The 104,257-nt window shown below is 36.7% G+C and overlaps 11 protein-coding genes, 1 long non-coding RNA gene and 1 other non-coding gene across 17 annotated transcripts; 11 read left to right on the top strand and 2 right to left on the bottom strand.

Moving 5' to 3' along the window:
* The first annotated feature begins 4,814 nt into the window (after nucleotides 1-4,814).
* LOC148927036 (disease resistance protein RPP8-like) lies at nucleotides 4,815-9,244 on the top strand. Of its 2 annotated transcripts, XR_016128986.1 has the most exons (3): nucleotides 4,815-6,012; nucleotides 6,826-8,691; nucleotides 8,914-9,244. XR_016128986.1 is itself a non-coding variant. In XM_089057382.1 (2 exons), exons 1-2 carry the CDS (start codon nucleotides 5,007-5,009, stop codon nucleotides 8,601-8,603), a joined length of 2,784 nt encoding a protein of 927 aa, XP_088913508.1. In that variant the 5' UTR covers nucleotides 4,815-5,006; the 3' UTR covers nucleotides 8,604-9,244. The 2 variants fall into 2 exon arrangements, 1 of the variants encoding a protein (XP_088913508.1); XM_089057382.1 differs by having other exon boundaries at nucleotides 6,826-9,244.
* Nucleotides 9,245-13,650: 4,406 nt separating this feature from the next.
* Nucleotides 13,651-15,724, bottom strand: LOC148927035 (uncharacterized). Its single transcript, XR_016128639.1, has 4 exons — nucleotides 15,501-15,724; nucleotides 15,341-15,420; nucleotides 15,158-15,248; nucleotides 13,651-14,009 (listed from the first exon to the last, which is right to left on the bottom strand). It is a non-coding gene; the product is annotated as an uncharacterized LOC148927035 (long non-coding RNA).
* A 4,144-nt stretch (nucleotides 15,725-19,868) lies between these two features.
* Nucleotides 19,869-23,680, top strand: LOC148927034 (putative disease resistance protein At1g50180). 3 transcript variants are annotated; one of them, XM_089070101.1, is made up of 3 exons: nucleotides 19,869-21,115; nucleotides 21,316-21,907; nucleotides 22,042-22,210. In XM_089070101.1, exons 1-3 carry the CDS (start codon nucleotides 20,116-20,118, stop codon nucleotides 22,085-22,087), a joined length of 1,638 nt encoding a protein of 545 aa, XP_088926227.1. In that variant the 5' UTR covers nucleotides 19,869-20,115; the 3' UTR covers nucleotides 22,088-22,210. The 3 variants fall into 3 exon arrangements, with proteins under 3 accessions (XP_088926227.1, XP_088926226.1, XP_088926225.1); XM_089070100.1 differs by adding an exon at nucleotides 23,223-23,680 and having other exon boundaries at nucleotides 19,870-21,115; nucleotides 21,316-23,089; XM_089070099.1 differs by adding an exon at nucleotides 23,301-23,680 and having other exon boundaries at nucleotides 19,871-21,115; nucleotides 21,316-23,089.
* A 2,079-nt stretch (nucleotides 23,681-25,759) lies between these two features.
* Nucleotides 25,760-30,607, top strand: LOC148927033 (putative disease resistance protein At1g50180). Its single transcript, XM_089056155.1, has 2 exons — nucleotides 25,760-26,816; nucleotides 28,671-30,607. The coding sequence occupies exons 1-2, from the start codon at nucleotides 25,811-25,813 to the stop codon at nucleotides 30,431-30,433; spliced, it is 2,769 nt and encodes a 922-aa protein (XP_088912281.1). The 5' UTR covers nucleotides 25,760-25,810; the 3' UTR covers nucleotides 30,434-30,607.
* Nucleotides 30,608-33,067: 2,460 nt separating this feature from the next.
* Nucleotides 33,068-37,286, top strand: LOC125193478 (putative disease resistance protein At1g50180). Its single transcript, XM_089056229.1, has 2 exons — nucleotides 33,068-34,087; nucleotides 35,378-37,286. Exons 1-2 carry the CDS (start codon nucleotides 33,100-33,102, stop codon nucleotides 37,153-37,155), a joined length of 2,766 nt encoding a protein of 921 aa, XP_088912355.1. The 5' UTR covers nucleotides 33,068-33,099; the 3' UTR covers nucleotides 37,156-37,286.
* A 3,602-nt stretch (nucleotides 37,287-40,888) lies between these two features.
* On the top strand, nucleotides 40,889-46,262 carry LOC125193497 (putative disease resistance RPP8-like protein 2). 2 transcript variants are annotated; one of them, XM_089057197.1, is made up of 4 exons: nucleotides 40,889-42,081; nucleotides 43,640-45,428; nucleotides 45,544-45,570; nucleotides 45,900-46,262. In XM_089057197.1, exons 1-2 carry the CDS (start codon nucleotides 41,073-41,075, stop codon nucleotides 45,415-45,417), a joined length of 2,787 nt encoding a protein of 928 aa, XP_088913323.1. In that variant the 5' UTR covers nucleotides 40,889-41,072; the 3' UTR covers nucleotides 45,418-45,428; nucleotides 45,544-45,570; nucleotides 45,900-46,262. The 2 variants fall into 2 exon arrangements, with proteins under 2 accessions (XP_088913323.1, XP_088913324.1); XM_089057198.1 differs by lacking the exon at nucleotides 45,544-45,570.
* Nucleotides 46,263-46,522: 260 nt separating this feature from the next.
* Nucleotides 46,523-48,522, bottom strand: LOC125193321 (uncharacterized). The gene is made up of 4 exons (XR_016128934.1): nucleotides 48,363-48,522; nucleotides 48,203-48,282; nucleotides 48,020-48,110; nucleotides 46,523-46,881 (listed from the first exon to the last, which is right to left on the bottom strand). It is a non-coding gene; the product is annotated as an uncharacterized LOC125193321 (transcript).
* A 7,759-nt stretch (nucleotides 48,523-56,281) lies between these two features.
* LOC148927032 (putative disease resistance protein At1g50180) lies at nucleotides 56,282-60,239 on the top strand. Its single transcript, XM_089070210.1, has 3 exons — nucleotides 56,282-57,327; nucleotides 57,815-59,617; nucleotides 59,697-60,239. Exons 1-2 carry the CDS (start codon nucleotides 56,334-56,336, stop codon nucleotides 59,578-59,580), a joined length of 2,760 nt encoding a protein of 919 aa, XP_088926336.1. The 5' UTR covers nucleotides 56,282-56,333; the 3' UTR covers nucleotides 59,581-59,617; nucleotides 59,697-60,239.
* A 1,132-nt stretch (nucleotides 60,240-61,371) lies between these two features.
* LOC148927031 (putative disease resistance protein At1g50180) lies at nucleotides 61,372-65,312 on the top strand. The gene is made up of 4 exons (XM_089056403.1): nucleotides 61,372-61,597; nucleotides 61,831-62,975; nucleotides 63,436-64,673; nucleotides 64,754-65,312. Exons 2-3 carry the CDS (start codon nucleotides 61,979-61,981, stop codon nucleotides 64,488-64,490), a joined length of 2,052 nt encoding a protein of 683 aa, XP_088912529.1. The 5' UTR covers nucleotides 61,372-61,597; nucleotides 61,831-61,978; the 3' UTR covers nucleotides 64,491-64,673; nucleotides 64,754-65,312.
* Nucleotides 65,313-66,826: 1,514 nt separating this feature from the next.
* On the top strand, nucleotides 66,827-71,024 carry LOC148927030 (uncharacterized). Its single transcript, XM_089056406.1, has one exon. It carries the CDS (start codon nucleotides 66,851-66,853, stop codon nucleotides 68,747-68,749), a length of 1,899 nt encoding a protein of 632 aa, XP_088912532.1. The 5' UTR covers nucleotides 66,827-66,850; the 3' UTR covers nucleotides 68,750-71,024.
* A 1,488-nt stretch (nucleotides 71,025-72,512) lies between these two features.
* LOC148927029 (uncharacterized) lies at nucleotides 72,513-74,739 on the top strand. The gene has a single exon (XM_089056405.1). It carries the CDS (start codon nucleotides 72,537-72,539, stop codon nucleotides 74,436-74,438), a length of 1,902 nt encoding a protein of 633 aa, XP_088912531.1. The 5' UTR covers nucleotides 72,513-72,536; the 3' UTR covers nucleotides 74,439-74,739.
* A 3,459-nt stretch (nucleotides 74,740-78,198) lies between these two features.
* Nucleotides 78,199-80,927, top strand: LOC148927028 (uncharacterized). The gene has a single exon (XM_089056404.1). The coding sequence runs from the start codon at nucleotides 78,223-78,225 to the stop codon at nucleotides 80,122-80,124; it is 1,902 nt and encodes a 633-aa protein (XP_088912530.1). The 5' UTR covers nucleotides 78,199-78,222; the 3' UTR covers nucleotides 80,125-80,927.
* A 4,469-nt stretch (nucleotides 80,928-85,396) lies between these two features.
* LOC125193448 (putative disease resistance protein At1g50180) lies at nucleotides 85,397-89,689 on the top strand. Its single transcript, XM_089070179.1, has 3 exons — nucleotides 85,397-86,487; nucleotides 87,039-88,788; nucleotides 89,401-89,689. The coding sequence occupies exons 1-3, from the start codon at nucleotides 85,497-85,499 to the stop codon at nucleotides 89,435-89,437; spliced, it is 2,778 nt and encodes a 925-aa protein (XP_088926305.1). The 5' UTR covers nucleotides 85,397-85,496; the 3' UTR covers nucleotides 89,438-89,689.
* Nucleotides 89,690-104,257: the final 14,568 nt, after the last annotated feature.

Genomic DNA, 104,257 nt, shown 5'->3' with positions numbered 1-104,257 from the left:
AAACAATTTGAACATAAAACTAAAGCAAATAAAACCCGTAGGTTGAATCCTTGTCGTTCTTGATGTTCTTGAAATCCTTTTTCAACTCATTGCACAAGTGATGTACTCTAGCTTTTGATCTCTATGAATTATTTTGCAAGTAGAACCTCTCTCTTTTGATGAAGCTTGAGGTCTTATTTATAGGGGAAAGCCATTCCTTATTATAAAAGGAAAAGATCTTCAAAATATGGTAAATCTTGGAGCGAATCTAGGGCATCTCGGATTCGCCGCCTTTTTCCGGTGGGCCGCCGCACCTTGGCCGGCGGTCGCCGCGTTGGAGTCCAGAGAGTCAGACTCTCGCGGCGGACCGCCGCATGACTTCCGGCAGTCGCCGAGCAAGACTTCTCTTCCAAGTGTATTTTTCCGAGGCGGACCGCGGCACTGCATTGCCCGTCGGGCGCTGTACAACATCGCGGCGATCGCCGGTCGCCGTCTGACTCCAGATTTCCAGACTTTGCATTTTGGCTCCCTTTTTCGGCTCAATTATGCACATTTATAAAAAAAAAACACGTAAAAATACCAAAAAAAAATGTAAATAATGGACGTGTTGAGTGACTTTGACATAAAAAAATGGACCAAATAATGGCTTTAAAATAGTGCAAAATCCGAGCGTATCAGTTAGCTTGATCTATCTCTTTCTATTACTTATCTTTAATGAAAAGGTAAAAACTCCTTAAAATTATATGATATCTTCTCATTTACCTTTCTTCTTGAACAATAAATTTTTATGAAAATAAATAAATTTTTCCTCGTGTTTTGTGTTTTACTTTGATCAATTTTGTCATACTTTTTAATTATATTTAAAAGAATATTTTTAATAATAGTTAGAGTTTTTAATTAAGGAATAAAAAAATATAATTAAAACTTAAATTTGGTCAAAATCGGATTTAAATATGTTGACCGTTAGTTTTTAACGGAAATGTTAACAGTGGACCAAAATGATCAAATTTCCATATGTTCAGGACCACAAAATCCAAAAGATAATGTTTATGACCAAAAATATAAAATGGCTATATGTTCATGACCAATTTTGACCTTTACTATAAAATAAAATTGATATATTTATATGAATTAATAAAGTAATGGAGGGTTACAAAAATATACTCATATGAATCAATCAATGAGGGGTATAACAAAATGAGGAGATAAATAAAAATCTAAAGCGCAACTTATATTTTTATTCTAACTTGTAAGGCTGCCAACGTCTAGAAATTACTCTAGACCACTGTTCCTTCTAAGAATAAGCAAAATACATACATCATATTATTTTATATATTGTTGCAGTTGATCCAGATTTAAAATCATTTGACGATATTGGAAGAGTAATTATATCGAAGTGTGAAGGATTACCATTATCAATTTGTGTTATCGGAGGGATTTTACGTAAAAAAGTACACACTTTACCAGAATGGAGAAAGGTAAATCTGAACATGGAATTGAATTTGAGGTTTGGAGAAGGTGTTGAAAAATATACAAGAGTAAATCAGGTGTTGGACTTGAGCTATGACGCCTTACCTTATTATTTGAAACCATGCTTCCTTTATTTAGCATGTTTTCCCGAAGATCACAAGATTGAAACAGAGAGATTGTATTTAATGTGGATGGCGGAAGGCTTCATTTCATACCAAGATAAAGGACCTAACGACACTCTAAGACATGTGGCCCAAAGATATCTAACAGAACTTGTTATGAGGTGTATGGTCCAACTCCATGAAGATGAGATCTACTCTCCACATGACAAGTTTGATTCGTGTGGGCTTCATGATTTACTGAATGATCTATGCTCTGCTAAAGCTGAAGAAGAAAAGTTTCTAAAGTGCATAGATGCTTCTAAATATCTAACCGATATTCTTTCACCAACTGAAACAAGTTTAGTAATACCTCTTATCTGTTGGCAATTCCATAAGCAGATTAGCTATAAGTTGTGACTTCAAGAATGTATCAAGTATAGATGGTTTAGAGGAAGTTGAAGGTCTTACATCTTTTATGCTTCTCCAAAAGTCTTTTGGTATACCATACATTGGCTTCAAAGAGAATACAATTGACTTTAAGATGTCGCAATACTTGAGAATATTTGTGGCAGACTCTAGTGTGTTTGAAGGGGGAATGTTACCAAGCAAGTCGGGTGAACTAATTCAGGGGTTCTAATGTAAGTGAGCTACCAAAATCTGTATGCAGCCTGCCATACTTGAAGACCTTAGATTTGCAAGTATCATGGAAGACTGTTATTAGATTGCCAAATATGATTTGGAAGATGAAAAGGCTAAAGAATTTGTTTCTCTGTCCCAATATAGAAGTGATTGGAGGGGAGAAACTAAGACTAGAGGGGCTATTGCAGTTGGAGACATTATAATACATCGCAAGTGAGACTTGTTGCATTGCGGATATCCCCAAGTTGATCAGTCTACAAAGTCTACATGTTAGAGTTTGTGACGAGGATAGCATGTCAATTATGTTTTTAAACGATGGGTTGATGTCTCCATCGTTAGTTACTTTGGAGATGGAGAGATGCAATATGAGGGGTGAAGTGGCTCTCTAGTACGACGACGTTTTGGAGCTGGGATTGGCCAAGCATCTGAAGATGCTGCGTCGGCGGTGGAGACGCAGTGGCGGCGGAGGGGGGTGGATTTGACGGTGGTGTGAGATGTGAGTGTTTTGAGGGAGATAATGCAAGTCGACATTTTTCTTCCAAGTTAATTTGATTTTGGGAAAGAGAAGTGATAAAGGGAAAAAAATGGGGGAAGCGCCGGCCGGCTGGATGGTGCGAACAAGGTTTGGTGATATCCTAAGAAAAATGGCAGCAACTGATTCATTAAATATTTTTAGATAAATTAGCATTAATATTTTTTTTAGATTTTAGATCATTGTGATACGAATAATATTGTCTTCGAATAGTTGTTGTTGGGCATGCCCATGCACAAGTAGAGATTTCAATTGGGTCAGCGTTAATAGATTTGCAAACTAATCGGATAGGTGTTAATAAAGTTGTAATTTTCCAGGTTAAAAAATTTTAAGCCTAACTCTAGTCGTTCGGGTTTCGGACTAATATATTTTTAAACTTAAAGATAAGTATAGACATTGAACAAAATCAATAATATAAATAAAAATGCATCGAGTATCAATTTAAAAGAATAGGTCTTGGAGTATTTGTGCGTTTAGTTTGTGACAGTTTATACTCTTCGTCCACTTGTTTCATGTTTTTTATAAAATGACTATATGTTTATGACTAAATTGCACTTTACTCATTAATTAATTATAGATTAGTATTCTAATTAGGTTAAAAATTAGTTAATTAGCGTTAACCGTTAATTTTGTGACAATGACTTTCAAAACGGACCATTTTAGGACCATTTTCATTTGTTCAGGATTCACAAATTGTGAAACGCGATCAACACTCAAAAGAAAAACAAACAAGAACGAAGACACCAAGAAATACGTGGTTCAGCCGAAGCCTACATCCACGGACGAAGGAAAGGTTTTGTGTATTGAATCGATACAAACTGGCTGGATTACAAGATCACATCTAAGATAGATTACAATCGACGAAGAACATTCATCTCTCATGTGAATTTCTGCTCTCATCTTATCAAAATCAAAACTCCCTCACTCACAGATGAAACTCTCCTTTCTCCTCTCTGTAATCTCTCGCTACTTTGTTGCTTCTGCATCGCACACTCTCCTCTTATATCAGTGTGTGTGTGCGTGCAGTTACTTGCTGAGATCTCTCCTCGGCTCACTTGGAGCTTGAGCGGTTGTAACTATCGAAACCAGCTGTGTAACTAACTTCAAACCCCAGCCTCCAACGGCTAGTTTTTCAAACCCTCGGTCTCTCCTTTATTTTATTTGATCAGCCATAATCTAACACAAATCAAAACGTAAATGTTATGGATCAAATTCGTAAAATGATCAAATGTGTAAAACCAAAAATGTCCTCTACCCTAAACCTATATAAAAATAAGACTGACCTTCCTCTAACGCGTTCAACTCACTTTTACTACATATCTTAAAATTCATATTTGGTCAAACTTGGTCTTATATCGGTGGACAAAGGGAGTACTAAAATTTGTGCCGCTCTCCTTGACCCAATTCCATATTCTCTAAAATTTAACCTTAGTCCTTCAAACAATGGACCGAGAAAGCCATGGTCTTCTTTAATCCCAATCTTCAAACACAAATCTCTTTTGCCTCTCTTTTCCTAAATTTGTAATACCTTCAATTTCTTTCCTTGGTATTTTCCAAACTGATTCAAATAAAATATTTTCATTAATATCTTATTTTACGTGGGCAACCATAATACATTTTATGATATTTTAAATCACTTTTTAAGTTTATAACATGTAGGATAAAAAGTCATTTTGAAAACCACATTGATTTAATTGTGTCAAGTATGATAAAAAAATGCTCATAAGTTAGTCAAATATAGTGATAGACATGCTGTGGGAATATCAAACAAAATACAAAGCTTATGATATTATAGATCAATTTCAAAGTTTATGAGAAATACCAAATTTTAGTCAAAGTTTATGATTTTAGGGACCAATATCCCTTTAATTAAATGGAATACGATATTTAGGTTGGATCTACATAATAATGTGCTTGGCATTTTGTCCAAAGGTAAGAAATTAGAGACTTTTCAAAAAGAAGGTTTTCAATAGATTGGATGCCCTTTAGAAAACATTATTGGAGATTTTCTATGACGAAAGAGAAGTTAAAACCAATCCAACTTGTCACTTGAATTATTGAACCAAGATAAGGTAGTATGCGTTCCCACAAACGTGGTTATAGCTATCACAAATAAATGATAACAAGATATGAAGTATGCGTTCTAGAATCAATGGACCTACAACGTGGAATACAGAAATCCAGTTTCATTATCACATTGTAAGTGTGTGGTGGATCTTCGCATTGCTAATTTACTGATCAAAAGCAAGAAGAGAGAAAAGAGAGAAAAGAGAGAAAAAAGTAGAATGGCAGAATTTGTTGCGAATGCGTCTCTGGAAACCCTCCGTGATTTGCTGGTTGAAGAAACTAAGTTTCTGGTTAGTGTGAGCGGTGATGTTGACAAAGTCAAAGCAGATCTGAGAAGCATCCATGCCTTGTTGATGAAAGCTGACAGAGATAGACGTGATTCTCCATCTCTGAAGCTTTACATTTCCCAACTCAAAGATCTGGCGGAAAAAGCTGAGAATCTGCTCGAAACGTATGCCGTTGAAGTGCAATCCGAAAAGGAAGGACAAAAGACTATCAAGGAAAAATTTCAAAGGTACATTTGCATAATTCTTGAATGTTGCAGTGTCCACCAGGTTGGAAAAGAGGCTCGCTCGATAATATCAGCATTGGCCGAGCTCACTAACAAGTTAGAGTCAGAGTTGGGACAAGAAAGCTCATCTCTCTCGAGGCAGGGAGATGATGAGCGGCAACGGATGTTGAGGCAGACGTATGGTCATGAGGTTGAGCATGATTTTGTGGGCATGGAGAAAGACATCGAGCTTTTGGTCTCAAAGGTGAAGGATGAAACGAGAAATAGACGAGTAGTGAAGATATATGGGATGGGTGGTCTTGGAAAAACTACTCTCGCCAGAAAGGTCTACAACCACACAGACCTCCTATCTTATGCTCGAGCATGGGTTTGCATCACCCAACAGTTTCAACCAAAGGCCGTTTTCGGTGATATTTTGAAACAACTTGATAGCAACGTCCAACAGAGTCAGATTGATGGCATGCAAGAGGCCGAGTTGGTGACAAGAATTCATAGTTTTTCCAATGGGAGGAAATGTTTGGTGGTGATTGATGATATTTGGAAAAATGATGATTGGGAGATCATAAAGCAAGCTTTTCCGGTGAATTGTAATGTCATTCTCACCACTCGCTCCCAGAGTATTGCTAATCAAGAATCCGAACCTCACAGGTTGAACTTTCTTACAGAAGATGAAGGTTGGGCTTTACTTCAAAAAGTAGCAAATTTATCTCCAGGTCAGAAGTTTAACTCTCTTATGTCTTTGATGTTATAATTGTGTAATTAGAGCGTGTCATCTAAATATAACATTTCTGAATATGTTTGCAGGTCGCTTTATGGTAAAATTATTTTCCAATACAGAATGTATAACTCATTCGATTTTTTATATTAAAATTATCAATGTAAAGACATAACTTTATTAATTGTCTTGTGTTGATATACTTATGTCATTGTGTTGATATTTAAATTTACATGTTGTATTGATAAAATTATGTCTTTGTGTTGTTAATTTTAATATACAGAATTGAAAGTTATGCGTTAAATTAGTTATTATTTGATCATAACTCTATTTTTGGCTGGTTTATGTTTTCTTTAATTTGTGTTATTCTATTAGAAATATAGAGTACTGTAACTAACTTCTTCGGATTTTTGGATTAAGTACAAGCATTTTGGACTTTCGCAATTAGATTTATGATTAGATTATATTTTTTGATTATTTCGGATTATGCATAAATTCAATAAGATATCCAAAATTCCAAATGCATGCTATTTAAAATCTTTCTGAATTATTTTGGATTATGCATAAATTCAATATGATGTCCAAATACATGCCCCTATTTAATAGAAAAAAAAATATCTATAATCAAGATATACCAAGGTGGCAATGTGATGTGATATAAATCATTAAGTTGGAAGAGAGATAAAAATAATCTAGTGCACTCCATTCATTTTAATTTGATGAATTGTACTACTCCGTGTTGTAAGAATAAATTGAATATCTGCATCTTATTACTTTTTCTTTTTTGGGTGTATTGTGACCGTTGGCACAGGTTTAAAATCTTTAGAAGTTGTTGGAAGAGAAATTGTATCAAAGTGTGAAGGGTTACCACTGTCAATTTGTGTTATTGGAGGGATTTTGCGCTCAAAAGATAACGATTTACCGGAATGGAAAAAGGTAAATGCGAACATGGAATCGTATTTAAGGCATGGAGAAGGTGTTGAAGAATACAAAAGAGTAAAACAAGTGCTAGAGTTAAGCTATGATGCCTTGCCTTATTACTTGAAGCCATGCTTCCTCTATTTAGCATGTTTTCCCGAGGATCACGATATTGATTTAGAGAAATTGTATCTATTGTGGATGGCGGAAGGCTTCATTTCATACCAAGATAAAGGACCTAACGAGACTCTAAGAGATGTGGCTCAAAGATATCTAACAGAGCTTGGTATGAGGTGTATGGTTCAACTCTATAAAGCTTATTACTACTCTTCACTAAACAAGTTCGATACATGTGGGCTTCATGATTTGATGCATGAACTCTGCTCTTCTAAAGCTGAAGAAGAAAAGTTTCTAAAGCGCATTGATGCTTCTAAATATCTGACCGATATTCTTTCACCAACTCAAACAAGGTTAGTAATACCTCCATCCATTGGCAATTCCAAAAACAGATTAGCCATCAGTTGTGACTTCGAGTGTGAAGTGTCAGGTATAAGTGGGTTAGAGCAAGTTAAAGGTCTTAGATCATTTATACTTTTCCAAAAAGATTCATCTTCTCCAACCATTGGCTTCAAAGAGACTACGATTAACTTTAAGATGTCGCAATACTTGAGAATATTTGTGGTAGAAGGTTGTGAGTTTGAAGAGGGAAAGTTACCAATCAAGGTGGGTGAACTTATTCATTTAAGATACTTGAGTTTGCATTACTCTAAGGTGGGTGAGCTACCAAAGTCTATATGCAACATGCCATACCTGCAGACCTTAGATTTGAGAGTCTCGAATTTAATTAGATTGCCAAATGTGATTTGTAAGATGAAAAGACTAAAGCATCTGTTGTTTCGCCCATCTTTTGACATAGATGTAATTGTAGGGCAGAACATAGAAGTAATTGGAGGGCAGAAACTAAGACTAGATGGGCTACAAGAGTTGGAGACATTAGAATGGATCGACAGTGAGACAACTTGCATTGCAGATATCCCCAAATTGATTAGTCTACAGAGTCTATGTGCTAGTGTTTGGGATGCGGATAGCTTGTCAATTGTGTTGAGCAACAGAAATAGCCAATTACGTGAGACTCGTCTTATGGTTAAGTCATGTGATCTAAGTTCAGAGAAAGATATGGAGGTTTTAAATGAGGGGTTGATGTCTCCATCGTTGGTTACTTTGGGAATGTCTGAATGCAATATGAGTGGCGGTTTTCCATACCACAAACAAGGGATGTGTCAGAATTTAGTAACTTTGGAACTATATTACTGCAAGGGTAAGGTAGACGTGGAGGAGTTTGGCAAGTATCCCATGTTGCAACTGCTAACTTTACATAACTTCATCAAGTTGGCAGAAACAATAACTTTCCGTTCAAATTCATTTCCACAACTCAAGTTCCTTGAATTAGACAAGTTGCCAGATTTAAAGAAATTGGAAGTGGAAAAAGGAGCAATGCCAAAACTTACTTCCTTGTACATCGAAAGGTGCTGCAATTTGGAGAAGGTTCCAGATGGTGTGAGATTATCCTCCTCTCTTCGACAGATAAAAATTATTAATATGCCAAGAGAATTTTCAGAGAGAGTAAAGGAAGAAGATTATGGGCCATTTGTCGAGAAAATAATATATTAGGATCCGTTCTATGAGATGAATATATTTGCGAAGAAGATTCTTGGCCGCAAGCTGAGAATTTAGGAGCAAGTGCCTGATGTTTTTGGAGGTAATAAATTTGTGACCATACATTATTAATTATATAATATATATATTGGCTAGGGAAGTTGTTTCTCTTTTGTGTTTTCTATATAACTAACTGCAATATATATATACATAATGATCTTGACCTTGTGCTATTTCTAATTTCTTTATCGGATGATCACTTTCCGGTCCAACAGAGCTTTGATTTCTTATTACTATTAATTATTACTCTCGTATTAATAATTAGGCTCTCCAGCGCACCTCCACGACCAACACCTGAGCCACCTACATCGGCTCCAACACATCCGCACCGCAACCGACATCCACATCATATGCTCCAAGATTATGTTTAGCTATTTCTTTATAGAGTTGAGTCTATTTTAAGTCTTGTTATCGAGTCGGTTCTTATTTTCATCCAGGTTTTCTTTGTGGTTCTTTCCCGGATCAGATTATGAGAGTCGAACCACATAGGTTTAGGTCTGTTTTTCCATTGTAAGTTGAGCAATACCAACTTATCTTTTCTGGCCTGTATCATATATCTTTGTGATATTTTATCAATTTGTTTTCTTGTAGTACAACTTATAATTCTCTCTTTTCAAATGCCCACAATTGAATGTTGGTGGATTTGTTTTTATTTTGACCAACAAATGCTATTATTGTTATAGTATAATATAGTTTTTGTGGACGTATGAAGTAATATTTATTGACTCTTTCTGTTCTTTCAAGATAAATGTTAAATTGAGATCTGAAATAACCAGGGACGAGTAATTGGAATGTTTATTGACTCGTACGTGCATTACTTGTGCTATTTCTTTGTATTTTTGCAAAAAAATTTATGTACTCGAGTAGTCGAATATCTTCATGATATTCTTTTAGGGTGTCTCCTACGGCGCCCTTCCCGTTCGCCCGTCGGGGAAGGGCGACCCGACGGGCGCCATAGTGGGCGGGAAGGGCGCCCACGCCCCTCCCGAGTGCCCCTGCGAAGAGCTCGCCCCTCCCGTCGACGGGCGAGTGGACGGGCGCCACTGTGGCGAAGGTCGCCCGTCCACTCGCCCGTCCGACATTTTTAATTTTTTTTTTTTTTTTTTTTTTTTTTAAATAAATAATAAACTCTATAAATAGGGCTCCCACAAATTCATTTCATTCATCCCACTTGTGTTAACAAGTTTCTCTCTCTACACTTTTCATTTCTACTACAATGGAGTACAACAGAAACTCCCCCACCACGAGCGGAGGGAACACACCCTCGATTCCCATCGGCGCGGAGGGAAATTTTGCGGGGATGAATCCCCAGATGGCGGGGATGGGCGGTATGCCGACGATGACTCCCCAAATGTTCTACAATATGTACACTTGGATGAGTCAAATGGGTCAGATGATGCTGGGGGCAGCGGGTATGCCGGCAAATATGCCGGGGATGGGTGGGACTGCGGGGATGGGCGGTATGCCGCCAAATATGGCGGGAATGGGTGTGACTATGCCAGGGGCAGCGGGGATGGGCGGTATGCCGCCAAATATGGCTGGGGTGGGTGTGACTATGCCAGGGGCAGCGGGGATGGGCGGTATGCCGCCAAATATGGCGGGGGTGGGAGGGATGGTGCCCGGGGCAGTGGGGATAGGCGGTACGCCGCCAAATATGTCGGTGAGTGGGTCGATGCAGCACAGGAGCCCGAGGACGCCGGGGGAATCTGTCTATCGGCCATATATAGATTTGTTGGCCGATGACTCCCCTTCTTCTGTTCCGGAGACTCAGTACGCCGGCATCGAGACTTTCTCTTTTGAGGATCTAGGGCTATCGCCGATCCGTGAGAATCCCCAGGAGGAGGCGGGGCCTGTAAGGCCCCGGAGAAAAAGCAAGGCCACGGCCAGGAGCGCGGGTAGGGGCAAGAGCAAAGTCCCGAGCTCTTCTTCACACACGGGGATGGGAGGGGAGGAGGGTGTGGATGAGACTGAGCGGAGGACGATCTGGACCGTGTGGAAAAATGCCGCGCTTGCGAAGGCATGGGTCGGTGTTGTAGAGGATCCCTACATCGGAGCGAACCAGTATGTTGACCGAATGTGGCATCGCATCAGTGCCGCCTACTGCGCCAACAAACCGCCTGGGGCGAAGCCTCGCACCCCCGAGATATGCCGAAAACAGTGGCTCCGGTTGAGGCCTAAGCTCAGTCGTTTTGCCGCAATCTACCAAAACAACATGCGCATGGTAAGTAGCGGCATGTCTGAGGATGATGTGCGGAGACAATCCTTAGTCCAGTACCCCAGCAAAGACTTGGGGATCAAAGAGTTTGACCAGTGGGAGGCATTTCTCATGATCAAGGACTCGCAAAAGTTTGCGGTTGGCGTCGAATCGGGCTGGAAGCGGACGAAGATCAACTCTTCCGGTGAGTACAGCAGCAGTGCTGGTTCGCACGAGCTCCCCGAAGCCGAGGAAGTGGCCCCGCTACCACGAACAGACTCTCGCCGTCGTCGTCGTCCGATTGGGCAACAGGCTGCGCAACGGATGGCGAGGGGAAGCGGCAGCGGCAGCGGGTCGTTCGAGGTCGAATCGGAGGTCCCCGCCGGGGAAGATGACGACAGCCTCGCCCGCGCATCGCAAACGAAGACCCTGATGCAGGTCACTTTGAAGTGGTATAACACGCACGATCCAGTCTTGAGAAGGCTGTGCAAGGAGATGGTCGACCGATGTCGGCGCGATTTAGGGATGCCACCCATTGATGATGATGGCGTCGAGATCGGGGGCGGGGACGTCGGAGGTGGCAGCGGCACGGGCGACGGGGACGAGGATGAGGAGGAGGAGTGAAAGCCGAGGGGATTTTACTATGTTTTTACTATGTTTTTTTACTATGTTTTTTTTTAAAATTATGTAATTTTTTTAAATTATGTAATTTAATGTTATTTTCGTATTTCCCGTTCGTATTCGTGACGAATTTTATTTCCGTGAATTTACATTTTATTTTCGTGAATTTAAATTTTAATTGTGAATTAATTTAATTATGGGAAGGGCTAGTGGAAGGGCGGGTGGGAAGGGCGAGTGCAGTGGGAAGGGCGGGTGATGTGGCAGTGGAATGGGAAGGGCGACTGCTGACGTGGCATGCAGTTTGTGTGGGAAGGGCGAGTGGAAGGGCGAGTGGGAGGGGCGCCACCGGAGATAACCTTAACTCTTTTCTTGTACAACTTAAAAGTTTTTGTATTAAATACTCGCAATCAAAAACTATGCTACCAAGAAATATGGTAAAGGTAAAACCAAGAGTAGACACTCAGAATAGTTAGATAAAATGAAGAAACCAAAGCTTACAATTTTCGAAAATCATAAGCCTATTTAGAATCTTCATTCCTCGAGATAAACAATAGCTTGTAGCATCAAACACAAACACAAACACAAACACAAACAGCTCAAAAATGCACTTTCAATCACACAAAATGTTGAAGCTAAGTTGTCAATATACCATACTGCTCAAAAAGGCAGCACCAATTGTAAATGTGATAACTTCATCCTATTATTACTACGAAATTCTAAATTTCACACAAATGTTGGTACATGAGTTGTGCATATTATCGATATTCCTTCAAAATACTCAAACTAAGGATAATATGGATATCTAGACACACTTGCAGCTCCAATTTTGACTAAAATATCATGAAAAATTCCCAAAAAATGAAGTGAAATACAGGCATCTAGGCAATCCATCATCCAAACAGTTCCATCCTTGTTCCATCAAGTCACTTGCTTATATCAGTTCTGAACAGCATATAAGGAAAAACAAACGAAAGCAAAAACTAAACACTCTTCGACAGATGATAATTACTATGCCAAGAGAATTCACAGAGAGAGTAAATGTAGAAGATTATGGGCCACTTGTCGATATTCGAATAAGAAGGATGAGGCTAATTAGGTGGTAATGAAATTTTTAGCTTACATACATTATTCATTTGACATTTTTAATATAATGTGTTGATTAGGTAGAAAGTAGCATATTAGTAGTATTTGATTATACATATGATCTTGACCTTAATTGCGCTATTTCTTTATCAGAAGAAAACGTTCTGGTTCAACAACCTAGTGAAGGCTCTCTCAACTGAAGACTTTCTTGAATTTGTTTATATACTCTCATATTCATATGGATCACCACATTTTTATCACACTCCAGTGCACCTCCCGACTCTCCATGACCAACACCCAAGACACCTACATCGGCTCCAACACGCCCGCATCCTAGGTTCTATGATTATGTTCAGTTATTTCCTTATATAGAGTCAAGTCTATTTTAAGTATTGTTATCGAGTCAGTTATTTATTTCCATTTGGGTTTCCTTTGTGGTTCTTTCCCGGATCAAATTATGAGCGCCGAACCACATAGGATTGGGTTTGTTTTTCCATTATATTTGAGTCTTGTTATTTCTATTATTTCAATTAAGTAATAAGACCTCATCTTTTTCAAACCCAGAACTAACTTCTTCCTCCATGTCAAGACCTGTATTACATATACTCATGATATTCTATCGGTTCATTTTCTTGTATTATAAAGAGTGTTCTTGAATACAGAATACGGCATGAAGAACAGAATGGTACAGAATACAGAGTCCAATAACGGCTATTGCAAACAAAGCGTTCCAGCTTGGACGATTCATTAACAACAAACCCTCACTCTTAGTACTTGGACAGTAAATGATGCTACAAACAAAGATGGAAATTTGTTTCTTAAGTTAGTAGTAGAGTATTTAGAATCAAACACTATATTGTTTCTTAAGTTAGTAGTAGAGTATTTAGAATCAAACACTATATTGCGAGAAATGTAGTAAAGATAAAACCAAGAGCAGACACAGAATAATTGGATAAAATGAAGAAACCAAAGCTACAATTTTCAAAAAACATAAGCCTATTTAGAATCCTCATTCCTCAATATAAACAATTGCTTATAGACACCAGACAAATCAGCCCATTCTCACAGATTATAGAATGAAAAACAGACATAAACAGAATCAGCTCAAAAATGCATTTTCAATCACATAAAATGCTGAAACTAAGTTATCATCCCACCATACTGCTCAAAAAGGCAGCTCCAATTATCGATGTGCCATTAGCGGCCAGCGTATTATTACTGTGAAATTCTAAATCTCTCACAAATGTTGGTACATTAGTTGTGCCTATTATTTATCTTCCTTGGATTACACAAATTAGAGAATAAGGAAAATATGGATAGATGTCCAGACACACTTGAAGTTCCGATTTGGCAAAAATGTCATGAAGAATTCCCAAGAAATGAAGTGAAATACGGGCATCTAGGCAATCCTTCATTCAAACAGTCCCATCCTTGTTCCACCAAGTCACTTGCTCATATCAGTTCTGAACAAGCATATAAGGAAAAAAAACAAGCAACAACTAAACACAAGATACATAGGCTGAAAAGTTTCGAGAAAAAGGAAAATGGAAAACTATGTTTAAAATTTAAATGTAGAGAACATATCACTCCTGCAATATACTTCTATTAGAAAGGACTCAACCCTCTACAACTAGTTCTTCTAAGTGAACTTTAAACAACTTTCCTAGTATTATACAATCAAGATTTTCAGAGGACTAGAGTTGCAACTAGCCAAATTGATAAATATGCATCTACGGAAACATTGTTGTACCCGTTCAGAAAAATACTAAACAATTACCATTTTCCTAAATATGAAACATCATATAAGTGAAAACGGTCATACAAATAAGGATAATTGTTACATAAGCTTCTTCTTAACGAACATGAAACTCACCTTCATTGTTTTGACTAAGGAACTAGAATAGTTAGAAGAAAACACAAGGCTCAAGCTCAACTAAACCAATGGTTCCTAAAATAATTATCTAATCTGTAATTATGCATCAGCAAAGATTGGAGCATATCCAACTCCTCTTCTTTATGCAAGGGTGGGTTACTATAATAAACACAGCCAGAGGTTTAACTACATTAGCATCGTAACAGGTTCAAGAATCCAAGGTTTTCGAAAAATTGCGAGATTTTCTCTTCTCACGGCTAACAGTTTGAAGTTACAAACACTAACAAAGCAAAATATATCCCTAGGTATTTGCCCATCTTACTCAGCTAAGATCAGCAGTGGCAATAATACTCACACAGATAAAACTCAAATTCACCACAACATCATTATCAACCGAACCTAAATAGTTAATGATGCATCAGCAGAGACTGGAGAGTGTCCAACTCCTCTGCTTTGTGCCAAGGTTACTATGAAAAAACACAATCAGAGGTTAAACTACATTAGCATCCTAACAGGTTTCAGAATCCAAGGTTTTCGTAAAATTGCAAGATTATCTCTTCTCAAAGATAACTGTTCAAAGCTACAAGCCAAATGTATATTTCTAGGTATTTACCCATCTTACTCAGCTAAGATCAGCAGCAATGCTCAATTGGTAAAACTCAAATACACCCCCAAATCATTCACATTTTACACACACATACACATATACACACAGAGAGAGGCATAATTAAAGGATACACCAAGTACAATCCATGCGCGAAAGCTCCTGCCAAGGCTACGGTGAACAATCGATCCCTCAAAACCGGTTTATGCCGGAGTGAAATCCGAACTGCAGCCAATCAACCGAGAATTAGGGGAAATTACGCCGATCGATTTGTACGGCGCCAAAATACACACAACAACGGGAGAAAATCGACTTACTGAGAGGAAGAACAGGGGCGTAGATCAGAGGAATTAGAATTTTGAACTGAGGACCTCTCTGTTGCCTTCTGACGACGTCGCTTCATGGATAAATTACGGGATTCAGATGAATGCGTATCAAATTGAACGAAATGTGATCGGAGGGGAGATGCAAACTTACTCGGGGCTCGGATCAGACGGCGGCGGAGCCATGACTACCTCTGGCTGGCCGTGAATTGGTATCGGAGATGTGATAGGCGGCGACTATGACTACATCTGTATATGCTGCATCGGCGGTGGAGGCGTGGCATTAGCGGCGGCGGAGGGGGGCGGATTTGAGGGTGGTGTGAGATGTGAGTATTTTGATGGAGAGGGAGAGGTTGAAAATGCTTGTCGACATTGTTCTTCCAAGTTAATTTGATTTTGGGAAAGAGATGTGATAAAGGGAAAGAAAGAGAAAATTTCCGAAAAAGGATTAATTTCGCATGCCTTTCGAAAGCAGGTATTAAATTCGTAAACCTTTCAGAATATGATATCGACCCATACAAATTTTTCAGTATAAGGGATTTGGGCTTTTTTCTATTTTTTCTTTTCTTTTTTTCTTATTTTTCCTTTCCAACTATTACAGATGGACCAAAATTCCTTCTTCACCGCCTGCCCCCACCTTCCTCTCTACACCACTTGCCTCCACCCTCCTCCTCTCTTAACTGCTTCCACCCTCCCCAGTCACTAATTGCCGAGTGGCTTCTGGCCATTTTATTCAACTCCCAAACTCCAATTGCTATGGTTTCCAAGACTGAAGTAAGATTGTTGTCTTACTTTTATAAAATTAGGGGCCAAATCCGAACAGGCAAATATAAGGAAAATTCATCCACAACAATATTCTACTCTTCAATACAAGCAGTGATTTCCACAATATTTAGTTTATGCTTGTCTTCTTAGCATTGCTTCAATTTAATTATCCATGTTTTCTGGGTTTTAGCAATTTGGTCTTAGATTTTTGTTCTCGTGAAAGGTATACATTGAAAGGGAAGAGGAAGAGGGTGGATAGTTTGGTCAATTCACAAATGATATGAAGGAAATAATTTTAAAAAATAAGAGAAAATTTAGAAAAAAATCAAAATCCCTTATTCTGAAAAATTTGTATGTCTCGATCTCATATTCTGAAAGGTCAGCGAAATTAATCCCTAATTTTGAAAGGCTTGCGAAATTAATCCCTTTTTTCGAAATCTCTCGGAAAGAAAATGGGGAGAGAGAGCCGAGTTTCAGACTAAGGACATGTTTGATAAGTTAGTAATACCAAGATATAGAATTATATATGGACATTTTTAATTATTTGATATCATAGTTAAGCTTAACTCAAAGCTCAATATAAGACCAGGGCCCTATCTAATCTTACCAAAATTATAACATTAACATTGTTTATGTATCCCACCAATTTGTCAAGTTAAGCCATGTTATTTAATATATAATACAAATTTAGATAATTTCTTTTCTATCAAATAACAACGGAAAAAAATCATATCTTTGCATATCTTGACATGAAGCCCGTATTTCTTATCTTGGTTTACATATCTTCTCATATCCCTTTTTTTTTAATCTCAAAGATATGTGTAGACATCAAACAAAATCAATAATATAAATAAAAATGCATCTGTCCACTTGTTTGGCACATATTTTCATTAAATGACCATCCGTTTATGAACAAAATGGATTTTAAAATTAGATTAGTATTCTAATTATGTCAAAACGGTCTATTTCCGTTTATTCAGGATTCAAAAATTAAAAAAGTAAATGTTATGAACCAAATTTGTAAAATGATCATACGTGTAAGATCAAAAATGAACTTTACTATAAAACTCTATGAAAGTGAGACTCACCTTCCTCTAACCCATTGAACTCACTTTCTATTGACTTAAATTCATATTTGGTCAAACTTAACCTTGGTATGGTAACATAGTTGTGAGAGGTGGAGTATGAAATGTATCAAGGATCCGGATTAGGTGATCCTTTCCGCACATAAGGGGATACTAGTTGACCCAATTCCATATTCTCTAAAATTTAACCTCACTCCTTCAAACTATGAACCGAGAAGCCATACTCTTCTTCAATCCCAATCTTCTAACACAAATCTCTTTAGCCTCTCTTTTTCCTAAATTTGTAGTACCTTCATTTCTTTGCTTGATTTTGAAAAGAGACCACTTGTCTTTGAGAGCACGAGTGAATCACTAGAAGTGAAGGAATGATGTGAGTTTGATGGTTGTTGTCTTTTTATCCGAAATTAGATTTTCAATTTTCATGGTATTCAATGTTATATGTTGGTGGAATTTATTTAATTAGTGACAACCAATTTTAGATGATTCAATAGTATATACTTCCTCCGTCACGAAAAATAGGACACATAGGACACATTGTGAATGACATGAATTTTAATGTGAAATTGGTAAAGTAAAACATATGGGAAAAAAAGATAAGTAGTATTAGTGGAATGTGTGGTCCATATTATAAGTAAAGAGAATAGAATAAAGTAAGAAAGAAGTTGTTGTAAACTTTACTTTTTTAAATTTGCTCTATTTTTCGTGGACGGATGGATTATGCTAAATATTTGCGGTTGAGATTTTGTTATCTTGATTTTTCTCTTTCTTTTACCTTCTTTTAATGAAAAGGTAAAAAACTCCTTAGAATTATATGATATCTTCTCATTTACCTTTCCTTTTGAATAATAAATTTTTATGAAAAAAAGATATATACGATAGTTATTACTCCCTTCGTTCGTGAAATTTTATCCAGTTTTGTCATTTCGGTCCGTCCGTGAAATGTTGTTCACTTTGCTTTTTATTTCACTTTTGGTAAATGGACCATATTTTTCACCAACTCATTACACTCACATTCTATTATAAAATCAATATAAAAATGTGGGACCTACACATTCCACTAACTTTTTCCACCAATTTTTCTTCTCATTTCTTAAAACCCATGCCGAGTCAAACATGGACAACATTTCACGGACGGAGGGAGTAATATTTATAATTCTCTTATAATTTACCTCTCCTTTTGGATATGCCACTTAGTTAATATAATACTACCAGGGGCGGAGCTACGGTGGGGCATGGGGGCCTTGGGCGCCCCAGCCATTTGAACTTTAACTATAATATATATTCGAAAAATGGGAAGAGATAGCCGGCCGGTCGGCTGGATGGTGCGAACAAAGTTTGGTGATATCCTAAGAAAAATGGCAGCAACTGATTAATAGAATATTTCTAGATAAATTAGCATTGATTTTGATTTCAGATTTTAGATCATTTTGAAACGAATAATATTGTCTTTGAATAGTTGTTGTTGGTAGGGAAGTCAATCGGGCAGGCCCAGCGGGTTCCAGGTCAACCTTATTCGGGTTACGGATTAATCGGGTAGGGGGCAAATTGGACTGTGATTTTTTCGGGTTATAAAAGTTCAACCCTAACCCTAAAAGCTCGGGTTTCGGGCTAGCCCAACGGGTTTCGATGAAATTGACATGCGATCAATCCAATAAATAATGATAAAAATTAGCTAATTTATAAATATAAAATATTTAATTGTGATAAATTAGAGATATATGCTTAAACTTAATCATAAACATGATCAATACTAATATTTGAAATTTGTGCAAAATAATATAAACATATTTCAAAAATTTTTAAAGCATGTTATAGAAATTTTAATATTTTTAGTGAATTTAAAGTTTCTAATTTGTTAATCTATTATTATATTGATAGTCATATTTAGTTATGGGATGAGTTTTAAGAAAATGTAAAGAAAAATTGGTTGAATAAATTAGTGGAATATGAGTCTCATTTATGAAGTACTCCCTCCGTCCCTTAAATTTTTTCGCATTTTTTCATTTCCGTCAGTTTCACAAAATTTGTCACATTTCACTTTTTACAATTTTGGTAATGGACTCCATATTCCACGTACTCATTACAACTCACAATTTATTATAACACTAATAAGTACTCCCTCTGTTCCATTAGAAATGAAACGTTTCCTTTTTGGTCTATCCCATTAAAAATGAAACGTTTCTAAAAATGGTAACAATACTCTCTCTACTTTTTCTTCTCTCTTACTTTACTCTCTTCATTAACTCACAAAACAACACTACATAAAATCTCGTGTCGAAAAGCAAATGTTGCATATTTAATGGGACGGAGGGAGTATATAAAAGTATGATTCACTTTACACTAACTCATTCAACCCACTTTTTTTATATTAATTATTGTATGAAAATTAATTATTGCTTTGTATTTAAATTAATTATCGTATGTAAAGGAAATTTCAATTTATATTATCATATGTTTCCATTTTGTTTTAGAATTTTGAAAAATTAGGTAAATTCAAGCCTGTATATTATTAATTTAAAATTATTTAACTAATTTAATTAAATGGAATACGATATTTAGATTAGATCTACATAATAATGTGCTTTACATTTTGTCCAAAGGTAAGAAATTACAGATTTTCAAACAAGAAGGTTTTCAATAGATTGGATGCCCTTTAGAAAACATTATTGGAGATTTTCTAAAGATAAAGTGACGAAAGAGAAAAGACACCATAAAAAGTGAGAAACCAATCCAACTTTTCACTTGAATTATTGAATCAAGATAAGGTAGTATGGGTTCCCACAACGTGGAATACAGAAATCAAATTTCATTATCACATTGTAAGTGTGTGTGGATCTATGCATTGCTAATTTACTGATCAAAAGCATAGCATAAAAAAAAAAAAAGAAGAGAGAAAAGAGAAAAGAGAGAAAAATTAGGATGGCAGAATCTGTTGCAAATGCGTCTCTGGAAATCCTTCGTGATTTGCTGGTTGAAGAAACTAAGTTTCTGCTTAGTGTGAGCGGTGATGTTGACAAAGTCAAAGCAGATCTAAGAAGCATCCATGCCTTGTTGATGAGAGCTGACAGAGAGAGACGTGATTCTCCAACTCTAAAGCTTTACATATCTCAACTCCAAGATTTGGCTTTCAAAGCTGAGAATCTGCTCGAAACGTATGCGGTTGAAGTTGAGTCCAAAAGGGAAGAAGGGCGGAGGAGCCTCAAGGATAAATTCAAAAGGTACATTTGCATCATGTGTGAGTGCAGCAGTGTCCACGAGGTTGGGAAAGAGGCTCGCCACATAATATCAGCCCTGGCCGACCTCACTAACAAGTTAGAGTCGGAATTGGGACAAGAAAGCTCATCTCTCTCGAGGCAGGGAGATGATGAGCGGCAGCGGATGTTGAGGCAGACTTATGCTCATGAGGTTGAGCTTCATTTCGTTGGCATGGAGAGAGACATCGAGCTTTTACTCTCCATGGTGAAGGATGAAACGAGGAGGAAACGAGTAGTGAAGATATATGGGATGGGTGGTCTCGGAAAAACTACTCTCGCCAGAAAGGTGTACAACCATAGAGACCTCCAGTCTTATGCTCGGGCTTGGGTTTGCATCACCCAAAAATTTGAACAAAAGGCAGTTTTGGGAAAGATTTTGAAACAACTTGATAGCAAGGCAAAGATTGATGACTTGGAAGTTGAGGATTTGGTGACAAGAATTCATAGTTTATTGGTGGAGAGGAAATGTGTGATTGTGATAGATGATATATGGGAAGATGATCATTGGGAGATCATAAAGCAAGCTTTTCCGGTGAATTGTAATGTCATTCTCACCACTCGCTCCAAGAATATTGCTAATCAACAATCCGAACCTCACAAGTTGAAGTTGCTTACAGAAGATGAAGGTTGGGCTTTACTTCAAAAAGTAGCAGATTTATCTCCAGGTCAGAAGTTTAATTCTCTTCTTTTTTCGATATTTTCATTGTGTAATTTCGTTGTAAACTTAGAGCTTTCCCATCTAAATATAGCTTTCTCGAATATGTTTGGATGGTTATTCTGTTAGAAATTTAGAGTCTTTTCAACTATTGTGGAAGTCTTTTCGAATATGTTTGGATGCCTCATATTATTTTGTATATTGTGGCAGTTGATCCGGATTTTAAATCATTTGAAGATATTGGAAGAGTAATTGTATCAAAATGCGAAGGTTTACCACTATCAATTTGTGTTATTGGAGGGATTTTGTATCAAAAAGTACATACTTTACCAGAATGGAGAAGGGTAAATCAAAACATGGAATTGAATTTGAGGTGTGGAGAAGGTGTTGAAAAATACACCAGAGTAAATCAGGTGTTGGAGTTGAGCTATGATGCCTTACCTTATTATTTAAAACCATGTTTCCTCTATCTAGCATGTTTTCCCGAGGATGAAGAGATTAATACAAAGAGATTGTATCTACTGTGGATGGCGGAAGGCTTCATTTCATACCAAGATAAAGGACCTAATGAGACTCTAAGAGATGTGGCCCAAAGATATCTAACTGAGCTTGGTATGAGGTGTATGGTTCAACTCCATGAAGCTAGTTACTACTCTCCACTTAACAAGTTCAATACATGTGGGCTTCATGATTTGATGCATGATCTCTGCTCTTCTAAAGCTGAAGCTGAAGAAGAAAAGTTTGTGAAGCGCATTGATGCTTCTAAAAATCTGACCGACATTCTTTCACCAACTCAAAAAAGGTTAGTAATACCTCCATCCATTGGCAATTCCATAAGCAGATTAGCCATCAATTTTGACTATGACAATTGTATTGTGTCAAGTATAGTTGGGTTAGAGGAAGTAAAAGGTCTTAGATCTTTTATGCTTTTCGCAGAGCCTTCATCTTTACCGGTCATTGGTTTCAAAGAGAGTACTATTGACTTTGAGATGTCGCATTATTTGAGGATATTAGTGGTAGAAGGTTGTAAGATTGGAGGGGGAGAGTTACCAATCAAGGTGACTGAACTTATTCATTTAAGATACTTGAGTTTGAATAACTCTCTGGTGGGTGAGCTACCAAAGTCTATATGCAACATGGTATACCTGCAGACCTTAGATTTGAGAGTCCGGAAAGTTATTAAATTGCCAGATGTGATTTGTAAGATGAAAAGTCTAAAGCATCTATTTCTCCCATATTATGGCATAGAAGTGATTGGAGGGGAGAAACTAAGACTAGATGGGCTACATGAGTTGGAGACATTAGAATGGATCAACAGTCAGACAACTTGCGTTGCAGATATCCCCAAATTGATTAGTCTACAGAGTCTAGGTGTTAGATTTTGTGATGTGGATAGCATGTCAATTGTGTTGAGCAACAAAAATAGCCAATTACGTGAGACTCGTCTTGAGGTTCAGTCATGTGATCTAAGTTCAGAGAAAGATATGGAGGTTTTAAATGAGGGGTTGATGTCTCCATCGTTGGTTACTTTGGTGATGTATGAATGCAATATGAGTGGCGGTTTTCCATACTACAAACAAGGGATGTGTCAGAATTTAGTAACTTTGAGACTATATAACTGCAAGGGTAAGGTAGACGTCGAGGACTTCGGCAAGTATCCCATGTTGCAAATTCTAACTTTACAGGACTTTGTCAAGATGGCAGAAACAATAACTTTCCGTTCAAATTCATTTCCACAACTCAAGCTCCTTGAATTATACATGTTGCCAGATTTAAAGAAATGGGAAGTGGAAAAAGGAGCAATGCCAAATCTTACTTCCTTTGAGATCACGGGTTGCCCCAATTTGGAGAAGCTTCCAGATGGTCTGAGATTCTCCTCCTCTCTTCGACGGATCAGAATGTGGAATATGCCAAGAGAATTTATAGAGAGAGTAAATGGAGAAGATTATGGGCCATTTGTCGAGAAGTGCTTGACGTTTTAGAGGTAATAAATTTGTGAGCATATATTATTAATTACTGTACTACTCCATATATATTCGTCCATATATATTGGCTAGGGAAGTTGTTTCTCTTTTGTGTTTTCTACATAACTAACTGCTATATTTGATCTTTATCAGATGATAACTTTCCTGTCCAACATGGACATAGCTTTGATTTCTAATTATTAATAGTTATACTCTCATATTAATAATTAGGCTCTCCAGCGCACCTCCACGGCCACACCTGAGCCACCTACATCAGCTCCAATACATCCGCACTGCAACCAACATCCACATCATATGCTCCAAGATTATGTTTAGTTATTTCTTTATAGAGTTAGAGTCTATTTTAAGTCTTGTTATTGAGTCGGTTATTATTTTCATCTGGGTTTTCTTTGTGGTTCTTTCCCGGATCAGATTACAAGAGTCGAACCACATAGGTTTAGGTCTGTTTTTCCATTAGATAAGTTGAGCAATACGAACTTATCTTTTCTGACTTGTATCATATATCTTCGTGATATTTTATCAATTTGTTTTCTTGTAGTACAACTTATAATTCTCTTTTTTCAAATGCCCACAATTGAATGTTAGGTGGATTTGGTTTTTGTGTCCAACAAATGCTATTATTTTTATATAGTAGTATAGTTTTTGTGGACAGATATCTAGACACACTTGAAGCTCCAATTTTGACAAAAATATCATGAAGAGTTCCCAAAAAATGAAGTGAAATGCAGGCATCTAGGCAATCCATCATCCAAACACTTCCATCCTTGTTCCACCAAGTCACTTGCTTTCTGCGTCAAATATATCAGTTCTGAACAGCATATAAGGAAAAACAAACGAAAGCCAAAACTAAACACTAGCTAGATACATAGGCTGAAATGTTTTGGGAAAAAGGAAAATAAAAAACTATGTTTAAATGTAGAAACATATCACTCCTGCAATTTGAACAACTCAACCCTATAAGACTTGACTCCTAACTGAAATTTGAACAACTCTCCAAGTAGTATTATACAATCAAATTTTTCTGCGGACTATAGTCGCAACTAGCTAGGCAACTAGCCAAATTGACTACTATGCTTTGTCCTAAATATGCATATAAAGAAACTTTGAAGTCACCCGTTCAAAAAAATACACACAATTACCATTTTCCTAAATATGAACATCATATAAGTTGATACGGTCATACAAATAAGGATATTTGTTAAATAAGGTTCTTTTTAACAAACATGATTCTCACCTTCATTTTTTGGCGAAGGAACCAGATTAGTTAGAGGAAAACACAAGGCTCAACTAAACCAGTGGTTCCTATAATAGTTATTAATCTGTAATCGTGCATCAGCAAAGATTGGATCATATCCAACTCCTCTTCTTTATGCAAGGGTTACTATAATAAACACAGCCAGAGGTTTAACTACATTGCCATCCTAACAGGTTCGAGAATCCAAGGTTTAGGGGATATTAATCGATACGACGATCCATAATCTGACAATGATGACATAGCCACGAAGAGAACAAATGATTTTTGCACTTGAGCATTATTTTATTGCCACATGGCAACTTATTATTCGTCCACGTGTACAAATGATTGGCCAGGAATGGTGGTATGATGTTATTTTAAGAGGTGTTGTCATTATATTTATCATCTATATTTAATTATATTTATCATCTGTATTTAAATTATTTATCACCAATAAAATTTACTACTAAATTATAGTGTTATATGAAGTATTAAATTATATTAATCATTTCTATTTAACTTATATATAAAATACTCCCTCCGTCCAACTTAAAATGAAACATTTGGAAATCGGCACGGAATTTTATGTAGTGTTATTTTGTGAGTGAATGAAGAGAGAGTAAAGTAAGAGAGATGAAAAAGTAGAGATAGAGTTGTTTCCATTTTAGGAAACGTTTCATTTTTAATGGGACAGCTAAAAAAGGAAAACATTTCATTTTTAATGGGACAGAGGGAGTATATAGTATTTAATCCTCCCTACGTCTCATAAAAGATGTCTCACTTTTCTTTTTAGATTGTCCCACTAAAGATGTCACATTTTCATTTTTAAAAAAAGTTTTATCTCACAATAATATAAATAGTATTATATTATCTCTTTCCACATAACACACAAAATAAAACTTCATAAAATCCTGTGTCGTCCCACAAGTTTGACATCTTTTGTGGGTATTATGGTTGAACCACTGGTCTAATCAGTCCGACCAGTTGAACCATGAACTGATAGCTTCGCTTGTTCACGTATCGGTCCTATTTTTAAAACATTGGCCTTAGTCCTGTGTAGTGTTACGAAAAGACCAAGGCAATACGAACAAGAATCGAAGAAACTAAACATAATTAGTGTGTTGCATTGCTATTACTGATAAAAGGCAGGGCAAAAAAAATAAAGAAAGAGAGAGAGAGAGAAAAAGAAAGTAGAATCGCAGAATTTGTTGCAAATGCGTCTCTGGAAATCCTTGGTGAATTGGTGTAGGCTCTTGAAGAATAAATTAAATCCCTAAACATTACTAAAGAATAAAGCACACTTCCAAACATTATTAAAGCAAAAGAATAAAGCAAACTCCTAATGACTAAAAGTAGAATCTCTATACTACACAAGGCAAGTATAGTGAGCTTCCTTCTTTATCAAAAGTTTCCATCTGCTTTAATTGGGTGTTCTTCTTTTCTCCACTTTGAAAATCTCTGTATTGCTGTGAAGCATTTGTGTAGAATGGCAGAATTTGTTGCAAATGCTTCTCTAGAAATCCTTCGTGATTTGCTGGTTGAAGAAACTAAGTTTCTGGTTAGTGTGAGCGGTGATGTTGACAAAGTCAAAGCAGATCTGAGAAGCATTCATGCCTTGTTGATGAAAGCTGACAGAGAGAGACACGATTTTCCAACTCTAAAGCTTTACATTTCCCAACTCAAAGATCTTGCTGAAAAAGCTGAGAATCTGCTTGAAATGTATGCGGTTGAAGTTGAGTCCAAAAGGGAAGAAGGGCGGAGGAGCCTCAAGGATAAATTCAAAAGGTACATTTGTATCATATGCGAGTGTTACAGTGTCCACGAGGCTGGGAATGAGGCTCGCCACATAATATCAGCACTGGCCGAGCTCACTAACAAGTTAGAGTCGGAGTTGGGACAAGAAACCTCATCTCTATCGAGGCAGGGAGATGATGAGCGGCAGCGGATGTTGAGGCAGACGTATGGTCATGAGGTTGAACCTCATTTCGTGGGCATGGAGAGTGACATCAAGCTTTTGGTCTCCAAGGTGAAGGATGTGAAACGGCCCCGATTAGTGAAGATATATGGGATGGGTGGTCTCGGAAAAACTACTCTAGCCAGAAAGGTGTACAACCACACAGACCTCCAATCTTATGCTCGAGCATGGGTTTGCATCACCCAACAGTTTCAACCTAAGGCTGTTTTTGGTGAGATTTTGAGACAACTTGATAGCAGCGTCCAACAGAGTCAGATTGATGGCATGCAAGAGGCCGAGTTGGTGACAAGAATTCATAGTTTTTCCAATGGGAGGAAATGTTTGGTGGTGATTGATGATATTTGGAAATATGATGATTGGGATATCATAAAGAAAGTTTTTCCGATGAATTGTAATATCATTCTCACCACTCGCTCCCAGAATATTGCTAATCTAGAATCCGAACCTCACATGTTGAAGTTTCTTACAGAAGATGAAGGTTGGGCTTTACTTCAAAAAATAGCAAATTTATCTCCAGGTAAGAAGTTTAACTCTCTTCTTTTTTTGATGTTATAATTGTGTAATTAGAGCGTGTTATCTAAATATAGCATTACTGAATGTATAACTCTTTCGATTTTTATATTAAAATTATCGATACAAAGATATAACTTTATTAATTGTCCCGTATTGATATACTTATGTCTTTGTGTTGATATTTTAATTTACATATTGTGTTGATAAAATTATGTCTTTGTGTTATTAATTTTAGGGATATTGCCATCTAATATCACGAAACTTTCAAAAAGTTGGGTTTTTCCCACGAACTTTAAAATTGGCAAATACTCCCTCCGTCCCCCATTAAGAGTCACACTTTGACCAGGCACGAGTTTTAAAAAATGTAAAGAAAAGTTAGTTGAAAAAGTTAGTGGAATGTGGGACCCATTTTTTTTATATTGGTTTTATAATAAAATGTGAGTGAATTGAGTTAGTGGAATGTGAGACCTACTTACCATTTGTGGTAAAAATGAAGTGTGACTCTTAATTGGGGACAGATCGAAATGGAAAAGTGTGACTCTTAATAGGGGACGGAAGGAGTAATATCATGAACTTTATCTCGGGTTTGTTTTTTCCCACGAATGAAAAATTCTTCAAATAAACGGATCTTTTTCGTAATTTATCAACAACAATTTTGAGAGCTTCAAGTTTTTCAATATTTTAAGATAGTTTTTCTTGAAACGCACCCTCCAAAATTGTTCTTCAATCTATTAAAATAACATGAATTTTTTCATTCGTGGAAAAAAACAAACAAAGGGCAAAGTTCATGATATTATTTGTCAATTTTAAAGTTCGTAGGAAAAACCTAACTTTTTGAAAGTTTTGTGATATTAGATGCCAATATCCCTTAATTTTAATAAACAAATTGAAAGTTATGCATTAAATTACTCCCTCCGTCCCCCATAATTTTACTCACTTTGACCCGGCACGGGTTTTAAGAAATTTAATGGAAAGTGAGTTGAAAAAGTTGGTGGGATGTGGGTCCTACTTTTAAAGTATTAGTTTTATAATAAAATGTGAGTAGGAATGAGTTAGTGGAATATGGGGTCCACTGCTAAAAATGGTAAAAATGAAGTGGGTAAAATTATGGGGGACGGCCCAAAATGGAATACTGGGTAAAATTATGAGGGACGGAGGGAGTAGCTATTATTTAATAATAACCCTATTTTAGCTGGTTTATGTTTTCTTTTCGGTATTCTATTAGATATAGAGCCTTTTTAAATGAAATGTACTGTAACTAACTTCTTCGGATTTTTGAATTTTCATTTTACAAGATATTTCGAATGTGTCGTCGCAGTTTGGATTAAGTACAAGCATTTTGGACTTTTGGAATTAGATTTATGATTAGATTATATATTTTGAATTATCTCGGATTATGCATAAATTTAATATGATATCCGAAATTCCAAATACATGCCCCTATTTAAAATCTTTTTGAATTAGTTCGGATTATGCATAAATTCAATATGATATCCAAATACATGCCCATATTTAATAGAAGAAGAAAAATTCCATAATCAAGATATGCCAAGGTGGCAATGCGATGTGAATGAATCATTAAGTTAGGATGACAGATAAAAATAATCTAGAGCACTCATTCATTTTAATTTGATGAATTGTACTACTCCGTGTTGTAAGGCTGGCCACAACTAGAAATTGATCTAGAGCACTATTTACTTTCATTTGTTTCTTTTAAGAATAAATTGAATATCTGCATCTTATTTTTTCCCATCTAAATATAGCTGTTTCGAATATGTTTTGATGGTTATTCTGTCAGAAATTTAGAGTCTTTTCGAATATGTTTGGATGCCTCATATTATTTTGTATATTGTGGCAGTTGATCCGTATTTTAAATCATTTGAAGATATTGGAAGAGTAATTGCATCAAAATGCGACGGTTTACCACTATCAATTTGTGTTATTGGAGGGATTTTGCATCAAAAAGGACATAGTTTACCAGAATGGAGAAGGGTAAAAGAAAACATGGAATTGAATTTGAGGTGTGGAGAAGGTGTTGAAAAATACACCACAGTAAATCAGGTGTTGGAGTTGAGCTATGATGCCTTACCTTATTATTTAAAACCATGTTTCCTCTATCTAGCATGTTTTCCCGAGGATGAAGAGATTGATACTGGGAGATTGTATTTGTTGTGGATGGCGGAAGGCTTCATTTCATACCAAGATAAAGGACCTAACGAGACTCTCAGAGATGTGGCCCAAAGATATCTAACTGAACTTGCTATGAGGTGTATGGTTCAACTTCATAAAGGTAGTTACTACTCTCCACTAAACAAGTTGGATAAGTGTGGGCTTCATGATTTGATGCATGATCTCTGCTCTTCTAAAGCTGGAGCTGAAGAAGAAAAGTTTCTGAAGCGCATTGATGCTTCTAAATATTTTACCGGCATTCTTTCACCAACTCAAACAAGGTTAGTAATACCTCCATCAGTTGGCAATTACAAAAGCAGATTAGCCATCAGTTGTGACTTTGAGAGTGAAGTGTCAGGTATAAGTGGGTTAGAGGAAGTTAAAGGTCTTAGATCATTTATACTTCTCCAAAAGTCTTGTGGTATGATTGACTTCAAAGAGAGTACGATTGACTTTAAGATGTCGCAATACTTGAGGATATTTGTGGTAGAAAGTTGTGAGTTTGAAGGGGGAAAATTACCAAGCAAGGTGGGTGAACTAATTCATTTGAGATACTTGAGTTTGAGGGATTCTAATGTTAGAGAGCTACCAAAGTCTATATGCAACCTGCCATACTTGCAGACCTTAGATTTGCAAGTTCGGGATGGAATTAGATTGCCAAATGTGATTTGTAAGATGAAAAGGCTAAAGCATTTGTTTCTCCCAAATGGTGACATAGAAGTGATTGGAGGGGAGAAACTAAGACTAGATGGTCTACAAGAGTTGGAGACATTAGAAAGGATCAACAGTGAGACAACTTGCATTGCAGATATCCCCAAATTGATTAGTCTACAGAGTCTAGATGTTACAGTTTGTGATGAGGATAGCATGGCAATTGTGTTGAGCAACAAAAATAGCCAATTACGTGAGACTCGTCTTCAGGTTAAGTCATGTGATCTAAGTTCTGAAAAAGATATGGAGGTTTTAAATGAGGGGTTGATGTCTCCATCGTTGGTTAATTTGGATATGGATGAATGCAATATGAGTGGCGGTTTTCCACGCTACAAAAAAGGGATGTGTCAGAATTTAGTAACTTTGAGACTATATAACTGCAAGGGTAAGGTAGATGTGGAGGAGTTTGGCAAGTATCCCATGTTGCAAGAGCTAATTTTAGAGGACTTTGTCAAGATGGAAGAAACAATAACTTTCCGTTCAAATTCATTTCCACAACTCAAGGAGCTTGGATTCACAGAGTTGCAAGATTTAAAGAAATGGGAAGTGGAAAAAGGAGCAATGCCAAAACTTACCTCCTTGTACATCATAGAGTGCCCCAGCCTGGAGAAGGTTCCAGATGGTTTGAGATTCTCCTCCTCTCTTCGACTGATGGATATCATGAGTATGCCAAGAGAATTTATAGAGAGAGTAAATGAAGAAGATTATGGGCCATTTGTCGAGAAAAGAATAGGCTATTAGGGTCCGTTCTATGAGGAGAATATTTATGAGAAGAATATTTTTGTGAAGTGCCTGATGTTTTTGGAGGTAATAAATTTGTGACCATAGATTATTAATTATATACTATATATTGGCCGAGGAAGTTGATTCTCTTTTGTGTTTTGTATATATCTAACTGCTATATATACATAATGATCTTGACCTTGTGCTATTTCTACGGTCCAACATAGCTTTGATTTCTAATTATTAATTATTACTCTCATATTAATAAGTTGAGCAATACGAACTTATTTTTTTTTCTGGCATGTATCATATATCTTTGTGATATTTTATCAATTTGTTTTCTTGTAGTACAACTTATAATTCTATTTTTTCAAATGCCCACAATTGAATGTTGGTGGATTTGTTTTCTGTGTCCAGCAAATGCTATTAATGTTACACACTATAGTTTTTGTGGACAGATGAAGTAATCTTTCTAGATAAATGTTAAATTGGGATCTGAAATAACCAGGAATGTATAATTGAATGTTTATTGAAGCACCAAATTTGACAAAAATATCATGAAGAATTCCAAAAAATAAGGTGAAATGCAGGCATCTAGGCAATCCATCATCAAGTCACTTGCTTTCTGCGTCATATATATCAGTTCTGAACCCTATAAGACTTGGACTCCTAACTGAAATTCGAACACACTCTCCAAGTATTACATAATCAAAATTTGTTTATGTACTCTCATATTCATACGGATCACACTCCAAACCACATTTTTATCACAATCCAGTGCACCTCCTGACTCTCCACGACCAACACCCAAGACACCTACATCGGCTCCAACACGCCAGCACCACAACCGACATCCACATCCTAAGTTCCATGATCATGTTCAGTTATTTCCTTATATAGAGTCATGTCTGTTTTAAAGTATTGTTATCGAGTCAGTTATTTATTTCCATTTGGGTTTTCTTTGTGGTTCTTTCCGGATCAAATTATGGGCGTCGAACCACGCAGGATTAGTTTTGTTTTTCCATTATATTTGAGTCTTGTTATTTCTATTATTTCAATTGAGTAATAAGACCTCATCTTCTTCCTCCATGTCAAACCTGTATTACATATCCTCATGATATTCTATCAGAGGAAGAACAGGGGCGTAGATCAGAGGAATTAGAATTTTGAACTGAGGACCTCTCTGTTGCCTTCTGACGACGTCGCTTCATGGATAAATTACGGGATTCAGATGAATGCGTATCAAATTGAACGAAATGTAATCGGAGGGGAGATGCAAACTTACTCGGGGCTCGGATCAGACGGCGGCGGGGCCATAACTACCTCTGGCTGGCCGTGATTTGGTATCGGAGATGTGATCGGCGGTTATTATCACTCGGTTTATGTATATGAGAGAAAATAGTGTATGAAAACTCTCTTAGTAAGAAAATCTACGATTGCTCCTTGTGTTACACTTCAAGAAAAATAGGTGTATTTTAGCAATGCCTATTAAACTATAGTAGCACATGTTGGATTGATAGAAATCACTCTAGTTTAGGCATAATTTTCAGAGGCAATATCCAATTTATAATCAGTATTCTTTATTTATGTTTCCTTTGTTCTTCCAAAGGATGCCTGAGATTATTTCCCTGCCCATAACCGGTGGCAATCTCAGTATTTAGAGTGGATTAAGAACAGTACTTGGGACTGAGATTATACTCTCATGTATATGAATTATGTTGCCGAGTAGCACACTGTATAGTGTATACGTTTATCTTCGTTTTAATCCTTACTAAGTGCAGGCGTGGTTAGAAACTGGCTAGAATTCATTCTTCGGCTTGATGGGCTCGGGTAACCCGACCAGCGGTTTGACAACTTTGATTCACAAGGATGCCTAGTGATTACATGACATGTAGGTTGACAAGACGCTCGAAGTCCTCTTAATTGGTACTGGTATCATTCCCTTTCAAAATATAATTATCTACAAGAATTGCTTTTATGTTTGTAGTTGTCCATCTAGAATCATATACACAATCCTAGAGTACTTGAATTTGATTCATGTTTGCATCAACATCATGCCTGTGAAATAATAATATGGATGCATTTAAAATGATATGGATAACACCAGTTGCTAGAAACTTGGTATTGTTATTCTGGAGACTGAACCAGTCTTATTTGTTGTGCCTTTGAGAACACCATTTAAAATATTATGACGAGGTGAAAATATCAACAATCATGATTTGAGAAGATAATACTTTCTCCGTCATTAAAAAATAGACTATATTTGATACGGTATGAGTTTGAATGCATAATTGGTAAAGTTTGAGAGAGATAGAAAGAAAAAGTGATTTAATGAGACTCAATTAGAGATGAAGAAGTTTTCTTAAATAGAATTAGTTTATTTTTAAGGGATATGATCTATTTTCAAGGGACGGATAGAGTATTAAAAAAGATGACAATGTTTATGTTTAAATAGCTTGTCTCTGTCTGCCGGCGCCTACGAAGTCAACAATATGAATACCTAACCTTAGTAAAATAATGGAAACCATGTCTATCAAGACGTGATCTATGTATAAAAATAATCATCGATATACTGCTATCACATTGTGCAACATCATTCTCTCATTATAAATCAATAAGCTTGCCCACTTCCCGAAATTTGCAGCAAAAAAAAAAAAAAAAAAAAAAGAAATAGAAAAAACAGAATGGCAGAATATCTTGCAAATGTGTTTATGGAAACTCTTCGTGATTTGCTGGTTGAAGAAACTAAGTTTCTGCTTAGTGTGGGCGGTGATGTTGAGAAAGTAAAAGGAGATTTGAGAAGCATACATGCCCTGTTGATGAAAGCTGACAGAGAAAGACGTGATTCTCCAACTCTAAAGCTTTACATATCTCAACTCAAAGATTTGGCTTTCAAAGCTGAGAATCTGCTTGAAAAGTATGCAGTTGAAGTTCAATCCAAAAGGCAAGGGCAGAAGAGCCTCAAGGAAAAATTTCAAAGGTATATTTGCATTATGTGCGAGTGTTACAGTGTGCAACGGGTTGGGAAGGAGGCTTGCGACATAATACCTGCCCTCGACAAACTCACTAAAGAGTTAAAGTCGGAGTTGGATCAACAAGGCTCATTGCTTTCGAAACAGGAAGACGAGCAGCAGCGTCTGTTGAGACAGACGTACGCTCATGAAGTTGAGCATGATTTCGTGGGCATGGAGAGAGACATCCAGATTTTGGTCTCCAAGGTGAAGGATGAAACGAGAAAGAAACGAGTAGTGAAGATATATGGGATGGGTGGTCTCGGAAAAACTACTCTCGCTAGAAAGGTATACAACCACATAGACCTCCAATCTTATGCCCGAGCATGGGTTTGCATCACCCAACAGTTTCAACCTAAGGCGGTTTTCGGTGATATTTTGAAACAACTTGATAGAAACGCAGATATTGGTGGCATGGAAGAGCTGGTGAGAGGAATTCATAATTTGTTGAAGGAGAGGAAATGTCTGGTGGTGATTGATGATATTTGGAATAATGATGATTGGGAGATTATAAGGCAAGCTTTTCCGGTGAATTGTAATGTCATTCTCACCACTCGTTATGAGAGTATTGCTAATCAACAATCTGACCCTCACGAGCTTAAATTTTTGACAAAAGATGAAGGTTGGGCTTTACTTCAAAAAGTAGTAGATTTATCTCCAGGTTAGAAGTTTAACTCTCTTCTTTCGTCATTGTTTACATTGTGTAATTTTCGTTGCAACTTTTTCGTCGAAATACTTATAGCATTTCTGAATATGTTAGCTAGGTTGGTCGATGTTTTCTTTGTGTTATTCTGTTAGAATTTAGATCCTTATCCTTTTTAATTAAAAGTAGCTCTTCTAGGAATTTAAAAGTTGGCCATATAAATTATGAACTTAGAATTTGTCAAAATTGAAATTGATGTGGCAAATCGGATTAAAAGATGTTAAGTCTGAAGTTGATCTGTCAAGTTGAACTTTGAGATTAGTTGACATTCAATATATTTTCTATTACTATTATTAAAAAATCTAGAACACATACCATACCGCTCCTGACAATTTAGCTAATGAAAGTAGATTGATCTTTAGATATCAAGTACCCCATAAGATACCTAATCATTTTCATTCCTTCCTATTTGCGAATTTTCATTGGAACTTAGTAAGTTAGAGAAATGGAGGAGAAAGTAATGGAGGGTATACTTGTCAAAATAAAATAAAATGGATATATATTTGAGTTAAGGCCACATTTGGTCCATAACATATGGCCGTTTTATCAATTTGGTCCTTAACATTATCTTTTTGATTATTTGGTCCCTCACAAATAAACTTCGACCCGAATCGGTCCTCACCGTTAAAAATAGACGGTCAACGTTATAATCATGTTTTGACCAAAATTAACAATTTTAATTAATATCTTTAATTATTTCAGAATAATAAAAATATAATTGTGTAAAACACATAAAAATATAATTGTGTAATGATATTAATTAAAGATATTATAAAATTATATTTTTATTATTCTTAAATAATTGAAGATACTAATTAAAATTGTTAATTTTGGTCAAAACATGATTAATAATGTTGACCGTCTATTTTTTAACGGCGAGGACCGATTCGGGTCGAAGTTTATTTGTGAGGGACCAAATAATCAAAAAGATAATGTTAAGGACCAAATTGATAAAACAGCCATATGTTAGGGACCAAATGTGGCCTTAACTCTATATATTTATATGAATTAATAAAGTAATGGAGGGTTACAAAAATATACTCATATGAATCAATCAACGAGGGTTATAACAAAATGAGGAGATAAATAAAAATCTTAAGCACAACTTATATTTTTATTCTAACTTGTAAGGCTGCCAACGTCTAGAAATTACTCTAGACCACTATTAACTTTTATTCTTATTGTTATTTTTTTCCTTCTAAGAATAAGCGAAACACATGCATTATATTATTTTATATATTGTGGCAGTTGATCCAGATTTAAAATCATTTGAGGATATTGGAAGAGTAATTATATCGAAGTGTGAAGGATTACCATTATCAATTTGTGTTATCGGAGGGATTTTACGTAAAAAAGTACACACTTTACCAGAATGGAGAAAGGTAAATCTGAACATGGAATTGAATTTGAGGTTTGGAGAAGGTGTTGAAAAATATACAAGAGTAAATCAGGTGTTGGACTTGAGCTATGACGCCTTGCCTTATTATTTGAAACCATGCTTCCTTTATTTAGCATGTTTTCCCGAGGATCACAAGATTGAAACAGAGAGATTGTATTTAATGTGGATGGCGGAAGGCTTCATTTCAAACCAAGATAAAGGACCTAACGAGACTCTAAGAGATGTGGCTCAAAGATATCTAACTGAACTTGCTATGAGGTGTATGGTTCAACTCCATGAAGCTGAGATCTACTCTCCACATGACAAGTTTGATTCGTGTGGGCTTCATGATTTACTGCATGATCTATGCTCTGCTAAAGCTGAAGATGAAAAGTTTCTAAAGCGCATTGATGCTTCTAAATATCTAACCGACATTCTTTCACCAACTGAAACAAGTTTAGTAGTACCTCCATCCGTTGGCAATTCTATAAGCAGATTAGCTATAAGTTGTGACTTCAAGAATGTATCAAGTATAGATGGTTTAGAGGAAGTTGAAGGGCTTCGATCTTTTATGCTTCTCCAAAAGTCTTTTGGTACACCATACATTGGTTGCAAAGAGAATACAATTGACTTTAAGATGTCGCAATACTTGAGGATATTTGTAGCGGACTGTAGTGTGTTTGAAGGGGGAACGTTACCAAGCAAGCTGGGTGAACTAATTCATTTAAGATACTTGAGTTTGAGGGGTTCTAATGTAAGTGAGCTACCAAAGTCTGTATGCAGCTTGCCATACTTGCAGACCTTAGATTTGCAAGTATCATGGAAGATTGTTATTAGATTGCCAAATATGATTTGGAAGATGAAAAGGCTAAAGAATTTGTTTCTCTATCCCAATATAGAAGTGATTGGAGGGGACAAACTAAGACTAGATGGGCTACTGCAGTTGGAGACATTAAAGTACATCACAAGTGAGACTTGTTGCATTGCGGATATCCCCAAATTGATCAGTCTACAAAGTCTACATGTTAGAGTTTGTGATGAGGATAGCATGTCATTTATGTTGAGCAACAAAAATAGCCAATTACGTGAGACTCATCTTTGGGTCGAGTCATGTGATCTAAGTTCGGAGAAAGATAAGGTGTTTTTAAACGATGGGTTGATGTCTCCATCGTTGGTTACTTTGGAGATGGAGAGATGCAATATGAGTGGCAGTTTTCCATACTACAAACAAGGGATGTGTCAAAATTTAGTAAGTTTGGTACTTTTGCATTGCAAGGTCAAGGTAGACATGGAGGAGTTTGGCAAGTATCCCATGTTGCAAGTGCTAAGTTTAGAGAAAATCAAAATAACAAAAACAACAACTTTCCTTTCAAATTCATTTCCACAACTCAAGCACCTTGGATTATGCGGGTTGCACGGTTTAAAGAAATGGGAAGTTGAAGATAGAGCAATGCAAAAACTTACTTTCTTGGGTATCTCTGGGTGCCCCAATTTGGAGAAGGTTCCAGATGGTTTGAAATCCATCTCCACTCTACGAAAGATGGATATCACGAATATGCCGAGAGAATTCATGGAGAGAGTAAATGAAGAAGATTATGGGCCATATGTCAAGAAAAACGTTTGTATGGAGGATATATACGAACCATGAAAGAGGGTTGAAGCAAAAGGTAGGAGGTAATCAATTTTTAAGGTTGTTTCTCTTTTGTATTTTCTATATAACTAACTGATATAGTATATATGAACTTGACCTTACTTGTGTTATTTCTTTTTCAGATGAGAACTTTCTGGTCCAACAAAGTTTCTCTTTGATTTATTGCCTCAAATAATAATAAGAGTTTCTTGAATTTGTTTATGTACTCTCGTATTGATACGGATCAGACTTGTGCACCTCCCGACTCTCCACGACCAACACCTGAGCCACCTACATCGGCTCCAACCCCTCCACTCCACAACCGACATATATCCACATCCTAAGTTCCGAGAGTATGTTTAGTTATTTCCTTATATAGTCGAGCCTATTTAAAGTCTTTTTATCGAGTCAGTTGTTTATTTCCATCCAGGTTTTCTTTGTTCTTTCCCGAATCAGATTAGGAGAGTCGACCACTTAGGATTACTTCTGTTCTCCCATTATGAAAGAGTCTTGTTATTTTCATTATTTCAGTTGAGCAATAACAACTTATCTCTTTTTCAATCTTTAAACTCTCACTTATTCCTCCATGTTCAGAACTTGTGCTAATTCTTTTTAAAAATGTCGTGCTAAATAGCAACTAAATTATGTAAGAAACACAATAAATCGTATCAATGATCTTGTCCATAATAGACATGACCATCGACCCAACTATCCATCACAAGCAGTTCTCCCCTCCCTTTCGCCTTCACATACTCCGCCACCGCTCTAACACTCGACGCCGGCGCCGCAAACCCCACCGAGAATCGATCCACCTCGTCCTTCACCTCCCAGGACGCAACCCCGACGACCTCTCCCTCCATATTAAACCACGGACTCCCCATAATCTTCGACACCGACACCTCCCTCAACTCCCCACACCTCCCCGCCTCAGGATCCCCGATCCCCACCCCGAACCACCCGTGCTCGATCCACCCCGCCCCGTCGTCCAACAGCCACGGCGCCCTCGCTCCGATGCCCCTCTCCCCCCTCGCGTTCCCCACCATCATCGCCAGCCCCAGGCTCTGGTGCCTGGCCACCGCCAGAAGGGCGTTGTCCTTCTGTGGTGGATAGTCCACCAGTCTGCAGCCGCGGCAGCTACAGATTGGCGGAGTTTCATCGCTCTGCTCCAGGACCTGGAGCAGAGCGATGCCTCTGGAGAAATTGAGGGCGAGGGGGGTGGTGAGCATGGCGCCGCGGTGGGTGAAGGCGAGGGTTCGGCAATTGTTGGGCATGCCTATGCACAAGTAGAGATTTCAATCAGGTTAGCACTAATAGATTTGCAAGGTAATCTGATAAGGGTTAATAAAGCTGCAATATATCTGGATAAAAATTGTCAAGCCTAACTCTAGTCGTTTGAGTTTCGGACTAATGTATTTTTAATCTCAAAGATATGTATAGACATTGAACAAAATCAATAATATAAATAAAATGCATTCGAGTATAAATTTTAAAAAATAGGTTTCGGAGTATTTGTGTTTTTAGTTTGCCGATAGTTTATACTCTTGTCAACTTGTTTCATATTAAGGCACATATTATCATAAAATGCTCATATCTTTATGACAAAAATGGACTTTAGTTTTTAATTAATTATAGATTAGTATTCTAATTATGTCAAAAATTAGTTTTGCATTGACCGTTAATTTTGTGATAATGTCTTTCAAAATGGACCATTTTAGTTTATTCAGGATTCAAAAATCAAAACTTTAAATATTATGGACCAAATTCATAAAATAACCATATGTGTAAGACCAAAAATGGACTCTACTCTAACACTATATAAAAGTAAGATTGACCTTCCTCTAACCCGTTCAACTCACTTTCTATTACATATCTTAAAATTCATATTTGATCAAACTTGGTCTTATATTGGTGGACACGGGGAGTACTAAAATTTGTGCCTCAGTCCTTCAAACAATGACCGAGAAGCCATAGTCTTCTACTCTTCTTTAATCCCAATCTTCAAACACAAATTTCTTTCGCCTCTCATTTTCCTAAACTTTTATTACCTTCAATTTCTTTGCTTGATATTGAAAAGACCACTTGTAGAGCATGAGTGAATCACTAGAAGTGAAGGAATGAGGTGAGTTTGATGGTAGTTGTCTTTTTATCCAAAAATTAGGTTTTCAATTTTCATTGTATTCAATGTTTCTTGGTTGAATTTATTTAATTAGTGACAGCCAATTTTAGATGATTCAATATTATATATGCTAAAAGTTTGCTGTTGAGGATTTGTTAACTTGGTATTTCTCTTTCTTTTACCTTCTTTTAGTGAAAGGTAAAAAACTCCTTGAAATTATATGATATCTTCTCATTTACCTTTCCTTTTGAATAATAAATTCTTATGAAAAAAAAATATGATAGTTATTACTTACTCCCTCTGTCCCGTAATAGGAGTCCGATTTAGTTATAGCACGAGTTTTAAAAAATATAAAGAAAAATTAGTTGAATAAGTTAGTGGAATATTAGTCTCAGTTATGAAGTACTCCTTCCGTCACTTAAATTTTGTCATATTTTTCCATTTCCGTCCGTCCCACAAAATTTGTCACATTTCACTTTTTAACATTTTTAGTATTGGACCTCATATTTCACTAACTCATTCCAACTCACAATTTATTCCGTCTCAGGTAAGATGACCCCTTTGATTTTTCGCACTATTTTGTAAAAATCATAATAAATAGTTAAAGTAGAAGGAAAGTAAATTAAGAGAGAGAATAATATGGAAGAGACTCTCTTCTACGTTATTATTTCTCTTACTTTACTTTTCCATAACTTTAACTATTTTTAATGATAATTTCAAAACACGTGTGCAAAATGAAAGGGGTCATCTTAAATGGGACAGATGGAGTATAAAATTAATACTATATAAAAGTAGGATTCTACTTTCCACTAACTTTTTCAATTCACTTTCCATTACATTTCTTTAAAACTCTTGCCCAGTCAAAGTGTGACAAAATTTAAGGGATGAAGGGAGTATTAGTTTTATAATAAAATTAATACTATATAAAAGTAGAATTCTACTTTCCACTAACTTTTTCAATTCACTTTCCATTACATTTCTTAAAACTCTTGCCCAGTCAAAGTGTGACAAAATTTAAGGGATGGAGGGAGTATTAGTTTTATAATAAAATTGAGTGGAATAAGTTGGTGGAATATGAGACCTACTTATCATCTATAGTGAAAGTAAAATATACTCCCTCCGTCCCTTAAAATTTTACTCACTTTGACCCGGCACGGGTTTTAAGAAATTTAATGGAAAGTGAGTTGAAAAAATTGGTGAGATGTGGGTCCTACTTTAAAAGTATTAGTTTTATAATAAAATGTGAGTAGGAATGAGTTAGTGGAATATGGGACCCATTACCAAAAATGGTAAAAGTGAAGTGAGTAAAATTATGTGGGACGGCCCAAAATGGAATACTAGGTAAAATTATGGGGGACAGAGGGAGTAACTGTTATTATGGGTTTACGAACCAAAATGACAAAACAAGACTCTTATTATGAGACGGAGGGAATATAATTTATACTAGAAATAGAATTGACAAGTCTAACCGAGTGGTGCACCCAACACACAATGTTAAAAGTTAAAACTGGGACACTACGTCTTGAAATGTGGAAAATTCTAAAGGAAGCTCTCAATGAAATTGTGGAAGCAAATGCTAGAGTGTATTTTTGTGCTGCCCCTAGAAACAAGATAAGGTAGTAAGCGTTCCCACAAACGTCGTTATAGCTATCACAAATAAATGATAACAAGATATTAAGTATGCGTTCTAGAATCAATGGACCTACAACGTGGAATACAGAAATCCAATTTCATTATCACATTGTAAGTGTGTGGTGGATCTTCGCATTGCTAATTTACTGATCAAAAGCAAGAAGAGAGAAAAGAGAGAAAAAGTAGGATGGCAGAATCTGTTGCAAACGTGTCTCTGGAAACCCTTCGTGATTTGCTGGTTGAAGAAACTAAGTTTCTGCTTAGTGTGAGCGGTGATGTTGAGAAAGTCAAAGCAGATCTGAGAAGCATCCATGCCTTGTTGATGAGAGCTGACAGAGAGAGACGTGATTCTCCAACTCTAAAGCTTTACATATCTCAACTCCAAGATTTGGCTTTCAAAGCTGAGAATCTCCTTGAAACGTATGCGGTTGAAGTTGAATCCAAAAGGGAAGAAGGGCGGAGGAGCCTCAAGGATAAATTCAAAAGGTACATTTGCATCATGTGTGAGTGCATCAGTGTCCGCGAGGTTGGGAAAGAGGCTCGCCACATAATATCAGCCCTGGCCGAGCTCACTACCAAGTTAGAGTCGGAGTTGGGACAAGAAAGCTCATCTCTCTCGAGGCAGGGAGATGATGAGCGGCAGCGGATGTTGAGGCAGACGTATGGTCATGAGGTTGAGCCTCATTTCGTGGGCATGGAGAGTGACATCGAGCTTTTGGTCTCAAAGGTGAAGGATGAAAAGAGGCAGCAGCGAGTGGTGAAGATATATGGGATGGGTGGTCTCGGAAAAACTACTCTCGCCAGAAAGGTCTACAACCACACAGACCTCCAATCTTATGCCCGGGCATGGGTTTGCATCACCCAACAGTTTCAACCTAAGGCTGTTTTTGGCGAGATTTTGAGACAACTTGATAGCAGCGTCCAACAGAGTCAGATTGATGGCATGCAAGAGGCCGAGTTGGTGACAAGAATTCATAGTTTTTCCAAGGGGAGGAAATGTTTGGTGGTGATTGATGATATTTGGAAAAATGATGATTGGGATATCATAAGGAAAGCTTTTCCGGTGAATTGTAATATCATTCTCACCACTCGCTCCCAGAATATTGCTAATCTAGAATCCGAATCTCACATGCTAAGATTTCTGACCGAAGATGAAGGATGGACTTTACTTCACAAAGTAACAGATTTATCTCCAGGTTAGAAGTTTAACTCTCTTCTCTCTTCAATGTTATAATTGTGTAATTAGAGCGTGTCATCTAAATATAGCATTACTGAACGTATAACTCTTTTGGTTTTTTATACTCCCTCCGTCGCAAGTTACTTAAGGCATTTCTTTTCGGCACAAGATTTAAGAAAGTTGTGTTTAGTGAGTTAAATAAAATAGAAGAGAGAATAAAGTAAGAGAGAGGAGAGAGAGTTAAGTAAAAGAAAGAATAAAGTAAGTGTGATTAAATGTTTTATTTTTAACTAAAAAGAGAAATGACTCAAGTAACCTGTGACAACCTAAAATGGAATAAAACTCAAGTAACTTGGGACGGAGGGAGTATTAAAATTATCAATACAAAGATATGCTATAACTTTATTAATTGTCTTGTGTTGATATACTTATGTCTTTGTGATGATATTTAAATTACGTGATGTGTTGATGAAGTTATGTCTTTATGTTGTTAATTTTAGAGTAAAGGTCAAAATTGGTCCTGAACATATTGTCATTTTATCTTTTTGGTCCTAAACATTATCTTTTGGATTTTTTGGTCCTGAACATATGAGAATTTGATCATTTTGGTCCTCTGTTAACTTTTCCGTTAAAAACTAACGGTCAACGGTTTTAAATCCGATTTTGACCAAATTTAAGTTTTAATTCTGTTTTTTAAATCCTTAATTAAAAACCCTAACTATTATTAAAAATACTCTTTTAAAAAGATTTATAATTAAGGATTTAAAAAGATTTTTAAAAGATTTAAAAGAATATTTTTAATAATAGTTAGGGTTTTTAATTAAGGATTTAAAAAACATAATTAAAACTTAAATTTGGTCAAAATCGGATTTAAATCCGTTGACCGTTAGTTTTTAACGGAAAAGTTAACTGAGGACCAAAATGATCAAATTCTCATATGTTCAGGACCAAAAAATCCAAAAGATAATGTTTAGGACCAAAAAGGTAAAATGACCATATGTTCAGGACCAATTTTAACCTTTACTCTTAATTTTAATATGAAAGTTATGCATTAAATTAGTTATTATTTGATCATAACCCTATTTTTGGTTGATTTATGTTTTCTTTGTGTTATTCTATTAGAAATATAGAGCATTTTTAAATGAAATGTAACTAACTTTTTCGGATTTTTTAAATTTTCATTTTACAAGATATTTCGAATGTGTCGTTACAGGTTGGATTGGATTAAGTACAAGCATTTTGGACTTTTGGAATTTATGATTACATTATAATTTTTTTGGAATTATTTTTTATAATGCATAAATTCAATATGATATCAAAATACACGCCCCTATTTAATAGGAGGGAAAAAAAAAATTCTATAATCAAGATAGACCAATGTGATAAGAATCATTAAGTTAGGAAGAGAGATAAAAAATAATCTAGAGCACTCCATTCAATTTAATTTGATGGGTTGTACTACTACTCCACGTCTAGAAATTGATCTAGAGCACTATTTATTTTCATTTGTTTCTTCTAAGAATAAATTGAATATCTGCATCTTATTTTTTTTGTGTGTATTGTGACCGTTGACACAGATTTAAAATCTTTAGAAGATGTTGGAAGAGAAATTGTATCAAAGTGTGACGGGTTACCACTATCAATTTGTGTTATTGGAGGGATTTTGCGCTCAAAAGAATATAATTTACCAGAATGGAAAAAGGTAAATGCGAACTTGGAATCATATTTAAGGCATGGAGAAGGTGTTGAAGAATACAAAAGAGTAAAACAGGTGCTAGAGTTAAGCTATGATGCCTTGCCTTATTACTTGAAGCCATGCTTCCTCTATTTAGCATGTTTTTCCGAGGATCACAAAATTGATTTAGAGAAATTGTATCTATTGTGGATGGCGGAAGGCTTCATTTCATACCAAGATAAAGGACCTAACGAGACTCTAAGAGATGTGGCCCAGAGATATCTAACAGAACTTGTTATGAGGTCTATGGTTCAACTCCATAAATTTTGGTTATGCTCTCCACTTAACAAGTTCGATAAGTGTGGGCTTCATGATTTGATGCATGATCTCTGCTATTCTAAAGCTGAAGCCGAAGAAGAAAAGTTTCTGAAGCGCATTGATGCTTCTAAATATCTGACCGACATTCTTTCACCAACTCAAACAAGGTTAGTAATACCTCCCTCCATTGGCGGTTCCGTAACCAGATTAGCCATCAGTTGTGACTTCGAGCGTAATGTGTCAGGTATAGATGGGTTAGAGGAAGTTAAAGGTCTAATTAGATCGTTTATGCTTTTCCAAAATGGTTTAAATTTACCAACCAATATTGGCTTCAAAGAGAGTACGATTGACTTTAAGATGTCGCAATACTTGAGGATATTTGTGGTAGAAGGTTGTGAGTTTGAAGGGGGAAATTTACCAATCAAGGTGGGTGAACTTATTCATTTGAGATACTTGAGTTTGAGGAAGTCTGGTGTGAGAGAGCTACCAAAGTCTATATGCAGCCTGCCATACTTGCAGACCTTAGATTTGAATGTCCAGAATGTTATTAGATTGCCAAATGTGATTTATAAGATGAAAAGACTAAAGCATCTGTTTTTCTCACCATGGTGTGACATAATAGTGATTGGAGGGGAGAAACTAAGACTAGATGGGCTGCACGAGTTGGAGACATTAGAATGGATCAACAGTAAGACAACTTGCATTGCAGATATCCCCAAATTGATTAGTCTACAGAGTCTACGTGTTAGTGTTTGGGATGCGGATAGCATGTCAATTGTGTTGAGCAACAAAAATAGCCAATTACGTGAGACTCGTCTTCAGGTTAAGTCATGTGATCTAAGTTCAGAGAAAGATATGGAGGTTTTAAATGAGGGGTTGATGTCTCCATCGTTGGTTTTTTTGAGGATGCGTGAATGCAATATGAGTGGCGATTTTCCACGCTACAAAAAAGGGATGTGTCAGAATTTAGTAATTTTGGGACTATTTAACTGCAAGGGTAAGGTAGACGTGGAGGAGTTTGGCAAGTATCCCATGTTGCAAGAGCTGACTTTACAGAACTTTGTCAAGATGGCAGAAACAATAACTTTCCGTTCAAATTCATTTCCACAACTCGAGCACCTTGGATTAAGCGAGTTGCAAGATTTAAAGAAATGGGAAGTGGAAAAAGGAGCAATGCCAAAACTTACTTCCTTGTTAATCGATGAGTGCCGCAATTTGGAGAAGGTTCCAGATGGTCTGAGATTCTCCTCCTCTCTTCGACGGATGGACATCATGAATATGCCAAGAGAATTTATAGAGAGAGTAAATGAAGAAGATTATGGGCCATTTGTCGAGAAAAGAATAAAAGGAGCAAGTGCCTGATGTTTTTGGAGGTAATAAATTTGTGACCATACATTATTAATTATATAATATATATATTGGCTAGGGAAGTTGTTTCTCTATTGTGTTTTCTATATAACTAACTGCTATATACTCCCTCTGTCACAGATAATTCAACCCAGTATTCCATTTCAGGTAGTCCCACATAATTTGTCTCATTTCACTTTTACTATTTTTTGTAGTGGACCTCATATTCCACTAACTCATTCCTACTCACATTTTATTATAAAACTAATACTTTAAAAGTAGGAACCACATTCCAACAACTTTTTCAATTCACTTTCTATTAGATTTCTTAAAACCCGTGCCGAGTCAAAATGTCTCAAATTATCTGGGACGGAGGGAGTATATACTTAGTGATAATGACCTTGTGATATTTCTAATTTCTTTATAAGGTGATTACTTTCCAGTCCAACCGAGCTTTGATTTCTAATTATAATTATTACTCTCATATTAATAATTAGGCTCTCCAGTGCACCTCCACGACCAACACCCGAGCCACCTACATCGGCTCCAACACATCCGCACCGCAACCGACATCTACATCATATGATCCAAGATTATGTTTAGTTATTTCTTTATAGAGTTGAGTCTATTTTAAGTCTTGTTATCGAGTCGGTAATTATTTTCATCCGGGTTTTCTTTGTGGTTCTTTCCCGGATCAGATTATGAGAGTCGAACCACATAGGTTTAGGTCTGTTTTTCCATTATAAAAAAGTCTTGCCATTTTCATTATATAAGTTGAGCAGTACGCACTTTGGTGGATTTGTATTTTTGACCAACAAATGCTATTTTATTGTTATATGCTCCTATAGTTTTTCTGGACAGATGAAGTATTGTTTATTGACTCTTTGTTCTTAAAGATAAATGTTAAATTGGTGTCTGAAATAAACAGGAACGTATAAGTCCTTTAGGAGTGTAGCTCATATGTGCATTACTTGGTCTATTTCTTTGTATTTTTGGAAAAAAAATCATAAGCCTATTTAGAATCCTCATTCCTCAATATAAACAATTGCTTATAGACACCAGACAAATCAGCCCATTCTCACAGATTATAGAATGAAAAACAGACATAAACAGAATCAGCTCAAAAATGCATTTTCAATCACATAAAATGCTGAAACTAAGTTATCAGTCCACCATACTGCTCAAAAAGGCAGCTCCAATTATCGATGTGCCATTAACGGCCAGCCTATTATTACTGTGAAATTCTAAATCTCTCACAAATGTTGGTACATTAGTTGTGCCTATTATTTATCTTCCTTGGATTACACAAATTAGAAAATAAGGAAAATATGGATAGATGTCCAGAGACACTTGAAGTTCCGATTTGGCAAAAATGTCATGAAGAATTCCCAAGAAATGAAGTGAAATACAGGCATCTAGGCAATCCTTCATCCAAACAGTTCCATCCTTGTTCCACCAAGTCACTTGCTCATATCAGTTCTGAACAAGCATATAAGGAAAAACAAGAAGCAGCAACTAAACACAAGATACATAGGCTGAAAAGTTTCGGGGAAAAAGGAAAATGGAAAACTATGTTTAAAATTTAAATGTAGAGAACACATCACTCCTGCACTATACTTCTATTAGAAAGGACTCAACCCTATAAGACTTGGACTTCTAAGTGAATTTTAAACACACTTTCCTAGTATTATACAATCAAGATTTTCAGAGGACTAGAGTTGCAACTAGCCAAATTGATAAAATATGCATCTGAGGAAACATTGTTGTACCCATTCAGAAAAATACTAAACAATTACCAATTTCCTAAATATGAAACATCCTCATACAAATAAGGATAATTGTTACATAAGCTTCTTCTTACTGAACATGAAACTCACCTTCATTGTTTTGACTAAGGAACCAGAATAGTTAGAAGAAAGCACAAGGCTAAAGCTCAGCTAAACCAGTGGTTCCTAAAATAATTATCTAATCTGTAATCATGCATCAGCAAAGATTGGAGCATATCTAACTCCTCTTCTTTATACAAGGGTTACTATAATAAATACAGCCAAAGGTTTAACTACATTAGCATCGCAACAGGTTCAAGAATCCAAGGTTTTCGAAAAATTGCAAGATTCTCTCTTCTCGTGGCTTACAATTTGAAGTTACAAACACTAACAAAGCAAAATATATTCCTAGGTATTTGCCCATCTTACTCAGCTAAGATCAGCAGTGGCAATGATTCTCACATAGATAAAACTCAAATTCACCACAACATCATTATCAACCGAACCTAAATAGTTAATGATGCATCAGCAGAGACTGGAGAGTGTCCAACTCCTCTGCTTTGTGCCAAGGTTACTATAACAAACATAATCAGAGGTTAAACTACATTAGCTTCCTAACAGGTTTCAGAATCCAAGGTTTTCGTAAAATTGCAAGATTATCTCTTTTCACGGCTAGCTGTACAAAGCTACAAACACTAACAAAGCCAAATATGTCCCTAGGTATTTTCCCATCTTACTCAGCTAAGATCAGCAGCAATGCTCAATTGATAAAACTCAAATTCACCCCAAATCATTCACATTTACACACACATACACATATACACACACAGAGAGGCATAATTAAAGGATACACCAAGTACAATCCATGCGCGAAAGCTCCTGCCAAGGCTACGGTGAACAATCGATCCCTCAAAACCGGTTTATGCCGGAGTGAAATCCGAACTGCAGCCAATCAACCGAGAATTAGGGGAAATTACGTCGATTGAATTGTACGGCGCCAAAATACACACAACAAGGGGAGAAAATCGACTTACTGAGAGGAAGAACAGGGGCGTAGATCAGAGGAATTAGAATTTTGAACTGAGGACCTCTCTGTTGCCTTCTGACGACGTCGCTTCATGGATAAATTACGGGATTCAGATGAATGCGTATCAAATTGAACGAAATGTAATCGGAGGGGAGATGCAAACTTACTCGGGGCTCGGATCAGACGGCGGCGGAGCCATCACTACCTCTGGCTGGCCGTGATTTGGTATCGGAGATGTGATCGGCGGCGACTATGGCTCGGGTTAATGGAAAATTAGGTTTCAATAATTTTCACTGAGTTTTTAATTTGCTACTCCAGTAAATGAGAAATAATATAAAAGTTTTATTTAGACTATTATTAACCTACAAATACGTGATGTAAATAATAAAATAGAGAGGATAATATTTTTACTATGTTTTCTTTCATATTTCTTCAATTTTAATTTAATTTCATTAAATTTATTGTATTTAACAATTACTCGATATTCTCTGAGATTTATTATGTGGTTACATATGTTGATTGTGAAGCTCTGCCACGATTTTGGTAGAGTTTTTCATTGCTTCTGTTGATCAAGTTTAGACAGAAGCATGTACGATGAAATGAATAATTTGTAAAGGCCAAATATGGTCTCTAACTTATGGTCATTTTATTAATTTGATTATTAACATTATCCTTTTAGTTATTTGGTCCCTCACAAATAAACTCGGACTCGAATCGGTCCTCACTTAACAGAACCGTCAAAAAATAGACGATGACCGCAATTTGACTATATTAAATTTTTAATGGTAAATAATTATACATAATTATAATTCTTTTCCTATTAGCAAAATTGGAAAAAAGATAGTATCAGTTACAAAATAAATTAATAATTTGTAATTTAATAGGAATTAAGTGAGGACCGATTCGGGTCCGAATTTATTTGTGAGGGACCAAATAATCAAAATGATAATGTTAAAGATTAAATTGATAAAACGGTCATATGTTAGGGACCATATTTAGCCTTTATTCTAAATACAATATGTGTTACAAAGATTATACTATCTCACTGGTCACGACTAAAATGATAACTATATAGGTTTAATAAGCACCGCCAAAAAATACTATAAGCAATCAAAATTTAATTTCATAGAAACTGTGAGCTCATCAAAGCTATCAATCAGTAGTATTGATATGTAATTCATGTCTTATCTTACATTTTAAAGTAATATTAGTGGACACAGTTGCGGATCCAGGATCCGAAAACGAAGGGGACAGAATATATAGTAGTAGCTTGATTTAGTGCGAATATGACCTTTTTTTCGTTGTTCGGGGCAACGCCGAAGGTAAACGAAGGGGACGAACATGGTAATTTTATGTCCCGATAAGGAAAAAATAGTCGCGCGGATGAGGCGACCGCCCCCTCCTGCCTCCCCCTAGATCCGCCACTGAGTGGACAACGAGAATTTCGTCAATCGTGAGAAACTTATAATTATGTTATGTAGTTGATTCATTATACAAATAATTTTAGTTATATGCGTAAAAAGTGCTGAACTTTCTTTTCCTTGAACTTGGAGAAGATATTTGTTGTATTGGGGTAGTATTTAGTTAGCGTATACGCATATAAAATCTATTCACGTCTAAAGCTTCCCATTTGATACATCTTCGTGACATGTTTAACTGTTACTTTTTTGGTTGTCTTATTAAAAGTTAAATATTTTCAGGAAAATAATTTTATCTCTATTTTTCTCTCTTTTATTTTATTCTATTTTTTTAATTCACAAAACAAAACTACATATAATCTCGTGCCGAAAAATAGTCATTTCATATTTATTGTGAGATTGTTGGAAAAAAATGGCTGAAAGCATACTCAGAGAGCTGCTTATAACATGTATTACCTCTTATGGGATGTTTGGTTTGTAAAATTATAGTATTTTATAATTAAATTTGTATTATGTTCAGTTCATGATTTAATCTAATTTAATCCTAGATGAATAGTCTCTTCCTAGTAAATAATTTCACAGCTTAATCCCTGTAGGGATCAGATTGACATGATTTACTATTTACCGGGATCTCTTTTGATTTAAACCGTCACTGAGATGGCTAATCTTCATCGATAGATCTCACTTAAACAGAGATTCATCGGAGGAGAAGGCCAGCAGTAACCGCCGCGGATGTAGAGAGAGAAAGAAGAGAGAAGGATGAGCACATCTTCACCGAGTGAGAGAGAGAGAAAAGAGATAGAATAGAATGAGTAAAGTGAAATGGCGCAGCAACACGTATCACACTCATAAGCACAACCCTACATCAAACGGCTGATGTTGGTGATCCAAGTGGAGTAGCCACGTGGCATGCATTGGTGAGGACAAATGAAGAGAGCTGGGCAGGCAAAGGGCTGCCAGTCCCAAAGAAACTGGGCCTCAATTAATTAAAATGAAACAGGCCCAATGTTTATTAATTGTGAGCCCAAACCAATAGGTCCACCAATATTCAACAATCCTAAATTATAATATGGTGCTATTATTTTATATAGTAAACCAAACATCACTTTAATACTCGTTTATTTGAAAAACTATGGCAGTTTTGACTTGTTTTAACTAATCATGGAATTGTTCAATACTTATCATTGCTTTTTCTTCGGATGAAATAGGGAATTTTACAGAAGAAAAAAATGCTTCTCTTTAATGAAATAGTGAATTTTAAAGAATTTTGGGGTAATTAGTTTGGGTCCCAAACTCAGGATTACCAAATCCGGAAATTTAAAAGAAAGGCTCCGAGCCTAAATCATACTCCCTCTATCCCATCAAAGATGACCAACTTTCCTTTTTATTTGTCCTATTCAAGATGATCCATTATTAAAAATAGTACTCCCTCCATCCCAGATAATTTGTCACAGTTTTCCATTTCGGTCCGTCACATATAATTTGTCTCATTTCATTTTTACCATTTTTGGTAGTGGACCCCATATTCCACTAACTCATTTCTACTAACATTTTATTATAAATTTAATATATAAAGATAGGACCCACATTCTATTAACTTTTTCAACTCACTTTTCATTACAATTCTTAAAATCCGTGTCCGGTCAAAGTGACCCGAATTATCCGGGATGGAGGGAGTAACACATTTATCTCTATTTTATACCCTTTTTTACTTTATTGTCCCCACTCAACTCACAAATTAAATAACATAAAATCATGTGATGCCGAAGGAAGAGATCATCTTCCTTGGAACGGAGAGTACTATATTCACCTGACCTAATAGAATAAGAAATCCCGTACTAGTTATCCAAAACAAGTGTTATACGTTATTGTTGTCAATCATGAATCAAGAGCCCTAGGATTAAGACACGAGCTAATAGAACAAGGGAATAATACAAAGGCTACTGTTACAATTGATCTTGTTACTTGTAAATTACATATGCCCCTTCCAGACTAGGAAGGCATATATCTCAGCTTGATAAAGAAAGGCTATGAGCTAAGTCTCGCTATAATGAAAAATTGAGTTAAAAAAGTTAGTGAAATGTGAGTCTCACATTTAAAAAATAAAGTATGATTTAGATAAAGTCAGAAGAATGTTGGGTTTATTATCAAAAGCTGTAAAAAGCAAATAAGACAATTATTCAAATACAAATAAAAATACAAGCAAATTAGAACAATTATTGAGGGTATTTGATTTGCTACAATCACGGTTGTCTTCAGTCTTCCAACAATTGTTGTCATGCTAATATACTTCCTCAGCCCAAAATTAGTTGTCTTGTTTTGTTTCGGTTCAAATTTTAGAAAATGCGAAGAGAAGTGGGTGGAAAAAAATTAATTAATAAAATTTGAGTAAAATGAGTTAATGAGAAATTTATTTGTGGACAGATGAAAAATAAAATATGAAATAATTATTGACGGTCGGAAGGAGTATAAGATAATTTGAAAATTTCAACCATGATGATATGCGATAGTAAGATCCGTTGAAAATGACCATCTTTCCTTTTTTATATTTATCTCTAACTTATAAAATAACCACTTTCTATTTCTAAAATAAATATTCACTCTTCTCTTTTCTGAGTAAAAAATTCTACCTACTACATTTTCTCTATATATTATTGATTATTCCACGCAACAACTCTATCAAAAATTTTATACTCCCTCCGTCCGCTATTAGGAGTCTCATTCATGGACGGCACGGGTTTTAAAAAAAATTGTAGAAGAAAGTTAGTGTAATAGGGGTCCCACTTGTATATATTAGTTTTAAATGAAATGTGAGTGGAATGAGTTAGTGGAAGGTGGGACTCTATTACCATTTATGGTAAAAGTGAACCGGGACTCCTATTTACGGACAAACTAAAATGGAAAAACGGGACTCCTATTCACGGACGGAGGGAGTATCACTCAAGGAAGTCGTCGATCTCAAATAGACGAGGGAGATGACTAATTTGTTCTATTAATATTATACATGAACGTCCCTGCAATGCAACTTGAATTCAACTATATCATCACCTAATAATTAACATCAATAGAATAGTTAATCTAGAGATTCGAGACCATTTCATTCAAGACGTGGTCGCTGTATAATAATAATACTTATGGATACATCTATCACATTAGTGGATACAGCTATTGTCGTTTTAATTAATCAATCTTCTTATCATTCCAGCTATTATCTTCATTTTAAATCAACAAAATATTTTATTCCACGATCTTCTATTTATTTCAAATCAATATTGAATTTATGGACTGTTGTATAATAGATAAAATTAAAATACGATGATGTTAAGGATTTGTTTGCTATTCTAAAACGAGTAAGATTATTTGATCTTTATTTGTTTAATTAAATAGTTATGATTAGGGTTACCCATTACAAAAATTTTACTCTGTGGGTACAAAATTGTACGGCAAATAATTACATCACCTATTAAAATAAAATAATACTACACACTATAAAGAAAATTCAAACCCACTCAATTTAGTTGAGTCGTATTCCTTTTTGAGATGTCTCGACTTAATAAAATCGTTTTCTTAACAAAAATATAAAACATCTAGTCACTCTTACTTTATTATATATATAGTATATCATACTATTATCTCTCTTAACTCTCTTATACTTTACTCTCTTTTTTATTTTATTTTATCTTCATTTATTTTGTGTAACACAAATTTTTCATATTTATGCTCAAAAGAAATGCTTTAATTAATATGGGACGGAGAGAGTAGTAGTATAACCAAATTAACAAGCTATATTCGTAAAAGTGACTACTATATCCACAAAACAAAATAATAAAAAATAAAGTACTATAAAAATATACACACATTCTAGAATTATTTTAAAAAATCATACTAAGCCATTAAAAATATTATTGAAATAAAAATTAAATTGCAAACTATCACATAAGAATATAATTCAGCTAAAAGAAAATTGCTATAAACTGCTTGCAATATAGATTTAAAAAGAGGTGCTACCGCTAATTGGAAATAAAAGCTATAAACTGCTTGCAAACTATCACTAATGTTGTTGATTATTCCTACTACATTTATATATTAAGACAATTAAATATGGAGCCACCCAACGACCACCAACAACGCCTCCTTGGACCGTAGCTGCCAAAAACACACCCTCGGCCTACCCTTCAACCGCATCTTAATATGCGAAGTTCGCATATTACTCCATCCGTTTCACTTTAAGTAATATATTTTTCTTTTTGAGATGCATTACTCTAAATGATACTACATTTTAAAATATAATCTATCCATTTTTCCATCTCTCTTACTTTATTCTCTCTAGGTACGAAAAAAATAATACTACATGAAATATCGTGTTGACTGCTCTTCTGAGAGTGGGATAGAGGAAGCACTACAGCAACAAAACAAAAGAAAACGTTGATGACATTTTTAATGCGATTAAGGACGTTAATTTGTTATTGTAGATATACCAGCAACATTTTAGAAAGTGTCCTTATTGTTGGTGCACAACTAAAATTAGAGGATGAAAATGGGAACATCCTAAAAAGGACGTTAATTTATGAATATTTTCTTTTGCGTCCTAAATTGTTGTTATTTTTTAAAAGTTTCCAAGGCAAGTAATTGCATTCCGATTTTTGTGTTCCTAAAAGATAAGTACAGTAAGTTTTTTTTAGTGAAGTACTCCTTCCGTCCCACTATAAGTGAAGCGTATTTCTTTTCGGTTTCGTCCATAGGAAGTGAATATTTCCATTTATAAAAGTAATATTCTATCTCTCTCTTACTTTATTCTCATTTTTACTATTCTTTTTTACTTCTTTCTCATTTTTACTTTATCCTCTTTTTATATAATCATTAAATACCACTATTTAAAAATTTGCACCAAAAAAGATATAGTACTCCTATTACATATTACAACCTTCTGTCCAATAATAATTGTCACTCTTATTATGGGCATGGATTTTAATAAATGTAAAGAAAAAGTTGGTTGAAAAAGTTAGTGGAATGTGTGATCCACTTTTACATATTGATTTTATAATAAAATGTGAGTAAAGTGAGTTAGTGGAATGTGAGATATACTTACCATTTATAAAAATAAAGTATGACAACTATTGTGGGACAGACTGAAATGGAAAAAAATGACAATTATTTTAGGACTGAGGGAGTATAATAGAATGGAGAAAGTATTACGAAGGATGACTATTCTTTATTATGTAAGTACATATTATTAAAAAGAATGACTTCACCGTTGGTGAAGTCTAACTATAAGGACACCTAATCTCAGTAAAATAATCGAGACCATTTCTATCAAGATGTAGTTGGTTTAAAGTCAACTATAAGGACACCTAATCTCAGTAAAATACTCGAAACCATTTCTAGCAAGACGCGGTCGGTTTAAAAAAATTAATGATTCTTTTCTGTTCATAAAATATAATTTCATTGGTAGAGGGCATAAGTTTTAATTAAAAATTAGTAAAGCAAAAGGGAGATAAAACAAGTGATGGAAAGAAAAATAGTAAGAGTGAGAAAGATAAAAAATATCAATAAACTTGCCTTTTCGGGAGATTTATAACATGCATATGGAGATTTTAAATCAATAAAAAATAGTAAGAGTAATATAATTATTTTTTATAGACGTGACTATTTTTCAGGGGGAATATTTTAAATCAATAAACTTGCCTTTTCGGGAGATTTATAACATGCATATTGAGCAATCCTCTCATTCCAACTATTATCATTACTTCTTCTATTTCCTAAAAATAAGAATTTTAGAAACAAACACAAATTTTAATATAAAATTGGTAGACAAAAAAGAAAAAGAGAAAAAATGGATAACGCAAGAGAGAAAAAAGAGAAAAAATAATGAATTGTGTTGGTGGACGGCAGTGGCGGATCCAGGATTCATAAATGGAGGAGGCGAAATATATATAAGGAGGTTGGTTTAGGGCGAAAATGACAATTTTTTCGATATTAGGGGCGACGTCGGGGCAAACGGAGGGAGCGGACATGGTGATTTTATGTCCGAATAAGAGGAAATTAGTCGCATGGAGGCGGCCGCCCCCTCCTGAACCCCCCTAGATCCGCCAGTGGAGGACGGTGAAATCCATTTTCTAAAATGGAGAAGTTTTGTTTTTGTGAAATAAACTAAAACGTAAAAAAAAACATATATTTAAGAAACCGAGAGACAATATAATTAACTCCCTCTCAATTAATTAAAAAGCTAAAAGCAATTAAAATTATTTCTTCTTAATTAAAATTATACAGTACAGCTGTACTGCCGGTGCCTATATGAAGTCAACTATTTCAATATTAAAAATAATAGAGATCATTTACTATACCCGAGAGTGGTTACAGCTATTCTCTCATTTTTATACTCCATCCTTCCCAGATAATTCGTCTCAATTTCTTTTTTATACTCATTTTGTAAAAATAATAATAAATAGTTAAAGTAAAGAGAAAGTAAAGTAAAAGAGAGAATAATGCAGAGAATAGTCTTATCTGTATTATTGTTTCTCTTATTTTACTTTCTCTCAACTTTACCTATTTATTATTATTTTTGCAAAACGAGTGTGAAAAATGAACTGGGACGAATTATCTGGGACGGAGAGAGTAATTGATATGTACTGATCTCTGTATTGAAGAGAAGCACATAGATAACACAATATGTAATCAAAAGGAAGGCAAAAAAAAAGAAAAAAGAAAAAAAAAAGTAGAATGGCAGAATCTCTTGCAAATGTGTGTCTGGAAACCCTTCGTGATTTGCTGGTTGAAGAAACCAAGTTTTTGCTTAGTGTGAGTGGTGATGTTGAGAAAGTGAAAAGAGATTTGAGAAGCATCCATGCCTTGTTGAAGAAGGCTGATAGAGATAGAAGCGATTCTCCAACTCTAAAGAGTTGCATTTCCGAACTCAAAGATCTTGCTTTCAAGGCTGAGAATATGCTTGAAACATACCACGTTGAAGTTCAATCCAAAAGAGAAGGGCGGAGAAGCCTCAAAGAAAAATTCCGAAGGTACATTTGCATCATTAGTGAGTGTTGCAGTATCCACAAGGTTGGGAATGAGGCTCGCGACATAATATCTGCCCTGGCCGACCTCACTAAAAAGTTAGACTCGGAGTTTGGACAAAAAAGCTCACCTGTTTCGGAGGAGGAGGATGAGAGGCAGCGCGAGTTGAGACAGATATATGCTCACGACGTGGATGCTGATTTCGTGGGCATGGAAAAAGAAATCGAGCTTTTGGTCTCCAAGGTGAAGGACGAAACCAGAACAAAACGAGTAGTGAAGATATATGGGATGGGTGGTCTCGGAAAAACTACTCTCGCCAAAAAGGTGTGCAACCACGCAGACCTCCAATCTTACGCTCGAGCATTGGTTTGCATCACCCAAAAGTTTCAACTTAAGGCGGTTTTTGGTGAGATTTTGGAACAATTTGATAGCAGCGCACAAATTCGTGGCATGACAAAACGCGAATTGGTGGCAAGAATCTCTAATTTTTGCGAGGAGAGGAAATGTCTGGTGGTGATTGATGATATTTGGGAAATTGATGATTGGGAGATCATAAGGCAAGCTTTTCCGCCGAGTTGTAATGTAATTCTCACCACTCGCAATAAGGATATTGCTAATCAACAATCTGAACCTTACGAGCTGAGATTTCTAACCGAAGATGAAGGGTGGGCTTTACTTCAGAAAATAACAGATTTTTTTCCAGGTTAGTTTTTATAGCTTGTCAAGTTTAAGTCTCTTCTTTCCTTTCTATCTATGTTTACATTTTTTGTTTGAAATTTAGAGCTTTTGTTATTTAAAGCGTGTGAAATGATCTCGAATATTATACCTTTTCAATTAAAATTTGGTACTATATTTTTCACTAAGTATAAAATTGGTCGCATAAATCATAAATTTAGGCGTTATAGTCGATCTATATTTTATGGAGTATATCTATGTAGGGGAATATTAATATTGAAAACAATACTATGCAATATACATGGATTAGAGAAAATAGACTAACTAAACCTTTTGCAATTCAAATATTTTTGCATCAGCTCGACTCTGTAACATTTAACTAGAGAAAATCACAAAAATATCAAGAATGATCTTCGAGGTGTTTAGGTGGCGTTTTTTTCGTTTAGGCCGAGATATGGCATATTTGCTTTGACGGTCGACGCTTGGCCGGTTATATTATTTGTGTATTGTTGTAGGTGATGCAGATTTAAAATCATTTGAAGAAATCGGAACTCAAATCGTATCAAAGTGTGATAGGCTACCACTATCAATTTGTGTTATTGGAGGAATTTTGCGCCAAAAGGAACACACCTTAACAGAATGGAGAAATGTAAATATGAAAATTGAATCATATTTGAGGCATGGGGAAGGTGTTGGAGAATACAAAAGAGTGAAACAAGTCCTGGAGTTGAGCTATGATGCCTTGCCTTATCACTTGAAACCATGCTTCCTCTATTTAGCATGTTTTCCTGAAGATCATAAGATTGATACAGAGAGATTGTATTTGTTGTGGATGGCAGAAGGCTTCATTTCCTACCAAGATATAGAAGCTAATGAGACTCTAAGAGATGTGGCTCAAAGATATCTTAATCAACTTGCTCTGAGATGTATGGTTCAACTGCATGAAGCCCGTATATACAACCCACGTGACAAGTTTGATACATGTGGGCTTCACGACTTAATGCGTGATCTTTGCTCTTCCAAGGCTGATGCAGAAAAATTTATGAAGCACATCAATGCTTCCGAATATCTGAATGATATTCCTTCAACAACTGATACTTCCCAGAAGAGGTTAGCATTTCCTCCATCCATTAACAATTCTATAAGCAGATTATCCATCAGTTATGACGAAATTATTATATCACGCATTGATGGGTTGGAGGAACTCAAAGATGTTAGATCCTTTATGCTTCTCCCAAAAGGGGACTATGCATATCCAAAAATTGGCTTCAAAGAGAGTACGATTAACTTGGAGATGTCAAAATGCTTGAGGATATTTGTAGTAGAAGGTTGTAAGTTTGAAGAGGAAAAGTTACCAAGCAAGGTGGGTGAACTAATTCATTTAAGATACTTGAATTTGAGGAATTCTGATGTCACAGAGCTACCAAAGTCTATATGCTGCTTGTTGTACTTGCAGACCTTAGACTTGCGAGTAGCAAGTGTTATTCATTTGCCAAATGTGATTTGGAAGATGAAAAGACTGAAGCATCTGTTTCTTAGTCCGGTAATGGAAGTGATTGGAGGGGAGAAACTAAGACTAGATGGGCTAGAGGAGTTGGAGACATTAAATGAGATAATAAGTGGGACGGCTCGCTTTGAAGATATCCCTAAATTGATCAGTCTAAGGTCACTAAGTGCTACAGTTTATGAGTTGAATGAGGATAGCATGTCCATTGTGTTGAGCAACAAAAATAGCCAATTACAAGAGATTAACCTCGATGTTATGTCATGTGATTTAAGTTCGGAGAAAGATAAAGAGGTTTTAAATCATGGGTTGATGTCTCCTCCGTTGGTTAGATTGTGGATGGAGAAATGCAATATGAGTGGCAGTTTTCCATACTACAAACAAGGGATGTGTCAGAATTTAGTATCTTTAAGGCTTGCAAAATGCAAGGTTAAGGTAGACATGATGGAATTTGGCAAGTATCCCATGTTGCAGTCTCTCTGGTTGGACAAAATCGAGACAACAGGAACATTAATTTGCCATCCAAATTCATTCCCACAACTCAAGGCCCTTCGTCTCTGGAATTTGGAAGATTTAAAGAAATGGGAATTGGAAGAAAGAGCAATGCCAAAATTTAATTACTTGGAGATGTTTAGCTGCCCCAATTTGGAGAAGGTTCCAGATGGTTTGAGATTAATCTCCACTCTTCGAGAGATGGTGTATCTCGATATGCCAAGAGAATTCATGAAGGGGGTAAAAGCTGAAGATTATGCACCATTTGTCAAGATTTTGAAGTAATGAATTCAGAAACATAGATTATATATTGACCAAGGAGGTTATTTCTCTTTCGTATTTTCTATATAACTGACTGTTATATACCAACTTCATCTTACTTTGGCTGTTTCTTTTTTCAGTTCGTAGGCCTCCGGACCTGCAAAAGTTTGAAGGCTCTAGACTTGGTTTACTCACTTTTATTGGCTCAATTGATATTTTTATTATATTAGACCATCTAGAATGTGCTTATGTACTCACATATGCCCATCATATTGTGTGAATTTGTTCTTGTACAACTTGTAGTTTTTGTGTTCTAAAACTCTTCGGATTTTGGTGATACGGGCTTCACTCCTACACCTGTGAAAGAGACTCAGCACCGGAGCACGTCCCAACTATACAACCTGCTTCGTCGACCCCAACTCAGGCAGCAAGGCCAAGAATGTGCAGCCCACGAAGGAAAGACCCAAGAGGAACGCTCCGAAGCCCGCGACTAAGTGTCGCACTAATGCATGAATATTTGTTTGGATTATTTCCTTTAATTTATGTTTTTACCTTATTTTTGGAACAATTATTTTCTGGGTCAAATCTTTTCGGGTTTTCTTCTTGATTCTTTCCCGAATCGTATTGTCCAGGGGATAGAATTCCATAGATCGAGTCTTTTGAGAACTAAAGTAATAAAATACTTTTATGTCTCAACCCTAACTTTCAATATATCTCTTCTCTCGCCGTTCTTTGCTACTCTACTTTGGTCTCTTCTAATTAACAAAAGAATATTGTTAATTAATACTCTTTCCGTCTTATACATATAAGGGGAATTTGCGGATAGCACAGATTTTAATGTCAAATTGATAAAGCAGAGGAGAGAAAAAGTGATTGGAGTAACAACATCCATGATTAACCTGAAAGCATATTTGCCCACACTGGCCCAAAACTTGATGGACCGACCTGATTGGTATCCCCACTTCAACTAATATATCTAGAAGTAAGGTCTAGGATCTAATTACCCAATAGCTCCCATGCAAAATAAATTACCTAAAAATTTGCTTTTATGCTCTTAATTTTCCATCTTAAAGCAAATGCACAATCCAATACTTAAATTTGTTTCATGTTTGCAACATCATGCCTGTGAAATAATATTAACTGGGTTTTGTTACTTATGCTACTGTAGACTGATACATATATACTAGTGTCTGTGAATTCAATAAAACGAATACCTAATTTTAGTAGAATTATCAGCAAAGCTTGTAGTATATCCAACTCTCTTCGTTGTGAAGGGGTTACTATAATAATATAAACACAACCAGAGCTTATATTATGTTAGCATCCTAACAGGTACGAGATTCCAAGGTTTTGCAAAAATTGCAAGATTTAATTTAAATCAAATAAAAAAATTGAATCCATGAATAGTGTGCATGTTACTACGTTTTATAAAAATAAATATTTTTATTTTTGGTAGTATTTTTTATTTTATTGATAAAAAATTAATTATTTTTTTCTTTGTATTTTTTATTTTATTAGTTATACATTATAACTCATATTATTCAAAAATATAAATTTTATAGGACAGGAGGGGGGCATTTTTTTGATGAAATAATCAAACAAGATGTAGTGTAAAACTATGGGGTAAAATTCTCAATTAATAATGATCGATTCTTGGGTTCCACAATTGATCCTGTGACAAAGCACTATATGAATATATTAGTACTAAAATAAAACGCGATGAAAAGGGACAGACTCATTCACTTTTGGCATGCACTAATGGAGCTTTTCAGATATGAAAAGATTATTTCACATTATTAAAATAAAAGGCAATGAATATGAAAGACAGCCACTCCAACTTTCCACTAGCACAATTTCTAATGTTTGATGCTGTTCTTTTTTCTAATGTTTGATGCAGTGGTTGATCACTTTTTTCCTTGTTGATTGTCATACAGTGGTAGGCTGATTTCTTGAGATCAATTGTAAAGTTAATTGAGTGTTTATCAGGATGAGGAGATTAGCTAGCTCAAGATTTACAATGTTGTGAGTCAACAAAGGCCAGGTACTGATTTCTTTCTATTTTATGCATAAAATTGGTTGTTTATCTCATGAATTAGGAGGTAACTGTATTAATTTGCAATTTAGTAAATGAATAAGTTGAGTTTAAACTAGATTAAAACTTCCACTTAAGTAATTTGGAAGACTAAGTTTTGTATCATAAGTGCATAGAAATCCTTAATTTTAGTACTAGTATATCAAAAGCTTCCAAAGATGTGATTTTTTTTTTTTAAATAGGGTAAGGGATGCTTGTATTTGTACATGGTTGCTGCCTCCTGATATAGCTAATGTGTTGTAATCTGCGGTAATTTACCTTAAAGAAGGCAAGAACAAAAGAAGAGGTGTCTCTGGGAGGAGAAAGAGGAAAAAAAAATAATAATAAAGAATGGTAGAATATGTTGCAGATGTGTCTCTGGGAATCCTTCGTGATTTGCTGGTCGAAGAAACTAAGTTTTTGCTTAGTGTGGGTGGTGATGTTGAGAAAGTCAAAGAAGATTTGAGAAGCATTCATGCCTTGTTGATGAAAGCAGACAGAGACAGACATTATTCTCCAACTCTAAAGCTTTACATATCCCAACTCAAAGATCTTGCTTTCAAAGCTGAGAATCTGCTTGAAACGTATGCGGTTGAAGTTCAATCCAAAAGGGAAGAAGGGCGGAGGAGCCTCAAGGATAAATTCAAAAGGTTCATTTGCATCATGTGTGAGTGCAGCAGTGTCCACGAGGTTGGGAATGAGGCTCGCCACATAATACCTGCCCTGGCCGACCTCACGAGCAAGTTAGAGTCAGAGCTGGGACAAGAAAGCTCATCTCTTTCGAGGCAGGAAGATGAGCGGCAGCGACTGTTGAGACAGACGTATGCTCATGAGTTTGAGCCTCATTTCGTGGGCATGGAGAGGGACATCGAGCTTTTGGTCTCCAAGGTGAAGGATGAAAAGAGGCAGCAGCGTGTGGTGAAGATATACGGGATGGGTGGTCTCGGGAAAACTACTCTCGCAAGAAAGGTTTACAACCACACAGATGTTCAGTCTTATGCCCGAGCATGGGTTTGCATCACCCAACAGTTTCAACCTAAGGCCGTTTTCGGTGATATATTGAAACAGCTTGATAGCAACGCACAGGTTGGTGGCATGGAAGTTGAGGATTTGGTGAGAGAAATTCATAATTTTTCGAAGGAGAGGAAATGTCTGGTGGTGATTGATGACATTTGGAAAAATGATGATTGGGAGATCATAAAGAAAGCTTTTCCGATAAATTGTAATGTCATTCTCACCACCCGTTATGAGAATATTGCTTATCAACAATCCGAACCTTACAAGCTGAGATTTCTGACCGAAGATGAAGGATGGGCTTTACTTCAGAAAGTAGCAGAGTTTTTTCCAGGTCAGTTTTTTGTTGTTTAAATCTCTTATTTCCTTTGTTATTTCTTCCATCTAAAATATAGCATTGCTGAGTAAGTTTGGCTGGTCAATATTTTGATTGTGTTATTTTGTTAGTGGGAAATAATCTCTAAAGTTGCAAACTTTGGCAGATGTATAAAATCCAAATACTCACCCCTGTTTAGTAGTAGTTGGTATTTCTCATTTCAATAGTTCTTGAGGTACAGACACGAATATTATGAATTAATTTATTTAGTATAAACAGAGGCAAAAGGGAGTAACTTTTTTAGCGTATGTTTGTCCAAAAAATAAAAGTGAAATAACTAATAAGAATTATTAAAGTAATGGTGAGAGACAAAGGTTTCTAGAAATGAATCTTGATAACTTTTTATTTCTATTGTTTTTTTGTTCCTTCAAAGAATAAATTAAATATATGCATCTTATTATTTTTTGTATTGTGACAGTGGATGCAGATATAAAATCATTTGAAGAAATCGGAACTCAAATCGTATCAAAGTGTGATGGGCTACCACTATCAATTTGTGTTATTGGAGGGATTTTGCGCCAAAAAGAACACACTGTAGCAGAATGGGGAAAGGTAAATGTGAACATGGGACCATATTTGAGGCATGGAGAAGGTGTTGAAGAATACAAAAGAGTAAAACAGGTGTTGGAGTTGAGCTATGATGCCTTACCTTATTACTTGAAACCATGCTTCCTTTACTTGGCATGTTTTCCTGAGGATCACATGATTGATACAGAGAGATTGTATTTATTGTGGATGGTGGAAGGATTCATCTCATACCAAAATAAAGGACCTAACGAGACTCTAAGAGATGTTGCCCAAAGATATCTAACTGAACTTGCTATGAGGTGTATGGTACAACTGCATGAAGCAACAGTAACCTACTCTCCGCGAAACAGGTTTGATAGGTGTGTGCTTCATGATTTAATGCATGATCTCTGCTCTTCCAAAGCTGAAGAAGAAAACTTTGTGAAGCACATTGATGCTTCCGAATGTCTGAATGGCATTCCTGCACCAATTCGAAGAAGGTTAGCACTACCTCCATCCATTGGCAATTCCATTAGTAGATTAGCCATCACTCATGACTGCAATGGAGTATCAAGTATAGATGGATTAGTGGAACTTAAAGATCTTAGATCCTTTATGCGTCTCCAAAAGGCATTATATCCTTCTCTGCAAATTGGCTACAAAGAGAATATAATTAACTTTGAGATGTCGCCATGCTTGAGGATATTTCTGGTGGAAGGCTGTGAGTTCGAAGGGGGTAAGTTACCGAGTAAAATTGGTGAACTAATTCACTTGAGATACTTGAGTTGTAGGTGGTCTAATGTGAGAGAGCTACCTAAGTCTGTATGCATCATGCCATACTTGCAGACCTTAGATTTGCGAGTATTAGGCGGGCTAAGATTGCCGAATGTAATTTGGAAGATGAAAAGACTAAAGCATCTGTATACCCCTCGCCCATGGGTAATACAAGTGATTGGAGGGGGGTAACTCAGACTAGATGGGCTAGAGGAGTTGGAGACATTAACCGAGATTGGCAATGTGACCGCTCGCATTACAGATATCCCCAAATTGATCAGTTTACAGACACTAGCTGTTAGAGTTAGTGATGTGGATAGCATGTCGATTGTGTTGAGCAACGAAAACAGCCAACTACGTGAAACTCATTGATAGGCTAGTTTTCGTCACTCGGATTTAATCACTTTTCGCATTTATTAGTTGAATATTTGCATGAAAAAGATGTTTTTTGGCAGGGAATGGATCATTAAGTTTGGAAGCTGCTTAATGAAGACATCAAGAGGAAAACATGCAAAAAAGAGGGCAAAATGACAAGGAATAGAAGAAAGTGGAGAAAGAAGGCAAAGAAGACCCAAACTGCCCAAGCTGTTGGACTGGCCAGTTTGAACCTGACGGAAAAATGACTAAAGCCACTTCCACACACTTATCAAGGACAACTCTCACTTGCTACACACGCCCATATCTGCCCTTGGAGAGTAAAAAAGAAGGAGAATATCTTTTATTGGATATGTATTAAAAAAAAACTTAGTCACCAACAACTAGAACTTTATCACTCTTTAGTTTAGTTTATTCTCTCTCTAGGAAACTTTCTCTCTTCCTTAAGAAGAAAGATTTCAACTTCAAGGCTGCCAAGATCATTGTTCATCATGGGTTGAAGTAGTAGTAGTTTAGTAGTAGTGTTTATTTCTCTAGTTGCTTGTTCTTAGCTTTTGGAGTTCTTTTGGACCAATCTCACTCTTAGTTGTTGTTGTTGTTCTTGTTTTAAAAGCTCATTTCAAGTAGTAATTCTGTTAGTGTTTGTGTATTTAATGTGCTTTGAATTTAGCTCTTGTTCATTTTCGATTTTTATCTTGTTGTTGTTCTAGTGTTTGTTAAACCTTTCTTGCTTAGTATAAATCTTTCCCAATGTCTTTAGTTCAGTTTTAATTGTTTTAGTTAGTTGTTAGTTTCGAAAGTTTCAAGAAGAAAAAAGTTGTGTTCTTATTTAGAGTTTAAATCACCTAGATTAATTAGTTTAGCATGTTTTAAGTGTTATGTTTGTGGCTTTAATTTCTTGTCTTGTTATTCATCCTCCATTGTTGTTGTTTTTAAGCTTCTTTCATCATGGTTAAGTGCTTTAATATCCAGCTTTTCATTTGGTATTTTCAATGCATGTTTAGGTAGTTTACTTGTTGATCTTGTGTTTCTCTTGCCATTTTAATTATGTAGCAGCCATCTACTCCCTTTTTACTCTTATTTTCGTGCCTTATGATGTAGAATTAGGAGCCAAGATCAGCTTTTAGAAGTCAAGTTCTTTGTCCATTAGTTGTAGGCTTTTATCCAATGGTTTTACACCTTGGGTAATAGAGTTTAGGAGACAACAAGTACATGCTTTCCTTTCACTTTTGGCAGCCATTTAGATTAGATAATTTCTGCACTCCACATGCTTTTCATTTAAGCTTTAAGTCACATTAGTTAGGGCTTTAAAGTTCACCTTTTGAACATGTCACAATCCTAGTTTCTAGATTTCTTTAGTAGCTAACACTTAGTTTATCTTCCTTAGCTTTTAACTTAGTTTCTTTTGCTTCTGAACTTAGTAAAATTCGTGCTAGATGCTGCTTTGTTTTCATTTCCGAAATGTTCTTATTTTCGCCACTGCTAAGTTGCCCAGTTTACCAACTTGCCCAGTCTACTTTCCAGTTTAAATGCTTTATTTTAATTGCATGTTATTTGCATGTTTAGTTCCCAATCTTAGCTTAAGTGTTGTTTATATTTCGTAGTTCAGTTCCCACCCCTAATTTAGAGCGTGGCGGCATCGCCAAAACCTTTCTAAGTGTGGAAATGCATAACGGATGCTACCGTTCCTCGTGGGTTCGACACCCTAACTTATCATATACTAATTAATAGTATTTTGGAAAGTGGGAACTTATAAATCTTGTTGAATAGGAAGGGACACGCGCCTACGACACGCGTGCGAAATCCCGACCTCTCAAATGGCGCCGTTGCCGGGGATCGGTGTTGTTGTCTTGTTATGTATTCCTACACTTATTGTATATAGTTTTTGACTTGTTTTTTTTGTTGTTGTTTTTTTTCTCTTTTATTTTTAGGTTATGAGCAGGTCCTCTTCTCCAAGTTTGTTGTTCGATATTGGAGTTAAGTAGACACCGAAGAGGCTACGCAAGGTAGCTCGCTTGAGAGAACAAGTGGGTATTGGTTTCTCTGTCCTGGGCAGTTCATATAACTGCCAAGTTCAACATACTGCCCAGCTTGTCTAGTCAGAGAGTTTGGAGAAAACTGATGAGGAAATCAATTCAAGAGCCAATGACGAGAGTGGTGTGCCATTAAAGTGCAACATGGATCATTTCACAGATCCATACAATCTTGGATGGCATGATCATTCCAATTTTGTATGGACCAATCCGAATCAACAATATCAAGGTCCACCACCACAAGTAAATTACCAAGCTTTCCATGGATCAGATGTTAATCATGTTTATTGGTCTCCCGATCCAAGTGGATTCCCTCCGTGTTTTCAGCCACAAGAACTTGGCCAATATCAATCAAATCATCCGCCAATGCCACCAAAGTGCTTAGAAGAAATGATGGAGGATCTAATCACATCCCAACAACTCATGCAAAACAATTTGCAAGCCAATTACAATGTAGTGCATGAGATGCATGACGAACAATATGAGCAAATGATTAGTCTTGATCATCTTGCACGCCAAATGACACAATTGACGACTTCCATCAATAATATGCGTGGGAATGGTGGAGGAGTTCCGGCTCAAGTGCAATCACCAAGGAATGAGAACCTTAGTCAGATTACCTTTAGGTCCGGGAAAGAGTTGAAAGCTTCATTCATCAATAACTCAAAGAACGGACCGGAGGAAACATTGGAGCAGGGGCCCAGATTGGCCAGTGTAGCACACTGCCCAAGTCAGAACACTGCTTGGTTTGAAGATGAAGAGGATAGCGATGTGGAGATTGAAGAGAATATTATCATTCAACCTGATGGGCCTACACCTATGCCTTTGAGTCCAGAATCGGACATCATAAAGGGGTGCAACAAATTAGAGCATGCTAAGTCTACCAGCAAGCTGCCTGATACAGGCGAACTGCCCAGTCTGAGGGCAGATGAGGAATTGGTATCGTTGGAAGTTCGGTCACCTAAATTGGAGCTGAAGCTGCTGCCCACCAACCTCAAGCATGTCTTTCTTGGGGAAAGTGACACTCTCCATGTTATCATCGATAGTGAGTTGGAAAATGGCCAAGGTGAGAAGTTGATCAAAGAATTGAAGGGTCTCGACTTTCTTGAAGCCGAGTTTTTGCAAGATATGTATCCATTGCCCATTGAAGAACAAGTTGAGCTCGAAGGACTTAGTAAATGCATGTTGTTCAACACTCAAGGGCTTAGTGATGAGGAGATAGAGACTGAAATAATGACTTGGTGTAAGAAGAAGAATCACACAAACCCGCCCGAGAGATGTAAACTGCCAGATCCTGAGGAACTGCCTAGTCAGAATGAGCTGCCCAGCCTAAGCGTGGAGGAAGAGTTGCTACTGTTGGAGATTTATCCGCCTAAATTGGATCCGAATGCATTTCCTTCCGGCTTCAAATCTTTGGACTCAAATGAGACCGTTACCACGATTAGTAGCCTAGACAAGAGCCAAGAAGAAGAGCTAACCAAAGTTTTAAAGAGGCAAAAAGAGTTGACCGTTTGGACTTCGGCCGACGACATCATGTGTATAAGCCCCAATGTTTGTGTAATTTACATGAGTTCAGAGAAGGGTTCCAAACTATACAGGGATCCTAAAAGGAAATTGAGTGCTTCTACTTGGAAGGATTGGAAAACAAGATTTGATGATGTATTTTTGGAAGAACACATGGATCCTGCCCAGTTTACTGAACTGGGCAGTCTGAATGCCATAGTGGATAAAGTAGCCAAAGCTGAAGGAGCCGCCGAGCCAACACATGAGCCTGGGATCAAAACCAAAGGAGGCAGCTGCACCAGCTCTAGCACCATCTGCCACATCAGCCCGTACCCCCCGCTTTGTGCGGGGGAGGTGATTTCTATCCAACCCTCTCTTTTATTTGTTGTATATATGTGTTTTGTGTGTGATGTATGTGTTTGCTTTAAAGTTTTTGTAATTGTTGCCTTGCCGGCCTTGTTTTGTATATATTGTGGCCTTGTCGGCCTTGATGCATGCTTTGTGGCCTTGCCGGTCTTCGTGATTGTTATGTGTTGTTAGTAATCTTTCTCTAAACACTTGGTCTACTTGCTCTAGAGCAAGCAATGCCCAAGTGTGAGGAGGTGGGATTCTTGTGTGTCTTTCTTGGTTTTCGAAGTTTTATGTGATTTGTTTCCTTTTCCAACATTTCAACCAAACTTGCTTGAGGGCAAGCAATGTCTAAGTGTGAGGAGGGGGTTTGTTTTGTTGTTTGGTCGTGTTGTATTGTGACATTTTTGTGAAGTGCGTGTTTTATCTTTTTCCCAAGCCTTGATGCATGATTTGGTAATGATCCCCCTATTGAATCGTAGCAAAAAAAATATATATATATATACTTGTTGAATTGTAAAAAAAAAAAAAATGACTTGCTTTGTTTTGAAAAATTTACTTCAAGAACTTGTGGTTTTGATTGAATGAAGCTGAGTACGATGGAAATGTGAAGCACTACCACTTGCATAAAAGCCCATAAATGGTAAGGTTCAAAGCCAAAAAAGTAGAACACTTTCTACATGTGTTTCGAGCGTGAAATGACATTGTCTTGCATGATTGTTGATATCGCTTGGTCACTATGGCATAGATAGAGGGCACTAGGAAAAGCCAAATTGAGCCTTATTCTTTGTGATTACATCAACCAAAAAGAGCTACCCCTAGTTGCCACTTTGAAACCTCGAGCCTACATTTCTTTCTAAGTTAGAAAATGGTTTCCCTCTTGTGCAAAATAAATGTTCTTAGTTGCTTCTACATGATCACCAACTTTTGAAAAAGAGATAGCATTTGTGAATATCCAATCAAATCTGCTCCCCCCACCAAAAAAAGAAAAAACAGTGGCGGTTATGAAAAAAGAAAAAAAAAAGGAAGAAAAAAGAAGGAAAAAGAAAAGAAAAAAAAACAGAAGGAAGCAAAACAACGAGAAAATGGAAATGACAAAGGAAAGAGTGGGAAGGTAGATCAAAGAAAAAGAAAATGAAGAGGAAGAGGAAAAAAGAAAAAAGAAAGAAGAAGAAAGTTAAATGCATCTCTAACTTTTGGTTTGATTGTGGGTGACTGTGTTTGGAGTTTCTAAGTATCCCTTTGGAGAATAAGCACAAGTTTTTGTTGTACTACACTCACTAGCTTAGGACCCCTAGGATCTAACCGACAATATTTAAATGGTCCCAAGCCCCATTACATCCCGTAAAAGACCCTCTTGAGCTACATGTGATAAAGTGATATCTCCTTGATTGCATTTTCATTATTATTATTGAGAGAATTGTCCTTACATTTTGAGAGGGTCAGGGAGTGAATCTTTTGCTTGTGATATGTGCTAAACTATCTTGATGATACCGACGGTTGGAACCACATTGTTCGATGAAGAAAATTATGTTTTAAAAAATTATGTTTTAAAAATCTGTTTTGAGCTTGGTTCTCGGGGGTATCATTACGCTTTTCATACAACTTGCTTGGTTTGTCTTTCGTGTGTATCTTGAGTCGTTGTGTGTGTTTGTGCTTAGTAAATGTCTATGTGTAGCGTTGTGTTTTAGTTAGTGTGTGTGTCTAGAAAGTAGAGGAGAGTGACTTAAACTAGCAATTGAGTGAAAAGTCTAACCACATACTTGGGACAAGTATGATCCAAGTGTGAGGATGTTTGATAGGCTAGTTTTCGTCACTCGGATTTAATCACTTTTCGCACTTATTAGTTGAATATTTGCATGAAAAAGATGTTTTTTGGCAGGGAATGGATCATTAAGTTTGGAAGCTGCTTAATGAAGACATCAAGAGGAAAACATGCAAAAAAGAGGGCAAAATGACAAGGAATAGAAGAAAGTGGAGAAAGAAGGCAAAGAAGACCCAAACTGCCCAAGCTGTTGGACTGGCCAGTTTGAACCTGACGGAAAAATGACTAAAGCCACTTCCACACACTTATCAAGGACAACTCTCACTTGCTACACACGCCCATATCTGCCCTTGGAGAGTAAAAAAGAAGGAGAATATCTTTTATTGGATATGTATTAAAAAAAAACTTAGTCACCAACAACTAGAACTTTATCACTCTTTAGTTTAGTTTATTCTCTCTCTAGGAAACTTTCTCTCTTCCTTAAGAAGAAAGATTTCAACTTCAAGGCTGCCAAGATCATTGTTCATCATGGGTTGAAGTAGTAGTAGTTTAGTAGTAGTGTTTATTTCTCTAGTTGCTTGTTCTTAGCTTTTGGAGTTCTTTTGGACCAATCTCACTCTTAGTTGTTGTTGTTGTTCTTGTTTTAAAAGCTCATTTCAAGTAGTAATTCTGTTAGTGTTTGTGTATTTAATGTGCTTTGAATTTAGCTCTTGTTCATTTTCGATTTTTATCTTGTTGTTGTTCTAGTGTTTGTTAAACCTTTCTTGCTTAGTATAAATCTTTCCCAATGTCTTTAGTTCAGTTTTAATTGTTTTAGTTAGTTGTTAGTTTCGAAAGTTTCAAGAAGAAAAAAGTTGTGTTCTTATTTAGAGTTTAAATCACCTAGATTAATTAGTTTAGCATGTTTTAAGTGTTATGTTTGTGGCTTTAATTTCTTGTCTTGTTATTCATCCTCCATTGTTGTTGTTTTTAAGCTTCTTTCATCATGGTTAAGTGCTTTAATATCCAGCTTTTCATTTGGTATTTTCAATGCATGTTTAGGTAGTTTACTTGTTGATCTTGTGTTTCTCTTGCCATTTTAATTATGTAGCAGCCATCTACTCCCTTTTTACTCTTATTTTCGTGCCTTATGATGTAGAATTAGGAGCCAAGATCAGCTTTTAGAAGTCAAGTTCTTTGTCCATTAGTTGTAGGCTTTTATCCAATGGTTTTACACCTTGGGTAATAGAGTTTAGGAGACAACAAGTACATGCTTTCCTTTCACTTTTGGCAGCCATTTAGATTAGATAATTTCTGCACTCCACATGCTTTTCATTTAAGCTTTAAGTCACATTAGTTAGGGATTTAAAGTTCACCTTTTGAACATGTCACAATCCTAGTTTCTAGATTTCTTTAGTAGCTAACACTTAGTTTATCTTCCTTAGCTTTTAACTTAGTTTCTTTTGCTTCTGAACTTAGTAAAATTCGTGCTAGATGCTGCTTTGTTTTCATTTCCGAAATGTTCTTATTTTCGCCACTGCTAAGTTGCCCAGTTTACCAACTTGCCCAGTCTACTTTCCAGTTTAAATGCTTTATTTTAATTGCATGTTATTTGCATGTTTAGTTCCCAATCTTAGCTTAAGTGTTGTTTATATTTCGTAGTTCAGTTCCCACCCCTAATTTAGAGCGTGGCGGCATCGCCAAAACCTTTCTAAGTGTGGAAATGCATAACGGATGCTACCGTTCCTCGTGGGTTCGACACCCTAACTTATCATATACTAATTAATAGTATTTTGGAAAGTGGGAACTTATAAATCTTGTTGAATAGGAAGGGACACGCGCCTACGACACGCGTGCGAAATCCCGACCTCTCAAATGGCGCCGTTGCCGGGGATCGGTGTTGTTGTCTTGTTATGTATTCCTACACTTATTGTATATAGTTTTTGACTTGTTTTTTTTGTTGTTGTTTTTTTTCTCTTTTATTTTTAGGTTATGAGCAGGTCCTCTTCTCCAAGTTTGTTGTTCGATATTGGAGTTAAGTAGACACCGAAGAGGCTACGCAAGGTAGCTCGCTTGAGAGAACAAGTGGGTATTGGTTTCTCTGTCCTGGGCAGTTCATATAACTGCCAAGTTCAACATACTGCCCAGCTTGTCTAGTCAGAGAGTTTGGAGAAAACTGATGAGGAAATCAATTCAAGAGCCAATGACGAGAGTGGTGTGCCATTAAAGTGCAACATGGATCATTTCACAGATCCATACAATCTTGGATGGCATGATCATTCCAATTTTGTATGGACCAATCCGAATCAACAATATCAAGGTCCACCACCACAAGTAAATTACCAAGCTTTCCATGGATCAGATGTTAATCATGTTTATTGGTCTCCCGATCCAAGTGGATTCCCTCCGTGTTTTCAGCCACAAGAACTTGGCCAATATCAATCAAATCATCCGCCAATGCCACCAAAGTGCTTAGAAGAAATGATGGAGGATCTAATCACATCCCAACAACTCATGCAAAACAATTTGCAAGCCAATTACAATGTAGTGCATGAGATGCATGACGAACAATATGAGCAAATGATTAGTCTTGATCATCTTGCACGCCAAATGACACAATTGGCGACTTCCATCAATAATATGCGTGGGAATGGTGGAGGAGTTCCGGCTCAAGTGCAATCACCAAGGAAGGAGAACCTTAGTCAGATTACCTTTAGGTCCGGGAAAGAGTTGAAAGCTTCATTCATCAATAACTCAAAGAACGGACCGGAGGAAACATTGGAGCAGGGGCCCAGATTGGCCAGTGTAGCACACTGCCCAAGTCAGAACACTGCTTGGTTTGAAGATGAAGAGGATAGCGATGTGGAGATTGAAGAGAATATTATCATTCAACCTGATGGGCCTACACCTATGCCTTTGAGTCCAGAATCGGACATCATAAAGGGGTGCAACAAATTAGAGCATGCTAAGTCTACCAGCAAGCTGCCTGATACAGGCGAACTGCCCAGTCTGAGGGCAGATGAGGAATTGGTATCGTTGGAAGTTCGGTCACCTAAATTGGAGTTGAAGCTGCTGCCCACCAACCTCAAGCATGTCTTTCTTGGGGAAAGTGACACTCTCCATGTTATCATCGATAGTGAGTTGGAAAATGGCCAAGGTGAGAAGTTGATCAAAGAATTGAAGGGTCTCGACTTTCTTGAAGCCGAGTTTTTGCAAGATATGTATCCATTGCCCTCCATTGAAGAACAAGTTGAGCTCGAAGGACTTAGTAAATGCATGTTGTTCAACACTCAAGGGCTTAGTGATGAGGAGATAGAGACTGAAATAATGACTTGGTGTAAGAAGAAGAATCACACAAACCCGCCCGAGAGATGTAAACTGCCAGATCCTGAGGAACTGCCTAGTCAGAATGAGCTGCCCAGCCTAAGCGTGGAGGAAGAGTTGCTACTGTTGGAGATTTATCCGCCTAAATTGGATCCGAATGCATTTCCTTCCGGCTTCAAATCTTTGGACTCAAATGAGACCGTTACCACGATTAGTAGCCTAGACAAGAGCCAAGAAGAAGAGCTAACCAAAGTTTTAAAGAGGCAAAAAGAGTTGACCGTTTGGACTTCGGCCGACGACATCATGTGTATAAGCCCCAATGTTTGTGTAATTTACATGAGTTCAGAGAAGGGTTCCAAACTATACAGGGATCCTAAAAGGAAATTGAGTGCTTCTACTTGGAAGGATTGGAAAACAAGATTTGATGATGTATTTTTGGAAGAACACATGGATCCTGCCCAGTTTACTGAACTGGGCAGTCTGAATGCCATAGTGGATAAAGTAGCCAAAGCTGAAGGAGCCGCCGAGCCAACACATGAGCCTGGGATCAAAACCAAAGGAGGCAGCTGCACCAGCTCTAGCACCATCTGCCACATCAGCCCGTACCCCCCGCTTTGTGCGGGGGAGGTGATTTCTATCCAACCCTCTCTTTTATTTGTTGTATATATGTGTTTTGTGTGTGATGTATGTGTTTGCTTTAAAGTTTTTGTAATTGTTGCCTTGCCGGCCTTGTTTTGTATATATTGTGGCCTTGTCGGCCTTGATGCATGCTTTGTGGCCTTGCCGGTCTTCGTGATTGTTATGTGTTGTTAGTAATCTTTCTCTAAACACTTGGTCTACTTGCTCTAGAGCAAGCAATGCCCAAGTGTGAGGAGGTGGGATTCTTGTGTGTCGTTCTTGGTTTTCGAAGTTTTATGTGATTTGTTTCCTTTTCCAACATTTCAACCAAACTTGCTTGAGGGCAAGCAATGTCTAAGTGTGAGGAGGGGGTTTGTTTTGTTGTTTGGTCGTGTTGTATTGTGACATTTTTGTGAAGTGCGTGTTTTATCTTTTTCCCAAGCCTTGATGCATGATTTGGTAATGATCCCCCTATTGAATCGTAGCAAAAAAAAAAAAATATATACTTGTTGAATTGTAAAAAAAAAAAAAATGACTTGCTTTGTTTTGAAAAATTTACTTCAAGAACTTGTGGTTTTGATTGAATGAAGCTGAGTACGATGGAAATGTGAAGCACTACCACTTGCATAAAAGCCCATAAATGGTAAGGTTCAAAGCCAAAAAAGTAGAACACTTTCTACATGTGTTTCGAGCGTGAAATGACATTGTCTTGCATGATTGTTGATATCGCTTGGTCACTATGGCATAGATAGAGGGCACTAGGAAAAGCCAAATTGAGCCTTATTCTTTGTGATTACATCAACCAAAAAGAGCTACCCCTAGTTGCCACTTTGAAACCTCGAGCCTACATTTCTTTCTAAGTTAGAAAATGGTTTCCCTCTTGTGCAAAATAAATGTTCTTAGTTGCTTCTACATGATCACCAACTTTTGAAAAAGAGATAGCATTTGTGAATATCCAATCAAATCTGCTCCCCCCACCAAAAAAAGAAAAAACAGTGGCGGTTATGAAAAAAGAAAAAAAAAAGGAAGAAAAAAGAAGGAAAAAGAAAAGAAAAAAAAACAGAAGGAAGCAAAACAACGAGAAAATGGAAATGACAAAGGAAAGAGTGGGAAGGTAGATCAAAGAAAAAGAAAATGAAGAGGAAGAGGAAAAAAGAAAAAAGAAAGAAGAAGAAAGTTAAATGCATCTCTAACTTTTGGTTTGATTGTGGGTGATTGTGTTTGGAGTTTCTAAGTATCCCTTTGGAGAATAAGCACAAGTTTTTGTTGTACTACACTCACTAGCTTAGGACCCCTAGGATCTAACCGACAATATTTAAATGGTCCCAAGCCCCATTACATCCCGTAAAAGACCCTCTTGAGCTACATGTGATAAAGTGATATCTCCTTGATTGCATTTTCATTATTATTATTGAGAGAATTGTCCTTACATTTTGAGAGGGTCAGGGAGTGAATCTTTTGCTTGTGATATGTGCTAAACTATCTTGATGATACCGACGGTTGGAACCACATTGTTCGATGAAGAAAATTATGTTTTAAAAATTTATGTTTTAAAAATCTGTTTTGAGCTTGGTTCTCGGGGGTATCATTACGCTTTTCATACAACTTGCTTGGTTTGTCTTTCGTGTGTATCTTGAGTCGCTGTGTGTGTTTGTGCTTAGTAAATGTCTATGTGTAGCGTTGTGTTTTAGTTAGTGTGTGTGTCTAGAAAGTAGAGGAGAGTGACTTAAACTAGCAATTGAGTGAAAAGTCTAACCACATACTTGGGACAAGTATGATCCAAGTGTGAGGATGTTTGATAGGCTAGTTTTCGTCACTCGGATTTAATCACTTTTCGCACTTATTAGTTGAATATTTGCATGAAAAAGATATTTTTTGGCAGGGAATGGATCATTAAGTTTGGAAGCTGCTTAATGAAGACATCAAGAGGAAAACATTCAAAAAAGAGGGCAAAATGACAAGGAATAGAAGAAAGTGGAGAAAGAAGGCAAAGAAGACCCAAACTGCCCAAGCTGTTGGACTGTCCAGTTTGAACCTGACGGAAAAATGACTAAAGCCACTTCCACACACTTATCAAGGACAACTCTCACTTGCTACACACGCCCATATCTGCCCTTGGAGAGTAAAAAAGAAGGAGAATATCTTTTATTGGATATGTATTAAAAAAAAACTTAGTCACCAACAACTAGAACTTTATCACTCTTTAGTTTAGTTTATTCTCTCTCTAGGAAACTTTCTCTCTTCCTTAAGAAGAAAGATTTCAACTTCAAGGCTGCCAAGATCATTGTTCATCATGGGTTGAAGTAGTAGTAGTTTAGTAGTAGTGTTTATTTCTCTAGTTGCTTGTTCTTAGCTTTTGGAGTTCTTTTGGACCAATCTCACTCTTAGTTGTTGTTGTTGTTCTTGTTTTAAAAGCTCATTTCAAGTAGTAATTCTGTTAGTGTTTGTGTATTTAATGTGCTTTGAATTTAGCTCTTGTTCATTTTCGATTTTTATCTTGTTGTTGTTCTAGTGTTTGTTAAACCTTTCTTGCTTAGTATAAATCTTTCCCAATGTCTTTAGTTCAGTTTTAATTGTTTTAGTTAGTTGTTAGTTTCGAAAGTTTCAAGAAGAAAAAAGTTGTGTTCTTATTTAGAGTTTAAATCACCTAGATTAATTAGTTTAGCATGTTTTAAGTGTTATGTTTGTGGCTTTAATTTCTTGTCTTGTTATTCATCCTCCATTGTTGTTGTTTTTAAGCTTCTTTCATCATGGTTAAGTGCTTTAATATCCAGCTTTTCATTTGGTATTTTCAATGCATGTTTAGGTAGTTTACTTGTTGATCTTGTGTTTCTCTTGCCATTTTAATTATGTAGCAGCCATCTACTCCCTTTTTACTCTTATTTTCGTGCCTTATGATGTAGAATTAGGAGCCAAGATCAGCTTTTAGAAGTCAAGTTCTTTGTCCATTAGTTGTAGGCTTTTATCCAATGGTTTTACACCTTGGGTAATAGAGTTTAGGAGACAACAAGTACATGCTTTCCTTTCACTTTTGGCAGCCATTTAGATTAGATAATTTCTGCACTCCACATGCTTTTCATTTAAGCTTTAAGTCACATTAGTTAGGGCTTTAAAGTTCACCTTTTGAACATGTCACAATCCTAGTTTCTAGATTTCTTTAGTAGCTAACACTTAGTTTATCTTCCTTAGCTTTTAACTTAGTTTCTTTTGCTTCTGAACTTAGTAAAATTCGTGCTAGATGCTGCTTTGTTTTCATTTCCGAAATGTTCTTATTTTCGCCACTGCTAAGTTGCCCAGTTTACCAACTTGCCCAGTCTACTTTCCAGTTTAAATGCTTTATTTTAATTGCATGTTATTTGCATGTTTAGTTCCCAATCTTAGCTTAAGTGTTGTTTATATTTCGTAGTTCAGTTCCCACCCCTAATTTAGAGCGTGGCGGCATCGCCAAAACCTTTCTAAGTGTGGAAATGCATAACGGATGCTACCGTTCCTCGTGGGTTCGACACCCTAACTTATCATATACTAATTAATAGTATTTTGGAAAGTGGGAACTTATAAATCTTGTTGAATAGGAAGGGACACGCGCCTACGACACGCGTGCGAAATCCCGACCTCTCAAATGGCGCCGTTGCCGGGGATCGGTGTTGTTGTCTTGTTATGTATTCCTACACTTATTGTATATAGTTTTTGACTTGTTTTTTTTGTTGTTGTTTTTTTTCTCTTTTATTTTTAGGTTATGAGCAGGTCCTCTTCTCCAAGTTTGTTGTTCGATATTGGAGTTAAGTAGACACCGAAGAGGCTACGCAAGGTAGCTCGCTTGAGAGAACAAGTGGGTATTGGTTTCTCTGTCCTGGGCAGTTCATATAACTGCCAAGTTCAACATACTGCCCAGCTTGTCTAGTCAGAGAGTTTGGAGAAAACTGATGAGGAAATCAATTCAAGAGCCAATGACGAGAGTGGTGTGCCATTAAAGTGCAACATGGATCATTTCACAGATCCATACAATCTTGGATGGCATGATCATTCCAATTTTGTATGGACCAATCCGAATCAACAATATCAAGGTCCACCACCACAAGTAAATTACCAAGCTTTCCATGGATCAGATGTTAATCATGTTTATTGGTCTCCCGATCCAAGTGGATTCCCTCCGTGTTTTCAGCCACAAGAACTTGGCCAATATCAATCAAATCATCCGCCAATGCCACCAAAGTGCTTAGAAGAAATGATGGAGGATCTAATCACATCCCAACAACTCATGCAAAACAATTTGCAAGCCAATTACAATGTAGTGCATGAGATGCATGACGAACAATATGAGCAAATGATTAGTCTTGATCATCTTGCACGCCAAATGACACAATTGGCGACTTCCATCAATAATATGCGTGGGAATGGTGGAGGAGTTCCGGCTCAAGTGCAATCACCAAGGAAGGAGAACCTTAGTCAGATTACCTTTAGGTCCGGGAAAGAGTTGAAAGCTTCATTCATCAATAACTCAAAGAACGGACCGGAGGAAACATTGGAGCAGGGGCCCAGATTGGCCAGTGTAGCACACTGCCCAAGTCAGAACACTGCTTGGTTTGAAGATGAAGAGGATAGCGATGTGGAGATTGAAGAGAATATTATCATTCAACCTGATGGGCCTACACCTATGCCTTTGAGTCCAGAATCGGACATCATAAAGGGGTGCAACAAATTAGAGCATGCTAAGTCTACCAGCAAGCTGCCTGATACAGGCGAACTGCCCAGTCTGAGGGCAGATGAGGAATTGGTATCGTTGGAAGTTCGGTCACCTAAATTGGAGTTGAAGCTGCTGCCCACCAACCTCAAGCATGTCTTTCTTGGGGAAAGTGACACTCTCCATGTTATCATCGATAGTGAGTTGGAAAATGGCCAAGGTGAGAAGTTGATCAAAGAATTGAAGGGTCTCGACTTTCTTGAAGCCGAGTTTTTGCAAGATATGTATCCATTGCCCTCCATTGAAGAACAAGTTGAGCTCGAAGGACTTAGTAAATGCATGTTGTTCAACACTCAAGGGCTTAGTGATGAGGAGATAGAGACTGAAATAATGACTTGGTGTAAGAAGAAGAATCACACAAACCCGCCCGAGAGATGTAAACTGCCAGATCCTGAGGAACTGCCTAGTCAGAATGAGCTGCCCAGCCTAAGCGTGGAGGAAGAGTTGCTACTGTTGGAGATTTATCCGCCTAAATTGGATCCGAATGCATTTCCTTCCGGCTTCAAATCTTTGGACTCAAATGAGACCGTTACCACGATTAGTAGCCTAGACAAGAGCCAAGAAGAAGAGCTAACCAAAGTTTTAAAGAGGCAAAAAGAGTTGACCGTTTGGACTTCGGCCGACGACATCATGTGTATAAGCCCCAATGTTTGTGTAATTTACATGAGTTCAGAGAAGGGTTCCAAACTATACAGGGATCCTAAAAGGAAATTGAGTGCTTCTACTTGGAAGGATTGGAAAACAAGATTTGATGATGTATTTTTGGAAGAACACATGGATCCTGCCCAGTTTACTGAACTGGGCAGTCTGAATGCCATAGTGGATAAAGTAGCCAAAGCTGAAGGAGCCGCCGAGCCAACACATGAGCCTGGGATCAAAACCAAAGGAGGCAGCTGCACCAGCTCTAGCACCATCTGCCACATCAGCCCGTACCCCCCGCTTTGTGCGGGGGAGGTGATTTCTATCCAACCCTCTCTTTTATTTGTTGTATATATGTGTTTTGTGTGTGATGTATGTGTTTGCTTTAAAGTTTTTGTAATTGTTGCCTTGCCGGCCTTGTTTTGTATATATTGTGGCCTTGTCGGCCTTGATGCATGCTTTGTGGCCTTGCCGGTCTTCGTGATTGTTATGTGTTGTTAGTAATCTTTCTCTAAACACTTGGTCTACTTGCTCTAGAGCAAGCAATGCCCAAGTGTGAGGAGGTGGGATTCTTGTGTGTCTTTCTTGGTTTTCGAAGTTTTATGTGATTTGTTTCCTTTTCCAACATTTCAACCAAACTTGCTTGAGGGCAAGCAATGTCTAAGTGTGAGGAGGGGGTTTGTTTTGTTGTTTGGTCGTGTTGTATTGTGACATTTTTGTGAAGTGCGTGTTTTATCTTTTTCCCAAGCCTTGATGCATGATTTGGTAATGATCCCCCTATTGAATCGTAGCAAAAAAAATATATATATATATACTTGTTGAATTGTAAAAAAAAAAAAAATGACTTGCTTTGTTTTGAAAAATTTACTTCAAGAACTTGTGGTTTTGATTGAATGAAGCTGAGTACGATGGAAATGTGAAGCACTACCACTTGCATAAAAGCCCATAAATGGTAAGGTTCAAAGCCAAAAAAGTAGAACACTTTCTACATGTGTTTCGAGCGTGAAATGACATTGTCTTGCATGATTGTTGATATCGCTTGGTCACTATGGCATAGATAGAGGGCACTAGGAAAAGCCAAATTGAGCCTTATTCTTTGTGATTACATCAACCAAAAAGAGCTACCCCTAGTTGCCACTTTGAAACCTCGAGCCTACATTTCTTTCTAAGTTAGAAAATGGTTTCCCTCTTGTGCAAAATAAATGTTCTTAGTTGCTTCTACATGATCACCAACTTTTGAAAAAGAGATAGCATTTGTGAATATCCAATCAAATCTGCTCCCCCCACCAAAAAAAGAAAAAACAGTGGCGGTTATGAAAAAAGAAAAAGAAAAGGAAGAAAAAAGAAGGAAAAAGAAAAGAAAAAAAAACAGAAGGAAGCAAAACAACGAGAAAATGGAAATGACAAAGGAAAGAGTGGGAAGGTAGATCAAAGAAAAAGAAAATGAAGAGGAAGAGGAAAAAAGAAAAAAGAAAGAAGAAGAAAGTTAAATGCATCTCTAACTTTTGGTTTGATTGTGGGTGACTGTGTTTGGAGTTTCTAAGTATCCCTTTGGAGAATAAGCACAAGTTTTTGTTGTACTACACTCACTAGCTTAGGACCCCTAGGATCTAACCGACAATATTTAAATGGTCCCAAGCCCCATTACATCCCGTAAAAGACCCTCTTGAGCTACATGTGATAAAGTGATATCTCCTTGATTGCATTTTCATTATTATTATTGAGAGAATTGTCCTTACATTTTGAGAGGGTCAGGGAGTGAATCTTTTGCTTGTGATATGTGCTAAACTATCTTGATGATACCGACGGTTGGAACCACATTGTTCGATGAAGAAAATTATGTTTTAAAAAATTATGTTTTAAAAATCTGTTTTGAGCTTGGTTCTCGGGGGTATCATTACGCTTTTCATACAACTTGCTTGGTTTGTCTTTCGTGTGTATCTTGAGTCGTTGTGTGTGTTTGTGCTTAGTAAATGTCTATGTGTAGCGTTGTGTTTTAGTTAGTGTGTGTGTCTAGAAAGTAGAGGAGAGTGACTTAAACTAGCAATTGAGTGAAAAGTCTAACCACATACTTGGGACAAGTATGATCCAAGTGTGAGGATGTTTGATAGGCTAGTTTTCGTCACTCGGATTTAATCACTTTTCGCACTTATTAGTTGAATATTTGCATGAAAAAGATGTTTTTTGGCAGGGAATGGATCATTAAGTTTGGAAGCTGCTTAATGAAGACATCAAGAGGAAAACATGCAAAAAAGAGGGCAAAATGACAAGGAATAGAAGAAAGTGGAGAAAGAAGGCAAAGAAGACCCAAACTGCCCAAGCTGTTGGACTGGCCAGTTTGAACCTGACGGAAAAATGACTAAAGCCACTTCCACACACTTATCAAGGACAACTCTCACTTGCTACACACGCCCATATCTGCCCTTGGAGAGTAAAAAAGAAGGAGAATATCTTTTATTGGATATGTATTAAAAAAAAACTTAGTCACCAACAACTAGAACTTTATCACTCTTTAGTTTAGTTTATTCTCTCTCTAGGAAACTTTCTCTCTTCCTTAAGAAGAAAGATTTCAACTTCAAGGCTGCCAAGATCATTGTTCATCATGGGTTGAAGTAGTAGTAGTTTAGTAGTAGTGTTTATTTCTCTAGTTGCTTGTTCTTAGCTTTTGGAGTTCTTTTGGACCAATCTCACTCTTAGTTGTTGTTGTTGTTCTTGTTTTAAAAGCTCATTTCAAGTAGTAATTCTGTTAGTGTTTGTGTATTTAATGTGCTTTGAATTTAGCTCTTGTTCATTTTCGATTTTTATCTTGTTGTTGTTCTAGTGTTTGTTAAACCTTTCTTGCTTAGTATAAATCTTTCCCAATGTCTTTAGTTCAGTTTTAATTGTTTTAGTTAGTTGTTAGTTTCGAAAGTTTCAAGAAGAAAAAAGTTGTGTTCTTATTTAGAGTTTAAATCACCTAGATTAATTAGTTTAGCATGTTTTAAGTGTTATGTTTGTGGCTTTAATTTCTTGTCTTGTTATTCATCCTCCATTGTTGTTGTTTTTAAGCTTCTTTCATCATGGTTAAGTGCTTTAATATCCAGCTTTTCATTTGGTATTTTCAATGCATGTTTAGGTAGTTTACTTGTTGATCTTGTGTTTCTCTTGCCATTTTAATTATGTAGCAGCCATCTACTCCCTTTTTACTCTTATTTTCGTGCCTTATGATGTAGAATTAGGAGCCAAGATCAGCTTTTAGAAGTCAAGTTCTTTGTCCATTAGTTGTAGGCTTTTATCCAATGGTTTTACACCTTGGGTAATAGAGTTTAGGAGACAACAAGTACATGCTTTCCTTTCACTTTTGGCAGCCATTTAGATTAGATAATTTCTGCACTCCACATGCTTTTCATTTAAGCTTTAAGTCACATTAGTTAGGGCTTTAAAGTTCACCTTTTGAACATGTCACAATCCTAGTTTCTAGATTTCTTTAGTAGCTAACACTTAGTTTATCTTCCTTAGCTTTTAACTTAGTTTCTTTTGCTTCTGAACTTAGTAAAATTCGTGCTAGATGCTGCTTTGTTTTCATTTCCGAAATGTTCTTATTTTCGCCACTGCTAAGTTGCCCAGTTTACCAACTTGCCCAGTCTACTTTCCAGTTTAAATGCTTTATTTTAATTGCATGTTATTTGCATGTTTAGTTCCCAATCTTAGCTTAAGTGTTGTTTATATTTCGTAGTTCAGTTCCCACCCCTAATTTAGAGCGTGGCGGCATCGCCAAAACCTTTCTAAGTGTGGAAATGCATAACGGATGCTACCGTTCCTCGTGGGTTCGACACCCTAACTTATCATATACTAATTAATAGTATTTTGGAAAGTGGGAACTTATAAATCTTGTTGAATAGGAAGGGACACGCGCCTACGACACGCGTGCGAAATCCCGACCTCTCACTCATCTTGTGGTGGAGTCATGTGACTTAAGTTTGGAGAATGGCAAAGAGATTTTAAATGGTGGGTTGATGTCACCTTCGTTGGTTAGTTTGCGATTGGAGAAATGCAATATGAGTGGCAGTTTTCCATACTACATACAAGGAATGTGTCAGAATTTATTAACTTTGGAACTATTTAAATGCAAGGTTAAGGTAGACGTGATGGAGTTTGGCAAGTATCCCGTGTTGCAACATCTCTCGCTGAATGGTGTCGAGATGCCAGAAACATTAATCTGTCATTCAAATTCATTCCCACAGCTCAAGCAGCTTGGTCTCTGCAACTTGGAAGATTTAAAGGAATGGAAAGTGGAAGAAAGAGCAATGCCGAAACTTAGTTCCTTGTTTATCCTTGAGTGCCGCAATTTGGAGAAGGTTCCAGATGGTTTGAGCTCCACCCTTCGAAAGATCCATCTCGCCAGCATGCCAAGAGAATTCGTGATGAGAGTAAAAAAAGGAGATTATGCGCCATTTGTCGTACAAACATAGGGTTGAGCAAAGGTAATGATTTTAGAAGCATAGATTATTATATAGAGAGAGGTTGTTACTTTTTGTATTTTCTCTATAACTAACTACTCCTACTATATACCTGACCTTGTGCTATTTCGTTTCAGATCATAAGCATGCATAAGTTTGATCCTTGAGTGGAAGTACTACTCTGGAGTGGAAGAGATGAATAATAATCCAAATTAGAAGGAAGAAAAAACAATGTATGAATCCAAGTTGAATGCTGTGGTTTGATTACTTGGAAATTGTAATTTTCATCTCTATAAACTAAAACTAGAATCCAGATATAGTAATGTTGTTGGTGTTCATTGCTTCTGTTGATCAAGTTGGGAGAAAGGTAGGGAGGTTTTAAAGGACGGGTTGATGTCTCCTTCGTTAGTCACTTTGGAGGCTAAGAAATGTGATGCGAGTGGCAGTTTTCCATACTACAAAGTACAAACAATGGATGTGCTAGAATTTAGCAACTTATGAACTGTGAAAATACAAGGTTTAGTTAGATGTGATGGAGTAGTTTTCCAAGTATTCCATGTTGCAACATCTCTGGTTGCAAGAAGTTGAGATGGCAGAAACATTACTGCCACTCAAATTCATTCCCACAGCTCAAGCAGCTGCAAGTTTGGAGATTTACAGGGATGAAAAGTGGAAGAAAGAGCAATGCCAAAACTTACTTCCTTGTTTATCCTTGAGTGCCGCAATTTGGAGAAGGTTCCAGATGGTTTGAGTTTCATCTCCACTCTTCGACGGATCCATCTCTATAACATGCCAAGAGAATTCGTGAAGAGAGAGTAAAAGAAGAAAGATTATGCGCGTTGTCATAACAACATTTGGAGACTAAAAGGGCTGAGCAAAGGTAATGAATTTGAAAGCATAGATTATTATCATATAGAGATTGTTACTCTTTTGTATTTTCTCTGTTACTAACTAAGTATATTATATAATTGACCTTGTGCTATTTCGTTTTCAGATCTAAGCCTGCATAAGATTTGGATCTAAGCAGGCTTAGACCTTGAGTGGAAGTACTACTTGTGCTATGGGATCTAAGCGATTTGAATATGATTTGATTTGATTTTAATTATTTGCTTATGCATGTGATATTTTCCCATATTTGTAGTTTTAAATATGTGTAGGCTCTTGAAGAATAAATTAAATCCCTAAACATTACTTAAGCATAAAGCAAACCTCTAAACATTGCTAAAGCAAACGCCTAAACATTAAATAGTAACTTTATAGATAAAAGTAGGATCTCTATGCTATAGAAGGCACGTATAGTGAGCTTCCTTCCCTATCAAACAATTCCATTTGCCTTAATTGGGTGTTCTTCTTTTCTCCAATTTGAAAATCTCTGCATTTCTATGAAGCATTTGTGTAGATAACACAGAATCTAATCTGTCAAAAAAAGGTAGAATGGCAGATTATTTTGCAAATGTGTTTCTGGAAATCCTTCGTGAATTGCTGGTTGAAGAAACCAACTTTCTGCTTAGTGTGGGAGGTGACGTCGACAAAGTCGAAAGCGATTTGAGAAGCATTCACGCCTTGCTGATGAAAGCCGACAGAGACAAACGCGATTCTCCAACTCTAAAGCTTTACATTTCCCAGCTCAAAGATCTCGCTTTCAAAGCCGAGAATCTCCTCGAAACGTATGCCGTTGAAGTCCAATCCAGAAGGGAAGGGTGGAAGAGTCTCAAGGAAAAACTCCAAAGGTACATTTGCATCATCTGCGAGTGCTACAGCGTCCACCAGGCCGGGAACGAGGCTCGCGTCATAATATCCGCCTTATCCGACCTCACTAGCAAGTTAGAGTCGGAGCTGGGACAAGAATGCTCGTCTCTCATGAAGCAGGACGATGAGCGGAATCGTCTGCTGAGACAGACGTACGCGCATGAGGTTGAGCCTCATTTCGTGGGCATGGAGAGAGACATCGAGCTTTTGGTCTCCAAGGTGAAGGATGTGAAACGGCCCCGGGTAGTGAAGATATATGGGATGGGTGGTCTCGGAAAAACCACCCTCGCGAGGAAGGTGTACAACCACAGAGACCTCCAGTCTTATGCTCGAGTATGGGTTTGCATCACCCAACAGTTTGAGCATAAGTCCGTTTTGGGCAAGATTTTGAAACAACTTGACAGCAAGGTAGAGATTAAAGGCATGGATGTTGATGAATTGGTGAGAAGAATTCATAGTTTTTTGGTGGAGAGAAAATGTTTGATTGTGATAGATGATATATGGGAAGATGTTCATTGGGAAATCATTAAGAAAGCATTGCCGGTTGATTGTAATGTGATTCTCACCACTCGATCTAGGAATATTGCTAATCAACAATCCGAACCTCACAAGGCTAAATTTCTGACAGAAGATGAAGGATGGGCTTTACTTCAAAAAGTATCAGACTTTTCTCCAGGTTAGTTTTTGTCGTTTGACGAAACACTGCTAAAGTAGGAACAGTATTGTTACGACTAAATGTTCCACATTAGTTGTGAAAGTAGGTTATAACTTGTGTAGGGTATATAGATCAAATGTGCTCTCTCTGCATCTTCCTGCATCTTATATAAATAAGTTTTATGGTGGTATATAAATAGATGTTAAAAATATATAGTTAAAAATAAAATAGGTTGTGTAGAAAATAACTTTTTCTAGGGTATAGTTTGTCCACAAAATGAAAAGAAAAAAAAAGATTTATATGAATTAATAAAGTAATGAAAAGAGATCAAATATAACATAATTAATAAATGAGATAGATAGATAGATAGATACAATAGAGAAAGTTTTGATAAAGAGTAAAGAATAAGATTTATACAAGTACTATTCATATTTTTATTTGATGAATTGTAGTAACTTGTAAGGCTACTTCCGATAGAAAATAACTTGTAATGCTAAATCTTATTAGTATTATTTTGATAATTCTAGAATAAACAAAATACATGTATCTTATTATGTTGTATATTGTGGCAGTTGATGAAGATTTAGAATTATTTGAACATATTGGAAGAGAAATTGTATCAAAGTGTGAAGGGTTGCCACTATCTATTTGTGTTATTGGAGGGATTTTGCACCAAAAAGAGCACACTTTACTAGAATGGCAAAAGGTTAATATGAACATGGAATCATATCTAAGGCATGGAGAAGGTGTTGAAGAATATACAAGGGTAAAACAAGTGTTGGAGTTGAGCTATGATGCCTTGCCTTATTACTTGAAACCATGCTTTCTCTATTTAGCATGTTTTCCCGAGGATCACAAGATTGATACCGAGAGATTGTATTTATTGTGGATGGCGGAAGGCTTCATTTCATACCAAGATAAAGGGCCTAACGAGACTCTCAAAGATGTGGCTCAGAGATATCTAACTGAGCTCGCTATGAGGTGTATGGTTCAACTGCACAAGAGTCAAGTTTACAGCACTCTGCATAAGAATTTTGATTCGTGCGGGCTGCATGATTTGATGCATGATCTCTGCTCTTCGAAGGCTGAAGAAGAAAAGTTTGTGAAGCGCATTGATGCTTCCAGATATCTGTGTGGCATTCCTTCACCGAGGCTAGCACTACCTCCAACCGTTCGCATTTCCATAAGCAGATTAGCCATAAATTATGACCTCGAGAAGAGTGCATCGAGCATAGATGGGCTAGAGGAACTTGATCATCTTAGATCCTTCATGCTTCTCCGAAAAGGTAGTTTTCTCGGTTCACAAATTGTCTTGAAAGAGAATTCGATTAACTTTGAGAAGTCGAAATGCTTGAGGATATTTGTGGTAGAAGGTTGTGAGTTTGAAGGGAGGATGTTACCGAGCAAGGTGGGTGAACTAATTCATTTACGATACTTGAGTTTGATGCTGTCTAATGTGAGAGAGCTACCGAAATCTATATGCAGCATGATGTACTTGCAGATCTTAGATTTGCGAGTGTCACCGTTGATTGTTCTTAGATTGCCAAATGTGATTTGGAAGATGAAAAGACTAAAGCATTTGTATCTCACTAGGAGAATAGAGTTGATTGGAGAGGAGAAACTAAGACTAGACGGGCTAGAGGAGTTGGAGACGTTAGAAAGTATTAGTAGCGAGACTACTTGCATCGAAGATATCCCCAAATTAGTCAGCCTGCAAAGTCTATACGTTAGAGTTTATGATGTGTATAGCCTGTCGATTGTGTTGAGCAACAAAAATAGCCAACTACGCGAGACTCATCTCGTGGTTGAGTCATGTGATTTAAGTTCACATAAAAATAGAGAGGTATTAAATGAAGGGTTGATGTCTCCTTCTTTGGTTACCATGTGGTTCTTCAAATGCAATATGAGTGGCAATTTTCCGTACTATAAACAAGGGATGTGTCAAAATTTGGTATATTTGGGACTTTTCGACTGCGAGGGTGTTGTAGAAGTGATGGAGATTGGAAAGTATCCGATGTTGCAAAGGCTCGAGTTGAGGAAAGTAGAGATAAGAGGAACATTGATTTTCCTTTCGAATTCATTCCCGCAACTAAAGAAGCTTTATCTTTCCGACTTGCAAGATTTGAAGAAATGGGAAGTGAAAGAAAGAGCATTGTCGAAGCTTACTTTCTTGTCGATCGATTCGTGTTGCAATTTGAAGAAGCTTCCGGATGGCTTGAGACTCATCTCCACTCTTCAAGAGATAAAAATCAGGAGCATGCCAAGTGAATTCATGGAGAGAGTGAAAGAAGAAGATTATGCCCCATTTGTCAAGATTATGAGGTAACAAATTTGCAAGCATATTTACATTGTTTTTTTTTTATCAATAATGATAAGATAATATTAATTCTTAAAGTTATATATCAAATAAGCTAAAATTATGGTATAGGATCAAAATAAAACCAATTGTAGATGCATTTGAATAATGTCGTAGCGCAATATAGATAATGAACTCGATAAGTTGTCTTAATGCTATCGGATTTTTGAATCTTTATCACATGTCACTTCTAGTGGCAATTCTCAATCCTTAAATACCTCAATAAATCTAAAAAAAAACTTATATTTATATATCTCTCTATGTAAATTATTTTTTTACCTATCATATACATTAATTATAAATAATTCTACGAATATTCAAACGAAATCTCAGTTACATAGGTGAAGGAATTTGCAAGAAATTTTATGTGTGGTACCATCATCCTAGAACATAATATAAATACCATGCAAGATTCCTTTATTTTTAGTATTTTTCGTTTAGCACATTGATTTCTTGTCTCTCTCTTTTATCTATGTATTCCATGTCAACATTCTATAGTATTTTATTTTATTATTTTTACTTATGCAAATACCCATTACTTCTAACTCCCAGGATCCTCTTCACATTTTACTTTGCAGATCACCAACAAAAAACCTGATATTCTTCCCAGAATGAAGTTATTTCTTCCTGATTTCTGTTTTCTCAATTCTGGCGAATCTAAAATTATTTATTCCAATGACTTGCTTCTCTCTTTGCAATTCTTTTCAAACATCATTTTGTATATTCCTTGTTTATCAACTCTGGCAATCTCCATGTAATTATATTGTTGTACATATTAACTTGTCATGTCATGTAAGGCAAACTACTACGTTTGCTTTTTTAACTAGTCATGTATCAAGACAAATTGCATATCCATTTATTTATTTATCAGGACAGTATGGCTACAATTATTCTGAAATCCTTTTTTTTACAAAAAGTATGGTTGATATTTCTAAGAAAAGTTATGCTGATGGAAAAATATACTTCCTCTGATTTACATCTATCAAAACTCTGCATCTGAAATTCTTTCTAAAGTGAGACATTAACTAGTGATATGTGTTTTTTTCTCTGTTTGCGGTAGCTTTTGCTGGTGTCATCAACATCATAGGTCAGTGTTTTCTTTCCGGGTTTTCTTTGTCTGGTTTTACCCGAACGAGAGTAGAACCGCATAGGGTCGGAATTATTAAAGTACATTATAAAAGACTATACATTATACAATAATGAAATTAATAACTATAATGAAATATGTTTAAATTACAATAGGGACACATATATGATCGCCATGACAAATTAAATCAAATCAATGAATTGCACTACACTAACTAGATACCAGCTACTGGTATAATTTATTACGTAACTTAGTTAAGTGCTCTACTCTGTTTTATGTAATGAGCACCTCTGTTTATTTAGCAAGTATTTCAGTGCTTGCTAAATCTCATTTTACCAAAATCAATCACTATTGAAAATTAGTGCCGGCGAAATTATGATGCAATAGCTTGTGCGCAATCTGGTCTCTCGCATGCACGGCCTCCGGCGACCTGATCGGGTCATCAGGCGCGATCAGATCGTCGAAGAGCTCGAACCTCAGCTCGGGCGCGATGCCCTCGTTCCTAATCTCGCATATGTTATGCAGCACGCAGCAAGCCCCGAGAACCACCGGCAAATCAAGCAGCTTCATCTCCGTCCGCTTCCTCAGGCAGCTCCACCTCGCCTTCAGCCGCATGAACGCCTCCCTCGCCACCTCCTGCACCTCCCCGACCTTCTCGTTGAACGCATGCTGCGCCCATGTCAGGTTCTGGTGGGCGTAGGGAACCAGCAGCCAGTCCGTCAGTGGAAAGGCTGAGTTCCCTACTACCCAGGTGTCTGCCAGCGCGCCCGCCAGGGCGCGCTGGCAGAGCACAGACTTTTGGAGCACGTGCTCGTCGGTCATTGAGCCCGGCCATCCGACGCATATGTCGGTGAACACGCCGTTCGGGTCGACGCCGCCCTGCAGCGTGACGGAGTACGTCGTCTTCTGGTTCCGCTCGGTGTGTCGCTTGTTGAAGTAGGCAGCGACGCTCACCTTCGGCGCGATGATCGGGATGTGGGTGGTGTAGATGGCCCCGGCCACCCCGGGGATCCCGGACGCGGCCTCGAACCCGGCCCGGATCGCGGCGGCCCGGGCCGGGTCGGGCCACTGGAGGAACCTCGGCATGAGGACGGCCCGGATCGCGGCGCAGACCTCGAGGATGAGCTTGTGGCAGGTGGAGATCCCGAGGCCGAAGCGCCTGGACACCTCCCGCAGGGCCTCCCCGGTCGCCAGGCGCCAGATGCACACGGCCACGCGCTGGCGGACGGGGATGGCCTGGCGGAGGGTGGTGTCCTTCTTGGTGACCGCGGCCTCGAGCTCGGAGCAGATCATGTCGAACGTGGCCCGGCCCATGCGGAAGGCCTTCCGGAACTCCTCGTCCGGGTAGTCCGGGCTGCTCACGTGCTCCCACCACGCCTTGGACCGGGTTTTCACCCACAGCCGCCGCTGCTGCTGCTGACCAGCAGCAGCGGCGGATGTGGACTCTTCCAGACCTCTATTCAGTAGTGAATAGAGGTCCATTTCAGGATTGGGAGTCTGGAATTGGGTGTTGTTGTTGAATGCCATGAATTTGTTAGAACAAGATCTTGAAATTATTATATGTATATATACCATATGTGGATGTGTAGATAGGGTGTGAATGCGAGGGAGTGAGGTGGTCAAGGTGAAGATAGGGAAATGGACCTTACCGCGTGAGACGAGGGCGGCGGGTGCTGTCTATACGCTTCGATTTGATACGATGAATTCATTATCATAAGGAGCTCTGTTTACGCGGTTGGGTTTTTAAATTGGGGAAGGAAGGAGGAAGCTCTCCAGGGGTAATTCTGTAAATTACTAATGATGAGTACCATAATATTATAGTCTAAAATTAGAAAGGCTGACTTTCGCTTTGTATATTAGGCATTCAATGCCTATAATTGGGTTGGGTTTTTGACTCTGACTCCCAGCGCTGTAAACAATTTTTCATGTTATTAGTTTTATATAAATAATTTTATTTATAATATAAAAAATCTAGAATAGATGAAAGTGATTCTTTAATTTCATAAATAAATAAATACTACTCATATTATTGGTAAAATCAGTTTCAATAGTAGTATGATCTTTATTATAAAAATATATTCTTTAAATTTTTCCGATGTCGACATTGTTAACGTATCTCTAAATTTTGTTTTTCTCATCCTCTAATTATTTATCTCATTTTCTATCTCTAGCGCGCAACGCACTACTTATGTCAGAGTTTTTTTCGTGTCGTTGACACAGAAACACTCAACAAATTTTTGATACTAATTTGGGCCCCCGGAATTAAAATCCTGACTCCACCACTACTTATACTACTATTTGTAATAAATAGATCTCTTATTTCACTTGTCCTTCTATTATGGAGTAATTCTTTAGCTATTTTTATTTGCATTTTTAAAATCTAAGTGTAGTCCAAGGAAGACAATTAATTGCTAATAAGAGCATCCCCATCCATGCTCTTATTTAAGCATACGGAGGTGGGCCCGGATCCACTTTTACTCCTTATCCTTAGGCAAGAAGACAACACCCACATTCATGCTTTCCGCAAGGACATCATTCTATTTATTCAATTTAAATACTTCAATTACTAAAAAATTTCTACAATATTAAAATACATTAAAATATAAAAATTACATAATTAAAATCCTAAAAAATAAAATTTACACAATTAAAATCCTAAAAAATAAAAATTACATAATTAAAATCCTACAAATTAAAAATTACATAATTTTTAATGTTGAAGTGGAAGTATTTACAAATGAAAATGTGAATTTTGGGGAAAAAATTGAAAAATAAATTAAAAGTGTGTAGAAAACGGATATAATTTATTGGAAAGTGGGAAAATATTTTTTTATTTAAAAACAATTTTTAAATTAAATTCGAATTTAAGTAAAAAGAATTTACAATGGATAAGCCGTTCAATCACAGCCCGCCATGTCGACCTGGTCAGCGGCACGGACGTGCTCTTAGCTAAGAGCGTCCACAGTGGGAGGGCCGCGGCTCTCGGCCCGGGCTTGGGCAGCCCGCGGCCCCCCACTACTGAGGCGAGGGGTGGACGAGGGAGAGCCGAGCGCTCGGCCAGGCCGAGGCTCTTGGGCAGGCGGCTCGGCCCGCCACTGCAAGGGCCGAGAGCCGCGGCCCTGCCCACCGAATTTTAATTTTTTTTTTTTTTTCAAAATTTTTAATATATTCATCCATTCTCCTCCAATTTTTTTACCCCAAACCAAACTCTACTCTTTCCACTTGATTTCAATTTCAGATTCAAAACACGGATTCCGACGATGAAAATTTTCAGCGCTTGGTCGATGAGGAGTTCGAAGAACTCGTTGCAGCGGTGCAAGATGAAGCCGACGAGGAGGAGGCGGCTTTGGCGGCGGCGGCGGCCATCCCTCGGCCGAGATACCGTCGTCGGTTTATCAACCGTGACCATGTCGGAGCTGACCAGCGGTTGATGGAAGACTACTTCAGCGATAACCCCCGTTATACGCCGGAGATTTTTCGTCGGCGATTCAGAATGTCGCAACGACTCTTCATCCACATTGCGGATTGTTTGTCTCAGCGATACAGGTGCTTCACCTTACGGAGTGATGCCACCGGTCGACCCGGATTGTCGACATATCAGAAGTGCACGGCCGCAATTAGGCAGCTTGCCTATGCCGGGCCTGCTGACATGTTCGACGAATATCTACAGATAGGCGAAACGACTGCCCTCAAGACGCTGAGGCAGTTTTGCAAGGGTATCAAAGAACTCTTCAAAGGGGAGTACCTACGGAAACCGATGGCCGAGGAATGCCAGAGACTGATAAATATGCACGGGACTGTGCATCATTTTTCGGGCATGATGGACAGCATCGATTGCATGCACTGGGAGTGGAGGAACTACCCGGTGGCTTGGAAGGGGCAATTCACTTCTGGTTTCAAAGGGTGACATCCCACGATGATCCTTGAAGCCGTTGCTGACTACCGCTTGCGAATCTGGCATGCGTATTTTGGTGTCGCTGGGTCGAACAACGACATCAACGTTCTACAATCATCGCATCTCTTCAATGATGAGTCCCAGGTTGAGGGTCCGCAAATCAGCTTCGTGGCCAATGGCACGCAGTACAACAGGGCATACTATTTGGCCGATGGAATATACCCCCGATGGCCCATGTTTGTCAAGACGATCTGACAACCAGTTGGGCCGAAGCAGACCTATTTTGCAAAAAAACAAGAGGGTGCGAGGAAGGATGTTGAGCGGGCTTTCGGAGTCCTCCAATCGCGATGGGCCATTTTACGGTGTCCGGTTCGACAATGGCACGAAAATGATGTCGCGGACATCATGACTGCGTGTATCATATTGCACAATATGATAATAGAAGATGAAGGCTTTACTGCAGAGCGTTGGGCACCGGAAGATGGTGCTAGCACAAGTCACGGTATTGCAACCCCTCCTCTGCAGATGGGTGTACCACGCAGTAATGAATACTTGATTCAGCGCTTCACCAATATGCGGAGTGAAATATCACATTCAACACTACAGGCTGATTTGGTTGAAGAGGTCTGGAACCATAGAGGAGGGGGCGCACCGTGATAGGGGTTCTCTTTGTTGTTCGCGTTGTATCGAAAATTTTCGTTGTATAATTTTCCCTTTTATAATAATACAACGAAAATTTTGTTATAATTTTATTTATTTTAATTATTTCTATGTATTTTAATAATTATATGCAAATAATTTTTATTATAGCTAAATTAAAATATATCAAAAAACTTAAGAAAATAATTTTAATTGGTGGCCCGGAGGGCCACCATTGTGGTGGCCAAGTTTAGAGGGCAAGGGCCAAGTTTGTTGGGCATGCCCAAGAAATGGTGGCTTGGGCATGCCCAAGAGGGCCACCATTGTGGACACCCTAAGAGCACCGCCTTGCCGCTGCCAAGGACGGACAAGCTACACAAGCGGTCGCCGTGCCGCTGGCACGGATTGACGTACAACCGATGGGAATGCTCTAAAGAGAATAATTATATAAGTAGGTTAGACATCTAAAATGAAAAAATATAAAATATCAAAGTGAAACTTTTAAATTAGAAGCAGGAGTATATTAGAGCATCCATATCCCGTTTTTTTATTAAACATTTATGTCTTAAAGCATTTAATATTATTTACATTTTTTATTATATACAATTCTTTAAATATGACATTACTTAAATATTAAAATATCATTAATAAACCTAAGATTACATAATATTAAAAAAAAAATTACATAATTTAAAAAAATAATTTAAATAATTAAAAAATAAAATTACATAATAAAAAATAAAGCTAGTGATGTGATCCAAGTAATTGAGCGTTTAAACAGCAACAAACGTCTTTTGTTCCTCGACCTTAGTACAATGCTAAGGAGTTTGTGTTAGCGGCGGATCCAAGATTTTCGATTCGAGGGTACAATAAATAGTTATAGAAGTTTAAAAGTCCTAAAATTTTGTTTCAAAACGTAAACCAGGAACTTTTTTATCTGATTGCTAGTATGAGAATTCAAGATACGGTTGACCATATTTGCATAATGGTTGGAAATTGAGACGAGTGGCGTAGCAATAGAGACGTTGCCAACAAGTCAAGAGTATGCAAGTCGCTGTAACTTTGCGGTGGCTCAGCCTGGACACTGTAGACATCGTAGTGTCACACGACAATGCCGGTTATTTGATTTGATGAAAATAAGTTTTCTACATTGAGCCATCTTCATGCTATTTTGATTTATATTGATGATGCGTTTTGTAGCTACTTCACTTGTTCTACCATCTTTGGTTTTGCTACTTGTTACGTTGAAGTGATTATAGCAGCTACAGTTTAGATCATCATTTTTGTTCGTTGATTACATGATGCAACATTATTGTCTAGGCTAAGTTTCTATTCATGGTATGCTTAAATGTGCCGAAGGACGTCGCCTAGATAGACATGTCTACTTTGTCAGTTCTATTCCTTGTTGAGATGAAATGGACATTAGTATTTGGGAACCTCACTTCCATCGAAAATCTAATCCTTTCTACTAATCAATTGACTGGTATATATGTTCTACAAATCTATGTCTCATGTTTATTAATTTAGTTGTTTGAAAAAAAAAATTAATTTAATGATTTGTTTTGATAAGATAGGTAGCATACCAACAGAACTTGGAAACCTCACTTCCCTCACACATTTACAGCTTGGTGCAAATCACTTGGCTGGTACTGTTGTTATATTGTTTTCCTAAATATCAAGAAGCTGTCATACTATTATTCTTCCAACAAATTTGACGGATGAATTCTTTCAACCGTGACAGGAAAAATACCACAAGATATTTGTCATTCTCTAATGGTTATTGAATTATTGCTACTTGGTATTTTTATATAAATATTCACTCTCTAATCAAAACTCGTTGATTAGAACTTTTCTGCAGCTTTGCTTTGAATTGAAGCAATTTGTTAATAGTGTTGATTTTTCAGCCAGCTTTGCTTGGAAAAATTTGCTATTGTTTGAATGATGTGGCTAATGATGATGATATTTGTGTTTAATAGTTGAAATAAAAATAGAAACTCGGTGTGATTATGAAAGCAAATGTTGTATGTTCAAATTAATTAATACTACTGTGGATTCACTCATGCACTTCAACTTCCAAAGGAGATTATCCTCAAAATTAGGGGTGTCGAAACGGGTACCCGCGGGTACCCAAACCCGATTTTGCGGGTACCCGTACCGAAAACTTCAATATTATACTATCCAATCCCGACCCGTATAGTTAAACGGGTAACCCATACCCGCATCGGGTATCCCAAACCCGCAGTTGCGGGTACCCAAACCCGTAGGCATAATTTGAATTGTGTATTATGGAGTATTATTCAATGGTATTATGCTTTTAGTTTTCGCTTATCAATGCTAGTCATCTAATACAATAATTTTATGTGCATGTTTGAAATTCTAGAATGAATTTTGGGATTGTTGCTAGTTCCTACACTATGATTTTAGATTTGTATTTTTTTTACTTTGTTGTATTTGCATAATTTTTAAATATGCACAAATATGGTAATTTCTCATCTCTTAAATTGATAGAAACATCAAGCATGTCCAAAATTAAATCACCATTCAAAATTTTAATATAAATTAAAAAAGAATTCACTTTCATAAAATGTTCAATATAAATAACTTCAACTAAAAGTGTAAAATTTTAAATCTCTAATCTAAAGACACTAAACTAATAAAAATTTTACTTTTACCAAATAATTGGAAATAAAGTGTATCATTGGGGAATTGGGGAGTATATATAGATATAGATTTGAAACTAATTAACTAAAATAAAATATTTGAAAACCTTAATCCTAAAAGTAATGGGTATTATCGGGTTTAGCGGGTATACCCCATACCCACAAAAATTTAAAACAAACTACCCGATCCCGCCCCGTTTCCCATTGTCGTCGGGTAGTGGATACCCGCTACCCGGCAGGTAACGGGTCGGGTTGAGGGTTTCCCGATACCCGCTACCCGTTTCGACACCCCTACTCAAAATTATTGCAAGCCTCATTAATGGTTAGGAAAAAATATTAGTATGAATTAGTTTTGCTAGTATTATCAACATACAATAAAATTAAATTATTTTATTAACTGTAAAATAATTTTATAATCTACTATGGTAGTACTATACGTTTTTCAAATAAAAATATTCATTTAATTATTTCATAATTTAATTTATACTAGTACTAGTTTTTATTTGCCTCTTGTGTTATTTTTCCTTATCTAATTACTCGTCAATTTTTTAAAAAACAAATCATCATGACTTGTAAATGCACTAACAATGATATCATTTATCATATATGAAAAAATAAGTAAAAAATATTAGGGATATTGGTTTTTAAAGCCATGAATTTTGGTCAAAATTTGGTAGTATTTCTTACGAACTTTAAAATTGGTCTAGAATATCATAAACTTTGCACTTTGTTTGGTTTTTTCTACGGCATGTCTATCATCATATTTAACTAACCTACGAGAGTTTTTTATCTTACTTGACACAATTAAATCAATGTGGTTTTCTACGTGACTTTTTATCAACTTATTATGACTTTAAAAAGTGAATTAAAATATCATAAAACGTATCACCCCAAAATATTAAGCATTTTTTTTAATTGGAATTGCATACTACTCCCACCGTCCCAACTAAGTTGAGAGTAAAGAGATATTGGATGTTTTATTTTTTATTAGAAAAGGAAATGATTAAACTTAGTTGGGACATCGAAAATAGAATACGACTCAACTTAGTTGAGACCGAAGGAATAATATAGTAATAATGGTTAAGCATCTTTCAATATAGTAACAATATGAAATTCTTTCATATCGATATTTTCGATACGATAACGATACAAAATTTTGGATAAATATACCGGATCGACCCAACCATAATCATCTTGCTGCAAATCTACAAAGTGTGTTGATTGTTGTATGAAGCATAAATTAGACAAAATCCACAAGCGGATGTCAAGCATATTGAAGATTGATGTTCACGACACACGTGATTTGGAATACTACAAAGGTTTGGCATTATCTTCTCCCTTCGACGACATCAACAAGAGCATTGCCAAGTCAATGGAAATGGCCGAATTCGGGGGAGAAATGGTGGCATATGACCTATTTGAATTGGTCGAGTTGTTGTTTGCTGGAACAATTTCTCGGTCTAGCAGGGGAAGAGAGGTGGCTGGTTTTGGAGTTGCAGCATGCACTCAGCACGTCACACTCTTTGCTCACCTTGGGAAACACTTGCAATGTGTCTCGAATGATCTTCCGTGGATTAATTTGTACTCCTCAAAAGATTTTCAGGTTAGCTTCATATTTTGAACTGTCTTAGCTTCATATTATTGAATTGTCTATTCTAACTTTAGTTTTTAATGCATTTATTTGCAGACTTTCGCATTGGAATCTTCTGACTTACTTCATCATTTAATTAGCTATGAGTCACATGAGACTAGAGACTCCATAGAAAAGCTTTACTATGAAGCATAGAAGGCCGAAAGAGAAAATTTTCAGTCCCGGCAAGAAATCTTCTTACGCCTCAACTGAGAGTAATAGTTCATTTGGTTCTGCAACTTCGATGTGGAACAATAGTGTTTATGTCAGGATTTTTCAATGTGTGTGTTGAGAAAACCACTGTACTCAATGCGTTATTATCCTGTATGGGCACTGGAGCATTTAAATACTGCCAAAAAATCATCAAGAAGGATGGCTGGATCTGCAGAAGATTAATGAAAAAAATTGCTTCTTCATAAGAATCTGATCAAATTTCTCTTCAAGTTCAACCACCGGCACATTTTTAAAATTCCTTCTAAAACACATTGAAATACAGGCCCATTTCACTGGATCACGATTTGTTCGAAGATTTGGAAGCTAAGAATCGGTTTATACAGTTGTCCACTGGTACTTTTTTTACTTTATTCTTGATTTAGATTAATAATTGACAATTATTTACCTTTCACATATTTTGGTAATAAAATAATGGAGGTGAGAAAACTAAGGAACACTTTATTCTCAAACTTTCTCAACCTATACAAAATGACACATCTCTCGCATATTTATAGGCATCCACTTCCTATTCTAGAATTATCTTCATAATCTTTTTATATTCTAAATATCTAAAATAAAATTTAATAAAAAATCTATATATTTTTTAGATAATATCTATATTATTGAGACTACTGATTCTAGATAATTCTATATATAATATCTAGATATTTTCTCATGCCTAATTCTAGATAATATCTAGATATTTTCATTACAAAATCAAGTTTTTTAATAACAATCCAACAAAGACAGCAGTGGCATTTCATAAGGCACCATATCTAGGGCTGGATAAATATACCAAAAAAATGGTATATCGATCGTATCGTACCAAAAAATATAAAAAATTATCGAATTTTCGGTATACAAAATTTTCAATAGATACAATATCATATCATAAGTTTTTGATACGATAACGATATAACTTTTTTTTATACCGCAGTTACCATTTTATATCGAAAATCAATACGTATTAAATTATTGATGCATAACGTTTATAATAATAACACGTATAGGGATGTGAACAATGTTTATTCCATTGAATTGAAATTATATTAATTTTGGTTTTATTTTTCAGTTTTGAAATTATATTTTTCGATATACTGGTATTCGAAATGGTATAAAATTTCAGTACATTTCGGTACTATATACCAAAATTTTGAATCGGTAACGGTATAGATATTATCCATACCGAAATATCGGTATGTTGAAATTCGATATATACCAAAACTTTCAATATAGTAACAATATGGAATTCTTTCATATCGATATTTTCGATACGATAACGATACAAAATTTTGGATAATATACCGGATCGACCCAACCATAATCATCTTGCTGCAAACCTACGAACTGTGTTGATTGTTGTATGAAGCAGAAATTAGACAAAATCCACAAGCGGATGTCAAGCATATTGAAGATTGATGTTCATGACGCACGTGAATTGGAATACTATAAAGGTTCGATGTTATCCTCTCCCTTCGACAACACCAACAAGAGCATTGCCAAGTCAATGGAAATGGCAGAATTCGGGGGAGAAATGGTGGCATATGACCTATTTGAATTGGTCGAATTGCTGTTTAGTGGAATAGTTTCACGGTCTAGTAGGGGAAAAAAGATGGCTGCTTTTGTCGTTGTGGCATGCACTCAGCATGTCACACTCTTTGCTCACCTTGGAAAACACTTGCAATGTGTCTCGAATGATCTTCCGTTCAAGAACTGGATTAATTTGTATTCCTTGTAAGATTTTCATGCTAGCTTCAAATCATTGAACTGTCTCTTCTTACTTCAGGTTAGCTTTATGCTATTGAACTGTCTCTTCTAACTTCAGTTTTTAATGCATTTATTTGCATATTGTCCCATTGGAATCTTCTAACATACTACAAGATTTAATTAGCTTCAGGTCAAAAAGAGACTAAAAAGTCCATATAAGGGCTTTACTATGCAACATTGAAGGCCGAAAGAGAAATTTTTCAGGACCGACAAGAAATCTTCTTACGTCACACTAGAGGTGATTTTTAATGAACATATAATTATATAAAGGACATGTTAGAGACTATGAGTTCCAACAATTTCTAGTGAAATAAATGTATATGCTTCAGTTTCGAGAGGCTAACAATTGAGAGATAGATAGCAAATATAAATAGAGAGGCTAACAATCTTTTATAAGTCATTTGAGAGCAATACAAATGGAGAATAAATGCCCAAAGTCTTAATTGGTAAACTCAATATAAAATAGAGACTATTCTTTTAATGAATATTTTGTATAGAAGCAATGGGTCCTATTCTAATGCTTTTAGCACCCTAATCCAAAATCAAGACTAAATCTCCACTCTTGGATTTTAAAATGCGTGGATGAGATTAAAGCTCACAAAATCTCAATAAATAGTAGACAAAATATCAACAAAAGGGTAATATCGTCATTATGTTATCATATGATAATTTTCGTGAGTGTTTTTTTATATCAACATTGTGTATTACAAATATCAACAATATGACATTTGAATATCAACACAAGGAGAAGAAAATATCAACACATTTTTATTGAGATTGGACATGCATAATATTGAGATTTTGCCTACAATATATTGAGATTTTTTGTTGCATTTGTTGAAAATAGCTGCTTATCAACATGTACGAAAATTGAAATATAATTTATCAAATTTCATCACCCGAACATCGTCGGAACATATGCAATTGAGATCTCGTTGGAATCCTTATTAAATTATCTTTAATTTGATATATTTTTTGCGAAAAAATAATTTAAATTGATAGAGTTACGTAAATTTAAAGATTTGAGATGATTTTGAGGAGAGAGAAAATAGTTAGTTATAATTACTACATATAGGATTTGACATTAATACCCTTTTAATTTAATTAATAATTATTTAAATTTAAAATATATTACACTTGGCATTATATTAACCACAAGATCTTCTAATCTAATGGTTGAAAATTGGTCTCAATTTGGGATTGGTAATTAGTTAGCAATTGATTACACCCCTAGAAGCAAATGTAATGATTAAACAAGAAATTATATACTACTAGATTTAAAATATCTCTTGTGATCATAAATTATAGTAAATCTTTTAGACATAAAATATTTGAGTAAAGTTTAGCTTTTAGGGTTTTTAGCCTTAAAAACCACAAACTTTCAATCCGTCTGCAATTTCCCAACCTCACCCGAATATGCAATTTCCACTAAAAATCCAAAATGAAATTGTCTAACGTGGAAGCCGTAAAAATGACTGTGCACGCTCAAATATTTAAAACACATATCTTGCTCCAACCACCCGATTTAAGCCCTCCGACACCTTATTTGGACCATTATCTTGGAGATTTCAGCTCTAGGTAGTTCTATTCTTCAATTCAGGGTTTCTTGGACAGAGCTGATTGATTTAGGAGCTATAATTTCCCCAAATATTATGTTCCTAGCTCAATTCAATCCCTAATTTAGGCACCCTTCTCTCTCAATTTGAGCTCACTTTTCCACCGGCATTCCCAATTGAATATCCAGAAATTGGGGGCGAGATCGAGCCATGACGACTCGAGGGAGCAGATCGGAGAAAGTGAAGCGAATATAATAGCAATTCGACATGGACAGAGACGGGGGCTTGGACCGGGAGGAGATGGCAGCGCTTGTGGTGGCCGTGAATCCTAGGGCTAAGTTCAGCGACGAACAGATTAGCGCGATTCTCGACGAGGGCACGTACGGCGAATTCATCGACGGTGAGAAAGGCCTCACCTTCGACGGACTCCTCCCGGCGACGTAGACAGAGATTTCGACGCCCTCGGCCTCGAGCTGAAGGTGTGGGAGGGGGAGGCGGCGTCGTCTTCCTCCGTCGTGATGGAGCCTCACAAGAAGCAATGCACTGCTGCGTGGGCTGCCTCCCTTAACCACAGCATTGTGTTCGATGATACGTGGAACCTCTTCGATGATCTGGAGTTTGATCAATAGGTTGAAAATGAATCAGATGAAGGATGGGAAGATAAAACAATATAGATTTTTAGTTTAAGTTGTTATTTAGTTTCATTTAGAGCTAGTTTCCAATCACCCAAATTCTGCCAAATACGATCCAGCTAACCCTTGATATACCAAATATGATTAAATATGACATGTATACAAGTCGGGTTTCACCGCTGATCCGCCGTGGGAAATTGCAGACGGACTGAAAGTTGGTGGTTTTAAAAATAAATTTCGGAGTTCGTGGAAAAAACCGGAATTTAGGGAAAGTTTGTAGTTTTTAAGGCCAAAAACCCTAGTTTTTAATATATAAAATTGTTATTGAAGTAAATCGAGTGAACATGAATAATTTTAGCAAATCTTTTATAGTATTTTTTTAAATAAAACAAATTATAGATATTTTTGTCTCATATATATAATCTCTATAAAATGTATAAATAAAATTTGAAAATAAACTTTTGCTTGTTTAATAATCAGGTCAAGAAGAATATAAATTTATTGTTTAAATTGTTTTGACAAAGAGAAAAGATAATACATCTTTTAATTGTTTGAATAAAATAAAATAAAACAAAATAAATCAATTGTTTTAATTAAACAAGATAAAAAAATTAGTAAAACGCTATAGAACTTTTAATTGTTTTAGTAAAACAAAACATTAAAGAAGGTTGACAAAATAAAACGAAATAGAAAAGTAAAATGATATACTCCCTCCGTCCCAAGATAAGCGACTCACATTCCTTTTTGGGAAGTCCCAAGATAAGTGAGTCATTTCTTTTTTTGGTATTCTCTCTTTACTTTTTTTTTCTCTACTTTATTAACTCTCTTACTTTATTCACTTTCCATTGTACTAACAAAACCATATTTCATTAAATCTCGTGCCGAAAAATTTGTGCTCACTTATCTTGGGATTGAGGAAATAGTAATTAACCAGTTGTTTTGGGGTACAGTTATACTCCTCGTTCTAAGAGCATCTCCAATGCAAATAAGCCAGCCACTCTCTCTCCCTGCCACGTCAGCAGCACTAAAAATCCACCTGCCACATCAGATTAGGCCAGCCATAGGCCAGCCACAATAAAAATAATTCAAAAAATACTACATTTACGGAATTAAAATTACGATTAAAGTACGGAATTAAATTTACGACACAGATACGGGAAAATTCATTAATTGCATTAAAAAAAAGGTACATAGATAAAAAAAAATTACATAATAAAGAAAAAAAACTATCGGCGTGCAGTCCTCCGTGCCTACAACTCTTCAATTATATCCTTTTGGAGTTGAATATGAGCATCCATTTGGCGCATGTCGGCATATTCCTTGAGGCGGCCAACTTCATCGAGAGGTACCCCACGT

Source organism: Salvia hispanica, chromosome 4 (genome assembly GCF_029641045.1).
Source record: "Salvia hispanica isolate PSC_SH4W2 chromosome 4, Shi_PSC_v1, whole genome shotgun sequence".
Lineage (NCBI taxonomy): Eukaryota > Viridiplantae > Streptophyta > Magnoliopsida > Lamiales > Lamiaceae > Salvia > Salvia hispanica.
This window is presented reverse-complemented; position numbering and strand designations above follow the sequence as displayed.

Bases quoted from the DNA above. Each gene is read 5' to 3' on its own strand.
- LOC148927036 (XM_089057382.1), top strand. From the start codon at position 5,007: ATGGCAGAATTTGTTGCGAATGCGTCTCTGGAAACCCTCCGTGATTTG. The intron at 6,013-6,825 runs GTCAGAAGTTTA...CCGTTGGCACAG, and splicing joins AGTAGCAAATTTATCTCCAG to GTTTAAAATCTTTAGAAGTT.
- LOC148927034 (XM_089070100.1), top strand. From the start codon at position 20,116: ATGGCAGAATCTGTTGCAAATGCGTCTCTGGAAATCCTTCGTGATTTG. The intron at 21,116-21,315 runs GTCAGAAGTTTA...ATATTGTGGCAG, and splicing joins AGTAGCAGATTTATCTCCAG to TTGATCCGGATTTTAAATCA.
- LOC148927033 (XM_089056155.1), top strand. From the start codon at position 25,811: ATGGCAGAATTTGTTGCAAATGCTTCTCTAGAAATCCTTCGTGATTTG. The intron at 26,817-28,670 runs GTAAGAAGTTTA...ATATTGTGGCAG, and splicing joins AATAGCAAATTTATCTCCAG to TTGATCCGTATTTTAAATCA.
- LOC125193478 (XM_089056229.1), top strand. From the start codon at position 33,100: ATGGCAGAATATCTTGCAAATGTGTTTATGGAAACTCTTCGTGATTTG. The intron at 34,088-35,377 runs GTTAGAAGTTTA...ATATTGTGGCAG, and splicing joins AGTAGTAGATTTATCTCCAG to TTGATCCAGATTTAAAATCA.
- LOC125193497 (XM_089057198.1), top strand. From the start codon at position 41,073: ATGGCAGAATCTGTTGCAAACGTGTCTCTGGAAACCCTTCGTGATTTG. The intron at 42,082-43,639 runs GTTAGAAGTTTA...CCGTTGACACAG, and splicing joins AGTAACAGATTTATCTCCAG to ATTTAAAATCTTTAGAAGAT.
- LOC148927032 (XM_089070210.1), top strand. From the start codon at position 56,334: ATGGCAGAATCTCTTGCAAATGTGTGTCTGGAAACCCTTCGTGATTTG. The intron at 57,328-57,814 runs GTTAGTTTTTAT...GTATTGTTGTAG, and splicing joins AATAACAGATTTTTTTCCAG to GTGATGCAGATTTAAAATCA.
- LOC148927031 (XM_089056403.1), top strand. From the start codon at position 61,979: ATGGTAGAATATGTTGCAGATGTGTCTCTGGGAATCCTTCGTGATTTG. The intron at 62,976-63,435 runs GTCAGTTTTTTG...GTATTGTGACAG, and splicing joins AGTAGCAGAGTTTTTTCCAG to TGGATGCAGATATAAAATCA.
- LOC148927030 (XM_089056406.1), top strand. From the start codon at position 66,851: ATGGATCATTTCACAGATCCATACAATCTTGGATGGCATGATCATTCC.
- LOC148927029 (XM_089056405.1), top strand. From the start codon at position 72,537: ATGGATCATTTCACAGATCCATACAATCTTGGATGGCATGATCATTCC.
- LOC148927028 (XM_089056404.1), top strand. From the start codon at position 78,223: ATGGATCATTTCACAGATCCATACAATCTTGGATGGCATGATCATTCC.
- LOC125193448 (XM_089070179.1), top strand. From the start codon at position 85,497: ATGGCAGATTATTTTGCAAATGTGTTTCTGGAAATCCTTCGTGAATTG. The intron at 86,488-87,038 runs GTTAGTTTTTGT...ATATTGTGGCAG, and splicing joins AGTATCAGACTTTTCTCCAG to TTGATGAAGATTTAGAATTA. The intron at 88,789-89,400 runs GTAACAAATTTG...TTTACTTTGCAG, and splicing joins CCATTTGTCAAGATTATGAG to ATCACCAACAAAAAACCTGA.